This window comes from Manis pentadactyla, chromosome 12, assembly GCF_030020395.1.
Source record: "Manis pentadactyla isolate mManPen7 chromosome 12, mManPen7.hap1, whole genome shotgun sequence".
Classification (NCBI taxonomy): domain Eukaryota; kingdom Metazoa; phylum Chordata; class Mammalia; order Pholidota; family Manidae; genus Manis; species Manis pentadactyla.
In genome coordinates, this window is record NC_080030.1 from 43,813,605 (window position 1) to 43,930,132 (window position 116,528).

Consider the following 116,528-nt stretch of genomic DNA (forward strand, 5'->3'; position numbering starts at 1 on the left):
TCTCTACAGAACTCCAGTATTCCTGCACATCTTATGAGCAAGCTACTGCCTTTTGTGCCAGACTACCTTTTACAGGTGATTTTATACAGACATGTATCAAACAGGAAATAGTGGGTTGAAGAAAGAGTGACCTATTTACAGAGGAGAAGACAGGCATCTTTGTGCCCATTATAAAAGATACAGGTTCCCTCAGCTCAGGATTTCTCCTGTAACATAATCCACTGAATATGCAGGTGCCTTCTGGACCCTTACATTGCCTTTGTGGGACTTTGGGGCAATGAAACTGATGCAAATATGCTGGTAGTCAAGCAGCTTGCTGTACTGTGTGTAATAAATATCCTTTGTCTCTGACCCAGGAGTCTTCTGTCTTCCACCAACATCCATGAAACTGTGGCAAACCAACTTGTTAGTTTGAAAGTAGGGCAAAAATCTCAGACCTTTCACAGCTCTTGACAACTATTTCCTAAACTCCTTTAATTCTTATTTACATGATGTTTCTTATTAACATTTTATTTTATTTTATTGCTCATTGAATGGAATTTCTGTGTTGCCTTATTTCCTACATGGTTCTCAACAACAAATATCTCCTTCCACTTTGACATGAAGACTTAAAACTCATGTTTCTTAAAAATAATGTACTTGTAAAAACTTAAATATGATTGAAAATGGCAGGGAAACAGAACTAATAGGATATGTATATGAGAGACGTAAAGAGAGTGATTTATTATAGGAATTGGCTCATGTGATTATGAGTGATAGGATTATGAAGCTGAGAAATCAGTCTTCAGACTGAAGAACCAGAAAAACCTGGGAGTATAATTCAGTTCAGCCTGAAGGCCTGCGAATCTGAGGGCCTATGATGTAAGTCTCAGTGTGAATCTGAAAGCCCAAGAACCAGAAGTGCTGCTGTTCAAGGGCAGAAGATGGATGTCCCAGCTCAAGTAGAGAGATTGAATTTGCCCTTCTTGCCCTATTGTTCTATTCAGGCACCTTTAAGAGACTCATGATGATGCCCATTGGCAATGATGTCATCTTTACTCAGCTGACTGATTCAAATGCTAATCTCTTCCAGAAACATCTTCATAGGCACCAAAATAATATTTTACCAGCTATCTGAGCATTACTTAACTCAGTCAACTGATATATAAAGTTAACCATCATAGTTAATTTGGTAAACATCATTCAGTATAATGTAGCAATGCAACAGGTTTTAGAAATTAGAAATAAATATAACCTCTTCTATTGTAATGTGTCTGCTTTAGTAAGGTTAAGATTTTTATATGAGTGGGCTTGGATGAGACTGGATGGTTACAATCTCAGAGGACTCAGTATTTGGAGAGATGGTGGAAAAAGAAACCATAAAAATCATAGAATATGTTGAGTGCTTTATATATACATAAAAGTTAAGATTTAGGACTGTTCATCTTCTGAGTCACTTAAGTAAAAGGTAAAAAATGGTTAATCTTTTTCTGTAATACACTTTTTTTTTTAGCACAGTTTAAGGTTTAAAGAAAAAATTGGCAGCAAATACAGAGAGTTCCTATATAACCTTTCTGTGATTCCCATTTCCCCTACTATTAACATATTGAGTTGTTCTGGCATATTTATTACAATTGATGGAGCAGTATTGGTATACTCTGCTTAACTGAAGTCCATATTTTACCTTAGGGTTCATTCTTTGGTCTGTGGGGTTTGACAGATACTTAATGTCATGCATCCACTATTATAGTATCATACAGAATAGTTTCAATGCCCTTAAAGTTCTTGTGTTCCACCTATTCATGCCTTCGTATTCCTCCAGAAACTCCTGGCAACCGCTGATATTTTTACTGTCTACATAGTTTTGCCTTTTCAGACTAGCTTCTTTCACTTAGCAATATGTATTTGAAGTTCCACCATGTCTTTTCATGGCTTGATAGCTCATTTCTTTTGATCATTCAATAATATTCCATTGTATGAATGTACCAGTTTGTTTATTCACTCACCTATTAAAAAAATATCTTGGTGACTTTCAAGTTTTGGCAAGTATGAAGAAAGCTGCTATAACCTCTCATGTGCAGGTTTTTGTGTGGAGATGTGGAGATGAATTTTCAACTTATTTAGGTAAATACCTATGCGTACAGTTGCTGGAAGTTATGGTAAGACTATGTTCAGCTTTGTAAGAAATTGCCAAACTGTCTTCTAAAGTGGCTGTACCACTATACATTCCCATCAAGTATTTCATTATTTTAATTTGCATTTTCTTTAATTAATTGCCAATATTCATTTATTCAACTAATACTTATTCACCTATTGTGTGGCAGGCTGTTATAGGAACTAGGGATACAGCAGTAAACAAAACAGATAAAATTGGTTGTCCTTCTGGAGCTTACACTCTAGTAACATACACAAGTATACACACATAAATAGCGTGTTAGATGGTAAAAAGTACTATGGACTAAAAGCTGTATGGAGAAAAAAAAGTGTATGTATTGTCAAAAAAAGAAAATCCTTAAGTAAAACTCCAGAAAAGAGTTATTAGAGTTATATTTGAGCCCAGGCTTAGGCTGGGGAAACACAGCCGTTCAGAAGCAGAAAAGTGCTCTGGAGAGGAGAGCTTTCTTACAAGGTTATATATGATTTTAAACAAAGGATATAAATCCTGATGTCAATAGCTTCACTCTACAAATTAATATATACAAAAATTGACTGTACAGGCTATTTCTTTGATCATTACTTAGGCATACATAATTTCCTAAGGTTATTCAGACATAAAGCAGACGTTAAATATTTGCCATAGTGACTATAAATCCGATCTTTGTTTAAGATAACCCAAGCGTTAAGGCCAGGCACTTCTCAGAAGTACCTGTTACTAGCACTTCTTGACAGTATGTGGGGTTAAATTTTAATGATGGTGGTTAGGGCAGGCTATAGGGGCAAGACACCTAAAGGAGGTGAATGACAGCTAAGCAAATAACTGGAGGAAGAGGGTTCCAACAAGAGAGGGCAGCAAACGCAAAGGTCCTGAGGCCAAAATATGGTGTCCAAAGAATTACAAACATCTAGTATGGCCTCAGAAGAATAAGAGGTGAAGATAGGGTGGCAGAGTAACACGTAAGGCCTTGTAGACCATTATAAAAACTTTGGCTTCTAGTCAGATGTTATTAGAAGTTGTACGTATGTATAAAATGGCATAAAAAGTGATCGGCTTGGCTAGGAGAGTTTGGAAATAAACTTTGCACGGACACCCTCAACGGAGGCCAAAAGTAGATTTGTAAGTCTTTTGTTGAATATCGATAAAACCAGTAGAGATCTGGGGCTGAACCCTACGGTTTTTTAGCTTGTTGCACGAAGTACCCACCGTCTGCTGCTGTAACATGTATAGTCTGCTCGAGACATGATCAGCCAGGAAAGGACTCCCTGTTAACCATCTTTCTGGGTAACAAATTGTACATTTCAGGCCCAAGGTTTTTGATTCAGGATGACGAGAAGACCCTGATTAGGAAACTCCGCGTAGCTGTTCCTGTAAGGCGGGGAAAGGCGGAGCCGGGGTTGCCCTTCGGCTACCAGGCGGCCAGTCTAGATAAAAGAGTAGCTCAGAGCGCGTCCCATTCTTGAGGTAGACATAAAACCCTTTGCAGAGGCCCTTTGAGCAACTTTCGCGCCAGTGGTCACGGGCGGGCCAGGATTTTCAAAAGGGCCGCGCCGGAGGCGGGACCCACCGGCAGGAAACGCGAGCACTGCAGGTAATGCCGCCCACTAGGCCGGCCCGGCGCAGCGGCCGGAAGGGGTGCGGTCTCCGGTGAGGTGACGTAAAGGCGTCGAGCCGAGGGTGACGCGTGGCGTCGACGACGACGACTGCGCCTGTCAGCCCCCGGACTCGATGCAGAGGAGGGGCGGGCGCCATGGCGGTTCTGCTGGAAACCACTTTGGGCGACGTCGTCATCGACTTGTACACGGAGGAGCGGCCGCGCGGTGAGGCCCGGGCCCGCGATCTCCTTTCCCCACCTCCCTTTGCTGCGCAGTCCCCAGCGTCGACTGGTTCGAACTTTTGGGCTGCTGGTGCCCTCGACCGGGCTTTCGTTAGCCGGCCTTGGTTAGAAAAGTTTTTATGAGGCTCAGCTCCTCTCCCGTATCTGGTGCTCGCCAGGAGGGTGGAGAGAGCTTGTGGTCATTGAATGACTGTGCGCGCGCACGTGTGTGTGTGTAAGGCGGTCTGCATATACACTGCTCATAGCTTTTGTGGCTTTAGTGAGCTTTAGTCTTGAGAGAAACACAACCAGCATTCCTTCGTGTGTGTACTCAGTTAAGTCTTGATGAGAGCAGGAGGATATGCTTGGAGAAGGGAGTGTGGACATCCTGCCTGCAGGGAGGAAGGGCTGTCCGGAGGTGTACACGCGAGCCTTAGCAAACACTCATGGGTCGCCTATTGTACGAGACTGTTCCAAGCTCTGGAGAGGCGTCTTGCCCTTGAGGGTCTAATTTTCCATTGGGGGAAGTAGGCACAGGAACCCATTGAACTTTGTAAGGTTGTAGCAGAAGAATGTGTTATTTGCTATGGAAACCAGAGGAGGGAGTAATTCTTCCTGTTGGGGGCGGGGAGAAGCGAAGCAAGCAAAGAATATAGAACATTTGAACTAGTTCTTTCAAAGAAGAGTGGGAATGAGGGTTTTCTCAACAGTTTGCTTAGAATTTTCTGGAAACAGCAAGTAGTGTGGCGTGACTTGAAGGAATGGTATGTGACGTGGAATGGCAGACTGAGTCTGGTCGTGTGCGTTACAGCAATTAGGTCAGATGGTGAACAGTCTTGTGTGACCTTCTGATGAACAGGTTCTTTGAAGGTTTTACTTACAAGCAGGACTGAGGCATGGCAAAGTTGGTGTTTTAGGAAGATAATAGTCAACAAAGTGGAGAATATATCAGAGTAGGGAGGAAACTGGAGGCCAGAGAAATTAGTTACATTCAGGGTCTTGCCCCCAAGGAATGCAGTCTATTAAAGAGGATGAAGCAAGCTACAGTATCATACCTCCTGCCATATTTCACTTGATTCCACACACTGCTGTACCTATGATACAACCATAATCCATGCCTTTCCCATACTGTAGCCTCTGCTCCACATTTCTCTCTACTCTTCTCTTCTGTGAATCTGTCCCTTGTCCCTAAGCAGGGTTTGATCTATTTCTTCTACTCTGTCTCAGATCTTTTTAAAAAGCACACTATCATATTTTGTTATATTATATATCTGTTGTCCTGGAATTATTTGCAAGCCTTTTCTCCTTTCAAGAATGTTAACTCCAAGAGAGCAGGGACTGTGTCTTCATTATCTCTGTATCTTGAACACCTGGTATAATGCCTGCCACTTGGAGGGCACACACTGTAGGCTAATTATATTGACTAATGCATATATAATGCAAGTGATAGAAACTCATGTCAAACTGGGTTACAAAGAAAACGATTGCCTCATCTTCCTGGGGTAAACTTGGCTTTGAGGATTGTAGGACCTGGGGGTTCAAAGGATGTTATACGGAATTGTATTTTTCATCTTTTGGTTTTGCTTTTTTTTTGAGTTTGTCTAACACTTTCTCCATGTGGAGCATAACCTGGCAAACTAGTGGGCCTCTTCCCCGGAGTTGTGAGGAACTAAGTGGGAGATAGGGTTATCCCACCTAATTAACACAGACAGAGTGGACAAACAGTGGTTCTGCAAAGACAGCCTGGAACATTAAAAACATAAATCCTCTCCATTTGTATGTATTTGTAAGCATGTGACTGGATGTTATATATTTCTATATGTACTACTTGTCAATCTATAGCAAACATATCCAGACTTACTTTTCTTCCTTCCTCTCTCTTTCCCTTCATTCTTTTTTCCCTTTATATTACAGAAAAGTAAAAACATGCAGAAGTAGAAAGGGTCATGTAAATGAACCCTCATGCACCAATGACCGGTTTCATTTAACAGTTGTCAATACATAGTCAGTATTGTTTTGATTATACTCCCACCTCCTGGATTTTTTGTAGTAAGTCCCTTACATGGGATTTATTTAATCTGTAATTACTTCAGTTTGTATCTCTAAAAGATGCTTAAAAAGAGACTCACAAATAATGATCACATCTGAAAAAAATAGCAATACTTTCTTAGTATCATTCATATTTTTCTGTTGTCTCATAGACATTTACAAAATAATTGGTAATTTAACAAGGGCGTATATTGGTTGATAGATTTCTAAAATACCTTTTATTCTGTAGGTTCTCCCTTTGCCTTTTTTTAAAAGACTTGTAGAGAAGTTTCAGGTTCAGAGCAAAACTATGGGGAAAGTATAGAGATATCTCACATACCCCCACCCCATTGTCATCCATAAGCACAGCCACCCCCATTGTCAGTATCCCCCACCAGAGTAGTACTTCTGTTGAACATTAATGTCATTTGTTATATACCTTACATGTTGTACAGTTGCTACTACAGTGTTGTATTTGATGAACTTATATTAACACCCAAAGTCCATAGTTTACATTAAGCTACACTCTTGCTGTTGTCCATTCTGTGGGTCTGGACATACATATATTGACACGTATCCACCATTTTTTATTATACGGAATAGTTTCACTGCCCTAAAAATCTTCTGTGTTCTGCCTATTCTCCATACTCACCCCCAGCTCCAGGCAACCACTCATCTTTTATTGTCTCCATAGTTTTGCCTCTTCCAGAATATTATATAGATGAATCATATAGTATGTAGCCTTTTCTAATTGGCTTATTTCACATAGTACTATGCATTTAAGGTTCCTCCATGTCTTTTCATGGTTTGATAGCTCATTTCTTTTTGGCATTAATAATACTCCATTATCCAGATGTACACAGATTACTGAAGGACATCTTGGTTGCTTCTAGATTTTGGCAATTAGGAATAAAGCTCCTATAAACGTTCCTGTGCAGGTTTTTGTGTGGAAATAAGTTTTCATCTCTTTGGGTAAATTCCAAGGAATATGATTTCTGGATTGTACAATAAGAGTATGCTTAATTTTGTAACAAACTGCCAAGGTCCATATATTGCATTGGTTGATATGTCTCTTAAATACCTTTTTCTATAGGTTCTCCTTTTTTTTTCCTTGAAAATTTCTTGAGAAAAAGATCTGAGTCATTTGTTCTGTAGAATTTTCTTCATTTTGGGTTTGATTGATTTTATCTCTGCTGTATCTTTTGATGTATTCCACTGTCCCTTATAGTTCTCATAAATTGGTACTTAGATCCACAGCCTTGATCAGATTCCGATTTAATGTTTTTTGCAAGAATATTTCACATAAGGCAATCTGTACTGTCAACTTCATCACATTCAGGAGGCATTGGGTATCTCATTGGATCTTTTTGTGTTGGTTGTGTTAAAATTGGTTGTTGGGTTCAGGCTTGTCTACCTGATGGTAGAATGGTACCTTTTCACCTAAAGATTTTGGCAACTATTGATGATCACTGCCTAGATCCATTATTTTTCTTTTCTAGTCAAAGGACTACTCTTATGTGTTTAACAGTAAGCCCAGAAATATATACTTTCTATAAAAATGTTTGAAAGCCTGATACTCAAATCCCTCCAATAGCTTGGCTCCATCTTACCTTTCTGTCCTTTTTACCCTCTATTATTCTGTAGTACCAGAGTATTACACGACTTAGACTAGTCTTTTTGGACCCTCTCTACTCTCTGCCAATCCAGTTCTTGTGCTGCCCACCTTTAGCCTCTGTGACCTCTTCTAATTTCCCTGACCAGAAACAATCTCTTTTGAGCTCTTCTGGAATTTTTTAAAGCACTTTTTTTTTTTTTTTTTTACCATTTTACTGTTTAAGTGGCACAAATAGTATTATCAACTAGGCCCAGTATTTTCTCTCTGTTTTCAGGTGTAAAGGCCCTAGTTGAGTATAAGATCCTTGAGGTAGAGACAGCCTCATAAATGTTTCTGTCTGGTTTCTAGCTTAGCGCTTTCAGAGCTTCTTACTGTGTCTCTTCACAACTAGTCTGTAAACTTGCTGAGGGCAGGGACTCTGGTTTAATGGCATTTGTGACAGCAGTGCCAAGTACCTATAAGGTATTCAGTAAATGTCTATTGGATAAGCAAGTGCATTTGATATGAGAAAGCTGGTACAAGATAAGTTTATGGATTTTTTTGTGAAGGGCTAGTTAATCATTATAAAAAGAAATGGTCCCTGATATTTGATTTTCTCTAATTTATGTAATTTGTATCTATTTTCAGATACCCTGCTAGCTCTTTTCCCATCATACTATCTTTGTTCTTTTTTGTCTTAGAAAATTAATCCATCAATAAATGATAGTTTATTGCAGATAAGTGCAGTTTCCTGCATTAGCTCAGATGCCCCAAGAAATCTTACGAAAAAGAGAATAAAAAGACAATTTAAAATGTATTGTTTTTTTCTAGGCTTACTGCCTTTTTTTGACCTTGGACATTTGACCATTTGGGGGAGTTGGATGGTAATTTAGAAATTGTAATAATTGTTATTTTACTTGCTTAAAAATGTGTTTGTGGACTACTGTGATAAATTTAATATTTACTTTCTTTTAGCCTGCTTGAATTTCCTGAAGTTGTGCAAAATAAAATATTACAATTATTGCCTTATTCACAATGTTCAGGTGAGTTGCTGGATATTTGTCATGTCCTTTGTTACTGGAACCATCTAGCAAACTCTGAGTTAACAAAATATCCTGTGTATTACAGAGGGATTTTATCATACAAACTGGTGATCCTACAGGGACTGGCCGTGGAGGAGAGTCTGTTTTTGGGTAAGTTTTTTATTTTTTATTTTATTTTATTTTATTTTATTTTTTTATTAATTATTTTTTATTGAAGGGTAGTTGACACACACTATTACATTACATGAGTTTCAAGTGTACAACACAGTGGTAGAACATTTATATACATAATTCTAGGTTCCAGCTATCACCCTACCAGGCTGTTACAATATCTTGACTATATTCCTTATGCTATACATTACATCCCGGTTACTTATTTATTTTACCATTGGAAGTCTGTCCTTTTTTTTTTTTTTTTTTTTTTTTTGTGAGGGCATCTCTCATATTTATTGATCAAATGGTTGTTAACGACAATAAAATTCTGTATAGGGGAGTCAATGCTCAATGCACAATCATTATTCCACCCCAAGCCTAATTTTTGTCAGTCTCCAATCTTCTGAGGCATAACAAACAAGTTCTTACATGTAGAACAAATTCTTACATAATGAATAAGTTACATAGTGAACAGTACAAGGGCAGTCATCACAGAAACTTTCGGTTTTGCTCATGCATTATGAACTATAAACAGTCAGTTCAAATATGAATACTCATTTGGTTTTTATACTTGATTTATATGTGGATACCACATTTCTCTCTTTATTATTATTATTTTTAATAAAATGCTGAAGTGGTAGGTAAATACAAGATAAAGGTAGAAAACATAGTTTAGTGTTGTAAGAGAGCACATGTAGATGATCAGGTGTGTGCCTGTAGACTATGTGTTAATCCAAGCTAGACCAGGGCAATAAAACATCCACGTATGCAGAAGATTTCTCTCAGAGCGGGGGGGTGAGGTTCTAAGCCTCACCTCTGTTGATCCCCAATTTCTCACCTGATGGCCCCCCTGCGACTGTGCCTGTCTTAGGTTGTCCCTCCCTTGAGGAATCTTACCCGTCTCTGGCTAACCAGTCATCTTCCGGGGCCATACAGGGAAATGTGAAGTTGGTAAGTGAGAGAGAAGCCTTATTGTTTGAAAAAGTTAGCTTTTTACTTCTTTGCATATTTATGCCCTGTGGCTTCTATGCCCAGCATTTGTCTTGAGGTATCTTTACCACTTGGAAGAATTATGATACTCGGTAAATTTGATATGAGGCACGAATTCTATTTAAGGGTTGTAATTAGGAAGGAAGAAGAAAAGCTATAGAAGTAGCAGGCGGAAGAAAACATGGGAAGATTGATTATTTCTTTGATATATCTTCTTGTAGAGTAACTTCAGCATGTATAGGTTTTAAGCTACTACTTAAATTGCACACACACATTAACATAATAGGAGTATAGTTACATAACCAAAGCCTATCTGTAATTACCAGCCATCTGCAGTGAAACCAAGAAAACCAGTTAGGCACCTTAGGCATTTGTGAAAACTTATCTATGATATGGTGGATATTGTCCAAATGAACTTGAACAGTCTGAGAGAAATCAGACAAATTAAAACAACCCATTCCTGGGGACTGTTCACATGCCATATGTTCTTTTAACAATAAATAGTTTGTAGTTGTAAGACTTTGGAGCGCTACAATTTGCACTTCTCCAAATTCTTGGTTGAGTTCCAACAGTATAGATCCAGTCCAATTTTGTTGTTTTACTGTATGCACAGGCCAGCTTAGATATCTCCTTCCTCATTCCCATGGCAGGTCCAGGAACTGGTGGGATGAGTGCATCTACAGCTGTAGCAGTGCGTGGATCTTTGTTGGGGTTTTTTGATGATCATCTTCTGGCATGAGTCTTCCAGAGGGTGCAGATGTTGGAAGTTCTTTTTCATATCGTATCTTAGTTCATTTTCGGGGTAGCCCAATTAGGCTTTGATCCTCTGTATAAACACAAACAGACCCTTTGCCTACACTTTTATATGCCCTTTATACCCTTGTGTAGAACTCGTTGGAGGTTACCACACAGGAACTGCCCTTTTTTTTTTTTTTTTTTTTGCTATCACTAATCTACACTTACATGACGAATATTATGTTTACTAGGCTCTCCCCTATACCAGGTCTCCCCTATAAACCCCTTTACAGTCACTGTCCATCAGCATAGCAAAATGTTGTAGAATCACTACTTGCCTTCTCTGTGTTGTACAGCCCTCCCTTTTCTCCTACCCCCCCATGCATGTTAATCTTAATACCCCCCTACTTCTCCCCCCCTTATCCCTCCCTACCCACCCATCCTCCCCAGTTCCTTTCCCTTTGGTACCTGTTAGTCCATTCTTGAGTTCCGTGATTCTGCTGCTGTTTTGTTCCTTCAGTTTTTCCTTTGTTCTTATATTCCACAGATAAGTGAAATCATTTGGTATTTCTCTTTCTCCGCTTGGCTTGTTTCACTGAGCATAATACCCTCCAGCTCCATCCATGTTGCTGCAAATGATTGGATTTGCCCTTTTCTTATAGCTGAGTAGTATTCCATTGTGTATATGTACCACATCTTCTTTATCCATTCATCTATTGATGGACATTTAGGTTGCTTCCAATTCTTGGCTATTGTAAATAGTGCTGCAATAAACATAGGGGTGCATCTGTCTTTCTCAAACTTGATTGCTGCATTCTTAGGGTAAATTCCTAGGAGTGGAATTCCTGGGTCAAATGGTAAGTCTGTTTTGAGCATTTTGATGTACCTCCATACTGCTTTCCACAATGGTTGAACTAACTTACATTCCCACCAGCAGTGTAGGAGGGTTCCCCTTTCTCCACAGCCTCGCCAACATTTGTTGTTGTTTGTCTTTTGGATGGCAGCCATCCTTACTGGTGTGAGGTGATACCTCATTGTAGTTTTAATTTGCATTTCTCTGATAATTAGCGATGTGGAGCATCTTTTCATGTGTCTGTTGGCCATCTGTATTTCTTTTTTGGAGAACTGTCTGTTCAGTTCCTCTGCCCATTTTTTAATTGGGTTATTTGTTTTTTGTTTGTTGAGGCGTGAGAGCTCCTTATATATTCTGGACGTCAAGCCTTTATCGGATGTGTCATTTTCAAATATATTCTCCCATACTGTAGGGATCCTTCTTGTTCTATTGATGGTGTCTTTTGCTGTACAGAAGCTTTTCAGCTTAATATAGTCCCACTTACTCATTTTTGCTGTTGTTTTCCTTGCCCGGGGAGATATGTTCAAGAAGAGGTCACTCATGTTTATGTCTAAGAGGTTTTCGCCTATGTTTTCTTCCAAGAGTTTAATGGTTTCATGGCTTACATTCAGGTCTTTGATCCATTTTGAGTTTACTTTTGTATATGGGGTTAGACAATGGTCCAGTTTCATTCTCCTACATGTAGCTGTCCAGTTTTGCCAGCACCACCTGTTGAAGAGACTGTCATTTCGCCATTGTATGTCCATGGCTCCTTTATCAAATATTAATTGACCATATATGTCTGGGTTAATGTCTGGATTCTCTAGTCTGTTCCATTGGTCTGTGGCTCTGCTCTTGTGCCAGTACCAAATTGTCTTGATTACTATGGCTTTATAGTAGAGCTTGAAGTTGGGGAGTGAGATCCCCCCTACTTTATTCTTCTTTCTCAGGATTGCTTTGGCTATTCGGGGTCTTTGGTGTTTCCATATGAATTTTTGAATTATTTGTTCCAGTTCATTGAAGAATGTTGCTGGTAGTTTCATAGGGATTGCATCAAATCTGTATATTGCTTTGGGCAGGATGGCCATTTTAACGATATTAATTCTTCCTAGCCACGAGCATGGGATGAGTTTCCATCTGTTAGTGTCCCCTTTAATTTCTCTTAAGAGTGACTTGTAGTTTTCAGAGTATAAGTCTTTCACTTCTTTGGTTAGGTTTATTCCTAGGTATTTTATTTTTTTTGATGCAATTGTGAATGGAGTTGTTTTCCTGATTTCTCTCTCTGTTGGTTCATTGTTAGTATATAGGAAAGCCACAGATTTCTGTGTGTTTATTTTGTATCCTGCAACTTTGCTGTATTCCGATATCAGTTCTAGTAGTTTTGGGGTGGAGTCTTTAGGGTTTTTTATGTACAGTATCATGTCATCTGCAAATAGTGACAGTTTAACTTCTTCTTTACCAATCTGGATTCCTTGTATTTCTTTATTTTGTCTGATTGCCGTGGCTAGGACCTCCAGTACTATGTTAAATAACAGCGGAGAGAGTGGGCATCCCTGTCTAGTTCCCGATCTCAGAGGAAATGCTTTCAGCTTCTCGCTGTTCAATATAATGTTGGCTGCGGGTTTATCATAGATGGCCTTTATTATGTTGAGGTACTTGCCCTCTATTCCCATTTTGCTGAGAGTTTTTAACATGAATGGATGTTGAACTTTGTCAAATGCTTTTTCAGCATCTATGGAGATGATCATGTGGTTTTTGTCTTTCTTTTTGTTGATGTGGTGGATGATGTTGATGGACTTTCGAATGTTGTACCATCCTTGCATCCCTGGAATGAATCCCACTTGGTCATGGTGTATGATCCTTTTGATGTATTTTTGAATTCGGTTTGCTAATATTTTGTTGAGTATTTTTGCATCTACGTTCATCAGGGATATTGGTCTGTAGTTTTCTTTTTTGGTGGGGTCTTTGCCTGGTTTTGGTATTAGGGTGATGTTAGCTTCATAGAATGAGTTTGGGAGTATCCCCTCCTCCTCTATTTTTTGGAAAACTTTAAGGAGAATGGGTATTATGTCTTCCCTGTATGTCTGATAAAATTCCGAGGTAAATCCATCTGGCCCGGGGGTTTTGTTCTTTGGTAGTTTTTTGATTACCTCTTCAATTTCGTTGCTGGTAATTGGTCTGTTTAGATTTTCTGTTTCTTCCTGGGTCAATCTTGGAAGGTTATATTTTTCTAGGAAGTTGTCCATTTCTCCTAGGTTTCCCAGCTTGTTAGCATATAGGTTTTCATAGTATTCTCCAATAATTCTTTGCATTTCCGTGGGGTCCGTCGTGATTTTTCCTTTCTCGTTTCTGATACTGTTGATTTGTGTTGACTCTCTTTTCTTCTTAATAAGTCTGGCTAGAGGCTTATCTATTTTGTTTATTTTCTCGAAGAACCAGCTCTTGGTTTCATTGATTTTTGCTATTGTTTTATTCTTCTCAATTTTATTTATTTCTTCTCTGATCTTTATTATGTCCCTCCTTCTGCTGACCTTAGGCCTCATCTGTTCTTCTTTTTCCAATTTCGATAATTGTGACATTAGACCATTCATTTGGGATTGCTCTTCCTTTTTTAAATATGCTTGGATTGCTATATACTTTCCTCTTAAGACTGCTTTTGCTGTGTCCCACAGAAGTTGGGGCTTAGTGTTGTTGTTGTCATTTGTTTCCATATATTGCTGGATCTCCATTTTGATTTGGTCATTGATCCATTGATTATTTAGGAGCGTGTTGTTAAGCCTCCATGTGTTCGTGAGCCTCTTTGCTTTCTTTGTACAGTTTATTTCTAGTTTTATGCCTTTGTGGTCTGAAAAGTTGGTTGGTAGGATTTCAATCTTTTGGAATTTTCTGAGGCTCTTTTTGTGGCCTAGTATGTGGTCTATTCTGGAGAATGTTCCGTGTGCACTTGAGAAGAATGTATATCCCGCTGCTTTTGGATGTAGAGTTCTATAGATGTCTATTAGGTCCATCTGCTCTACTGTGTTGTTCAGTGCTTCCGTGTCCTTACTTATTTTCTGCCCAGTGGATCTATCCTTTGGGGTGAGTGGTGTGTTGAAGTCTCCTAGAATGAATGCATTGCAGTCTATATCCCCCTTTAGTTCTGTTAGTATTTGTTTCACATATGCTGGTGCTCCTGTGTTGGGTGCATATATATTTAGAATGGTTATATCCTCTTGTTTGACTGAGCCCTTTATCATTATGTAGTGTCCTTCTTTATCTCTTGTTACTTTCTTTGTTTTGAAGTCTATTTTGTCTGATATTAGTACTGCAACCCCTGCTTTCTTCTCACTGTTGTTTGCTTGAAATATGTTTTTCCATCCCTTGACTTTTAGTCTGTACATGTCTTTGGGTTTGAGGTGAGTTTCTTGTAAGCAGCATATAGATGGGTCTTGCTTTTTTATCCATTCTGTTACTCTGTGTCTTTTGATTGGTGCATTCAACCCATTAACATTTAGGGTGACTATTGAAAGATATGTACTTATTGCCATTGCAGGCTTTAAATTCGTGGTTACCAAAGGTTCAAGGTTAGCCTCTTTAGTATCTTACTGCCTAACTTAGCTCGCTTATTGAGCTGTTATATACACTGTCTGGAGATTCTTTTCTTCTCTCCCTTCTTGTTCCTCCTCCTCGATTCTTCATATGTTGGGTGTTTTGTGCTGTGCTCTTTCTAGGAGTGCTCCCATCTAGAGCAGTCCCTGTAAGATGTTCTGTAGAGGTGGTTTGTGGAAAGCAAATTCCCTCAGCTTTTGTTTGTCTGGGAATTGTTTAATCCCACCATCATATTTGAATGATAGTCGTGCTGGATACAGTATCCTTGGTTCAAGGCCCTTCTGTTTCATTGCATTTAATATATCATGCCATTCTCTTCTGGCCTGTAGGGTTTCTGTTGAGAAATCTGACGTTAGCCTGATGGGTTTCCCTTTATAGGTGACCTTTTTCTCTCTAGCTGCCTTTAACACTCTTTCCTTGTCCTTGATCTTTGCCATTTTAATTATTATGTGTCTTGGTGTTGCCCTTCTTGGATCCTTTCTGTTGGGGGTTCTGTGTATTTCCGTGGTCTGTTTGATTACTTCCTCCCCCAGTGTGGGGAAGTTTTCAGCAATTATTTCTTCTAAGATACTTTCCATCTCTTTGCCTCTCTCTTCTTCTTCTGGGACCCCTATAATACGGATATTGCTCCTTTTAGATTGGTCACACAGTTCTCTTAATATTGTTTCATTCCTGGAGATCCTTTTGTCTCTCTCTATGTCAGCTTCTATGCGTTCCTGTTCTCTGATTTCAATTCCATCAATGGCCTCTTGCATTCTATCCATTCTGCTTATAAACCCTTCCAGAGTTTGTTTCATTTCTGCGATCTCCTTTCTGGCATCTGTGATCTCTTTCCGGACTTCATCCCATTTTTCTTGCGTATTTCTCTGCATCTCTGTCAGCATGTTTATGATTCTTATTTTGAATTCTTTGTCAGGAAGACTGGTTAGGTCTGTCTCCTTCTCTGGTGTTGTCTCTGTGATCTTTGTCTGCCTGTAGCTTTGCCTTTTCATGGTGATAGGAATAGTCTGCAGAACTGGGACGAGTGACGGCTGGAAGGACTTCCTTTCTTGTTGGTTTGTGGCCCTCCTCTCCTGGGAGAACAGCGGCCTCTAGTGGCTTGTGCTGCGCAGCTGCGCGCAGACAGGGCTTCTGCTTCCTGCCCGGCTGCTATGGAGTTAATCTCCGCTGTTGCTGTGGGCGTGGCCTGGCTCGGGCAGCTACTCCAAAATGGTGGAGTCGCGTTGGAGCAGGAGCTGCTGGGAGGCTATTTATCTCCGTAAGGGGCCTCCCTGCTCCCTGCAGCCCAGGGGTTAGGGTGCCCAGAGATCCCGGATTCCCTACCTCTGGATTAAGTGGCCCGCCCTGCCCCTTTAAGACTTCCAAAAAGCACCCGCCAAAACAAAACAACGACCACAAAAAAAAACAAGAAAAAAAAATTTTTTTTAATTAAAAAAAAAAAAGGTGGTCGTTCGTTTTTCTTTATTCTCTGGTGCCAGCCTCAGGCCTCTGCTCACCGGTCTTTCTGCCCTGTTTCCCTAATATTGGGGTCCCTGTCCCTTTAAGACTTCCAAAAAGCACTCGCCAAAACAAAGCAGCAAAAAAGCAAAAATAAAATGGTCGCGCGCTTTTCTTATGCCCTCTGTCACCCGGCCTCCAGTGCCCGCTCACTGTTCTTGCTGCCCTGTTTTCCTAGCATCCAGGGTCCCCTGAGCACGTACTGTGTCTGTGCTCTGGCCCGGATGGGTGGGGCTGGTTGTTCGGCAGTCCTGGGCTCCGTCTCCCTCCCGCTCTGCCTGCTCTTCTCCCGCCGGGAGCTGGGGGGAGGGGCGCTCGGCTCCCGCGGGGCCGGGGCTTGTATCTTACCCCCTTCGCGAGGCGCTGGGTTCTCTCAGGTGTGGATGTGGTCTGGATATTGTCCTGTGTCCTGTGGTCTTTATTCTAGGAAGGGTTGTCTTTGTTATATTTTCATAGATATATGTTGTTTTGGGAGGAGATTTCCGCTGCTCTACTCACGCCGCCATCTTCCGCCCCCCTCTGCCCAAGTTTTTTATTTTTAAATGAGAAAAAACAGAATTGTCTCTTAACAGTGTTAACTAGCATGTTTAAACCTGTATCTCAAAACATGGTTCTAATATAGATTTTTTCCATGTTTCCTAAAAATCTGTAGCAAAAAAGAGGAATATTTTGAGTCATAGTGGCATTTCTATAAAGAAATGATAACCCTGTATGTTGCTTCTGTATTTCATGTTGGGATTCCTTATATTTTATAACCTTATTATGTGTATTTTTTCAGTCAACTGTATGGTGATCAAGCAAATTTTTTTGAAGCTGAAAAAGTGCCAAGAATTAAGCATAAGAAGAAAGGCACTGTGTCCATGGTGAACAATGGCAGTGATCAGCATGGATCTCAGGTTAGCTAATGAGTGAGAAGATGAGAGTCTTGCTTTAAAATGAAGGACTGAAAAGAGCCACAAAATTATCTTTTTAAACTATTCAGTCAAAAGAGAATTTCAATCAAAGGTATTTGTCAGAAGAAAAAAACTATTTTCTATATCAAAAAAATTATTTTGTTCTTTTAAATGTTAGGCATACCCATTGTGAGGAATTCAGAACATACAGAAATATACAAAGAAGAAAATACCATCACCCATAGTTCCACCATCCATGGATCATCACTCTTCACATTGTGGCCTGTTTCCTTTCAGTATTGCTTGCTTCAGAACAGGTCGTGTTGAGTACCTTTCAGTCATTATCTTGTTTACACACTAACCCCATGTAGGGTAGATGCTCCTTTTTTTCTCACAGTTTACACATGAAGAAACTGAGCCTTGGTTTGTCCGAGTATTTTAAGCAATCGGGTATTTTCAGCAATTGGGGAATCTATGTATGTATTGATGTTTTATGGGTAAACTTTTACTTTTTACTTAGCACTATAACAGGTGGTTAAGATTCCATGCAGTTAATGTAGAGTTACTTTTGTGTATTTTTGTCAGTCTAAGTGATTTCAGTTTGAGTTATATATATATATACTTATTTGTATTTTTCTATGTTTTTCTGTATAGTTTCTTATTACTACAGGAGATAATCTAGATTACCTTGATGGTGTTCATACAGTGTTTGGTGAAGTGACAGAAGGCATGGACATAATTAAGAAAATTAATGAGACCTTTGTTGACAAGGACTTTGTACCATATCAGGATATCAGGTATGATTTACTGTCTGATCAGACATTTTACTGTCTGAATGTACTACAGTGTTATAATACTATTATGTTTGACTAGTGGTAAAGGCATGCATAAGAGTAGCTTGGGGATAATTCCAAAATGTGAGTTAATACAAGACTATAAGAATCTTTATGATAGAAAAGACTTTTTATATTTTTATATTTGTCCCAATTATTTACAGTTGTTTATATTGGGAGGAATTACTGATCTTTTAATTTAGTTTTTTTAAAGTAGATTATTGAGAAATATGGCAAAATTATGATTCAGACATTTAGACTAATATTAGGCATTTATATTATCTTAGACTAATGAAGAGTAATAAATATATTAAACGGGGAAAACCTGCAATATTAATTGTGAAAGTATACTCTCGCAATGTTCTTGTGCAGTAAAATTAAAGAGCTCATTCTTTTTTTTGCATTAGAGATACTTACTGCTTAAAATCTTTAAAAAAAGTAAAACCTGGATTCTGAAGTAATGTAAATGTAACATTTGACTTGGATTTATTTTGTAAGGATAAATCATACAGTGATTTTAGATGATCCATTTGATGACCCTCCTGATTTACTAATTCCTGATCGATCACCAGAACCTACAAGGGAACAACTAGATGTAAGTAGAGTCCTCTTGTGATTGACTGTTCATGTGTAAGTAAAGATTTGCATAGATTTAATGTTCTAGTTTATGAGAACATTTCTTCAGCATGATTATCTTGCTTGTTCAGGTAGACTAGGACAAGTTCAGAGTTCTTTTCCCTTGGAGGTACTCATTTTTCTAGCTGTCTTTTTACTTCCTTAGTTTTCTTTCTCCAGTTCTCTTCCACCAGAAAAACCTTAGCTCAGGATACTTACAGGAACACGTTTGGAAAATGTTTTCCTTTTTCTCTTAACTCTTGATAGGAGTGCAGTTTTAAGGCCAAACTAAACTTTTATTTTGTAAGGGAACTTTCCAACTGGTATGCTCTGGAGGCATACTAGAACCCAGAGATTTTTGTGAAATAATGCATACTCTTCCCTCAGATATTTTAAGATAGGAATTTCTGCTTTTGAGGCTTCCTCAAAGCTGAATTTATCTTTATAGTTGGGATTTGGTGCTTAATTTTTAAGATCTTTTATTTTCTGCATTCAGCACTTAGTTGGACACCAGATAGTTTCCATTTAAATGTTTATTTTGATTTAACAATAAATTAAAAGCCTAATTTGGCCAACATTATTGAATTAGTTTAAATCAGTTTTTACAGGTTTGTAAGTTTGTTCCAGTTTGTATTTTAATGCATGTGATAAGAATAAAGCCTAATGTCTGCTATGTTTCTCAGATTTATCTGTTTTTTAAGTATATGTATGAATAACTTGTGCCTTACAGAGTGGTCGAATAGGAGCAGATGAGGAAATTGATGATTTCAAAGGAAGATCAGCTGAAGAAGTAGAAGAAATAAAGGCAGAAAAAGAGGCCAAAACTCAAGCTATTCTGTTAGAAATGGTAAGATGATTAACTTTGTGTAAATAGTTGTTTTGCAGTATATATAATACATAAATACTGTGGGTTTATTTCTGGTTCCTTGCTAGTCTTAAAATATTAAAAATTTAATTAAGAGGTTTATTCCTGGATAAAATTTTTTTTTTAATTTTTTATAGATAATTATTTTTTATTGAAGGGTAGTTGACACAGTATTACATTACATTAGTTTCAGGTGTACAACACAGTGATTCAACATTTATATACATGATAATTCTAGGTACGAGCTATCACCATAGCAAGTTGTTACAATATTTTGACTATATTCCTTATGCTACATATTACATCCCGGTTACTTATTTATTTTACAATTGGAAGTGTGTACTTTTTTTTTTTTTTAGAGGGCATCTCTCATATTTATTGATCAAATGGTTGTTAACAATAATAAAATTCTGTATAGGGGAGTCAATGTTCAATGCACAATCACTAATCCACCCCAAGCCTAATTTTCGTCAGTCTCCAATCTTCTGAGGCATAACAAACAAGTTCTTACATGGGGAACAAATTCTTACATAGTGAATAAGTTACATGGTGAACAGTACAAGGGCATCCATCACAGAAACCTTCGGTTTTGCTCATGCATTATGAACTATAAACAGTCAGTTCAAATATGAATACTCATTTGATTTTTATACTTGATTTATATGTGGATATCTGGATTAAATTTTATGTGACATAGTAACACATATGAAAGTAAACTCTGGTTCCACTATTAATATAGTGCCAACTGCCTTTTTTAAAAATGGGAAATGGATATGCAACTTACAAATATTAACTGAATTTCAATTATTTATATTCATCTCCTTTTTTAAACAGTGTTTATTGAACTGAATATTATGTATATTAAAGAATGATTCTTTGTACAACTCAAGTACTGAGGTTAAGTAGTTACAGGATAAAATAAATCTGAGTAGAAACTGAGTACTCTAAAACATACTCCTTTGTATTATATTATAAAGTCATTGAGGGAACAGTTATTCAGCAGATAGATGATTAATTGACCTACTAGGTATTTTTCCATTTCTTATTTTTTGTGGAATAGGTGTACCTATATTATATCATCAATAAGTATTTTAATGAATGGACAGTAATTAAGTTTTTGTTATTATCATTGTTTTAAATAGTGGAACTTTCAAATTTGTGGTCTGTTTTAAAATTCCTATTAGCATCACCAGTCTAAAGGAACAAATATTAAAGACTAATTCAAGAAAACTTCACTTAATTTTAAAAAATATTTAAAATGCACATTTTGATGAGCATGCTGAGCATCTGAGAATGTTGACCTAGAACAACCAACATCAAAACAATTTCAAAGAAAATTACTGTACTTAAAGAAAAATCCTTACAGCAACTGGGCAACAAGAATAAGTGATTTATAAGGGAAAGAACATTAGATTATCATCAGAGTTTCAGCAGTACAAGTATTGGCAGTTTATGCCAGAAGACACTGGAATAGCAATTTTTTTTTTTTGTATCATTAATCTACAATTACATGAGCAACACTATGGTTACTAGACTCCCCCCATCATCAAGTCCCCACCACATACCCCATTATAGTCACTGTCCATCAGCATAGTAAGATGCTATAGAATCACCACTTGTCTTCTCTGTGTTGTACTGCCTTCCCTGTGACCCAACTACATTATGTGTGCTAATCGTAATGCCCCTTTTTCCCCCTTATCCCTCCCTTCCCACCCAGCCTCCCCAGTCCCTTTCCCTTTGGTAACTGTCAGTCCATTCTTGGGTTCTGTGAGTCTGCTGCTATTTTGTTCCTTCAGTTTTTTTCTTTGTTGTTATACTCCACAGATGAGTGAAGTCATTTGATACTTGTCTTTTTCTGCCTGGCTTATTTCACTGAGCGTAATACCCTCTAGCTCCATCCATGTTGTTGCAAATGGTAGGATTTGTTTTCTTCTTATGGCTGAATAATATTCCATTGTGTCTATGTACCACATCTCCTTTATCCTTTCATCTACTGATGGACACTTAGGTTGCTTCCATCTGGCTATTGTAAATAGTGCTGCGATAAACATAGGGGTGCATATGTCCTTTTCAAACTGGGCTGCTGCATTCTTAGGGTAAATTCCTAGAAGTGGAATTCCTGGGTCAAATGGTATTTCTATTTTGAGTTTTTTTGAGGAACCTCCATACTGCTTTCCACTATGGTTGAACTAGTTTACATTCCCACCAGCAGTGTAGGAGGGTTCCCCTTTCTCCACATCCTTGCCAACATTTGTTGTTTGTCTTTTGGATGGTGGCCATCCTTACTGGTGTGAGGTAATATCTCATTGTGGTTTTAATTTGCATTTCTCTGATGATTAGTGATGTGGAGCATCTTTTCATTTGCCTGTTGGCCATCTGAATTTCTTCTTTGGAGAAGTGTCTGTTCAGATCCTGTGCCCATTTTTTAATTGGATTACTTGCTTTTTGTTTGTTGAGGTGCGTGAGCTTTTTATATATTTTGGATGTCAACCCTGTATTGGATATGTCATTTATGAATATATTCTCCCATACTGTAGGATGTCTTTTTGTTCTACTGATGGTGTCCTTTGCTGTACAGGAGCTTTTGAGCTTGATATAGTCCCACTTGTTCATTTTTGCCTTTGTTTCCCTTGCCTGGGGAGATATGTTCATGAAGAAGTCGCTCATGTTTATGTCCAAGAGATTCTTGCCTATCTTTTTTCCCAAGAGTTTTATGGTTTCATGACTTACATTCAGGTCTTTGATCCATTTCTAATTTACTTTTGTGTATGGGGTTAGACAATGATCCAGTTTCATTCTCTTACATGTAGCTGTCCAGTTTTGCCAACACCAGCTGTTGAAGAGGCTGTCATTTCCCCATTGTATACCCATGGCTCCTTTATCATATATTAATTGACTGTATAAGTTTGGGTTAATATCTGGACTCTCTATTCTGTTCCACTCTTCTGTGGGTCTGTTCTTGTGCCAGTACCAAATTGTCTTGATTACTGTGGCTTTGTAATAGAGCTTGAAGTTGGGGAGCGAGATCTCCCCTGCTTTATTCTTCCTTCTCAGGATTGCTTTGGCTATTCGGGGTCTTTTGTGGATCCATATGAATTGTAGAAGTATTTGTTCCAGTTCGTTGAAGAATTCTGTAGGTATTTTGATAGGGATTGCATTGAATCTGTAGGTTGCTTTAGGCAGGATGGCCATTTTGACAATATTAATTCTTCCTAGCCAAGAGCATGGGATGAATTTCCATTTGTTAGTGTCCTCTTTAATTTCTCTTAGGAGTGTCTTGTAGTTTTCAGGGTATAGGTCTTTCACTTCCTTGGTTAGGTTTATTCCTAGGTATTTTATTCTTTTTGATGCAATTGTGAATGGAATTGTTTTCCTGATATCTTTCTGCTAGTTCATTGTTAATGTATAGGAAAGCAACAGATTTTTTTGTGTATTAATTTTGTATCCTGCATCTTTGCTGAATTCTGATATTAGTTCTAGTAGTTTTGGAGTGGAGTCTTTAGGGTTTTTATGTACAATATCATGTCATCTGCAAACAGGGACAGTTTGACTTCTTCTTTGCCAATCTGGTTGCCTTGTATTTCTTTGTTTTGTCTGATTGCCATGGCTAGGACCTCCAGGACTATGTTGAATAACAGTGGGTAGAGTGGGCATCCCTGTCTTGTTCACGATCTTAGGTGAAAAGCTTTCAGCTTCTCGCTGTTAAGTATGATGTTGGCTGTGGGTTTATCATATATGGCCTTTATTATGTTGAGGTACTTGCCCTCTTTACCCATTTTGTTGAGAGTTTTTATCATGAATGGATGTTGGATTTTGTCAAATGCTTTTTCAGTATCTATGGAGATGATCACGTGGTTTTTGTCCTTTTTGTTGATGTAGTGGATGATGATGAATTTTTGAATGTTGTACCATCCTTGCATCCCTGAGATGAATCCCACTTGAACATGTTGTATGATCCTCTTGATGTATTTTTGAACTCGGTTTGCTAATATTTTGTTGAGTATTTTTGCATCTACATTCATTGGGGATATTGGTCTGTAATTTTCTTTTTTGGTGGGGTCTTTGCCTGGTTTTGGTAGTAGAGTGATGTTGACTTCATAGTATGAGTTTGGGAGTATTCCCTCCTCTTCTATTTTTTAGAAAACTTTAAGGAGAATGTGCATTATGTCTTTTCTATATGTCTGATAAAATTCAGTGGTGAATCCTTCTGCCCTGAGGGTTTTGTTCTTGGGTAGTTGTTTGATTACCACTTCAATTTCTTTGCTGGTTATTGGTCTGTTTAGATTTCTGTTTCTTCTTTGGTCAGTCTTGGAAGGTTGTATTTTTCTAGGAAGTTGTCCATTTCTTCTAGGTTTTCCACCTTGTTAGCATATATAGATTTTCATAGTATTCTCTAATAATTCTTTGTATTTCTGTGGGTTCCATCATGATTTTTCCTTTCTCATTTCTGATTCTGTTTATGTGTGTAGATTCTCTTTTTCTCTTAATAAGTATGGCTAGGGGTCTATTTTGTTTATTTTCTCAAAGAACCAGCTCTTGGTTTCACTGATTTTTTTCTATTGTTTTATTCTTATTTTTTTTTATTGTGTTATCCTGGTCCTTGGGATAGCCTAGCACACTGCAGGGAGTTGCAGCCACGCCAGGTGTGTTCTCCTGTGAGAACAGCGCCCCTTCGTGCCTTCTGGACCTTGCTCTGGCTTCCGCTGCCTGTCCTGGTTACCCGCACACTGGGAGCAGTCTCTGGGATAATCTCCTGAGCTGACGTGGGTGGGATGGCTCTTGGGATAGCCTAGTGCACTGCAGGGGGTGGCAAACACGTCTGGTGTGTTCTCCTGCCAGAACTGCGCCCCTTCGTGCCTTCTGGACCTTGCTCTGGCTTCCTCTGTCTGTCCCAATTAGCTGCGTGCTGGGAGGAGACTCTGTGGTTGCTGTGCGCGGGGCTGTTGTCCAGCTGCTCCGCAGCTGTGGCAGGTCAGCCCTTCTGCTTGCAGCGCCAGCTGGGGGGAATGAATCACAGGCTGCTTATTACTGTGAGGGGCTTTGGGGCTGCTTTACCCCCCAGGGAGTTAGGAGGCCTGAAGTTCCTCAAGATTCCCAGCCTGCTGGGCTGAGTGTGCTGAGACAATTTTGTCCAGCTGTTGAGCCTGTGTCCCTTTAAGACTTTTAAAAAGCATCTGCTTTTCTTTTGTCCCAGAGGAGCTGGCTGTGGGGACCCACTCGCAGTCTCCGTCTCGGATTGTACTTTTCTGTTTCTGTAATACCCAGTACACCATGCAAAGTGTGTCTGTGCTCCCGGTGCAAATTACTAGGGTTGGTAGTCCTGTGCTTCCACTCCCTCCCCACTCTGATTCTTTTCCTCCTGCTGGGGTGGGGGTAGTGCTCAGGTCTCACCAGGTCATGGCTTTGTGTCTTACCTTCTCGTGAGATGCTGAGTTCTCGCAGACATAGATGTAGCCTGGCTGTTGTACTGTATCTTCTGGTCTCTCTTTTAGGAACTGTTGTATTTGTTGTATTTTCAAAAATATATATGGTTTTGGGAAGAGATTTCTGCTACCCTATTCACACTGCCATCTTGAGCCCCCTGGATTAGCATATTTTTTGAGCCTTTTTAGATAATTCAGGAAAAATTGCAAAAGTAGAACAGAGAACTTCCATTTAGAAGTGCAAAATACTTCTCTATGTTGCCACACCTGCTTGGTCATTCATTCTTACCCCTCTGCTTTTTTTGTCTTCACTCTTCGTCTCTGCTTATAACATACACACATACACATACATTGTTTTTTTCTGGATAATTTGAAAATAAGTTATAAACATAATTTATTTTTATCTCCTGCATAGGTGTGTATTTCCTAAGAGCAGCAGTATTATCCTACATATTCTCAGTGCAGTTATCAAAATCAGAAATTTAATTGATAGAATTATAGTCCATAATCCAGTTTTTCCATTCTATTTTAGTAACATTCTTTATAGCTTTTCCCCTCCAGTCTAAATTCCGGCTCATGATCAATCATCTATTACAGTTAGTTGTCATGTATCTCTAGTCTCCTTAATCTGGAAGAATTCCTTAACCTCTCTTTATTTTTCATGACCTTAACATTCTTGAAGAGTATAGGTCACTCACAGAATATTCTTCAGTTTGGTTTTTTTCTACTGTTGCCTTATGATTAGGTTCAGGTTATGCATCTATAGCCAGAATGCTACTTAAGTGTTGGGTCTTCCTCAGATGTCACATCTGTAGGTGTGCGATTTCAATCTGCTTCTCCTTGGAAGGGGTTCATTTTGATCACTTAGTTAAGGTAATGCATTGCCTGGTGTCTCCACTGCATGCTTTCTGTTTTCCCCTTTATTTGTCAGCAATCTGTATACCAGGATTCTTTGAGACCTTTGTGCCTTGTGATTAGCCATAGCCAGAATGCTATAGATCACATACCTTGTTCCTTGTCAAACTGTTCTTCTAGATTTCTCAGCTGTTCATGATTCTTGCCTGAACCAGTCTTAATTCTGATGGGTACAAAGTGGTGATTTTCCAACTCCCCTGCTTCCACAGTTGTCAGCCTGCCTTTGACTATAAAGAAGAGCCCTCCTTTGTCACCTACTTATTATATGTTTATTATTAGTATGGAGTCATGGATTCCTTTTTTGTTGTTTTTTTTTTTTATTAGCAGACTATCTTTTAGAGCTGTTTTAGGTTTATAGAAAAATTGAACAGAAAGTAGTGTTCCTCTGTACCTCCCCTCCATCCCCAAGTTTCTCTTATTATCAACATCTTGCATCAGTGATACATTTGTTACAATTGGTGAGCCAATATTGATATATTACTGTTAACCAAAGTCCATAATTAACATTAAGGTTTACTCTTTGTACTGTACATTCTGGGGCTTTGACAAATGCATCCATTATTAGTCTCATACAGAATAGTTTCACTGCCCTAAAAGCCCCTGTGCTCCACATATTTATCCTTCCCTTCCCCAAACCCTGGCAACCACTGATCTCTTTTACTGTCTTCATACATGGTTTTATATTTTCCAGAATGTCATATATTGGAATCATACAGTTTGTAACCTTTTAAGATTGGCTTCTTCCTCTTAATCATATACATTTAAGGTTCCTCTGGCTTTTTTTAAATTTGGTGGCTTGATAATGGATTTCTTTTGATCGCAAAATAATACTCCATTGTATAAACGTACCACAGTTTATCCATTCACCCATTAAAAAAATATCTTGGTTGCGTCCCAGTTTTATCAAGTATGAATAGAGCTGCTGTACACTTTTGTGGGGACATAAATTTTTAACTCATTTGGATAAATGCCTAGGAACACAATTGCTGGATTGTGTGGTTTGCTTTGTAAGAAACTGGCAGAGTGTCTTCCAAAGTGAATATACCATTATGCATTCCCATCAGCAGTGACTAAGAGTTCCTGTAGCTATATACCATTGTTGGCATTTGTTATTGTCTGTGTTTTGGATTTTAGCCATTCTAATAGGTGATACTGTATTCTTTTGATTCGCACCATTAACAGGTTTCATCTTCTATTTTCTAAGAACATCAGTTTCTCTATATTTGTATGTGATAAAGTGGTAGTTAACCAATGTTTTACGATAGTTTTGAACTTCATAGCTGTTATGAAATTTCCTTTCAGTATCTTAAAGTTATCTTTGACCAAGTAGTATAGCAGTTTTTTTTAACTCATTAACTTTGTTTCTCACTTGTACATCTTTTAGATGTGGTATTTGTTTCTGTCTTTGTAGGTGCTTTTCAGAGCTTTTCCTGGTATTTGTGCTTCCCCTTACGTGCTGTGAAACTTACTGGACATAGGTTATTGTTCTCTTTTGATTGATCTCAGAAACACTGAGCAGATCGTACTGGCTCTATTACTTCTTACTGTTTTTAATTTTCAAGACTTCTTTTGTTTTTTTAAACGTGTTTAACCAAGAGGAGACATGGGATAATCTTCCAGAAATTATCTTTGAATACAGTCAATGAATGATTCTAACATCTTTCTACATACACAGGTAGTAATCACACTAGAGGCAGTGAGGATTAAAAAATATGGGTAACTGTTGAGCCACTGTGTTGTAATTTGAAACCAACATAAGATTGTGTATCAACAATCGTTCAGTTAAAAATGAAAAAAATTATTTCTGAGAGTTTTTGAACATATGTATAAAAAAATACTGTTGCCCATCTGAAGTTCTATGGGAAACACAGTTTTCCAACAATGAAACTAGCACCACCATCAAGGTTTTCTCTCACTGTGACTGACCATCACGGTTCTTCAGCAGGAAGTGGTATGCTGTGCTCCATGCAGTAGTTGACTGTGAAGTTGACTTCAGTTTGGCAGAAGTGGAAGGTGATGGTGAGAGTGAGAGTAAAAAGCTAGAAAAACTGTCTGGGAATTTTCTAATGACATGTTGCTGTTCCATGTTGAACAATAACATGGAAAGGATTGGGCATTACTAATCGCAGAAATGATTATCAGTTTGATAATATTTTTCAAAAGTTTAAAAATAAGCAAAACTATGTATTGCTTAGGGATATGTACCTATATGGGAAAACTCATAAAGATATGCAAGGGAATGGCCCAAAAAGGAAAGCCAGAAAGCAGGATATTTGTTATTTCTGGTGAAGGAAGCAAAGGGGTAATGGGATCAGGGGAAATTTTAGTTCTTATGGTAGTTGTTGGCATCATGGGAGTTTTTTTTTTTTTTTAAGGTATTATTGATATACACTCTTGTGAATGTTTCACATGAAGAACAGTGTGGTTACTACGTTCACCCATATTATCAAGTCCCCACCCAATATCGCATTGCAGTTACTGTCCATCAGTGTTCTAAGATGATCATGGGTGTTATTGTTTCACATCTTAGATATACTTTACATAAATTCTTTTTTTAATATATCAGATACTTGGAAAATGAAAAAGTGGAGATAAAATTGGGAGTTTGAAGCCAGGTAGACCTGAGTTCAAATTTTAGCTCTGTTGCTTAATACTGTGTGACATTGGGCAAGTTAGTTATTTAACCTTTTGAATTTTGAATCTTTAAAATGGAAATTGCAGGGTTGTGTTAAGAATTAGCAGTGAAGTATATGAAGTGCCAGGGGTAGTGTTCACACAAAGTCAGAGTCAGGTAAGTATTAGCTATTACTATTACTACCAGCAGCAGTGTAGTTCACATTTTGAAGTCTTATTTAGATTTCCTTTCCCGAGCCTGTAGTCTATATTGTGAATTTAGATGGTTTAGGGAAATCAGCATTTTGAGCTTGAGTAGGTTATTTAGAAGGGAAACTGCACAAATATTCTTGTTTGTTTATATTTAGGTGGGAGACCTACCTGATGCAGATATTAAACCTCCAGAAAATGTGCTGTTTGTGTGTAAATTGAATCCAGTGACCACAGACGAGGATCTGGAGATAATATTTTCAAGATTTGGGCCAATAAGAAGGTAATCTCTATAATTAGTGGAAGACTTTAGAAAAACTTGGTATTAGTTGGCTTATAATGACATTTTTGATGAGTCTGTGAACTTTAGGTGAATGTTATACTGGTAAATTTTACAGAAGAGTCTTTTGGACAGTAGGGAAGAACAATATGTGTATGAATGTGTGTGTATACACACACATATACAAATATATAAATATACACACACACATGCATATATATAACTGAATGAGTCTCTCACTTTTAACACAAACATTTTTACTCTACGAGGAAGTCAGTGAAATAGTTTAAGTCTAGTTCTGTAGTATTCTCATTACCTTCTTTAATATTTAAAATATTTATCTCAGTTAAGTTCTTCCTAGAATTACCAGCAATGTATATAAAAATCATTTTGCAACTAAAGTCTTCCCAAATTCTTCTTTTGACTAATTTCCTTAGCATTATTAATCCAGAAGTCTGTGAAGCTAGTTTTTCTGTAAGGGGAATGTTTTATAGTTGATTAAAAAGTGTTACTTTATGTTTAAAGTTTCATTTCATGTTTTTTCCCTGTGAAATCATTCTTATTTTTCCTGTTGAAAGAAAAATATTTCTATAAATGGCTATGCAATATTATTCCCCCATTCACTCACAATATATCATATTTATGAGAAATATTCCTATACTGCTACTTTTTATTTTTCAGTTTATGTCATATACTGGCTTCATGCTAAAGGAAGATGAGGATTTACCTGTATTACTATTCTTCCATCTTCATTCTCCCTCCCTACCACCTGGATTGTGTCAGAACTTTGGTTAGACTATTGTTCAATATTTATATTTTAATGTACATGTAAATGTTGTAATAGCTGAACCATATGCTATAAAGTGATTTCCTTTCTCTCACAATGTTTTATTTCATGCTTTTAAAATGAGACTATGATGTGTGAGGAAAGGGACAAGCCAGATGGCTTCAGCTTGGTCTTATTGACCCTTTCGTTTTGTTATTAAGATACATTAGTTCTGTGTAATAGCTATATTTACTGGGTTAATTTTGAGCTTGGCTATATTAAAATTCAAAAACTCCAAAGCACAGACTTATTAAACATGTATATATGTATGAATACACATACATTATTCTACAGTAACTATAGATATTCTATAATTCATCTACATTTGGACTAGAGGTAAATCATTAAAAAAATTCATTAGCAGTAGGTTACTTTTGTTGCAGGAAAATTGAATAATTTTATCTTACTCTTCTTTAGTGCTTTGGGAATTTAGGACTGTGGGCCTGGTCAGGACATTTATAGTAGAATTTAGATAATTTAGTTAATAGACTGGTAAACTATTTTTTTAAATTAATTGTTACAAATAGCAGTAGACACCAAGAAGGGACTAGTGGTTACCAAAGGGGAAGGGTTGGAAAGGTGGGGTGGAGCAAGAAGGGTGTTAAGGGTCACAGTAATTCACAGTCACAATATAGGTTGGTCACTGGGACAGTAGTACAGCACATAGAATACAGTTAATGATTCTGTAACATCTTACTATGTTGATAGACAGTGACCACACTGGAGGGGGTGCAGACTTGATAATATGGGTAAATGTTGATCCACTGTGTTGTGTATTTGAAACCAACATAAGATTATATATCAATGATACTTTAGGATGGGTGGGAAGGGAGGCACAAGGGCGGGGAAAAAGAAAGGGGGCATTACAATTAGCATGTACAGTGTAGGGGGGCACGGGGAGGGCTATGCAACACAGAGAAGACAAGTAGTGATTTTACAGCATCTTACTACGCTGGTGGACAGTGACTGTGAAGGGGTATGTGGGGGGGGACTTGGTGAAGGGGGGAGCCTAGTAAACATAATGTTCTTCATGTAATTGTAGATTAACGATACCAAAGAAAAAAATTACTAAAGAAATTTGGAGAAATACAGTTCTGTGAGTTTAACTTTGCCTTTTAATAACTAACTTATTTTGTTCTTCACTTTTGAAGAGTGAGAATGAATGCCTTTTCTTTAAAGTAACTTTTTCCAAACTTATTTTCAGTTGTGAAGTTATCCGCGATTGGAAGACAGGAGAATCCCTCTGTTATGCCTTTATTGAATTTGAAAAGGTAAGTCATAATATAGATAATATATTAAGTTTGATATTGATTTTCTTCTTATATAAGAATAAAATATGAAAAACTATAAAACCTTTTCTGGTCTCTAAGATTAGAAAATTAGTTTGCCATTTCTTTAGAAACCCAAGAAAAATAACTGTATTAAATTCAAATAGGTGATAGATTCAGCATCTGTTGATGGTAATACATGTACCTTTACTATAGGTTCAGGTGCAATCTGCATTAATATATCTGAAAACTTTTATAAAGTTTTAGGTAAAGTCTTTCACATTCTATAAATGATTTTTCAGTATTGATTGGATGTGTGTGTAATTGAATAATAGAAAGAGAACTGGTCTGAGTGTTAAGTTCTAGATATTAATCCAAGCTCTGCTACTGACTAACTATTATATGGTATTTGGCAGTATATTTAGAACTCTTTTTTTCCTAGGCTTTACCTTCCTTATAAATAAAGGTTGAGTATTGAATTAGATGGTACCTTCCAGATCTGTAATAATAATAATGATAGCTTATGTGCTCAAATAACTTTCTTTAAGCCAGGCATCATGCTACTTGGCCTGCATTTAATCTTCACAACTCTGAGGTAGGTCCACCCTCCTTTTCCAAATAGGTAAACTGAGACACACAGTTGGTAATGTGACTTTTTAAAATCATGCAGTTAGTGAATGTGATAGCTGGGATTTGAACTTAGATACATCTGACTGTTCCCATTGCTTTTAGCCACTATGCTAGGCTGTGCTGTTCCGTTATGCAGCCTTGGACTGAATGTGCGTGTCCAGTAGTAGCTCATTCTAAGTTACAGTTATTCCAAGGCATTTATTGAACACCTATATTTCTGGCACTATGATAAGTTTTAGTGGTATAAGATGAATAATGGAAGGTTGAGGAAGATAGACACATAACAAATTTCACTTAGATATTGTCAGGTTGTCCAGAGATGATATTTACTGTGCACCATGCACCTAGCAGAAAGGATATCTTTACCGTTAGTTTGTTATGAATACTTTTTCTAGACCTGACAATGTCGTTCGATTTTGACACATTAAGAAATATTACTTATTTCCCTGAAGTAAACTTCCATTTTGTTTATATTCATATTATATTTCATTTACATTATTTCAGTATTATTGAATAATATTGAATAATAATATTTCATTATTATTAATGAAATGTATTGTCATTTAGTTTATAGCACATAGACTAAAAATTGCCTGTGTTTCTCAGTCTTCTGCAGATACACCATTTTCTATAAATATATAGTTCAGCTCAACTTTGGACCATAGGGTGATTACAGGATCTATGAATTCTTTATCATGTTCAACATTTCAGTTTTGAGGGGGATCTTTTGAAACTTTTCTCAATTAAGCTACTCTCAGATTAAGCTACATTGTTCTGCTTCATAGTTCTCTGGGGTGTGGGCAGCTTCTTGGTAAGTGTTCATCATCTCTGTAGTTTTTTTGCATTAGCGTAGTTCTTTATGCTTTGGATAATGTGATTCAGGTTGTTTTTAAACTGAAGAGCTAAATACATGCAGAAAACTTACAGCTCATGAGTGAACGGCTTGATGAGCTATCACAGTTAATACACCCATGTAAACTATCACCTAGGTCAAGAAATACAACATTAGCAGACAAAAAATGACCCTAATCGCAGTGGCCTTCCTTGTATGCCCTCTGATGGTTTCCCCTCATTGCTACTGACATCATAGATTGGTTTTGCCTGATTTTAAACTTAATATAAATGTAAACATTGTGTGTGGTTTTTGTGTCTAGTTTCTTGTGTTCACTGTTACATTTGTTAAATTTATATGTTACTGCATGTAGCTTTTGTTGTTTTTGTTGTTAGTTTTCATTGACGTATGGTATTTCATTGTGTGTACATAAAACAAGTTAGATTTTTGTTCTGCTGTTGATGGACATTTGGGTCCTTTCCACTTTTGGGCTGTTATGAGTGGTTATACTATAAACCATTCCTGTCATAGTCTTTTGGTGTTCATTTGGTTTATAGCATATTTATAGTATATATTTCTGTTGAGTATATATCCAGGAGTGACTTTCTGGGTCATAGGGTAGGTGTGATTTTAATTAGTAATTCCAATCAGTTTTCCAAAGTGGTTATATTAATATTTTCCCTTCCACTAGCAGTGTGGGATTCCCCATATTCCATCTCTTTACCAGCTGTTGGTATGGTTAGTCTTAAATTTTATCCATTCTGGTGAGTATGTCGTGGCATCTTGTGATTTTATTTTGTATTTCCCCGGTCGATCCCCTTTACATGTTTGTTGCCATTTGGATGTCTTTTTTTTTTTTAATGAAGTAACTTTCTAAGATTTGCCCACTTTTTGATCAGGTATTCTGCTGCCTTTTTATTGATTTGTAAGAATTCTTTACATTTTCTGGATACAAGCTCTTTTTTGGTTATATGTGTTGCAGGTATCTTCTGCTCTGTTTTGTCTTCTTTCCTAATGGGGTTCCTTTGATAAACAGGAATTTTTAAATTTTTAGTTCAGTTTGTCAGTATTTTTTTTTCTTATTATGGTCTGTTTTAAAAATCTTTGCCTACCTCAAAGTCATAAAAATATTCTGTTATTTTTAGAAGCTTTGCTCTAAAATTATCTTTCCTCCTTAAATCTGTAATGTAGTTTTTGTGTATATGTATATTATGTGTATCATGTTAAATTTCGTTTTTCTTATGTTGGATAGCACAATTTATTGAAAAGGTCCTATCCACACAGCTCAGCAGTGTTAACTTTGTTACCAGTCAGGTGTTCACATATGTGTAAAGGATCTGCGAGTTTTCTTTTTGGGGAAATGGCACAGTGATGGGATTATGCTTGCATCAAACATACATTGCCTGCCTGCCATATGTGAGATGATATTCTTAATGATGTATAGATACAAAGATGAATAAAGCTTTATCTGTATCTTCATGGAGTTTATAATCCATTTAGTTCCTGATGTAAATGGTAAATAAATATGATTATAACTAATCTTAAGAAGTCAGAAATAGAGATTTAGGGTTTGTGAAGCTGCTGGCAGGAAGCACCCACATGTAACCCAGGCCTTGATATCACAGGCCCACACGCCGTCACCTGAAGCTCCTGGGCAGAGCTGTGTTTCCCAATTCAGGTGTTATCAGAATTCAGAAGAGTAATTCTGTGTGTGTGTGTGTATGAGCATTCTCTAATCAAGCATAAAATATTTCTGCAGTGAAACAAATGCCATAGCCTCCAGTTAGGTCAGGTTATGTTGTCAAATGGGTTTTAACACTAAATTTATAAAAACAACTTTTAATTTCTGTATATTTGAGTAAAAGGGATTAGGGATTTGTATAAACCAATTGGATAACACAGTAGATAAGTATATGTATGTCCTCTGCAATCAGATTGCCTCAGTTCAAGTTCTGGCTTTCATCCTTGCCAACTGTGTGACGTGTGGCAACTTCTATACCTTTCTCAACTTCTGTTTTCTCTTTGAGAAAATGGAGATAATAGTACCTCATCCAGTTGCTATCAGGGTTAATTGAAGTAATAGATCCAGAGTATTTACCAGCATTTGGTGCCTAGTAAGCATTCAAAGACTAGTTTTAGTAACAAACTTTGTATTTTCAGTATTTGTTCTAGCTGCAGGAGTTTTTTCCATAAAGATTTGTGCTTGAGTTTTTATAATTACCATCAGGAAGAAGATTGTGAGAAAGCATTCTTCAAAATGGACAATGTACTAATAGATGACAGAAGAATACATGTGGATTTTAGCCAGTCTGTTGCAAAGGTTAAATGGAAAGGAAAAGGTATGTTGGTTCATCTTCTTTTGTTTTTTGTTCTGCTTTGCATGCTTGTGTCTATGTGCATCTCCTTTGACTGAGTGCTGTTAATAAGGAGAAATGCTCATTGATGTGACTCCTAACACTTATGATTTTACACAGCTGCTGTCTGTAATCTAAGGTAGAGGAGTGTGTGTGTATGTTTATTTTAAATTGCTGAAGAATTTTCTGTGTTTGACTGTATTACAAGTTACATATTTATTACCTTTTGCAGGGCATTATGATTAGCATACATGGGGGGGTCACAGAGAAGGCAGTACAGCACAGAGAAGACAAGTAGTGACTCTAGCATCTTACTATGCTGATGGACAGTGACTGCAATGGGGGTGTGTGTGTGTGGGAACTTGATAATATGGGTGAATGTAAAAACCACAGTGTTGCTCATATGAAACCTTAATAAGATTGTGTATTGATGATACCTTAATAAAAGAAAGAAGAAAAAAAGGAAAAAAAAATTACCCTTTGCAGACGTGACACGTTTCCAAAGTAATTATGTTGACTTTGTGGTGATTTTCTTCTTGTAGATGCAAAACTCTCAAAATTTTTTCCTGAAGTTTGTTTTAATTGTCCTATGGTAGAGAACTGGAAAGGTCCATGAAAAGGTGGTAGCGAAAAAACCTCCCTTCCACTCCTGTCCTTCATTTACCCAGTTTCCCTTCCCAGAGGTAACCACTGTTACCTATTTCTTTTATTACCTTCCACATATATTGCTTGAATACACATTACAATAAACATTTATCTCATGTTAAGAATTTCCTTTCATTTTATGTATCTTCTATATATACATATAGTTTTCTCCTTTAGTAAAGGAAAACAAATGAGTGCAGGCTATACACACTATTTCTGTACCTTATGTATTTAATAATGTATCTAAGAGATCAGTTCACCTTAGTGTATGTAGTGACAATTTGTTCTTTTCAGCAACTGCAGTGTTAGGTTGAATGTATTTGCCGTAATTTGCTGAACCAGTCCTATTAATGGTTTCTAATCTTATTCTTCTGTGTACTCTCCCTGTACATGACGGCTCCCACATGTGCATATGTGCATGTCAACTTAATTCCTGGCAATGGCACACCAAACTTAAGGTTGAGTCTGCAGTATTCTGAAATAATATGGTGGTTTTTAATTTTTGATACAGTTTTTAAAAAGGTTCACTTTGGCAGTTTTTTATCATGAAATGCTAAATTTTACCAGGAAGTCTAGGATTACTTCTTTTCCTACAATACTTATGAAGATTTTTATGAATTTTTTTTTTCAATAAGAAAGAAATGGAAAACTGTGGTTGAGAGTGACGTGCTGAAGTATTTGGTAGATTGTGCTTCCTTATCGGAGCCCAGAGAAGGGAGCAGTTATTAAACACTGGAAGAGGCAAGGAAGAAACAGGCCTGATGGAAGCCATGTTCTCTGTGGTAGGAGAGAGTGACTTGGATTGGGGGTCCCTAGACTGTTAGGTTCTCCCGTGAAACCGTCCTAGAATCTAGAGTACATGGTTAGTTATTTTGAGTGAGTAATAAAAACTAAATTGAGGCACTAAGATGGTGTTCACATGTGGTAATGGCGGCTATATGAACCACAGAAGCAAATAGTTATATTCAGGAACTATATAGACCATCTGCTGCCCTAATGCGGTACAGTTCTGGTCCAAATAGTACTGCCAAGCAGCTCTTCTGTGGGCTTTTTTCCCAGAGAGCTAATTTAAGTTTATCTTTTGGGATACGTATGAAACCAGTATTACTATAATTCCTTAGTACAGAGAAGGAACTTGAGGCTTTCTCTTGTGAAGTGACTTATCCAGGGTCACATAAACTGATGACTCAAAGGCCCTACATTGAGTTTCTTTTCCCCCTCTCAAATCTGTCTTCTTCTTAACCCATCTACCCACTGAAGAAATGTTACTGCCCTCCTAACTGGTTTCAGTGTAGTTTATTTACAAAATGACTTTTAAGTGAATTTCATCATGTTTTTTCCTACAATAAACTGTCATGAGGAGACAGATGCTTCAGTTTCACATATGCCATCATAAACGTATACTCTGTTGTTAATCTCAGTTAATTTTGAGATAATTTTATGTAGTACAGATTCACATGTAATAATAAACTGAATGTATCTTCTTTGCCATTCACAGTGCTAAGTACTTCCCCTTAACAGGTTTTTTTAGTGATTCTAATAGCTGTGTGAAATGTTGTTATTATTTTCAGTTTATAAATGAGAATGAGTTTCAGAAAAGTGGTGTTTCATCTCGGACCTCCCACTAGAGTCAGGATTTGAACACAGAACTCACTTAATCCATTGCTTTTTCTGTTATGCCGTAACTGCTACATCCATAGTGACACTCCTACTAATGACAAGCACATGGCAAATCCTTCAGTGATGAAATGATACCTGTTTGTTACAGTTACCCGTATTTTACTCTTTCAGTTGTCTTTTTCACATTTTATACAGAACATTGTCTAAAGGCCATTTTTGTTTCAGGAGCCTCTGAAATTGCCATCTTCTCTTTGATGCTTACTCCCTTTTCTAAATTGCTATTTTCTCCTTTAAGACCCTGATGACAGTTAAGGTGTATATAGGGTGTGCAATCAAAACACCTCTCTGTGTGCCTCCAGTCAGCTTTACTTGTCATGCAGTGGGAAGCCCTCCCTGGAGAGGCATGAGCTGATGGCAGTGAAGGGGGAGGAAGGGCGGGACTTTCAGCAGAGCTGGGGCTTGGATCGGAACTGAATCCTCATCTGCTAGGAGATCAGACTGGAGAATAGAGGGGCTGAGTGGAATGCTCTTTCCTTTGCTGGCCCTGCCTCTGTAGGCCAGTCAAAACAAAACAGTAGGTCCTGTTTTTCTGACAGATTGTTGATTTCATTTGCGTACTTGGAAGGAATAAAGATTCTCTTAAGCAAGAATTTCAAAGCAGAGACAGTTTATCTTTGGTGCTTTCCCCAGCCCTCTCCTTTCATATCTCTTTCGTGAACTTTTACACACATCCTGCCGTCTCCTATCAGCTCAGTGTTCTGTTGAGACTTGAGGGAGAGTGTCTGTTTTGACAGATCAGAGGCTTTGAAGGCCGTAGGTCTCCCAAACTTCTAAGTCTCTCAGATCTCAAACTCAGGTCCCAAACTCTCAATTTCCTTTGGACCTAATGTTCTCATGGGCTTAATGGCTCTATTTAAACACTGCACCGTTTTCCAGTGAACTGTGTAATGTGGGATTTGAAAATTTGATGTTGTAATATTCATATGCATCATTAGGTGGCAGCATATGGCTACCTAGCAAAATGGATGTCCGACCAGTTAAAATAGTAATAGAGAATCAATTACTATGATTCTTTTGTTCTCTTCCCAGCTTTTTTCTATACCCCTCTCTATTCATATATATATATATATATATATCACTTATAAAATAGTGATTATATATTATACTTCTTATAAAATAATTTTTTTCTTGATTAATTTGGTGATTTTTTCCTAAGTTCTCTTGTTTTTCTTTTTTAATAAATAGGTGGGAAATACACCAAGAGTGACTTCAAAGAATATGAAAAGGAACAGGATAAACCGTCTAATTTGGTTCTGAAAGATAAAGTAAAGCCCAAACAGGAATATCCTTCACAGGAAGCAGTCAGTCAATATGTATGGAATGTCCACTTTGTGGAGAGACTGTGTGCTATGGTATCAAAAGTCACAAAGGCTATAGAAGACAAGATTCCTGAATCCAGATGACTTGTGAAGAAATCATTTAGTTGATTACCTCTATTCTGTCTTACATGTACTTTACTTTTTAAGTGTATTCTTTATTGGATGGAGGAAGTTGGGGTTGAAAGAAATCTGTAGCCTAATTATTTCCCTACTCTTAGGTTAAGGTTAATGCCTTTTCTCAGATCTCCAGGTAAGATACGTATTTTCTGTATATAATTGTAATGTTTAAAATTCCCCATACTCAGAAATTTTCTTTATTTTATACTCAAGCTAAATCTTATATACTAATTTTCCTTGTATGTTTAACATGTTTGGAGATGGTGAATATGAAGACAACAAAATTCTGTTATTTTACATGATTAAGTTGCTTATTTCTGCTTAGTACCTTCTCAGTCTAGAAAAATAGTAGATATTTATTGGACTCCTATTGTGTGCAAGAGTTGACTTTTATAGTATTAAAAAGAAATCCATTGACTTGACCATTTAATTTATGTTCTTCCAAGGGTTACGTTGAGACAAGTAAGAAGTAATGAAGCATAGTGTTTATATTATGTCATTGTTCATTGATATTTCCTTATAAATCTATCACTCCACACATTGCAAAGATTATTTCTTTTGTGCTTCTTTCTGGTAAATGGTTTCTTTGTTTCTTAGTTTCTGTTGGATTCTTTTTTCCCCATGCTATATAGACATTGCTTTTCCAAATATTCATCAAGGCAAGATGAATGTCGAATTTGTTATGTACTCATTTTTAAAAATGGGTTGACTGTCTGCACTGCATAAAACATTGTAAAGTATTAGAAATGGATAAACTGTGAGTATATGGACATAATTAGCATGTGGCCAGGCCCCCACATGCAGACAGATCAAACAGTAAGCTAAGATTTATTTGAAAAGATGAACATTATAGGGGATATGATTGAAATCTTAGAATCATAAAAGATATGGGTAGAATACACTTGGGATTTATTTCCCAAATCTTTCCAATTAAATTTACGCTAACCAGTAGTAACTGCAGCTAGAGAAAGGCAACTGAGTAGGACATATTAAAGGACGTACAGTTAAGAGTATAAAATAGAGGGATATGTCTTTTCCCCATAGGTGCTGAAAAGAAAGAATATGTAGTATTGAAATGTTTTAAATTCAGTAGGATGGGTTACTAAGAGTTAAGAAAGGAAGCAATGTTTTAAGAAACTATGTTAAGGAAGGTATGTTTGAGAATAAACATCTAGCCCAGTACTGTCCAATAGAACTTTCTGCAATAATGGAAACATACTATACCTCCAGTGCCTGGATAGCCACTAGCCATGTGTGGTTATTGAGCATATGAAGTGGACTGAGGAAGTAAATTTTAAATTTTGTTTAATTTTAACTAATTTAAATTTAGACAACCACATGTGGCTGGTTTTGAACAGTTCCTGGTTTTACTATTAAAGTTGATGGAGAAGACAGACATGTTGTGTTGCAAATCACTGTTAATCACTGTCAAACAGAATAGTGAACAAGAGAAATGAAATTCATGAGTCTGAGCCAGTAGGATAGTCCTTATGTTCTTGATAATTGATAGTTTCATTTTAGCAAGGCATTTAAATCTCAGGTATAATAAAAGATGGAAAAGTCATGTGCTTATAATGTGTAAGATACATGTGTGTGTATATACACACACACACACACACACACATATTCACATTTTATACTATGTATTATGTTACTTTTTTAGTATGGCAAGGAAAGGGGATTCAGAGGATAATCTAATGTGCAGATAAATAGTCTAAAGTCTGTTAAAAAGGGGTGGTGGGGATATACTTTGTGGATCTTGAAAAAAAGAGAAACTGCTGTACATGAGGCTACTAATAAGAAGATTGAAATATAGGAATAGAAGGAGAGGCAAGTTTAACTTGGCCAGACAGACCTTGGGAAAGAAATTGGGGGAAAGAAGTCAGATCTCAAATTCATATTTAATAAAAAGGATTTGGGAGAGATTTAACATTTTCTAAAAGTATTGATTACAATCAGTAGTAGTAGAACAGTGAGTAGAAAACAGTGATAAGGAGAAAGAAAAGATATAACAAGTGTCTTGGCAGTGTAATACATAATCAAGAAGAACTTATTTGGAGTCTGTTACATACCCAGGTTGGCAGTGAATATACCCCCTGCCCACGTAGACCTTACATTGTATTGTTGGAGAGGGAGGAAGAATGTCTAGAGTGTTGCAAAGAAGTATGTTTGTGGGATATGGGACTTGGAATAAAGGTGCAGGGATAGGGAAGACCCTCAAATAATACTAAAAGGAGTGGCATTAAGCTGCATCTTAACTCTGGGGAGAGGAGGCCTGCCATGGGATGCCATTTTCTTTAGCTGTGACGTATCATTTAAGAAATACAGTTCTTATCTTGACCCAGCACAGTCCCAAGAATAATCATTCACACATGCACATACTGAAACAAAAATGTCATAGTATTTTTATGAGGTTTCATGTACTCTATCTTCTGTTCTCTGTTATTAAAAAATGCTGGCTGTGATCCACTAAATCGATTTTGCACGAACCCCATTGGTGGATTACAGTCAATAGTTTAAAGAACACTGCTTGAAAGCATTTTGGGCAGGGGGAAGGCATGTGTAAAGCAACACACTAAGGTGAAATCATAGGCAAGGGCTATTGAACTAGTGTCTGAAAAAGAAGACCCAGAGGGTACTCTGGAAACAGTGTAACATAGTATAAAGGAGAAAAGAAGTTAGAGATAATAGAGTTTAGTCCAGGCTGACTAGCCACCTTGTGAAAAGCCAGAAGGTACAGTGTTTTCCTACTTAATCTTATGTAGAAGTGAGACATCCTTGAGGAAAGCATAGAGCTGTGGCATTGTAAAAGCAGACATGAAAGTCTGTTCTGGAGGGAAGTGTGTCTGTGATTACTCTAGTCCCACGTGCTCTACATGTTGGGCTTCCTCATACGCTTTCTTTTGAAAACCTAATCTAGCCCTTGTCAGCCTTCCTCAAAATCTGTTTTAGAATTTGGGATTATCAGAAGAGGTTGTAATAGCTTTATATTTTTTTCTGTTATTCTAAGACATAACAGTATATTAGAGAAATACTTAGCTGTGAATTAAAACACATTACAATTTTATAACACATTTATGTGAAAATTTAAAAAAGTTTCACTTACAGTTCTACCACCTAGATGAATGATGCTTTTTATTTCTTGTTCCTTTTTAAGTCTTGATGTTTTATAAAGTTTTGTAAAATTATACAAACCATACAGTATATATAATTTTTGCTTCAAGTTTTTTCACTTTTAATTTTTCATAGACATCTTTCCAGGTTTTTTCATAGTATTTATTTATCATTGTTAATAACTTCCTTTATAGTAGTATATCATGTTGAAGTTCTACAATATATTTAAGTATATCTTTATTATTGGGCTTTTCATTGTTCCCAGTTTCTATTATTAAAAAGTAACCCTATTATGTATACCTTTGTTCATTTAACTTATTCATTTATAAATTCTTACTTGAATTTAAGCATGGTAAGTGTTGATGTAATTTCTAAATTTCCTCTTATAGGACTGAACTAATTGACATTTGAAAAGAAGAGACACATGAATGTACTTTTTATCTTACAAAACTTCCCTGGCATTGGGCATGTAATATCTAAGTTTTTTTAGTTAAACAAGTGCCTCATTTTCTAAGCTTAAGCTTTTCATCATTGACAAATCTTTCCCTTATTTTTTATGCTACTTTTATTTTCATTTGTGGCTACAGTTCTTTTGCCCTCCATATTTTTTGCCCAGGTACCAATTGTTAACTGTTAATAAGACTAGGGTTTCTTTCTCTTTTTCCTGACTATATAGTGAAAGAAGATCTGAGTTAGTTTTGTTTTAGAAGTAAATTGTATGCTTATGAGGTGCATTTTGGTTTAAAAAGTTACCCTAAGCTTCGTGGCCTCCTTTGTTACTATTGTCTTATGTTTTGATGTATTACCAGTGTTGGTTCTCACGGTTGTCCTTAACTAGCTGCTGCAGTGCGAAATATGATCTTGTCCTAGAGGAGCAAGCAGAAGACTCAAAATCAAGTCACTCACATACAAGTAAAAAACACAAGAAGAAAACCCGTCACTGCTCTGAAGAAAAAGAAGATGAGGACTACCTGCCAATCAAAAATACTAATCAGGTACTTCTAATGTCCAGACTTAGCTGTGGAAAAATAAATATTTTATACCTTTGAAGGAGTAATGAACTTTAATTTTCAAAAAAATATATAGCACAAATTAGAAAAGATTGTTTTTGAAGTAACTTAGTACACATTTAATTCCACATTGTGAAATGAGTAATTTCTATACGTGTGGACACTCACTTATTCCCATCAAAAACAAGTGTGGTTGTGCTGAGAAAGTCCTCATTTATCATTTTAGTTTATCACCAAGTGCTACATGTACAGCCCTTATAGCTCTGGAGGTTTTAAGACCTGTAAAACATTATGTCTTGACATACTGTGTACATGAAATAAAGATAGCCCTCCTAATTAACTTGATAATCCCAAAAGCTTTCCTGAATGAAACATTTTCTGTAAGACATTGATAATAAAAATTCCACAAAGAAAATTGATTATAAAGAGAAGAAATAACTTCTAACCTACATTTTCGCTCTCAGCTAAATGAAAAGCAAAATTGCATGACAGCCCTTGCTTTTTGTTTTACCGCATGAGGTCATTTGAGCTGGGCCCTGGTGGATGAGGAGTTGTTCAGTAGGCAGACGTGAGAAGGGAGGGAACTCAGGAGTGTGACGATTCAACCAAAGACAGAAGGAGCAATCTAGGATGGTTGGCAAAGAAGGGGAAAATCTAGGTTTGAATTTCAGTGCTCCTAGTCATCGATGTGACCTCAACAAGTTATCTTTCTGAGCCACAGTTTCCTCCTCTGTGAAATTGAGATTATACTTAGCTCACAGGCATGTTGTTAAGATGAACTGGGAAAAATGTGTGTGCAAACATTTTTACACTGGCTATTATTACTTTTATAACTACAGTCAAATTACTATGTTTTAAATCATTTGGAATAGTTTCTGTGGTAAGGCATTAACCAGATTCATATTTCGATCAATTTGTTTCCTTTCAGTGTTTAAGGATTACTTTAGAATTTTTTTGTTTGTTTTGTAATTTTAAAAATGATTTATATACTTCGAAAGTAAAATCTACAAAATGGTACAGAGAACTTAGCTTCTATCCCTTCTGCCTCCTCAGGTAACCACTTTGTGTTTTACAGTTTCTTCTTCTTCTTAAATGAAAAATTTAAGCAGATACATGTGTGAATTCGGACTTGTTCTCCTAACTACTCTGCTGCTGCACTTCTTACCTCCAATGTATGCCTGTTGGTTTTCTTTCCTAAGTCCTGTTTTTGTTCTAATTTGTCCCCTGGTATAATCCAGCATGATCTTATAAGAACATCTCCCTCTTGACTTCGTACTCTATTAATTTAGCCTGAGATCACCTAGTCTTTTTCAGTGGTTATCTACATCACATTTCTCTGCTTAGCATGCTTTCCACTAAAATTCCTTAATCTTCCTCCCACCTCCTACGTGTTGCTCTTACCTAAAGTTCTTCATGCTGTACTTGTACATGGACTCTTTAATGAATTTAGGCCTGAGATACACATTGGTGTGTTTGAGATGATCAGAGGTCTAAAAAAATCTGAAATCCAGCTGCATTTTAAGTCTGTCATCCCCACCCCCATTTTGTGAATTTTTTTGTTTTGCTGTTTGACTACTTAAAACTTTACTGCTGCAGATATCCTCTTGATGTGGAGTAAAAGGCATCAAGTAGTTCTTTTGGGGAATACTGTTAGTATTTTTTAGAGAATTCAGTCGACTACTATAAAGTTGTTAAATTCTTAATCATAATCTTGTATTTCTCCCCTCAAAGGTATTAAAAAAATGTTTATTTTATACTTTGATTTAATAACATAGCTATACTAATTTTTTCTTCTTTTTTAAAGCAGCAGCTGTATTTTAAGTTTTCAGGGGGCCCAAAGTTTTCCTATTATTCTAATTTTTATCCTTTTGATTTCAGTCTCAAAAATATAATCATTAAAGGGAATTTTCAGTAATAGGTAATTTTCAGTTATAGCTCAATTTTCCTGTTTATTACTATTTTGCTGGGTAAGCCTAGTTACCTGAGAATGTTTTAACTTATTTCTTCAAGCTCTTTTTTATTGAGTGGCAACTTACTGTTCAGTTCGAAAACTTTTCTGTTTAATTTTTCCATCTCATGTCTAAATTCCAGAGATGGTTACTGTTGAGGTTTGGGTTTTACTAGGGTCACAGGAAATGAATACTCAGCTGTGGGTTGCCTGGTTGAGAAGTGTTCATGCTCATTGTCAGGCAGAATACTCACTGTCAGAAACAGATTTCACTATCCCTTAGGATAGACTTTTTTATTGCTTTACATGGAAACATTGGCTAGTTAAGTTGATTGCTTTAAATTGGCCATTTATAATATTTCTTTTGTTTTTAAGCACACATGCTACTTTAATCATCTTGTCTTATGTCTTAAATGATAGAATTTTTTTAAGTCTGTAGTGGAAAGGACTCAGAGTTCATCTAATACAGTTGTTCTCTCACTTGAGTTATGAAGATCCTGACCCCCACAGGTCCATGGGCCTTTCTTGTTTAGTGGGATGTTGACATTCTTTTTGATTCAGTCAGCTGTGTTTTTTTCCATTATCCTATACCACCCCCTTTCAGCTTTCTGTGTCGAGTTAGTTACTGATCAATTGAATAACCAATCTGTGTAGATCTCTTGAGTCTCAGTTTCCTTATTTCTGGAATGAGGATAAGCACTTAGTGCTGTGCTAGCAACATACTTAGAGGATTTGTTCTAAGATGGCTTTATCCAGCCCACTGAACTGTTCTCCTGCATGTGTGCACACACTGCTAATTCTCCCTTGCCTTTCAGTTTTCACTTACACTGCTTGCAGTAGCTTCTCGCAGCCAATCCAAGCCTGCACCCACTTATTCTTTGAGGCTCATCCCAAGCTAACTTCTCTATAAAAGCTTCCCTACTGAATCTAACCTCAAGAGTATTTCTTGATCGATACACCTCCTATATTGCAAAGACTGTGTGAACCTAGAACTCCTCAACTTCAAAGCTTGTATAGCTTTGAAAAGTACTCCAAATAGGAGAGGTTTTAAGGTTTCAGTCTATTTCAAATTTTCATCTTCCTCAGTGTTTTCCAAAAGTGAAGTACTGTGTAAGGTTTTTTCTCTCTTGTTTTAAACAGCAAAGTGTTTAAGTGCCTGCTTGTGTAATAGTGTGCTGAAGATTTTAGAGAGTCATACATCAGCTAACAGTCTATTTTAAAAGTTTATTGTCTCAGCCATTACAGAAACTAGGTGTGTACAGACAGAACAGTGCACACATATTTACGTTTTGTATATGCTACAAGAAGCACAAAAAATCCTTTTATTTAGGGATGTTATATATATATATATATATAATTTAAATTTTTTTATTAAGGTATTATTGATATACACTCTTATGAAGGTTTCACATGAAAAAACAATGTGGTTACTACATTTACCCATATTATCAAGTCCCCACCCATACCCCAATGCAGTCACTGTCCATCAGTGTAGTAAGATGCCACAGATAGGGACGTTATATTTTGCTAGAAAATAATTGAAGAGTTAAACCAAACTGATTTTTCTACCTCTGGGACTCATAATTGACAAGAACTGTTGGGATTTTGTGAAGATTCATGAATCAGTTTACAATGTCGATTTCCACAAATATTGTGATTATGACAGTCACATGAGGTCTATTTTCAAATACTGTGATCTCCATGCCAGGTATAATGTACAGTATTTAGACAGTATATATAGTAGATGTGAATCATTTGATTAAATCCAAGTCCTTAATTAACTGTGGTTATTCATCACTCAGAATTTCAGCATTTATATTTACTATAATAATGTCTATGGTAATAGGATTGGGACCTTTGGAAGTTAAATCCTTAGGGTTTCGCCTTTCTTCTGAGAAATCTTTTTTTTTTTTTTTTTTTTGAGAGGGCATCTTTCATATTTATTGATCAAATGGTTGTTAACAACAATAAAATTCTGTATAGGGGACTCAATGCACAATCATTAATCAACCCCAAGCCTAATTTTCAACAGTCTCCAATCATCTGAAGCATAACGAACAAGTTCTTACATAGTGAACGAGTTCTTACATAGTGAATAAGTTCTTACATGGTGAACAGTGCAAGGGCAGTCATATCACAGAAACTTTCAGTTTTGATCACGCATCATGAACTATAAACAGTCAAGTCAGATATGATTATTCATTTGATATTTATACTTGATTTATATGTGAATCCCACATTTCTCCCTTATTTTTTTTTTTTTTTAATGAAATGCTGAAGTGGTAGGTAAATGGCAAGATAAAGGTAGAAAACATAATTAAGTGCTGTAAGAGGGCAAATGTAAATGATCAGGTCTGTGCCTATAGACTAAGTATTAATCCAAGCTAGACAAGGGCAACAAAACATCCATGGATGCAGAAAATTTCTCTCTTCTGAGAAATCTTTTAAGAAACTGTGTTTTATGAACTATCTCTTGAAGGAGTGTAGGCTCTGGTCCTCCTTAGATTTCAGCCACTTGTTAAGATACTCATTTTAATTAAGAATAGAACACAAGAAGTAAGTTGTAATGGCCCTCCTTTATATTGGGAAAATTACTACAGTTACTTAATTATTAAGAATAAAATATAGCCTTTGGCTCTCTGAGCAGCTGCATGGTGGTCAGTAAGAACAAGTGCCTTACAAAAGGCAGCAAAAAGGGAGCCAAGAAGAAAGTCGTCACCCGTTTTCTAAGAAAGGTTGGTATGATGTGAAAGCACCAGCCATGTTCAATATAAGAAATACTGGAAAAACAATAGTCACAAGAACTCAAGAAGCCAAAATTGCATCTGATCGCCTTAGGGTTTTATTTTGAAATCAAGTCTTGCTGATCTACAGAATGATGATGAAGTTGCATTTACAAAATTCAAGCTAACTACTGAGGATGTTCACGATAAAAACTACCTAATTTTCATGGCATGGATCTTACCCGTGAAAAATGTGCTCCATTGTCCAAAAGTGGCAGACCATGATTGAAACTCATGTTTATGTCAAGACTACCAGTGGTTACTTGCTTTGTCTATTCTGTATTGGTTTTACTAAAAAACGCAATAATCAAATTTGGAAGACCTTTTATGCTCAGCATCAGCCGGTACCCAATCTGGAAGATGATGGAAATTATGACCCTAGAGGTACTGACAGATGATTTGAAAGAAGTGGTCAGTGAATTGATTGAAGTGTTGGAAGAGACAGAGAAAAGTCTTGGCAGTCTACTAGTCTGCTCCATGATATCTTTGTTAGAAAAGTGGAAATGTTGAAGAAGCCCAAATTTGAATTGAGAAAGCTCATGGAGCTTCATGGTGAAGGCAGTAGTGTGGAAGAGCTCCTGGGGATGAGACACGTGCTAATGTTGAACAAGCTGATGGATATGAGCCACCAGGCCAAGAGTCTGTTTAAAATTCAGACTTTCAGTGGTGTCAGAGAAAAAATCTTGTGGGGAAAAAAAGAATAGAATTTAATGTAACCACTTTAATGTCTTTTGGGCAATGGATTATTCCATTGTCAACATTTTTTAAAGAAGTATGTAAATAATGATTTTAATAAAAGCATATATTACCTAGTCTAAACAAGGAAAATGTGTTTGAAGATTTGGAGAGGAGCTGTTAAAAATTAAGAGCTTAAAAATAATCCCTCAGTCCAAAGTACATAGTATCTCTTTTTTTTCTTTTTATGCCTGATTGACTTATCTAAATGAACTCTTGGCTTTGTTGTTTAAATGATGTCTTTACAGGATTCTTATGGGAATCTTACTAGTGTCACTGCAGATCAGTGATGGGACCACATTTTGGGGGAGTGTAGGAGAAGGAGGTGGTAAGGTGACCACACAACCAGAATTCTTGGTATTTTAATTTTACTCTCAAGACTTGTTCTAATTCCAGTTGGGCTATTTGAATTCCTTGTTTTGGGATCTGGTCCTTCAGTTTATCTGAAATAGTAGATACACAGCAATGAGATGGATAAGAAAAACAGTTAAATCTTTTTCTGAACTATTATTATTTTTATTTTACAGGATTCTTGGCATTAAGTGGTAGTGTTCAAATTTGAGCTGTTAACAACTGCTTATAAATGGTAGACCTAAGTTTTATTACAGTACCTACAAAATGATTATTTTACTGATCCACTTGTAACCCTCCATTCTTTTGACAGGATATCTACAGGGAAATGGGGTTTGGTCACTATGAAGAGGAAGAGAGCTGTTGGGAGAAACAAAAGAGTGAAAAGAGAGACCGACCTCAAAACCGAAGTCGTAGCCGATCGCGAGAAAGGGATGATCACTACAGTAACAGTCACAAATCCAAGTACCAGCCAGATCCCTATGAAAGAGACAGGAGCAAAAAGAGAGACCGAAGCAGGAGTCCTAAGAAATCCAAAGATAAAGAAAAATCTAAGTACAGATGAAAGAGAAAGAATCAGGCAACAGTGGCTGACACATTTACTTTCATCTGGCTTAGAGTACCAGGTGTTCAGATTTTGTGTCAAAGCAGTTAGACTCTGTTTGTTTTTTTTTTCCACACTAGAATTATGGACCTTTTAGATTAATATGGATTGTATAGGGCACAGAAAGACAATAAACATTTTCTTTGTATACTTTTTTACACTAATTTTATTGTTATATATAAATAGTTGTCTTCATTTTTAAAGTCTGTCACGTTTTCCACTCTTTTTTTTAATGAAATATATTTCATACAGAAATACACAAATGTGTATATATAAGGTATAAAGACTAGCAAATATCCGTGTACCCATCAGCCAGCATGAGTAGAATTTACCTGCATGTTAGAAGTACTGTATGTGCCCCTTCCTTCTCAAGTAGTTATTCTGAATTTTGTGTTTGTTATTCTCTTGTTACTAAATGTTACATCATATGTATGTATTCCTAAAAGAAAGGTTAAGTTTTGTATGTTTTTGAATTTTATGTAAATGGTATAATGTATGTTTACCTTTGATTTTTTTTTAAATTTAGTAGTTTTTGAGAGTCATTTTTATTGCTATATAGTATTGTGTGGATAGACAACAGTTTATCCATTCTTCTGTCGATGGACATCTGGGGTTTGTCTGTTTTTGTTTTTGCTGTTGAAACAATGCTGCTGTGAACATTCTGTATCCAGGAGTGATACTGCTTGGTCGTGTGATGTGGATATCTGGATCTTTATAAGAAAATGCCAAATTATATTCTACAGTGGCTGTATTAGACCAACATCATGTGAGTTACCTTTGTTTCACATCTTTTCCAACACTTCTTAATTTCAACTTTTAATTTCTCCAGTCTTGTGGATGTTTAGTGATATCTTCCTGTGGTTTCAAGTAGGAAGACTACTATTATTCTTCATTTGTTCCTCATTATGTAATGTGTTCTTCTCTGGTGGCTTTGAAGGCTTTCTCTGTATCACTGCTGTTGAGCAATTTGTGATGTATACTTGGCATAGTTTTTTCTTTTTTTTTTTATGTTTCTTCTGTCAGGGATATTTACCTGCAGGTTTATGGGTTTTTTCCATCACATTTGGAAAATTTGGGGGTATTAACTTATTCAAATATTTTTTGCCATCCTTCCGCACCTCTCACTCCTCTTCTTCTGGGATTCCAGTTACTTGTATGTTAGGCCACTTGAGGTTGTCATAGCACACTGATGCTCCATTTGAACTTTCTTGTTTTCTCTTTGTGTTCCATATTGGGTAGTTCCCATTACTGTGTCCTCAGGTTCATTAATCTGGCTTCTAAAGTATCTAATTTTCTGTTAATCCCATCCAGTGTATTTTTCACTTCAGACATTATTTTTACTCTTTAGAAGTTCCATTTGGGTTTTTTAATATCCTCCATGTCTCTCCTTAAATGTTCATGCTTTCCTCTGTTTTTGAACATGTGGAGTATATAATAGCTGTTTCAATGTACGTGACCTTTCTATCATCTGTGTCATTTCTGGTCTGTTCCTGTTGATTGATATTTTCTCCCCCTTCATTATTGGGTCATAATTTCTTCTTTGTATGCTTGGTAATTTTTGGATTTTACATTGTTAGGTGCTGGATTTTTTGTATTCCTTTAAATATGTTGAGCTTTTTTCTGGAACATAATTAAATTACTTGGAAACAGTTTGATTCTTTCATAGCCTACTTTTAAGCTTAATGAGACAGTCTTTAATCTAGGTCTAATTTGGCCTACTACTGAGGTGATACCCTTCTGAATACTCTTCTCTCTGCCTATCATGAGATCTCTCCACCTTGTCTGTTTTATTCTGAGCCCCATGTGACTCCTGATTGTGCCACCTGTTCTTTTCTGGTGGCACTTTCCCACCTCTGGGTAGTTTCCTCCCGTGCCTGTGTTGATTGGTATTCAGCTGAAGACTCGGGAACGTGGGTCTGGAACACACCCTCTGTGGCCTGGTCCTCTCTCTGGTACTCTGCCCTTCCGATTTTACCATGGCCTTCCCACATTCTCTACCCAGGGGCACCGCCGTGCCCTTCATGGGTGTATGTTCCTCTCTTAGTGCAGCAGCCTGGAAACTCCATGCAGTGAGCTTGGGCACTTGGAGCGCTTCCCTTGTTTGGTTTCATTCTCTAAAGAGTCAGTGTCCTGCACCAGATATTGTCTGATACCTGAAAAACTTTGTCGTATATATTCTTTATGGGTTTTTCATTGTTTAAAATGGGGAAGGTAAATCTTGCCCCTGTTACTCCATTTTGGCCAGAATGTAAATACTGTTGCTTGGTTTGCATTTCCTGAATGCTAATAAGGTTAGCATCTTTTCATATAATCATTCCCGATTGTTTTTTGTGGAAAGCTTTTTTCATGTCTTTTGCCCCTTTTGTGTTTTAAGTTTTTTTTCTCACAGATTTCTTTTTTTTTTTTTTTCTTGCAGATTTTTCTTTTTCTTACAGTTTTTTTTAGGAGTTTTTTAAATTGGTTGTGGATACTAATGCATTTGTTGCAAACATCTCTCAGTTTGTGGCTTATTTTTTCACCCTTCTATTGAAGCCCCTGGAAGAGCATAAGTTGAAATTTCCCCACAACTTTTTTTTTATTAAGGCATCATTGATATACACTTTTACAAAGGTTTCACAATAAAAACATTGTGGTTACTACATTCACCCTTATTATTGAGTCCCCTCCATACTCCATTGCAGTCACTGTCCATCAGTGTAGTAAAATGCCACAGAGTCCCTACTTGTCTTCTCTGTGTCACACTGTCTTCCCTGTGACCCCACACACACCATGTGCACTAATCATGATATACCCTTCAATCCCCTTCTCCCTCCCTCCCTACTTGTCCTCCCCCAGCCCTTTCCCTTTCGTAACCATTAGTCCCTTCTTGCAGTCTCTGAGTCTGCTGCTATTTTGTTCCTTCAGTTTTGCTTCACTGTTACACTCCACAAATGAGGGAAATCATTTGGTATTTGTCTTTCTCTGCCCCGCTTATTTCACTGAGCATAGTGTCCTCCAGCTCCATTCATGTTGTTGCAAATGGTAGTTGTTTCTTTCTTATGGCTGAATAATATCCCATTGTGTATATGTACCACATCTTCTTTATCCATTCATCTACTGATGGACACTTAGGTTGCTTCCACATCTTGGCTATTGTAAATAGTGCTGCCATAAACATAGGGGTCCATATGTCTTTTTGAATCTGAGAAGTTGTATTCTTTGGGTAAATTCCTAGGAGTGGAATTCCCAGGTCAAATGGTATTTTTGTATTTATTTTTTTTGAGGGACATCCATATTGCTTTCCACAATGGTTGAACTAGTTTACATTCCCACCAGCAGTGTAGGAAGTTCCCCTTTCTCTGCATCCTCGCCAGCATTTGTTGTTCCTAGTCTTTTCAGTGTTGGCCATCCTAACTGGTGTGAGGTGAGATCTCATTCCCCCAACTTTTAATATGAAAGATTACATACATATATAGAAACACACATAAGAACATGATGAGCATAATTCATATACTTTTCAGCTTTAACATTTTTTGTTGAATAATTTTGAAAGCAGATTGAAACATGAAATTCTACCTTTCAGTATTTCATCATGCATTTAATTTAAAAAACTGTCAATACTATTATCACACTTAAGTAATAATAATCCCATAACATATAATATATAGTCTATATTCAGATTTCTCTGTCTCAGGAGTGACATTTTTAGGTGTTGGTTTGTTTTTAAACCCAAACTCAATTCACGCGTTGCCTGTTTTGTCATTTTATTCAGTTCCTGTGCAGGAGTTTCCTACCCATCCATCCATCCCCACCTTTTTTAAAAATGACACTGACTTTTTGTAGAGTTGAGGCCACGTTGTTGTGTATAATAGTCCACATTCTGAAATTATTTGATGGTATCTTCCTGGTATCCTCTAGCCTCTCTATTTTCTGTAAACTGGAATTTGGGTCTAAATGTTTGATTAGCATCAGGTTTATATTTTAGGCAGAAAGTTTTAAGTTTAATGTTAAATTTATTAGCCATTCTGTGTGTGTGTTGTGCTTTTTGTATTTTGTTTAAGAAGTGAGTAATAAAGATACTGTCCTATATTCTAAAAGTTATAAATAAAGCTTTGTTTTTTACAGCTTAATCTTTAATCCATATTGGATTATATGTATGTATATGTTGTGATATAGGATCCAGATTCACTTTAAAACGTTATGTACAGATGTAACCAGTTGTCGAAAACCCATTAACGAATGGGTTGTCTGTTCCCCATTGATTATAGCTCCCCTCTGTCATCTAAGCCCATTTCTGTCTACATGTGGATTTTGTTTCATGGGTTCTCTGTTCCACTGGTTTATTGTTTCTCCTTCTGCCAGTACCAAACATTTGCATTTCTGTGACCTTAGAGGTCACCTTTAAGCAACCCCCCAACCTGTTTCATCAGGACTGCTGCAGTCCTTTGTTCTTTGTGGCTTTGGAACCAACTTGTTAGGTTCCTGAAGAATTCTGTTGGGACCGTGTTTGCATTTGCAATCAAACAGTAGATCAATTTGTGGGAAAACTTGATATTGAATCTTCCCATTCATAAAGATAGCATATCCTTCTGTGTAGTTCTTTAACCTCGCAGAGTTTTCCTGATGAAGCTTTTGAACTTTGTTAGGTTTACTCCTGTTTTCCTTTTCTGTTCGATTATACATAGTGTCTTTTAAAAATACGATTTTTGTCTCCTGATCTAAGGAGTTACATTTTTTTTTTCAAGACAATTTTAGATTTACGGAAGTGTTGCAAAAATAAAAATACAGTACAGTTCACAAATTTGCATATCTTTGTTCAGGGGTCATACTAATCTTTGTATCATTCCAATTTTATGATGCAGCACAAAAGTTACATTTTTGAATATTGCTTTTACATCCGGCTATTTTACTAAAGTCTTATATTTAAAATGTTTAGTGTTTCCTTGGGTCTTTTATGTGGACAGTAATATCACCTGCAAGTTGTTTTTTTTCCCTATCATTTTAAAAATTATTTTTCAAAATATGTAAATGCTTATTTATGGTGGCGGTGGTCTTTTAGTGCTTGCTGGCTTAAATTTCTAGTACAGTAATGAAGTTGGCCTATAATTTTCCTTTTTTATGTTGCTCTTATCTGGTTTTAATATCCAGGTTATAAAATAAATTAGTGTGTCTTCTCCTTTTCTTCTTGAAAGTGTAGAAAAAGGTTTATCTGTTCCTTGAAAATTGGATAGAGCTTGTCTACAAAATTGAACTTTGTGAGCACATTTATTGATTAGACTTACAAGATTATAGAATTATTAGCCCTTCTGTTTCTTTCAAGTGTTTAGTCATTTTTGTTACTACATTTTTATAAGAATTTGTCATTTTCAATGAGGTTTTAAATTTATTGACATGGAGTTGCTCATAGTGTATCATCTGGTAGATTTTTACTATCCTTCTAATTTTATCCTAATCTTTATGTTTTAGTGTGTCTCCGAAACAACATGTAGCTGGATTATTTTTTAGCCTAATCTTAACTTTAATGGGTTTAGTCCTAATTGTTCACTAATATACTTGGATTTATTCCTATCTCCTTCTTTTGTGTTTTTTCCCACCCTGCCCTCCCCCACCACCAATTTTCTTTCTTATATAAAACATTAAAAAAATTCCACACTTCTCACATTTCAGTTTGGCAAATTGCATTTGAATTTTACTACCCATACTTAAAGTATAATGTTAACATCTCTGCCTTCCTCTGTAACTGAAGATGTTGGGACTCTAAGTTTAAATCATACATCTTCCAGCTTTGGTGCTGTGATCCTCCAGTATTTTAGTCTTGGCTTGTGACTTTTAACCTTACAAATCAGACCTTATTGTTATTACCGTTTTTCTACAGGTAATTATTTAGATTTACTCATGTATTAGACAGTTTCTTTTCTCCCCATTCTTGCATCTCAGAACTTCCACCTGAAGCACATCCTTTGATACCCCTTGGTGACACTCTGTTGGTGGCAAACCCTTAGTTTTTGTTTATCAAAATGTTTTTAATTCACACATTTTCTCTAAAGTCGATTTCTGTATACACAATTCTAAGTTGACAGTCATTTTTTCTCAGCACTTTGAAGATATTATTCTATTGTCTTTGACTAACTTGCCATGGAGAAGTCCATTGCCATTGCAAATGTCATTCTTTTGTAGGTAATGTATCTTTTCTTTGTGGCTGCCTTAGTTGCTGTTAATTAAACTCACTTTTGGAGATAATTGTGGATTCACATGCGATTGTGAGAAATAAACAGGTCTTTGTATCCTTTACTCACTTTCAGTGGTAACATCTTGTAAAGTAATAGTACAGTATTGTAAGCAGAATATTGATACCGACACTGAAGATACAGAACATTTCTCATCACTGTAAGATCCTTCAGTTTGCTCTTCCGTAGCCACACACAGTTCCCTGTCACTCCTAATCCTTATAACTTCTCGCGACCACTGATCTGTTCTCCATTTCTATAATTTTCTCATTTTAAGAATTTTAATGACTGGAATTACAGATTATGTAGCCTTTGAGGTTGACATTTTTTCACTCAACCTCATTCTCTGGAGATTTTTCCAGGTGTTGAATGTATCAATAGTTTGTTTTCGTGGCTGAGTAGTATTCCAGGCTATAGATATACCACAGTTTAATCATTCACCCATTGAAGAGCATCTGGTTTTATTTTATTTTTTCTGTTCTTGTGCATAGTGGCTTCTTTGCTTTTATGTTTTTATTTTTTTTAAATTGGGAATATGTAATTTGGGACTCCTAAGGTACCTAAATTGAGGATGCTTTTTTCCCAAGAGGATTTATATTTGTCTTTCAGGCTCCAGGTGATGCTGTCCACTGGGACACTTATTTCTTGGCTTGTAATGTCTGTGCATGCATAGTGTACTTTTGAATCATAGACAGTAATGAGAGTTAACAAAGTATCAGGGAAAACAAGTCTGTTCTAAGATTTATCACTGTCCCCATCATTGCACAGCTGGGAAGGTGCCTGCAGATGTGTTTTCCTAGCATAGTCATTCTGTGATGGTGAGCCCGTCTAGCCTCCTGGCTTTATGTGAAGACCTTAGATTCAGCTTCCCTACTCCCTTTAAGCCCAAAGTCTAGTCTTCATTGGCATCCCTCATCACTATGGCTTTAGTCTCCAAGCTCTGCATGAAGGACTGCTGGTTTGCTCACATTTTGTTAATACATGGTTGGGTCTTGAGGAATTTCTGTAACTGTCTTTCAGTCTCCCCAGTGTATTTAAAGTATGACTGCTGTAATTTATCTGGCATGTGGATGTTTTACAGAGGGTGGGACGGGGTGGGGATGGCAGTGGTCACAATTCAGAATATTCAGTCCACCATACTGCTAAGACCAGATGTCTCTTGTACATAATTCTTGGCCATCAAGAGAAAAAATTGTAATGACATTACACAAGAAACTATCGCCCTGAATATAGAGAAATAAGTATAATCCACATAGGATATTGTAAAATGTGGTCTGAAAGGATGGATGAGAGAGAGAAATGATGGTTGAATGTGACAGGAATAGTGAGAAAAAACAACTTACTAATTGAATTCAATAGGTTCAGTGGGAAAAATAAAAGTGAAAATTTCTGAACCAAATGTTTCAAGGAAAAACTACCCTTAATAGCAAAACTTTTCAGTTCAAAAGATTGTAGTTTTAACAAAGGTATGTATGGAGGCATTGTGTTATATTAATCAGGAAGTGGCTTTAATAGCAAAGACCTCCAATCTCAGTGTCCATCAAGTATCCTTGACTAGATAAGGGCAGTCGTGGGGCTAAGTTATAACTACTAACATCTAGGGTGAAGTGTCCATCTTCCCTGTTCTGTTTTGCTTCTCTAGGCTTTAGGTGAACTCTTAAAAGCAGGCTCCAGTAATATGTGCTCACTTTTGCTAAAACTGAAGTAGGTAGTTATTTTTTTAATTGGGGGAAAAAATAATTATTTTAAGACTAATTTGCCCACTCATAACTGCTGTAAAGTTTCAGGCTGATCTCTCTTAACCAGCTGAATTTTCAAAGATTTTGATCAGAACTGTTAAAGGCAAAAGTAGAGAAACTTTAAGTGGACGCAGCAAAATAAAGCTCTAAATAGGTTCATACTTTCACAAATGTTTTAATAAATCTGTTGCTTTATAGTTACTGGAAGATAGATTTCATATCTATGTTTTCCACTCATAAAAAGCTTTAATCCGTAAGTCTGACATTTCTTACCCATCTTAACTGAGTCACAAAGAATGAATAATGGATAGTAAAATCGAAATCACAGAAGCCTCACCTTTCAGTAGCTGTTGCTATGAAACTGTTTTGATGGGAAATTTTAGAGAAGCTTGTTTCCTGTTGTTAAATGATAGAATATGGAGATCCCCTTAATTTTCAAAATTGTCTCTTTTTTAAGCTAGTAATCTGAATTATTCTTGCTAATGGGACAATCTTTATTCTTACCCCATCTTATACACACAGGACTATTTAATTTTATGATTGCCTCTTCTCCTTATGCATTGAATGGGCAGGTAGGCGGGATTGCAATTACAAAGTTGTATTGCTGTTTATTTTGCATGGGACATAAGGAAGCTGGAGACTCCAAGGCCTGCAAGTACTGTGACAAACTGCTAGCAAGAGACCTCGTGTCAGATGAGAAGTATGAACGTGCTGCTTTCTTATAGTGAGTCTAGGACAAGACCACAGGGACTTCTGGCTCCTGAAAAAGACAAGTTGTGTTGTGTTTCCTCCAAAGGCAGCTTCATCGTGGGGAGAGCTTGGAATTCGAGTCAGAAAACTTGAGTCAAGAACAAAGGCGAGACGTAAAGGGGAGAGCACTGTGATGGTCTGACTAAGCAGAGGACTGGAGAGTAATGGGCTTTGAAAGGGAGGAGAAAATAAGGAAAGGGGGAGGACTCACTGAATCTAGAAGCTTGGATTTGATCTGCCAGGCAGTACAAAATTAGAACATCTTCCTAGGAAAGGAAGTGGCAGTGGGATTGTGGAGAAAGTTACCCTGGAAGTTGTGTAGAGGACCATCACCAAGGGTTGGCATCGCATTCCTCAGATGGCATTGTGTATGATTCATTCACTACCTACTGCACACGTAGGCCCCACCCAGATTTTCATCAAAGTAGGCTTCCCAGAGGAGACAGTGTATAAAGTAAAACCACCTGTGTTTCATATCCAAGTTGGTGCTGTGCTAGAACGTGGAGTGGGCAGCACAACAATAAAAAGTTTAATGTCACATCATCTTTGCTACATCATCACCCACTTGACATTACAGAAACCAAATGTCTTCGCTGGGGTCAGGGGTGGACGTGCTTTTGGCAAGCCGTTGATAACTGGGCAGGGTCGGAATGGGGGCCACCTGGTTGGTGGGTGCTCACTTGTATTGCGTTGGTGGGATGTGTGGCAGGGGGCTGGCGTGGAATCGTTCTGAGAACAGGCACTTTGATTCATCTGTGCACATCTGGCCTGCAAGAGAGGGCCTCACATAGAGTTGGAAACCAGCCTCTCAGAATCTCTGAGATTCTGCAATCTCAGCAGATGGCACTAATGTATTTTTAACTTTATCTTAAGTGGTGTTTCATTATTATGTTGATAGTTATCTACTACTACTCATTCTCTGAAAACAAACCAAAGACACATTTGTGGCTCTTCCCCTAGCACATGCTTATGGGAAATAGTGTGATGGGCCTCATCGTGAAACCAGCCTGATCTTCAGGTCCGTCCAAGACGGGCAGGCAGTGGCCATGCTGTGCTCCACTCGCTGGCCTGCCCACTGTCCCTCAGGGTGGTCAGGAACACAACAAGGACTCAGTCTCTAGGTCCTTTTCCTGTCTCCCCATGACAGTAGGAGTGTGCTCAGCTGAGTAAACGGTCACCACGACTAAGAGCTCTGAGGGAAGGAGTTTGGGGCATTCAGGGGTCTACTAGTTTCCTAGGGCTGCCCTTACAAATTACCACAGACTGGGTGGCTTAAAGCAACAGAAACTTATTCTCACATCTGGAGGCTAGAGGCCCTAGATCAGTGTGCTGGCAGGGCCATGCTCCCCTGGAGCCTCCTTCCTCGTCTCTTCCCAGCTTCTGCTGGTGGTCTTTGCCTTACCACCTGCGTTGCTTCAGTCTCTGCTGGTTCATCTGGCCTTCCCGTGACTCCTCTGTGTCTCTGTATCCAAATCTCCCTCTCGTTTCTCTTCTAAAGACACTAGTCTTTGGATCTAGGGCCTTTCCGGATCCAGTGTAATAACACCTAACCTTGACTGCATCTGCAAGACACTATTTCCAAATGAAGTCACATTCACAGAGAGTCGAGGTTAGGATTTAAACATACCTTTGGGGGCACAATCCAACCCACCAGAAGGAGTGAGGTATTTACAAAGTTCAAGAACAGCCTCGGCAGCACTTTGGTCAGAGGCCAGCAGAGACCCCGTTGAGAGTATACCGAGCTGAGCCTCAGAGCCCACGTTTCTTGACGTAGAATGTTGAAAGTGTTCAGATGTGACTACTTACAGCCCCCTATCATCAGCCCAGGAAGAGAGGTGCTTCATCCCAACTCAGGTATCATTACTCGTCCTTTGCCCTCAGCTGAGGTTCCCTTACCTGTTTCCCACAGACCTCGTGCCTTTGGATCCATGGTCTCTCTTCCTAGCAATGGACAGAGTGTTAGACCATCGCATAGCTCTCTTGGAGTTTTTTGTGAGGGAAGTACAGACTCCAGAAAAGGTGGGTTTCCCAGAGCCCACTTCAACCCATAGGAGCTTTGTCTTGGAGCAACTTTCGGGAGATTTCTAAAAATGTCAACTTAATTAGGTTATAGGGACACAATCTCGCCATCTAGGGAATGTTTCTAGGACTACACACAAAGGCATCTGAGTCCTGGCAAATCAGACACCCAATGACAGCAATGAATTCGGTAGCCAAGGTTGGAGAATGTTAAGTTTGAGAACACCCAGGAAGATCAATCATCACTTCTCTTGCCATTGGTTGAGAAGGTCTGAGATCCTTCAACCGTTAGACACCCTTTGGAAGGCCAGGCCCGTCCCCCAAAACTAGGGCTCACTTAAGCATCCTTGAGAACTCTGGCACATCTGGAGTTTCCAACCTGCTAGCTTCATGATGGCCCAGAAATGAAAATCATGTTGCTTAAAAAAAAAACAAACAGCCTGTGTGTGAAAGAACATATTAATTAATGATTTGATTTACTATATATTTTAAATGAAAATGCTTCTTTAAAAAAGCTTTTAAAGATTTTTCCGAGCTGAGGTAGTTCACCTGGAGCCTGATTGGCAGCCATATGGATGACGTCATGCTTCCTTGTGCCTTTGCATCAATGCCCAGACCTTCCCTCTGCCTGAAATGCCCTAGAAAACCCAGACTTCTTCTCCTGGAACACACCAACCTTTCCTTTAAAGTCATCCAAGCCATCGTTTCCTCCACAAAGCCTCCTCTGCCTCTTCACACAGCCGGTGCTTCCTCTTTGATGGAACCTCGAATCCAGTGGATCTCAATCAGGAGTTATTTTGCCGCTCTAGGGACACTTGACAATGTCTGGGACCATTTTTAGTTGTCATATTATGTGAGTTGTGCCACTATTGGGTACTGTCATATTATGTGGGTTGTGTGTCTATTGGGTAGAAGCCAGAGATGCTACTGAACACCCTACAGTGCCCAGGATGGCCCCATGGTGCCAGCCTCAGATCTCAATAGCACCGAGGTTGAGAAACCCCCTTTCCAGTCTAACGTTTACCAAGTGATTGTAACTCTTTGTTTGCAATCACGTCTCCACTCACTCGGGGGGCAGAAACCTCATTTCAGTTTGTTGTTAGGTTCCCAGGTTTATCTTTTCTGACCCGCACAGCATGGCAGCCTTTGGCAGTCTCCTCCGGGAATGCTGCCTTGATTGGTTGCTAGCCTAGACCTAAGAAAGTTGTGAAATGAAACTGAAGTGCACATAACATGTTTTATTGCCTTGATCCCGATAGTTGTTTGAGATAACATATCAGGTGAAACTCAGAGGAAGTGATGTATAGATTTTATTTATAAACTAAAGTTGTTTTAAATACACAATTGTCTCAAGCTAGATTCTTGGGCTAAACCAATAACGACTACAATTAGATTATTGGCTAAGTCAATATAACAATGACAACCTGCTTCCCCGCTTGCTTCTGTGTGTATTGTGGAAGCTTCAGAGAAGCTTCCAGAAAGCACACATTCCTACTGATGACCAGAAGCTTCCAGAAAGCACACATTCCTACTGATGACCAAGAGGGTTGTTTTACTTGTCTCTGTAGCCCTCTGGCAATGTTTCAGTGTTTTTTGATTGCTAGATTTTGCTATAAATTCTAGTAATCCTCTCTTTTTAAAGTTGTGCTCAAAATAGTAACAGCCATCTATTGAGCAATTAATAACTGCCAAGCATTATTCTAAGCACATTACAAGCATTAATTAATTTAATTCTCATACTACTCTTATGAGGTAGATACAATTATCCCATTTTGCATATGAAGAAATAAGACACAGATTAATTAATTTTCTCAAGTCTGCACAGCTAATAAGTGGCAAGACAGTCTGAATTCGTGACATCAAGCTGCCTATGATAATAAGCTTAGACCCTTTCTCATACCATTCATCAAAATAAATTCCAGATTATGATTGAAGACCTGGTTATAAAAAAAACAAAACACAACAACTTTAGAGAAAATATAGGAAAATATCTTTACTATGTCAGAATAGGGAAAGATTTCTTAAGATTCAAAAAGCACAAATGAAGGAGAAACCATAGTTTTAACTACATAAAAGTGAGAATATCTGCAGGCCCCCAACCATCATAAACAGTTAGAAGACAAGCACTGGATGTGGACGGGAGCAGACAGCAACACACAATGACGGGTTCGTATAAAGAATATATGACAGTTAATGCCCACCAGTAGGAAAAAGACTGAATGGTAGGAAATGGGGCAGTAGAGGGAAAAAAAGAGGAAAATCGCATGCCCATGTTTGCATATGAAAAGATGCCCCTGTTCACTAGCAATCAGGGAAATGAAAGTTAAAATAGCTATGAGAAATGATACACCATCTCTGCAAAAGGCAAAATGTCTTCCCCTCCCAAATGCTGGGGAAAAGATGGAGAAGCAACTTCCACACACTGCTGGCTGAAGGGTCACTGGAAAGCAGGTGGAGGGTGACCTTGCAGGTTCCCTAGCAGGGCTGCACCTTTGCACGTGGATACCACCACTACAAATACCTACACTCCCAGGAAACCAATGGCTCCACAAAAGACTGTTCTTGGTGCTCACTGATGCTGTAGATAGAAGGGAGGCAGCCGAGGCCGAGGTCCTGACCTGGGTCCATCGTGGGCCTCCAGGGCATGGACCATGGACACAGCGGCTCATGTGCCTTCCTCCCTGGGGAGGTCTGTGCCCACACACTGAGGATCCACCATCTCACCACCTCCAGGCCGCTTCCTGCAAGCTCTGAACTCCGTCTCACCGCAAGGGCCAGCGTGGGCAGACTCAGCACCAGTGCTGAGTAGTGCAGAAGAGGGAAGTGTACCCAGCCTGCTGCCCAACTCTTGTTAAAACTCAAGTAGCTTTTAGAGCTGTGGAGCCACAGGCCCTGTTACCCCTGTGAGTGGGAGCCTGCTGCCGTCTCTCGAGTCTCTGGTGGGCAGTCTGATTTTGGGTCAGTGATATTGTAACTAAAATTGTTACCTGGGTTAGACCTTATTTCTTATTCAATTGGTAACAAGTAGCCTACATAGTGATTTAATTCTTTAGGCTTCTCTAGGACATGGCAACTCGGTCACTTTGGCTGTGATGGAATCAAGATGAGGTCTCCCTAGATCAAAGATGGAAAGCCACCACGTGGTGGTCCTTTTCTTCAGGAGACAGTTGAGTCACCATTTTTTGAGCCTAAATAATGTCTCCAAGATTCCCGACACTGAATTCTGGGGCCTCTGCCAAATACTTAACTTGTCTGATAGTTGAGCAGATCCCAGTGTCCTCTTTGTGAAGCAATGTGATGCTGGCCACTGTGGCCCCTGTCCTGGGCGGAGGCTCTGTTCACCTGGGGCTGAATACAAATCAAGTATCTTCAGTTTCATTGCCCAAATTGATCTTTTCTGACCTGCACAGCATGGCAGCATTAGGCAGTCTGCTCAGGGAATGCTGCCTTAATGGGCTGCTAGCCTAGAACTAAAAAAGTTGTGGCTCAGTCTTTTGGAAGAGATTGTCTGCGGAGCCCACTGTCAATCTGTGTCTCTAAGTACTGTTGCCTTCCTGGGCTGGACAAGCAGAGAACAAGCCCCTTGGGCCTGGTTAGCTCATTTCCCCACGGAAACACCTTCCCTGAGCTGAGGTGCAACAACCCAGTTTTACTGAGGCTTCCAGTGAAAAATGGGCATTTGAAGATCCCTTCCTGCTCCCCTGATCTGTAGGGCGTGAGCTATTGTCCAATGTATTACTCAATGTAAGGGTTTCAATTTCTCCTAAAATTGAATACAAGGAAAATACTTATTTCTCTTGAAAACCCTGCACGCTTTATGAGGGCTTCAGCAGCTGGGAGGCCACACGCGAGCGTGTAAGGAGTGTGTTCTGGAGCCCGGGGGGTGCTGGGCTTCACTCCTGACCCAACCACTTCCTGAGTGAACCTGGGCAGTTCGCTTGCTTTTTTGCAGCCCCAGAGACACCATCTGAAAACTGGGAATAATAATTCCTGTGCCCTAGAGCTGTTGTGGGAAATAACTCACTTTGATGGAAAATACTGAATATACTGGAGGAAGTAAAAAAATGGTAGTCGTTAGTAGAGAATCTATTGTGCCAGAGAATTCAAAGCTAGAATTAATGCTCAAATGAAGTGGCTATTTTAATCCTGGTTCTAGTATAATCTTTTTTCTTCTAATGATTACTGATGGCACTTCTAATTTTTATTTCAACTGTCACCTTCTATCTGTGTTTGGACACTCTAGACTGCCTCAGATCTTCTGTGGGAGACAGACAGCACTAACTAAAGAAGAGCAGCAAATCCCAGTGACTTGGCGCCACTGCTATTTCCTCGGCAGTGACTCTCAGGGTCCCAGCCCGGCCTGACCAGCTGGCTCACTGTGTCCTTGGAAGTCACTTCAGAGGCACTGTTGCGTGTTGGGAGGCTGTGGGCTGTCGTGTGGTTTGATTGTGTTCTCTCCTCTTATTCTGGTGGGCAGCCCCCAGTGCAGGAAACAGACCCAGATTTGGAGGTCTGTGGCCCACCTGTGAGGCAGCAGCAAGCCGGGCTCTGGAATGCTGTGGGCAGGTGGGTCCGGGGGCGGGCTGCCCCCCGACTCGGGGAGAGAGAGCAGCTGCCCACCCCTTGCAGGGCCGCAGCAAGGAGAGCCTGACGTCGTCTGATCCCTGACAGAGCCGAGTGCCCTTGTTCCCCAGCCGGAAGGACTTTGTGACTTGCTTTGGACTCAGTGATGGAAAGTATAGGGTCCTCCTCCACGCCCGTGCCCCCTGTGCCCCCTTATCTAGGGAGCAGGCTCTGTTCCCTCCCCTGCTGGCACCTCCTGGCTCTTGCAGGCTGGGTTTTGTTTACCCAGCTGTGAGAGGCCCCCTCCCCGGGAGAACCTAGGAGCATGAGTGGGCCCTGGGAGCTGAAGATCCACACCCCCCACCCCCTCACCCCCACCCCCACCCGTGCGGACTGCTTTTGCTCCCCTGGGGCCCCCCTGCCTTCCTGCGAAGCCAGCCTCTGCCCACCCGGGAGTGCGCTTTGCATATGCTTGTTGAACTTTGATTCGTTGACTCAGGCTCTGGCTTCAAGTCTCCCTCCCCCATGTGATTTCTTTCTTCCTCTCCTTTTTTTTTTTTTAACCCAAAGCAAAACTACCTTTGAACATCACTCTGGGTCCAGGAAGTGGAGCTTTGGCCTGAAGTGGCTCCCAGCTGCCGCGTGGCCCCGCTGTGCTCCCAGGAGGGTGGCAGGGACACCTGGCTGGCTGGGAGGGCAGCGGCAGGGTGATGGCTGCAACTGGCGCTGGATGGGCTGAGGGGAGTGCAGCGTGAGGACCCAGCGACACCCCTGCTGGTGAGTGAGCATCCCTGGCCCTCAGCCAGGGCGACAGCCACCTGGAAGGCTTGGGTCCCGTGAGAGGAGAGGCATAGGACGTGGGGGGCAGGCAGGTTGGAGGGCAGTTCTGGGATGAGTACTATCCTGAGCAATGTGAGGTCCCATGCCTGAAATTCGCTTAAGTACTCCTATTAAAAATATCAGGTAAGCATCTTTAATTTCCTTAGGTGAAATCCTTGCTCATTTTCACAAAATTGCATTTAATTTCAAGAAGGCTTTTGTGGAATAAAGATTAATCAGTGCAAACCCTGTACTGTCAGTACAAACTCCTGCTGTGGTCTTTGAAGCGTTTTAGTGTTATAAAATCAGAAGGAATCGGACTCTGAGGCCCGTGTTAAGCCTGTCTCCATGCTCTGGAAAGCATCTTCTAGACCGGGTGTGGTGTGGGGTGTCAAGTTTTCTGACAGATCAGCAACATTTGGCAGCAGATCCAAACACCATCTCTTTCGGAGGACGGCTCCACGCGCTCTGAGCAAGGCCTCTGAGGACATAGAAATAAGTCATGATCTGATGGCAGTGAAGACAATTTTGGCTGATTCCCTGTAGCCATTAGAAACCTTAACAGTGCCCCCCGGGTTTTGACCTAACTCCTCTCTAAGGCCAGGGGATGCCTGCCAGGAGTACCAATCCCTGACCTGGGAATAGGTTGGGTGTAGAATATACTAAAGGGTTTTGTTCTTTTTTTGAACTTTGCTTCGGAGTTGCTCTGGGATATGGATCAGAACTGTAAACACTTGTGTGTACACCTGAGGTGACCTATGACAGGGCAGAAGGGCAGGGCATGAGTTCAAGGAGAAAGCAAAAGGCCAAGCCAGTACCCCCCACTCTCACAGCAGCATTATTCACACCAGCCAAAAGGTGGCAGCAACCCAAATGCCCGTCATGAATGAATGAGTAAACAGCAGGTGATTTGCATACACAATGGAATATTATTCAGCCTTCAAAAGGAAGGAAATTCTGACACATGCTATAACATGAATGAACCTTGAAGACATTATGCTATGTGAAATAAGCCAGTCACAGAGCCAAATACTGCATGATTCCACACACATGGGGAACTGGAGCTGCGTCCAGTTCAGAAGGACAGAGGTGGAAGGGTGGTTGTCAAGGGTTGGGGGAACGGGGGATGGAAAGTGAGTGTTCAGTGGGGACAGTGTCTCAGTTTTACAAGATGAAAAAGTTCTGGAAATGGATGGTGGTGATGAATGCTTAATGCCACAGAACTGCACTCTTAAAATTAGTTGGAATGGTAAATTTTATGTTATACATATTTTACCACAATTATATTTCCTTAAAAACAAAAAGGTCAGACCCAAAACACAAATTTCGTGGGCTGATGTCTTTGCTCTTCTGCGACTTCCCCAAAATCTGACTGACGACTCCACCCAGGGCCTCTAGATCTGAGATTCAGAAAATTTCTGCATGGACTCTGTTTAGGAGAACTTTCTGCTTATCTTAGTGGGTGACTTCTGGGGGCTGGAATGTGGTAGATTTCTCTGGAGCTGGGAGAGGTGACCCAGGAGTGGACTTGGGGGATGGGCAACATGTTGAATGCACCTCATTCTGGGGCTGGCACGCAGGCTTGCCCTGCTCTGTGGGCCTGGAGCAGCCCTGGGTAGCACCCTCTGGCCTGGGGAATGGCAGGAGTAGCCGCCTGTGGGAGTCTAGTGTCTCCCATTGCCTAGCTGTGGGATCCTGGGTAAGTCAGCAAAACCTGTTTTCTCACCTGCAGCTTGAGGAATGAAGCCCTTTACACCTTCCAGAGACGTTGGGATTTCCAAAGATGATACACAAGGAAGCACCTTACAGCGATGAGATCCTGTGTGCTTGGGGGCTTCTGGCTCTCTACCTGTCCCAGCCTCCCACGCCTCCTCCTTTTCTCCTTCAGTTTCCCTCTTATTCTTTTCCCCAGGGGCTTTTCCATTCAGGGGTTACAGACCTCCGAGCCAAAGGCCCTCGGCCTGGGCTGGCTGATTCTGGAAGGAACAGATTTGACCTGTTTCCCACTGTTCCATGGTGAGGAGCGCCCACCTCCCACCCCCCCACTCCCTCCCTTTCCTGAGAGCCTGTTAGGGTCCCCTCTCCTTTGCATTCAGCCTGCCCGCCCCTCTGCAGTCACCCGGACCCCCGGACCCCCCGACCAGGGGAAGCCGCGATGCTGCCCCTTGTCAGAGCGCATGGGGCCGCTCTGAAGATTAAAACCATCTGCGCTGTTCGAGACTTCCAGTCAAGATTGAGGAAGGGCACTCAGATGAAGTTGTTCGTACTTTCAGGTCTTAAAAATAGTCTAAGAAGCCGCTGGCAGGGCTGCAGCTCAAAGACCATCACATCCGAAAGGGGGGATTGGGCCCCGAGGGCTCGGGGGGAGGCTCCTGAGAACAGCCCCCCACCCCAGGGTTCTCCCTTATTTAGAAGTTTTAAAAGGAAATGAAGTTGATTTTAAAGTCTCAAGGGGGAGAAAAGCCTCTGAAGTGGGTGAATTCTTTCAGTTAATTTTGTGTAAAAACAGCTCTCCGGTCCCACGCACAACCTTTCAAAAGTCTCCTCAGAGGAGGAACGCTTTTAGAACTTGAGGGCTCTGTGGAGGGCTGCAGGGCTCCCCGACCCCAGGCGAAAGCCTCGAGGGTTTTCAGTTTAGAAATGTTCAGTGTCATCCCAGCAGGCAAAGTTACAAAGCACGCGCAGACTCTCCTTACCGCTGTCACTATGGGATCAAAGAGATGTCACCTGATCCCGTCGTATTCTGGTTTTTCCATTTCTGCAATAACAAGATGTTGCCTCCTTTCTGAACAACACTCAAAGCAACATGTTATCTTTGGCATCTACTTATCTTCAGTGTCTGCTGCTTACTAACCTTGTAACCTTTCCTCTGTACCACTCAGAACGTCAGTTTCTTCACCTGTGGAAAGCCAGCACTTTTATCTACCCTGTCTGCCCACCAGGGACAGCAGGAAGTTCAAGTAAGAGTCTCTGTGAAGCGATGAAGAACTACATGAATGTGGACTTTCATGTCCATGCCGCCTGTTGCCATATTCTCTTAACCTCTCTCACTTCGGTTCCTCCTTCTTTACTCTCTCTCCCTTCCCTTCTCTCTCTGTCTTCCAAACCCAAATAAGTGCTCCAGTGTGTGCTGAGAGGGCGGGTGAAGCTGGGGTGTGACTGGGCCCCTGGCAGAGGGAAGGGGCCCAGGGAAGGCATGCGGGTCTGAGAGAGCCCTGGTGAGAGGCTGGCCTGCTGGGCTGGCGAGTGTCCGCCTCCTCCTTGGAGACCGGCCCAAGGCTGGACACCAGCCCGTGGGGACAGCTGTCCTGGGAGAGGACCGGTCACTGGTCAAGGCATAGAAGGTGGAGCTGGACGGGGGGACGTGGCCAGTGAGACCAGGGCTTGGGCCACGCCGGCGGTGACAGCGACCATCACGCTGCAGAGCTGGGAAGGGTGCGGGACGTGGGAGTCCTGTCAGTGGACTGATGTGACTCAGGTCGGGGGTGGCAGCGCGGTGGGCCAGCCTCCCTGGAGGCTCTGGCTGACAGGACACAGCCCTTCTTGGGCTGGGAGAAGCCAGCTCGTCCTTCGTCACCCCCAGTCCTGTGAGAGCCTTTCTGGCTTTTCCTCTTCCCCTCAAGGAAGATAAGCCATTCCTCACCTGAGGTTTGGAGCACATGTTTAAAATCAAAAGTTTTGGGCTTATTGTCGTAATTTATGGCTTGTTGTTTACATTTTTTGCCTGTTTTTCTGAATAGGTTGTGAAAAAATTGAAATTGGACTGTGTTGTATTTTGTTTTTATGGAACTAGGCCCCAGCACACTGCCTGGTGCCTAGGAGGAGGTCAGTAAGTGTTACCTGAATGAATGAATGGCTGGGCAAAGGAACCAGGTGGGGGCCGTGTGGCTGTAAAGGACTGACAGGGTGGTCATGGAAAACATCCAGGGTGTAGAAGTGAGAGGAAGGCAAGAGCCAAAGGGGACCAAGATTTCTTTGGGCCTCTAGGGGCTGCAAATCATTGAGATGGGAGCCCAAGAAAAGAATAGAAGAAGGGAGGTAATTTTAGCTTTGGACATTAATTATACAAAAGTATTAAACTTATCAGATATACTAGGCACTATGCCAGGTGCTAGAGATTCCCAGGCAAATAGATCAGAATGTAGTTTACAGTTTCTTGAGAAACAAAGAAAGGACAATTCAGTGTGTCCTAACAATTCAAGGTGAGCAAAGTGCCTGGCGGATGAGATGACCCAGCCACTCCATTTGTGGAGTCAGGGATGACCATTTTGAGTGGCATTTGAGCTGAGATTTGAAGTTTGCTAAACCAAAAAAACATTCCAGGTAGAGAGGAAAGCATATACAGAAGTACAGTGATGAGAACATTTCGGAATGCTTAGGGAACAGGAAGAGATTCAGTGTGGCTCTGGAGAAAGGGCCCAGTGGGCTGGTGGTGGGCGGTGAGGGCGGAGGGGGTCAGTGCTGCATCGCGATAGCTGGGCAGTCTGCTCAGGAATGTGGTGTCTTCCTTAGGGTTAACCTGAGGTCAGAGGATATTTCTCAGCAGGGAGGTGACATGGTCTGACTTGTTCTAGAAATACAGTGTTGGCTACAAATGAGGCCGGACCAGATGGGATTGAGGTAGGAGATCCCTTAGGAGGCTGCTGTGCTTCCTCAGATGTGGGGTGAAGAAGGTGAGGACCAAGGCTTGGGTGGGGCTGGTGGGCAGTAGGAAATGGGGTGAGATGGGCCAGACTGGAGGGGAAGGCCCTGGGCCTCTGTCCTGGCCCCTGGGTCACATGTCTGTGTCACCTACATGGAAATATCTACCAGAAAGCAATGGTTGTAAGAAGGAGTCTGTTTGGTTTCAGAACCCCTTTTTTCTCTGAAACACTCTTAAGGACCCCAAAGAGCTTTTGTTTATATGGGTTATATCTATCTATGGATAAGATACCTTAGTAGAAACTAAAGCTAAAAAATCTAAAAATATTCATTTATTTTAAAAATCATAAACCAATTACATTAGTTGGAATGGCACAATTTTATCAAAAATAACTCTATTTGCCCAAACCAAAAAATGTGTAAGAAGACCGGCACTGATTTACATTTTTGCAAACCTCTTAATATCTGGCTTAGAAGATGGCTGAGTTTTCTTATCTACTGCATTCAGACTGTTACAATGTCACACAACATGTAGTTTCTGGAATACTTCATGGTACACCTGTGAGAGGATGAGAGTGAAAAAAAGCAAATTATACCTTAGCATTATTATGAAAATAGCTTTTACCTTGAAGACTCCCTGAAAGGGTCTTGGGGCCCTTCCAAGGTTCCCTGGAGCACACTTTGAGAACTACTGAAGTAGACTCAGCAAATGCCTCTTGAATGACAGCATTCTGAATTGCATAGCACTTTATTCAAATAGCAAGCATGACATTCATCTCACAGGTTTGTAACTGGGTGTGCAGTGCTTAGCAAGGGGTCTGGGCAGGAAGTGCCATCATGGGCCCATCGGTACAGGGCCTAGTGGAGGACACAAGGGGCAGGGAAGATGGCTGGGCAGGCCCCCATCACTGAGCAAATGGGCAGGGGCCAAGGAAAGAGCTGGAAAGACTTCGGAACTCAGGCCAATTTTACAACCTAATGGAGAAGAGAGCTTCAAGAAGGAGGTAGTCCGAAAGTTCTTGATTTAAAATAACAAGTCTGCGAGTGGCCTGCTGGGTCAAAAGCAGCAGAGAGATTGGACACGGTAAGGAAGTTGAGGATACTGTTCTACGGTGGTTAGGAGGTCTTGGGAGGCAGTTACAGTGTTTCAGGAGTCAGTGGACCAGGCAGGAGTGGGGGGTGACAAGGGGAGGCTGCAGTGAGGCCTCTTCATCGAGGAGGTAGTCTGAGAAATGCCCTTCACCTGCTAGACCATCGCTGTTGATCCAACACATTGCGGAGAGATCCTGCAAGAGAATGGGAGGCCAGGTTAGACCTAGAAGACAGCCGTGAATGTTCAGAGGATTCCAGCAGCAGACTAGCAGAACCTGCAGTCCTGGGGGGAGGACGGGGCAAAGCTAGATGTGCACCAGCATTCGTTCCTCATGATTTGTGAGAGGGAGAAAAGGAACAACCTACATTTCCACCATTTGGCATGTAGTTACACACTTCATTCATTCATTCATTCAATAAATATGCATTGAGATTCAGTTGTGCCAGACAACATTCTAAAGGTTTCGGTGAGCAGCAGGACAGAAAAAGTGGCATGGAAAGATTTACAAAATGCATTTTTAAGAAGAACAGCAAGTTGCTGAACAATACTTATGCTATTTATGTAAAAACAAGCTCCCTAAAACAGTATGTGTGTGGGTCTGTTAGATATGAGACTAAATGCACAGAAAAAGCGCAAACAGGTAGTTAGCAGGAGAGTCGAGTGGGGGTTAGGGTGTGTATGAAGTAATACCTTTTTATTCTTGGTACTGTAGCATTGTTTCAAATGTTCACAGCAAATGTATTTCCATGATAATCTCTGTATTTTAAATGTTTTTTGAAAGATGTCTTTGTGAGTAGAAAAGGGAGAGGGACACTGTCTAGAGTGTTCCTATTGATTTAATCATTTTCTCTTTGTAACGGTCTGTCAGGCTGCAGCCCCTGCCCCCCAGCCCTCCCTGAGTGGAAGGGATCCAGTTTGGAAGGATCTTCTAACTTTGAGATTCAGCAGGGTCTGAATTATTTGCCAGGGAAAGCACAGAGTTGAATTTGGGTGGGTGCATCGTGTTTCTGGGAATAGAATTCAGCAGGGCGCCTTTCCTCCTGTTTAAGCTGAGGAGCTACATTAGTTGGCCAGAACTTCAGTAACAATATGCCCCAGACCTGGTACTTATTTTAATTATTGAATGTGTGTCATATACACACATATATGAAATGACACACACACACACACACACACACATATATGGTATTTTATTATTATTGCCTCACAGTCCTGGAGGCTTGAAGTCCAAGATCAAGGTATTGATAGGTTTGGTTTCTCCTGAGGCCTCTGTCCTTGACTCTTAGACGCAGTCTTTTCCCTGTGTCTTCACACGTTCTTCCCTCTATACCCATCTGTGTCCAGATCTTCTTTTCTTATGAGGACACCAGTCATACTGAAGCAGGCCTCCACCCTAATTACCTCAAGTTCACTTAGTCACCTCTTTAAAGATGTTATCTCCAAAGGTATGGGGGCTAGGGCTGAATTTGGGGGACACAATTCAGCCCATGAGAGAGCCTCAGAAACATTTTTGGGCTTATATACCAGTGTCCAGAGGGCTGGATGGCCTGCCTAGCTGCCCTTGGTGACTCTGGCCAGTGGTCCCTGTGGGGGGGGGTGCATGTGTGGGGTGAAGGTCTCAGAGGGCTCACTAGTAAAAGCAGTGTGATTGCATCTGTGACTCCCTGACCACACTGAGTGACTGAAAATCCCCAGGGGGACCACTCACATGATTTCCTGATAGATAAGGCAGGGAGGGAGCATACATAATTTGCTCTCAGTCACTTGACAGCTCCCTACCAGGCTGCCCAGAAAACACCTGATGGATGCTTTTTCTCTTTAGCTCATGCTGGCAGGGCTCTGCCAGGAGGAAGCCGGGGGCAGAACCCTCACCAGGAGCCTGGCTGGCACAGTATGGAGCGCTCAAGCAAGATGGAGTTCTTCCAGAAGCTGGGCTACGGCCAGGAGGATGTGGTCAGGGTGCTGGGCAAGCTAGGCGAGGCTGCCCTGGTCAACGATGTGCTGCAGGAGCTGATCCAGACCGGCAGCCGCCCCGAGGCCCGAGAGGGCAGTGTTGTGCCCCTGCTCGTTCCCAGAGGCTCCTGCGGGGGCCTGGACCCTGCTCAGCATGGGCTGGAGGCAGACGCAGAGGAGGAGTGCAGAGGGCCAGCCAGCTCTTTGCGGCCCATAGTGATCGACGGCAGCAACGTGGCCATGAGGTAGCTTCCTTCATCCTGCAGCCCTGGGGTGGGAGAAGAACTGCCCCTCTTCTTGGTGGTTTGGTCCAAAGAGCTTTAGGGCCAGTGGATGGGGCTTTGAATCCCTGTTCTGTTCCTTTGTAGCTGTGTGGCCTTAGGTAAGTCACTTAACCTCGCTGAGTCTCACTTTCCCCATCTGTAGTCTCCCTAGAAGGCATCTGTAAGAATTGGATCTGCACAAATGCCTAGGACAGGGCCTGACCCAGAGTAAGTGTGCAACAAGTGGTAGCCATCATCATATTCACACGGACAGAGGCCCTCTTCTGAGGAATGCAGAACATAATTGGGGGGAGCCCACGGGTGAGCCTTGGCAGACACAGCGCCTGGTCTGGTTCTGCCTCTAACCTGCTGCGTGACTCGCAAAGCCATAGTATCTCAAGTTTCCTCCCCTGTGACACAGGTCACCAGATAGCCCTTGTACCTCCCTCGAGGTTAGGAGAGTCAGACAGGAGAGTGCCCCTGAACCACGCTGGGAGCCCTCTGCTACAGGTCGTTGCAGGGCGGCCACAGTGTTGAGGTTCCCTAGCTGGGTTTGTGGCCCCTAGAGGGGTGCTTGTGGCCCCTGAGCTGCAGACACAGGTGTCTACATTTGTGTATTGACCTCTTTGTGTGTTTTGGGGACCAGAGCATCACGCCCGCTTTGTTATCCTTCCTGGTGTGGCTCCGTTCGGTGGAGAGAGAACCTCGCACACACCCCTGCTCTCTTTTTGCCTAAACGAGAGCATTATTCTACTACTTGGCTGAGTTACAGCGGGGCGAGAGGCAGAGCCGCAGGGAAGTGCTCACTCCCAGCTGTACAAGGACGTGCTCCTCTTTTCAAAAGCTGAGCAGCAGTGGGAACTGAGAAAGCAGCCCTGAAGCTGTCAGCGTTTGTCAAACATCCTGTGGCCGAGTGTTTTCCCTGGGCACTTGGGCCCACTCTGGATTTGGCACCGCAGGACAGAAGTTTGGAATGGTTCAACCGAAGATGGCCCAGGCCCGGGCTATCCCGTCATGCCCTGCATGGTGCGTGCCGAGAGCGTTTGTCAGGTTGTAGCCAGCTGGGTCTCCCAGGCAGATCCTCCGGGTCTCTGTAACATTCTCACACATGCTCCCATGTGGGCACCAGATAGGCGAGTCTATCAAATCCTGCTTATTGCAGGATCTTATTGGGGAATTAAAGGTTCTGAGGGTCTTAGAAAGAGATGCGGAGGAGTTGAGAGAGGGGGCCTGGCCTCTGTCTGATCTGGACCAGGCATCTCTCCCTCTGGGCATCAACAGAAAGAGGGCTTTGAATGTAGGATACCGTTGCTTAAATCAAAGACCATTCCAGCTCCAGATTATGGGAGCTTTTGAGTGCCCAGCAAAAGGGAAGAATAGCTGTAGGGTAAGAAGGCTACGAAAGGTACTACTGGAAAGAGTAGGCCTTCTCTCTGTTGGGGCCAGACATTTTTTAGGAATTGGTTTGATGGGGTGGTAGTGGAGGGTTTTCTTTTGATGAAAGCCTCTATTGGTGCTTGGAATTCAAATTTAAACCACATCCTCCATTTGCACAGGACCGGTCTGATTTAGCTCCACCACCCCCCAGCCCCACCTCCCACAACTGTAATCAATTTAATGCCTTCGTGTTCAGTCTGTGTGGGTTGCAAATGAAACCATCACTGAAGCTTATTATGAAGAATGTGCTGGAACATTAATGTGTTCACATGCTGCCTGAAAATCACCTGTTAGAACACATATGTCTGTGTGTGTTCTCTGTGTGTGAATATACACGTTTGCACACTCATGTCTATACCCGCATGAACATCTCCTGCCCCCTGCATCCCAGTAGTTAGGAAAAAGAGACCAACTGCACCATCCCCTAATAGGTGGGGTTTAGTCTGTTCAAAGGCAAATCTGGGAAAGAGCTGGGGTTCCAGCTCCCTCCCCTGCTCCTTCCACTGTTTCCTCCATGGGAGTTTCGACAGGAGCCATGACCCTCAGCCTCTCCAGATCCTCCGCTGTGAAGGAAGGTCCGAGTGCAGGGCTCACCCCTGAGAGGAAGTGGATAGTTGAGACCCACCATGGTGCCTTGCTATTATCTCTTGACTTCAAATCTCAGTCAACCCAGACACATGGTTTCTAAAACTGCTCCTTCTCTGCAGTGTTCAGGGACCTTCTCCGTTTGTGAAGGGGGCACTGCTTCACAGGCTGCTGGTCTGGAAAGGAGCAGGGAAGCTTAAGAGACAGACTGGGTGGGATGCATCCTTTGTGCCTGAGCAGATGAGCGGTGGGCCTTCTGATGGCAGCTGCACGCACCAGCATCCCTGTGCCGACAGGTTCTGTCCCGCGGAACCTGGGGCAGCTTCTGCTTTTGCTCAGGGAGAACAGTTTGGCTTTTTAGTGACCATTTTTTCTCATAGTCTTTGGGAAGTTGTGTTTCAGTGGATCCTTAAAGACCAAAATTAGTATTCATTTCTATAGCTTCTGTAACAAATCACCTCATAAATCATAAATTTATTGTCTTATAGTTCTGGAGATCAGAAGTCCAGCATAGGTCTCCCTAGCTAACATCAACTCTGGACGCTCTGGTGAATGGTATCTTTTCTTGCCTTTTCTAGCTTCCAGAGGCTGCCTGCATTCCTTGGCTCATGGCCCCTTCCTTCTGCAAAGCCAGCAGAGGTCTGACATGATATATGTATATCCTGGGGAGAAAATGCACAGCTTTCCACAGATATTTAAACAGTCTGTGACCCCAAAAAGTAGAAAACCACTGATGTAGATAATGGCATGCTTTAGACATTTAGATAGCTTTATAATGTCATGCTTTTCAGGGGTACTAAGCCACGTGTCCTCCAATAGCACAGAGAGAGTTCAAGCAAGCCATTGGTCCTCACAGCTGACCCTCTCAATTGAGAGAGGAAGAAGAACAGGAAGGGACTAGGTGACATTGGCCAAGGTCAACACTGGCTCCATCAGACCCTGGCCTCCATCCCTGTCTTCTGAATATGCCACCTAGTATGGAAATTTCCATCAGCTTCTCTCCCCAGAGCTTCCCCAAGTGCAGCCCAAGGCTGTTTGTGGTGGCGGAACCTGGTCGGCCTGGGGTGATTGCTCTCTGGGCTTAGCACCCTGGGTCACTGGCCAAATCCTTTTTCAAAAGAAGTTGGAATATATTTGCTCAGAGCACACAAGAGTTGGCCTGCTTCATGAAACACTTTGTGTCCTCAAGTCATTTAAATAAAACCATATGCCACCAAATTAAAGAAACTTTCCAGCTCATTTAACAACAAAAGGAGTCTGTCTGGCTCTTAAAAGCAGGACTGATGGGTCATTTATCATTTCCTAAGTGGTGAGTCAACCTCAATGAGAATTCTAAGTTGCAAGGTGGAGAGGGCATAGGATAGGAGTCTGGGAAGCCAGGCCCCGTAGTTTTGCTGGTTCTCTTGTGTTTCATGTAGGAAACCAGGGAGAAAGAAGCAGGAGATGGAACACCAGGTTTAGAACCTGAAGATCTGCATTCTGTCCTCTAGCTTAGAGCTGCCCAGCAGAGCTGCTCCTGTGGTGGTGAAAGCTCTGTGCCAGGGCTGTCCATCACGGTGGCGGCTGGCCCCACGGGGCTACTGAGCCCTGGAAATGTGGCTAGTCATACCGAGGAGCTGAATTGTAAATTTTATTTCTTTTGAGTCAATTTGAATTTAAGTGTAAATAGCCACATGAGGCAAGTGCCTACGTATCTGACTGTACAAACTCTAGCTTTACAGTTTACCAACTGTGACCTTGGTATGAGCCACCTGGCTCTTTGAGCCCTGTTTCTGCAATTAAGAGGTTGGACTGACTAATCTTAAATGGTTTTTCATCTCTAACACTTTAGGATTCAATGTGATTATTTTATGCATGTGTGAAAGAAAAAATGAATTTTTCTTATAAAGGAATTTCTCTTGTTCTGCAGAGATTCAAAGAGAGTAAGCAACTTGCCCAGGGTCACAGAGAAGTAAGTGCCAGGCTCTGGGTTCATTGCTCTTCTAAGGCCCTGAATTTCCTCCAGCAGGCTGTCCAGGCTTAGAAGGAGTCTCAGAGTGGGAGCCCTGACCCCACAGGCTTTTACTCTGGGGCCAGAGCCTGCCTGTGCTGACCAGAGCGCTTCCCAAGCAGGAGGAGCCCTGGCTTTGCCTGCTGCAGGACGTCCTGGGCCCTGACTGCCTCTCCGGGCCCACGGGCTCCCTCTGCAGGACTGATGCCCAGGACCCCTCTCCTGCTGTGGCCGACCTGTTGGGAATCTTCAGGGTGTCACATGGTATTGAATCCCCATTCTGACTGACTGGCAGCAGAGGACTGATTTCCAAGCACAATCCCCACACCTTCAAGGGGTGTGTGTGTGTGTGTGTGTACATAAGAGATGTGAGCTGAATACCTTAGCAGCTATACCCTTGGCCTTATGAAAAATGTCCAGTGGGTTTTAAAAAGAAGGTAGCTTTTGCTAAAAGCATGTGAAAAGCTGCATCATAGTGTTTGGGAAGAACATGAATTCTCATGTGCCAACTCTTGCCAGCATTTTCTTGTCTGGGAAACTCACAAGTACTCATCATTGTATATTCTGTAGGCAAATTTAGGAAAGGAGTGGTTTGAAGGACTTCAGCCTGGGGGAAAACCACCTGATAATTTCACATCCTCTTGTTGCCCCAGACAAGGGGTTAATTTGAATGCATCCTCATTTTGGGGTGTGCAAGGTTTTTTGTTTGGATGTTGGTTGTTTACATTTTTAAACTCTTAGAAACCTCAGCAGAAGCCGGCTTATTCTGGAGTAACAAGTCTTCAGTGGTGAGAGCTGGGCTTGCCCTGGGAGGTTTCCCTCAGGCCCCTCTCAGTGGGTGGCTGCCAGGGCGTGTAGTCCCCGGCTGGGCTTCAAACCGCTTCTGAGCCTCTGAACTGACTCTGACAGAGGTGGGCCTTGGGCTCCTAGCTGAGTCTCCACCCGTTTCTCTTATATGAGATGCACCTTCTCTCTTCCCCCTGATCTGGGCTGGGAGAAATCTCTTGGTGAAAAGACCATAAACTCCAGGTTCAGAGTGTTTGCAATTTAACCCTGGATAAGAGAGACAAAACAGTGGGGGGCCTCTACAGCTCACCCCCGACGAGTCGCTGCTGATCTTTGCCTTTCTTTTCCCAAACGGCTTGCTCTCCATGGGGCTGTTTCGTGAGCCCTAACTTTTGCAGAAACCTCTTGGGCAATAGTTAACTGTAGAGTGGTGCTCCGATAGAGCAGCTGGTCTCTGTATGTGGGTACACTCTCGCTGTGGCTGCTCCAGGCATAATTGCCATGTAGGCAAAATCTGCCCTGGGCACCCACCTACTTCCCCTTACCACCCTGCCTTTATTCAGAACCCAGTGCTGCTCCTGTTTCCTTTTCCCAGGGTCTGCCCCTGGCTTGCTGCCTGAGAAACTGGTTCACAGTGACTGTGAATAAGCACTGAGCTCTGTCCCCCAGCTCGTGCATTTTAATAGCAGATAACCTGTGCTCTGTAGAGGCTGCTGCCTGGATCCCAGGGCCAGAGACTGTGGAGGGGCAGGAATAAAGGAAATACATGGAGCTGGTGCAGGGAAGAGTTTGCAGCCCAGCAGACTAGGTTCTGAGATCTGCTGCTGTCTCAGCCAGCTGGGCACATTGCTTTGCTGTAGTTCATAAATCAATCTGAATAAATGCAGAGATGCACAAATGAGTGGGTGTCTTTGGCATGCATTTTCCTCTGTACTGGAAGGAGTGGGCTCCCGGGGGGCCATGGATGCTTTCTTGACTGACTGGAGCTCTGCTGGCAACTAGAGACAGACCCCCATGTGATGAGGAGGTGGCCTGTGCCTGTGACATCAATCCTACAATTGCCCAGGGCTCTATGTGGCCCGAAATAGGACAACTGTGATGGGATTTTGAAGTTGGTAAGAAAATGTGGTGAGGATTGAAGAGCAGACAATTTTCACATCACAAAAGAGACCGGAAGGCTCATGAGGAGAGGCTGAGGTGGGTTGTATGGGAATCTAGTCCTGCAAAAAATAGACCTGAATGAAAATCCTCCATTCCAGAGAGACTTAGCTGAGTGGTTCAGGGGGTCAGCCCCAACCTCCCTATGCCCGGAGTCAAGGCTGGGACAGTGCCTCTCAGGGAGACAGGGAAGGAACCGGCTGCAGCGATGCGCTCCGGGCAATGCACGCTTGCCTGTCTCCCTGACACTCAGGTCTCTGTGGCACTCACCGCCCTTTAGGGATGCTTGGCTAAGGGTCCACTGTCTTGGAATCTTGCGTCAGAGAGGCCATGGGGCTGGTTTTTGCTGCATAAAACTGATGGTGGCACCCTCCTCAGCTCTTCTCACCCTGAACTCCTGAACCTCAGAGCCCCTCCTGTCCACATGCCCCAGGCCAGGGCCACTGCAGGTTGTGGTCCTGATCACAGTCCCCAGAGCACGCCGCCCCCTCACAGGGACTGGGTTCCGCCAGTGGCATCCCTCAGATGCACACCCAGCAGAAGTGTCGGCGATGAAAGTTGGCTTTGAACAGTTAAGAACAGGTGTGTAGTCACAGAAAAGAGAGCAGTCAAGAAGCAGTTTATGAAAGAACGGTGATAGTTAATGGGATCCAAGGACAGACTTCGCTGTGGCCTAGAGATGCGTGTGATTTGGGAGGAGGGTGTCGTCAGTTGTTTATATGGCTGCTTCAGTGTGCACAGGAAACACACCTTGTGTTTTATAAGAGATATAATCTCTTCCCCACCTTTTTAGGCAGTGGAGAGGGGCAACCTTTGAACTCGCCAGTTCACGATGTCTCAGTCTTCTGTCTTCTGGATGACGTGGGCTTCCTGTCTCCTCTCCCTCGCCCTGGCATCCAGGGGCTTGGAGACCTGGTGCTGGCAGGGAGAGGGAGACCAGGACCCTCACTGGGCTCTGCTGCCTAGTGGCTGGGCTGGCCTAGCTTCTGGAATGGTCAGAGTAGAGGGGTCATTGGTCCTATTTGGTCTTTTTGGGACCCTGCTGGCTTATAATGCTGTCCCCCATGGGGCCTATTTGCGCATCCCTAGGCCTCAGACAATCCACCAGGTCTGCGGGCATGCATGGGATCTGGGGTGTTGCTTCCGGCTCGCTTCAAGGTAGCCCTGCAGCCCCTGTGGGATGCTGCGTGACCCTGAAAGCAGGCCTTCCCTGAGAGCTTGCAGCTGCCCAGTCTGTGCTGGCTCCTCACCCATCCTGATGCTTCCACATCTCCTCCTTCCCTTTGGGCTCAGTGGGGCCAGCAAGGGTTCAGAATGAGGGGTAAGGACCCTCTCAGCTTCCCTCCATCCCTTCTTCTGTCAATTTCCACTGGGGTGGAAGGGACTAACTTCCACTTCTCTTCCTTTTTTTTTTGAGAGGGCATCTCTCATATTTATTGATCAAATGGTTGTTAACAACAATAAAATTCTGTATAGGGGACTCAATGCACAATCATTAATCAACCCCAAGCCTAATTCTCAACAGTCTCCAATCTTCTGAAGCATAACGAACAAGTTCTTACATGGTGAACAAGTTCTTACATAGTGAATAAGTTCTTACATGGTGAACATTACAAGGGCAGTCATCACAGAAACTTTCGGTTTTGATCACACATTATGAACTATAAACAATCAGGTCAAATATGAATATTCATTTGATTTTTATACTTGATTTATATGTGGATCCCACATTTCTCCCTTTATTATTATTATTATTATTGTTTTTAATAAAATGCTGAAGTGGTAGATAGATGCAAGATAAAGGTAGAAAACAGTTTAGTGTTGTAAGAGGGCAAGTGTAGATGATCAGGTGTGTGCCTGTAGACTAAATATTAATCCAAGCTAGACAAGGGCAACAAAACCACTTCTCTTCCTTTTTACCACAGAGCGCCCCACTGACATTTTCTCCTTATAGTTGGATTCGCCTCACACTCAGCCTCAGTGGCCAAAGGACTATATTCTCTAAACTGGAAGACACTACAGATCTAGGCAGCAAGGCCTGGCCCCTGAAGGAATTTAGAGGTCTCTTGTGTCTCTGTTAAGCCTGGTCTCAGTACCATTGATCTGTGTTTCCAAAAACTCTCTTTTTCTCTTTACAAACCTGAACCTATCTTAATCCCCTCTGAGAAAATAGCAGGAGACGCCATGCACAAGAGAAAGTGTCACCCGCCTCTGAATGTGGGTCGGCTGCTGCAGCCACGCATGACCCTCTGCTCCCCAAGGGCCTATAGCCCTGCCTCCCCTCCCCACCTCGTACAGCTTCCCCTGGGCTCCCTCCACACACTCCAGTCACACTTCTCTTCTTGGCCCCTAGACCCTCCAAGCCTTTCTACATCTGGTCTTTCCAACCAACTGTCCCTTTTGCTGGGCTATTCCTCCTCCAGCTGCTCACAGACTCATTTCTACTCATTCATTCATGTGTGCAATACATTTTTACTGAGTCCTTACTAATTATCAGGCACCATGTCAGGGGCTGGGAATTCAATAGGAAGCAAATGGAACTGAAGATTTATAGAGGGAGACACTGAGTTCATCCCATGGGTGAGTGTAAACATTCAACTGTGGTAGTGCCCAGAAGTACAGTGATATGAGGACTCCTAATAGGGGAATCTGGCAGGGGTTTAGAGGTCAGGGAGTGCTTTCCTGAGGAAGCAGAAATGAAGCTGAGATCTGATTGAGAAGGGGGAGTGGACTGGGCTGAGAGGAGAGGAAATAACTGGTGCAAAGGCCCTGTGGTAGGAGTGGAGGAAGGTGCATGGCCAGGAAAAAGGGCTGAAGGAAGTATGGGGGCAGGTGGCTGGAAGGAGTGAGCAGAGCATGATCTAATCTGGAGTCCAGGTCATATCCCATCCATGGCTAAGTTCAATTGATTTTGGCTTCTCAGTATCTCAAATCTTTCCACTTGTCAGTCTCTCTAGGAAAATACCACTGACCTCCAGTTTGAGGGATATTTCAGGCTTCTCTGGTCCCTGGGGCAGCATCTGGCTGCCTCCCTCGCGTGGCTTCATGGCTTCCACGGCTCTTAGGGTTTACTTTCTTGTTTGCCGATAGCTCGTTTCTGTCTCTTCTGTGAAATCGTCCCGCTGTCCTCATAGCCAGCTACTGAGTTACAGAATTCCTCTGGGTCTAGCCCCAGGCCTCTCACTCTCTCCCCAGGCAATCAGACAATTCTGTTCACACTTCAGCAGGCTTCAGCTGTTGCTCAAACACAGATGACGCACATATTTTCTCACCCAGGCCTCTCTTCTGGACCCTAGCTGTTTACTTAATAATTCCACTGAGGTCACAACGGCTCCTTCAACTCAATGTGTGTCCATGACCCAACTTGTGATCTGTCCCTCTAATCCATGTCCTTCCCCAGAATCCCCTGTCTCAGCAAAGAGCTCGCCATCCAATTACACAAGCCAGAGATTTGGGAGCCTCCTCAGTGTCTTCTCCTATCACCTCTATGTCCAAACACCGTGTTCTGGAGATTTGACCTTCTAAATCTCTCTCAAGCTCACCCGCTTTTCTCCCTATCCACCACCACCGGCTCAGTCCAGGTCACCACCCATTCTTGCCCGGATGCCTACAACCCTCTCTGGCCCTTTTCCAGTCCATCGTCCTCCGTGCTGACAGGGTGAGCTTTTGGAAACATAACATTGGATCATATCACATCACATCATGTGTTTCCCCAGCCGTACAATCCTTCTATGGCTTCTCATTCCTCTTAGGAGCAAGAAAAGTCCTCAATAAGGCCTGCTTGGTTTGGGGCCTTCCCTCGCGCCGCTCTCCTTCCCGCCTCCATCAGTGTTTTCGGCGGAATCTGTGGGGCCCGTCGCCTCCTCACATGGACCTGGGAAGCCCAGTAGCACGTTTACAACCCTCTCTGAGGGTGAGAATACTCTGCAGGGGCTGTTCCCATCTGTGTTATGTTAATAATAAACTTCAGTTACTCAGAGGATCTTGTCTGTTAGTCCTCGGAATGCAGCCCCCTCGGGGCCTTTACACACTCTCCCAAGTGATGTGGGGTTCCAGCTCAGGGATATGTTTTGGGCAGAGAATGAACTATTTTTAAAATGAAGATTTGCCTGATTCCCTTGGATTATGAATGGGTCCCAGGAGGCTCTTGCGGGACTCACTCTTGAGGAACCCTTTCTGTGTCTCTACAGATTCTTTGTTTTCCCATTGTAGCCATGGAAATAAAGAAGTCTTCTCTTGCCGGGGAATCCAGCTGGCTGTGGACTGGTTCAGGGACAGAGGACACACCTACATCAAAGTTTTTGTCCCATCCTGGAGGAAAGACCCACCAAGATCTGATACCCCTATTAGAGGTATGCTGGAGCTGACGTAGCACGAGAGGGTCATGCATGTGCCTTCCCTCGGTAGTGCGCCCGACAGTGACAGTCAGTGATCTGCTTAGCTATCTGTTTGATGATGTCTGTCTTTCTCCCCGGACTGTAGGCTTCTGAAAGCCCTGACTCTGAGTGGTCACTAGTGTAGACCTAGCACCTTGTCTGATATCTGCCACATAGTAGGGGCTTAATAAATGGTTGTTGAATATATGAATGAAAAACTGATTTCATCTTTAAGTGTGAATGATGAAATTCCAAAAATAATTGCATCTTACCACTTTTAATACTCTTCAGAAAGATGGGATCTACATCCCACCCCTAAGAGATACAGGATCTGAATGAGACATTCATTTGGTCCTGTGATATTTATTTCCTGAACACCTAGCCCAATCTCTTTGTTGAGGGGGGGGAAGAAACAAAGAAACTGAGACTAAGGGAATTCTTCATTTTTAATTCTTATATCAGCAACATTTTAAGCTCCAAGTAATAGAACAGGCAGTTTAAGTAAACAGGATTTTTTTTTTTTGGCTCTTTTATAGCAAGAAGTCAGATGTTAAGCCATTACTGGCATTGTTTCAACCAAGTTAGTGATGATAGGGCTGAGTTCTTGGTGATTCTGGGAGATTTCTTTGACTTTTTCTTCCAGCCTTTTTACCTAAAGAAGGTTTGTTTTTAATTCTATGGTTACCAATTGCTGCTGCTTCTCTTTCTGATCCTCTCTCTTATTTTTTAGGTACAATGCTATTCTTTTCTTATGGATGCAGTATCTGTGAATCATATTTATTTTTGGGGGGTGTCTATTCTCTGTTCCTCTCTCTCTTTCTCTGGGCTGTTAGGTCTTTTTCTCAAAAGTCTGGTGACCCTTAGCTGTCAGTTTTTATTTGTGAATAAAGAACCAGATGGTTAAATCCATACCTATGTGATTCCCACAAGTTCGTTCTCCTAGGATGCAGATCTTTCCTGAATGGCAGCACTGACCACCAGTGTTGAGTGTCGGATTTCTCTCTAGCATACCTCTCGTGGCGCAGGCAGGCTGCCGGGCACCTCTGCTCACCACTCTCCCAGGGCCACAGTGATGCTGGTTTTACTCTAGGAGGCCACTATCTCCTTCCTAGTTTTATCTTCCCTTTTCTTAAAGCGAAGGGTTAGTGGAGAGGAAAAGGGTTAGCCATTCTGATTTCTGTTGATTTCCTGCTCCCTCTCCACGTGCCTGAGCGCTCTGGGCCTTTGCAGGGAAATAGTTCCACCACGCCAGCCTTCTGGGCTGTGGCTCTCTCTGTGCCGCAGGATCCATATGACCCTATGTAAATTTGTCAGAATCCTGGGTTTGTTGGGGTCCCCAAGCCCATTTTTAGTGTGATTATGGTCCCCCCTACCTTTTGTGTTTCTTCACTGCCATGTCAATGGGATTATGAGGAGGGGTGGGGATACTCTGTTCTGCCCTCCACTGTGCACCTGTTACCCCAAATTATTCTTCATGCTCCCAACATGGAGAATGGTGGCTTTCAACAATTTTGCAATATTTAAATAGTAGTATGGGTGAAGAGTAGGGAAATCATTTTGGGGTAGGGAAGGAGTTTTTAAAGAAGCCACAACAAGTACACAGCTACAGGGGAAAGATTCATGAATCTGACTCTTCAAAAGAAAAGCTTCTGCTCATTAGCAGATACCACAAAAACAAAAACAAAAGCAAGACAGGCCTCAGACTGGGAGATGCCAAACATAACACAATCCTGGTGAAGGATTATTGTCCAGAATCTATAGAGAACATCTCCAAATTAATAAGACAAAGACAAAAGACAAATAGAAAGATGAGCTAAAGCATAAGCCAGGCCGTTCACAGAAGAGGAAACATAAATGGCCAGTAAACATATGGAAAGATGCTCAATCTCATTAGTAGCCAGAGAAATGCAAAATAAAACCACAATAAGAGGCCACTTGATATCCCCCGATTGGCAAAAATTCAAAAACCTGAAAAATTAAAGTATTGGCAAGGTCATCTGAAAGGCCATGTCCTCGTAACTTGATATGACCACTTGGGGAAACAATTTGGCATTATCTTATAAAGTGCCTTTCCCTGTAGCTCAGCAATGCCACTCTCAGAGAAAGACCCTAGAGAAATCTTTGTACTTCTGTACCCAGAGACTTCTGTGCAAAACTGAATTCTTAGAGGGACAGTGAGAAATGCAAATGGGGAGGGGCAGTGGCAACTTCAAAAGGTGGCCAATGCTGTTTCTCCAACAGAGCACTGCCCATCTGGCAAGTAAAAAAAATGACTCTTTATACCATCTGGAAACCATGTCCTATAGGAAAGGACCTAGACTTGAGGGAAGAAACAATTTGTGAAGAACATGCTAATACACTTTCCAAGTTCTGAGTAGCTGCTCTGTGTAGAAGCCGCTTTTGTCTACTGTGGTGGGGCACTGTGGCCGGTGGCCATCCAAAGGCCAAGAGCTGCAGCTCCCGTCTTCCTTCTAAAGTGACTCTCCCTTGTTGGGTACCATCCGCTGGACGCCAGTCATGACACAGGCAGGACAGAAGTCAAGAGCCCTCTTGACTTCAGGCTGCTGGCAACTTCCTCCCAAGGCCTCCTCATCTGCCAGGCTGGGCTCAGGGGTAGGGAGGCGGGCGTTGGCTCAGAGAGGACCCCTGAGCTGCCAGAGGTGCTCTGTGATCTCAGAACGGCTCTCGGGTGGGGAGGCCTTCCGAGAAAGCTGCTACATGCGGTCTCCCGCCTGCCCTGTGGCCCCCAGAGCAGCACGTGCTGGAGGAGCTGGAGAGGCAGGAGGTGCTGGTGTACACCCCGTCCCGCAAGGTGAACGGCAAGCGGGTGGTCTGCTACGATGACCGCTACATTGTGAAGGTGGCCTACGAGCAGGATGGTGTCATCGTCTCCAATGACAACTACCGCGATCTGCAGAGCGAGAACCCCGAGTGGAAGTGGTTCATCGAGCAGAGGCTGCTCATGTTCTCCTTCGTTAATGATCGGTATGCGGTGGCCCTGGGGGTCCTGGCGTGGGAGGGCTGGGGGTGGCCAGCAGAAAGCCACTCCAAGTGGCGTAGGCCCAGCAGGGCTGGTAGTCTTGGGAACACCATGCCCCAGCAAAGGACACCCAGCCCTGGAGACAGAGCCCACCTGAGGTCACCTGCCCACCCTGCTGCCAAGTCCTCTGTCCCTCCGGGTCTCCTCTCTCTCGTGACCAGCTTTCTCCACCAAGGCTTGTTTGTCCCAACTGTCCCTGACCTTTCTGTTCCCATGCCTACATTTAGTTGACCCAGCACAGAGTTATCCAACAGCTGGGCCAAGCATGGGCTTGGTGCACCATAAACTCGTTGTCTTTACTTTTAAGGAATTTAGTAGTTCAAATAAGAGCCCAGAAAAAGTCACTGTGGGGAAAATATGAAGTTTGTTGCACTTCTTTTCACTTATTTTATGTTTCTGTCTGTGTTTCAAAAAAGTTTTGAATTACATATGGGAGTGGGCAACATCAGCTTTCCATTGGGGCTGTGAAGACCTAAGAACTGACAGGAACTGACTGTCTCAGTGCATCTTGGTTGCAATTTTCAAGAGAATCTGGTTGGTTTGTTTATCCATCCCCTGGACTGGTTCCCCGGGTCAGGTCCACCCTGGATCAACCAGCTACAGTTGGGGTTGGGTGGCGGCTGCCCACTGCAGACATCCTCAGGCATGCTGCAAGGTGGGTGTGAGTCTGAGACGAGCATAGGGTAGACAAGGTGGGGAGGGCACAGCCAGCTGGGACATCGCTCCCATTTTTAACTTCTGTTCCGGGCAATGCCAGCAGGGTCCTCATTCTGGGCTCTCTGACTAACATTTAGGAACATGGTTTGGGACAAGCTCCCCAACTCTGTGGGGGCAGGGCCTGTGTGTGTCTTATCTGCCATGGCCCCAGCATGTCTGGCACATCATAGGTCCTCAATAATTACCGGTAGATGAATGAGAAAGTGAATGGCTGCATCCCTGGGAGGGAGGGGAGAGTGAGGCGACATGCCAACAGGGCCAGGCCGCCTGCATGCAGCAGATAACCAGCTGCTGATGAAGACTGGGAGGCAGCATGGTGCAGAGGAGAGAGCTGGGACTTTGGAGGCAGCAGATGAGGTTCCGGACGGGGGCTCTGCCATTTACAGGCTCTGTGTCTTGGGGAAATCACTCGACTTCACTGAGCTGAAGGTTCTTCCCCTTGAATTGATCATACCATGTGTGAGATGGTTTTGAGGTAGAGGAGTTGCTCCCCAGAAGTGGCAGGTCACCGTTGCCCTTGTTGCCACCTGGCCTGCAGCCCTGGGGCGGAGGCGCCCCCCTGAGCCTCAAGGTGGAGGCTCCCACAGCTAACCTGCAGGAGCCCCCATGGCCATTTCCACATACTCAAGTCCAGTGACTCCCTCCATCCGATCAGACCCGGAGGGATCTGGCAAGTCTGGTGACAGTGAGCTCCAGAAAAATCCTCTCTGAGGTCTGAGGGATCATGGCTGCCTTGGGCCTGGTGACAGCCTGGGGTCTGGGCCAAGTCTTTTTGATGTACTGGCCTCCGCTCAGAGCCTGTCGGAAGGTCCCCTGGCTGCCAGAAGGCAGAGGCTGCCGCCAGTCTGTGGGTGAGGGGGGCCCGCCCCATGCCCTGGGCCTGTCCTTAGGGCCCTCTTGGCCCAGCTCACAGCGGCCGAGGCCCGGGAGTGAGCAGGAGGTGAAGCTTTTGGGAACTTTTAATAACCTCAGTGGGTGGCGCCCCAGATTCTTGGTCAGGACCCAACTCGGAGACGCCAGCTGTGTTGCTGGGATTGGAGCCAAGGAGGCTGCCCGGGACTGGAGATTGCCCAGCTCCAGGCTGCCTGGTGGACGTGGTCTGCAGGGTGGGACCTCAGCATGACCCTTGACTCTTAGGGGGGCACCAACCCATAAAAACAGGCCCCCCATTTAGAATCTACCACCTCTCGAGTGGAACCTTTGTATGACCTGGAGGTGCCTCCCGGGAACACAAGCACGCATCTGACACATGGATGGCCCAAACGAGGGGCTTTCCTTCTGAGGAACGTTGTTTGCCCCTTTGAACGTGGGCATCTTGAGGCTGCAGCTGCTTCCTTGTTAGATTTAATGCCAGGGAGAAGGCAGGGGCAAGGTGGTGGCAGAGAACATGGCTGGTCCTGCTGCCCCGGGAGCTGAGGCCGAGCTCAGGGACCCCCGGCTGCAGAGGAGGAGTGGGGCCCACACTGAGGCTCTGAGATCTGCCTCTTCATGACCCACTGACCGGCGTTTCAAACTCTCCGTTAATATTTATCCCCCACCTGCATGTGCCCAGAGCTGCGAGGTGACGCAGGAGAAGAGGGCTCTCAGCCTCCATCTACTTACAGAACTAGGGCCGGTTGTAGTCCATGGTAGCCCTGTGGATGCCTCTGACTTTCTGTTGAGGACAGTGGGTTAAAATTGGATAAAAATCAGCCGAACCACTTGAGACTCTGATTAAGCAGGTGTGGTGTGAAGGCTGGACTCTGCATTTTCGAGGAGTTGCTAGGTGACCTGAACCTCCACAGGAGAAAGTCTCAGAGAGGCCCAGGGGCAGTTCTCTTGGCACGGGTGCTGTGCTCCATGCGGGATCAGGGAGAACCAGGGGGCTGCTGCTTGGACATGCTGTGACAGCCCCATGGGAGCAGGAGCCCCGACGGTGAGCCCAGGCCAGGCCGGGCCTGCTGCTGCCAGCCCTGGGAGCTCAGGCCTGCTCCCCGTGCAGGTGCCGGCGGGAGCCCCTGTGGGACCTGCAGACGCCTTCCTGCGCTTGCTTTCCAGGTTCATGCCTCCCGATGACCCCTTGGGCCGCCGGGGCCCCACCCTGAGCAGTTTCCTGAGCAGGAAGCCGAAGCCCCCAGAGCCGTCGTGGCAGCACTGCCCCTACGGTGGGTAGCGCGCTGTGTCTCGTACCCTGTTTGGGGCCTTGTGTTGGCTGCGCAGAGCAGCCAGAAGCTCCAGAAGAACCTGGGTCCTAGCCTGAGTCATGCTCTTAACTAGCTGTGTGACCCAGAAGAGGTAATTTAACCTCTCTGGACGGTGCTTTCCTGACAGGGTTATGGTGAGGATGAACTGACATCCTGTGTGACTGCTGTGAGGGAGCCACGTGAGCCAGCGCAGCTCCGAGCCTGCTAGCCAGCCCTGCCGCTAACCTGCTTTGGCAGCGTATTTATTAATGTCCTTGGGTTTTGTTTTTTTTGTTTAAAGAACTTTAAAAAGCCTTAAGTGATATTCAGAGTCATTCCGTTTTAGAATTGAAGTGACCACACATACGTTCAGGTTGGCTCATCTCCCTCGCATTCACTGAAAAGTGCTCAGATTTGGGTGATTATTTGCTCACCTACATTAGCATAGTCTGCAGGGAGAGGGCAATGGCTAGCACGGGGGATGTGGGCAGTGGTGGAAACTGAGGCAGCACTGGAAGTGCAATCCTATGCCGTGAGCACCCTCTCCCCACCCCCAGGTTTGGCTGTAGCCACAGGGTCCCTGAGGATGTGGAGGCTGAGGTCACTGGATCCAGAGATTTGCTCTCAGTCCCTGGTCAAAGAGGGCCCCCACACCGACACCCACTCTGCCCGACACTGGGGTCATTGTGCCAGCGACCCACACCACAGGGCCGGGGTGCTGAATCCTCGCCCACCCCACCTGCACCCCAGGGCACTTCTCCCCACCCCCTCCCGCCCCAGTCCTGATTAGTCTGCGGTGGACCTGCAGCCTTCCGGGTGGAATTACCAAGGAGAAGGGCCTCATGCGCCCGGCGGGCATTGGCCAGACCACACGGGGCACACAGCCTCTCCCCCAGGTCTCACCTGCGCCTTCTCTGCCCCACTGCTTCTTCCAGGCAAGAAATGCACCTACGGCATCAAGTGCAAGTTTTACCACCCCGAGAGGCCGCACCACGCGCAGCTGGCAGTGGCCGACGAGCTCCGCGCGCAAACACGGGCCTGGCGGGGCGCTGGCCCCGAGGCGGGGCTGCCGAGTAGCTCGCGGACGGCGGTGGGCCGAGGAGAGCAGGGCGGCCCCCGGGGCGCCCCCGCAGCCCGGCCCGGCCCCCGAGAGCCCGGCGCGCGCAGCCTGCCCCCTGCGCCGCGGACTGCGGACGTGGCCGCCCTCGGGGGCAGCTTCGCGAAGCTCGCCTTCCGCGACGACCCGGGGCTCCTCGGGGCGCCCCCTCCGGGTCCAGGCTGCGGCCTCGCACCCCGGCCGCGCTGTCCGGACTGGGTGTCGCCCGAGGCCCCGCCGTGCCCGGGGGCCCTGCCCCGACTCCCCAGCCCCCAGAACCCGTCCGGCCCGCAGGTCCGGCCGCGGGGTGGGTACCGCCCCGGGGACCCGCAAGGCGACCTGCTCCCCCAGCGGAGGCCGCCCACCTTCCCAGGAGGCGACGGCCGGTTCCAGGGCCCCTCCGTCTGGGCGGAGCCGGGCTGGGCAGACCGCGCCTCCAGGGGACCTTCGGAGTCCGCGCGTCCCGCTGATACCCGCGAGGTGGATGCGCGCGCCCAGGCGCGCACCGCGCTCTGCAGCATCTTCCCGCCGCACCAGGTGGACAGCGTCATGGCCTCGTTCCCCGCGCTCTCCGACGTCACCAGGCTCATCCTCCTGATCCAGAGATTCCAAAAGTCTGGCGCACCTCTGGGAAAATCCTAACGAACTGGTCCAAGCTGCCGCCAGCGTTGGTCCAGTCTAGCATTGCAACTTGGGCCAGGCGGGTTGCCAGCCTTCACCTCGTGGGACCACTTTTCTTTAAGGATGGTGAGGGGAGCCAGCTCTTCGCCTGCAGCCAGGGCCCTTGGGTGGCACTTGGTGATGCTCCTGGATGACTGTAGGGCCTGCTGCTGGTGGTCCATGTCCTGCAGAATGAAGAGGGAGTGATTTCTTATGCTTGGAAGACTGTAGGTCCCTCCATGGCTCCTGGGTTATGCTGGGAACACTCCACGGCTGTTTTGGTCAAGCTGTGGTTGGGATCCACAAGTGAGTCACAAGATAATTTAGTAGGTCCCACCGGAAATGGGGTGGAACAGGAAATCTCAGAGTATACCCCATATAATCAGGCTAAGTATGAAATTCTTGTTTGTTAGCCACCCGTGTGAGCCTGTATAACCTTGGTGGCCATGTACACTTAACGTGGGTCATGGGTGAAAGTATGAAAAATCCTGGTAAATGGCCTTGAATTTCATTGCATCAAATCATGCTTAAATATGTAGTCAGTTGACCAGTGGAGGTTTTGACATCTGGACGTTTATCATACGAACTGTTTTGAACCTCAGGAGGGGAACCTAAAGGTCTAGCCTTGATGTGTGTGGGTTCCACTGGTCGCTCTGAAATTGTGTGGCTATGCTGGTCTGTGGAGGTCCTGAGGGCCTGTCTCCGGGGCCTTTGCCCCTTCACACACATACATACCACACGAATGTCACATACACCCAGACACACGCAACCACGTACACACACATGCACACCCCACTTGAGTCAGGACTAAGTGGCCCGTTGTTTTCAGTCGTCCATTGTGCCATTTTCCAGCACAAGCCCTCTGCTGGCTGAGCCTCTAAGTCACTCCTCCCAGCTGAGCTAAGGCCTGGTGAGTGAGGACTTTTGCTCAGAAACCTCCAGGTGGGTCAGTGAAGACAGCTTGGAGGGTTTTGCCTTCTTCTGCCATTGCTGCTTCTTCCAGTCAGATATTGCTCTGAGTTTTGGGGAGAAGGGGCCCACCCAGTTGCAATGGACAGGAAATGAGATCATGCTGCCAGACCATGAATCCTGCATCCTCAGGCCCTGGCGACTCAAGGTGGCATCCCCCATTCACTGTGGGTTACACGTCCAGCTCCACAGGTCTTGGTTCATTTGTTCATGAGGTACCATGTTGGCTCGACCAGTAGGGAGAGTGGGAGGCACTGTCCAATGGAAAACTGGCTCCCAAAGCCCGAAGGCTTCCTGTGGACTGGCAAGCACAGAGGGACACTCCTCAGGGCATGACTCGGACGCAGGCACTGTTGGCGCAGCTGGGGTGCACCCCTGGGAGAATCTGCCCCTAGCCTCCAACTCATGTTGAATGCCGCCCGGGAGATCCAGTGACAGTGTGTCTCCTGTGACCCCTTTCATCTTTTAAGACCAGATTCTCAGCGTGGCTTCAGCCAGATCTGTTCCCACCTCTTTTCTAAAGAGGACACTATACCCACAATTGTACTGTCAATTTTGGTGCCTCAGTCCCGAAGAGGGCCCACTCTTTCTAGATAAACTGGATTTCCCTCCAAGTGTGTGTGTGTGTTTTCTCCTGGTCATCAAACTTTACGTGACAGCTGCTTTTGTGTCGTGGGTCCACGAACGTGGAGTTGCTTCATTGCTCATTCATGGTTGGAAATGTTTAAACTGCTTCCTTTGAGGATTTGAAGACAAGGTTGAGTTTTAGTAAGCTGTTAAAGCTGCTCTGTTTGGTCGCTGTGATTAATGCAAGCGCAAAAACAAGTTGAAGAAACAGCATATTTCAATGTAACCCCCTTTGGAATGTTTTCCAAAGTCTTGGTATGTCTTTGTGACACAAAACATGGCGGGGAGGGCTGGATGACGTGTTCCTAGTTGCATACCTGTTACTGTGCTCCAAAAATAAATCACTTTTACCGCACCTGAACTCTCCATTGTCAAACTGCAGATGAGTTTCTCCTACTTTGGATTTCCCCGTAGGCTGGTTTTCCATGTTAAATATTGTGGGTTAGACAGAGGTTAGGGCTGCTTTCTCCAGTGTTACCCCACCATTGGGGTTGGTGGGGGCTGGAAATCACTTTTTTTTAGGAGAAGCAGTGAGGCCCAAGGCCTTTGCTGGATGCTCAGCAGATTGTTCCCAAGATCACAGGCTGCTTGCCCGTCTGCTGGACTTAAGAATTCTCATTGCAGGACCAAGAAGCAATCACGTAAAAGTCACTCTTCTGGTGGAAAGACTCTGGTGCAGAGTCCTCGATTGCCCAGGTCTGAGGAGCCTGGTGTTATACTATGTTTATGCCAGGGCAGCTTCTCCAGAGGCCTCTGGGAGGTGGTTTGAGGCAGACCTGCAGAATGTTGGAAATGTTTGAGAGGTAGAAGCACAAGAAGTCACTCACATTGGCATTGCCCCAGAGAAAATGACCCCAGCTCCCAGTATTTTACAGAGCTCGCAGATGGGGAGCAACCAGCCAACTCCCAGTTGGCCCAGCACGGCTCCCAGTCCCCTACGGGGGAGAAGAGCACAGGGGAGTGGGGGAAGAGGCATTCAGGAATGGGGTTGGAAGAGGGGCTCTGGGAACTGGAGCCATTCCTTGGAATCACAAATCCCGCCACCATGAGGGCATGCCTGGAGCTGGGACCAGTTACATGACTTGCGGGGCTCTGTGCAAAGTCAAAATGCAGGGTCCCTTGTTCAAAAGTTATCAAGAATTTGAAGACGGTGACAGCAGAACATTCAAACAACCATGTGGTCCTCCTAAGTGCGGGGCCCGTGTGGCCAAACAAGGTTGCCCCACTTGGAGTTATAAAAAAGACGCCATACCCAGAGTGTGTTTGTAACACAACAGTGAAAGAAGTCAGAGCCCAGGATAAATGCACACACTTGGAGCTGGGAAAGGCCATGTGTGCCTGAGGCAGGTGCTGGCCTCCTGGGGCCCCTTCCTCAGGGACTGCCTGCTGCATCCACCCGAGGACTGAGGGGGCCTTCTGTGGCTTTCTCTGCCCACCTCTGATGCAGGGGCTAAAGAGAAGTCGAGGGCCTTGGGCAAACCACACACTGGATTGGCCACTTCCCAATGGGTATGAGATGTTGGTTGGGGTGGTTCTAACCAGGCAGCAAGCCTGCTGGTTTGTATTAAGCAAGGCTCTTTGGCTACAAGCGTGGCTTATAAACCAAAGGCCAGGGGTGGGAGGCAGCTGGCTTAGTTGGAATTAGGGGCTTGAACCCTAACTGGGCTGTCTGGTCTGTTTTCTGTGTGTGGGATTGTTCTGTGCTTCCAGGGTTTGCCTATACAGTGAGAGCCATTCTGCAGGCAGACCAAGGTACATATCCTTCCAACTGAAGGACTCAAGAAGGCAGCCTCGGAAAACTCCTGGAAGAGTTCTGCCTGGCCTGGCTTGGCTCATGTGCCCACCCCCGGACCAGTCACAGTAGGTGCTACAGTCAGTCCTGCTGGGTCTGACACCCATCCTGCTGGGATGGGGGCATGTCGGCTCCCACTTGGACCCACATGGTTGGTGGGGGCTGAGGGTGGGGATGGTGAGCAGTTCCCTCAAACAATGGGGACGGTGTCCAGACAGCCAAAAAAATGCCCACGACAATGTTCAAACGTGGGGACTGGGCCAGAGTTTAGGATGGCCCCACGCTTCACCCCCAGCTCTGGTCCTGAGAAAGGAGCTGCTGGGTTTATTATTTTTCTCCGTTAGGACCAGTGAGGTTGTGTTACAGAAACCAGACAGTCCAGGATCCCAATGGCTGTCATTTTCCTCAGGCAACACAGCTTTCTGTGAGGAAGGCGGGAGGGCCTCCTGCAGGGGCCCGAGGTATGTCTGTGTTGTTCTTGCCAGCCCTGGGACTACAGCCAGCGAGCAGCTCAGCAGGGAGACGGCCAGGAACCCCTGAAGGGGAGGACGTGGCTCTTGAGAGTCAAAAGGTGACCTTTCCCCTTTTGACTCACCTCTGTCTGCACTGATGCCCTCTAGAGCTCAGGAAGCTCTCGGAATCACAGCAGTGCAGCCCAGCCACTCGCAGCCCTGCTGGAAATGAGGGGCTGGGGCCCCACCCAGCTTGGTGGTCACTTTGTTTTGAGTTCCTGGGGGAACATTGTCACCTGTCTGTCCTAATGGAGAAATGACACACCCATCCCAATGCCAGGAACAGGAAAGGTGCTGGCTAAGTAAACAGAAAGGTCAGTGGGCACAGTGCTCAGAAGCCCGCTGAATGCCACTGTTATTGACTGTCAGACACTGACAGACTGACAGAGGTTGGAGGTGTGGTCAGTGCTGTGGCTGTTAGGGGTGATTACTCAAATAGGATTAGCAAAGCACAGTAGTTTGATTTTTTCTGGTCATACTTAGCTTCGAAACCAATGTTGATGCCTGACTGAGCCTCCAAAGGTTAGTCTCACTGACACCATTCCTGACGAGGCGGTTCACAGAGGCGTTGTTCCCCCAAAGGAAGGCTGGGAAGCACAGGGTGGAGCTGGGGTTCCTTTCCCAACAGCAGCGATTTGTCCTGATCTGGCCCTTTTCTCTCCCTGAAACTCCCTCTGGCTCTCATTTTCTCAAAACTGCTGCTTCACACAACATCACGCACCAGCAGTCCTCTGGTTCCCTGTTCTGCTTGATGGTGACCCTTTGCTCTCCCGCGCTCCCCCACGTCTGCCTCTACCCCTGCCCTCAAGGCTCCCGAGCCTGCAAAGCCTTTTTCTTCCCGTTTCCTCCACAAGAGCTGCCCAGGCCATTGCAGCGCTTGTGAGCCATCCTGCTCCTCAGACTGCTTCAGTGTTATCCTTTCAGGGTCTGAACATTTCCGGACTGCTCCACAGCACTTCTGAAACGGTTCTGCTCTGATTGGGTAGTTCTTGCTCATTGTTGAACTCTTTCCTTGTATTTAAGACCATGTGTGCTTGGAGGGTTGGGACTCTGTCTTTAAGCTTGTCTTTCCATCAGCCCTGGGACCAGTCAGTCAGGACCAGTGAGGTTGTGTTACAGAAACACAGCAGTCCAGGATCCCAATGGCTGAGACCACAGAGTTCGTTTCCCCATTGTCCACTGTAGCTTATCTGGGCTGTGTGCCCAGGCTGAGGGAGGCGTTGTCCCTGCTTCAGAGGGAACTGAAAAAGAGAACATTCTTTTATGTGCACTGGCTCTTAAAGCTTCTGTATAGATATCATCACTGCTCACATATCATTGGCCAAAACAAGTGACATGGCAACACCTAACTCCCTGGGGACCGAAAGTATCGCCCTACTGTGTGTCTGTATATGGTCCGTATATGCCTGTACATTGATCCATGCATGGAGAACAGCACTAGGGTAATTTGCCTGTGGTGGAATAGAGTGAAATATCTCCTGATTGAAAAGCTCAAAGGAAGGGATAAGTTAGATGAAGCCTGACAGGTCTATTTAATGGAACACTATAAACCACTGAAATGATATTACAGAAGGATGTTAATGACATAGAAAATGTTGAGTATACATTATGAAGATCTCTTTTTTGTTTAAAAAAATGCATAGTATATTTATAGAAAAGAACCAAATAAAATTTTCTAAAAAGATCAACAGAATATATACTAGGGTGGCGGGATTATGATGACAGATGGCCCTCTTCCCCTTTTGGTCTGTATATATTTTTCTAAGTCATCGATAATTTATAACTTGGGTAACAAGAAAAAAATTCCTTGCTAAACAATGCTGCCTGTTACAATATGTTATAATATCCATTCATTATAAAAGACTCAGAATAAGTCAGGCACCTTGGACTGACATCTGATAACACCGAGTGTAGATGCTTCCAGACCTCTTTCCATACATGTTTGCATACTTAACTGAAAAGGAATCTAGGGCCTGGGTTGCACTGGGCTGGTGTCAGTGACATTGTAGTCCAGGTGGCATCGTGCTGGTTCCACTGCCAAAAAATCCTGAGCAGGCCCTGGTGCCCGGGAAGTTTGAGGGATCCTGGGCGGCCCCCTAAAAGCTCCATGTCTGCTGGCTTCAGGCGCCATTCCGTCAACTTGCGGCGCTGGAGGCCATGGACACAGGCATCTAGGATCTGATCCTGCAGGGATAAGAGGCAACCCTCATCGTGGAGACTCCGGCCCTGGGGCCTCAGCCTTATCGCTGGAGAGAGGAGGAAGATGGACATTTCCACATTCGCTGTTTATGTTGTTTGAGTTGATTCAGCTCAAGGGAATTTTTTTTGGCTAAGTCGTGTTCAAAATAACTCTTCATCATCTGTTTGGTGCAAATGCAGTTAGTTGATTTATGGCTGTGCTGACCTTTGATTCATTGGCAAAGCACTGCCTGGGGCCCTGGGGAGGTTTTCCTTTGCTTGTTTACCCAGAGTGATTTCAGAGCTGCCCTGCCAAGAAGGTTTCCCTATTTCTTCCGCCCCAGGACCTGACCATGTGGCCCCTGCCCTCAGGGGTCACACCCTGGTGGGGCTCAGCCCCCGATTTTACACAGAGTGACAGTTATCCTTTGGATGCCCTGACCACGTCACTCAGTTTCTGGCTTGTAAGCCCTTTTAAGAGGCCCCCAGGGACGTCCCCAGAGCAGCACATCTCTCTGCTCTCTGCTGCTGGCAGCCCTGCTTCTTCACACTCTTCTGGGCTCCTGCCCCTCCATTGCTGGGGGACTGAGGGGGGGCAGATGAGCTATTATTGTTGATTCTGATGGGATGGCCTCACTGCAGTACAGAGTCTGTGAGCACAGCCAGGGCTCAATCTAAAGAAATGAACTATTGGTATTTGCAACATGAATGAATCTCAAAATAGTTATGCTGCGTGAAAGAAGCCAGTCAAACAAGAATACCTATTGTGTGATTCCATTTATATAAAGCTCTAGAAAATGTAAACTGATCTCTGGTGCTAGAAAGCAGAGGAAAGCTTACCTGGAGATAAAGGGTAGGAAGGCGGGACTTCCAGGGGTGTGAGGAAACTCAGTGGGGTGGGTACGTATACAGATGTCAAAACTCATCAACTGTACAGTTTAAATATGTGTGTAAAACTCTTTAAAAGAAAAAAAAAACTGCAGAGAAAATGTATTCCCAGAACTAGCTCTGGAGGGTTTGCTGTGGACCGGCTTTCACTGTGAGTCACTGCAGCTGGCTGGCCGCTTCTCCCTGTCACTTCTCTGTCCTGTGCTGAGCCCGGCAGGAGCTGCGCTGTCCTGTCTGTCCCCACTGAATATGCTGCCTGGTGCAGGGTGGGCGCCTGTCAGCCTGAAGGGCAGGTGGGGGAGGTCTGCGGAGAGGCCTGTCCTGTCCTGGCCCCTCCCAGGCCCTCCACCCTCCGGGCGGGCCCAGCCCTGCCCAGCCATCTGGGGCCTTCATCCCTGCCCCTTCACGGGCACCCCCAGGGCGAGAGATCTTGCGGGGGTGGTGGCTCCTCTCAGACCAGTCCCAGCCCCCAGACGCCCCCAGAGTAGATTTGGGGGAGATGCAAAGAAGGGGAATCACAGACAGCCTCCTACATAAGTGCTCTGTGAACAACTGAAAAATGGGAGCAGTGGGAGAGGAGAAAGTGAGAGCAGATAAAGGAGACAGGCCCCCAAATACTCCCTTCCAGGTCTGGTGACATGGCCAACCGCCAGGACTAGTGTGGCCTTGGCCTTTCTCCTTAACGGGTTTTATACCTGCCGGTTTGTACGTAGCATTTCCCAAGCAGTAGGATCCGTGAGTCCTGGGCTGGCGCATGAGCTGCCTTCTCCCCGGTAGGCATGAAGGAACTCAGGAACTAATGCTATGTCTATGGAGGCAGAGAGATCAGTGGGTCCTAGGTTGGGAGCTTGTTGGGAAGTAAAGAGGTAACTAAGGGCGTGGGGTTTCTTTCTGGGGTGAAGGAAAAGTTCTAAATTTGGTTGTGGTGTTGCTTGTGTAACTCTGTGAATGTAAAAACAGTTGAGTTGTACATTTTAAATGGGTAGATTGTATGGCATGTGAATTATGCCTCCATAAAACAAACAAACAAAAAAATCTAGCAAGCAAGGTGGTTGGTATAACATCTCAAACCTGCCTGAGGCTTGCAGTGGGGCTAGGAGCACACCTTGGAAATATTTAACAGCAAGAGTTCTAGGGTCCTAACATCGCGGGGCTCTTGCTAAAGCTGTGCGGTGAGCGGGATGGATGGGAGGCAGCGTGTGGCCCTGGTAGGGAGCAACTGCTGCTTTGCTTTCTGGGACAAGCCAGCAGTGCCAGTGGCCTGAGAGCTGAGGAGGGCCACTGCCTGGCCTCCCCAAGGTCAGGGCTCTTTGTTGGCAATAATCTGAATGTGGCTGTGGGTTGTGTGCAGGGTTTTGGCTATTCTTGGCCCATCTGAGGGGTTTATGCTCCACGGCAGGGCTGTCACCACATCCAGGCCTGCTAGAGCAGGGACCAAAGCATCTGCCCAGTGCCCATCATTGTTGCACCACTGAGAAAACATCTGGGAGCAGAAGTTGCAGCCGATCCTGGCCTCAGAGCTGTTTAGCCACGAGGCAGTTGGACACTTCTGTGGGTCCAGGGCTGATTCGGTATCCGAATGGAGGGAGGCAAGGAGCCTGGAGCCACTTGAAACCCTGCAGGCAGGGCAGGGATCCTTGGGTGGCGATCATCCAGGTTGCCCAGGACTGTCCCAGTTTTAGCATCGGAAGTCCCACATCCGCAGGAAACCCTTTGATTTTGCGCAAACTGGACAGCCGGTCCCCCTGATTCCTCACAGATCCCTGAAGGCAAAAGGCCAGGTAGAAAGACTCCTGAAAGGCTACAAGAATTGGCTTCCATCCTCCTCCTAAGGCTCTGATACGCACGATGACTGAAATGTCTCCTGGAGAAGGGAGGGAGGAAGGTCTGGCCATCAGCCTGGCAACCCATTTTCCAGGAACTGAAAATAAGAATATGGACGGTAGGGATTCAGATCCTTGTGAGTGGCTTTGGAGGGGGTCTACAGCACAAGGCCCCTGTGGGGGCCAGCAGGCACTCCCCCACCAGGCCCTGCAGCCCCTACCCTCACCATCCAGGGGATTAACTCACTGAGTGTGAGGGTTGCTTTTATGGGTCAACTCAATCAGGTGACAGGGTGCCCATATATTTCGGTCAAATACTATCTTGGGTGTGGCTGTGAGGGTATTTCTGGATGAGATCAGCATTTGAACTGCTAGGTTGAGGAAAGATTCTCTAATGTGGGTGGGCTCCATCTTATCAGTGGAAGGCCTGAAGAGGCAGGTAGGGCTGACCATCCGCTGGGTTGGAGAGTTCTTCCTGCCTGACACCCTCAAACCGAAGCATCAGCTCTTCCAGCCCTGGGGCAGGAACCCCACTGCTGGCCCCTCCTGTTCTCGGGCCTTTGGACTCAGACTGGAACCAAAACCATCGGCTCTCCTGGGTTTGCCAACTCAGCCTGCCGACTCACCCTGGGGTCTCGGGCTTGCCTGCTTCTGGAGTCGGGAGAGCCAATTCTGTGTAATAAATCTCTCTCCCATGCTCTCTCTCCTGTTGGTTCAAGTAAAGATGCTGATTTTCAGTAATTTTGAAAGACTCAGGCTGGTGATGATTTCCACGGCAAAGCAAGTAAGCAGGCGGTTTTGTTAGTGGCTCGTTATTGTGCAGATTTAGAGAATTTATAAATGCCTGTAGAGGAGAAAGGCGGTTCATTTCCTGGTGTTTGCTTGTCCTGGGGAAGGCAGACTTTACTTGTCCTGTGTGTTGTGCTAGAAATACTAGCATTTATTGAGTTAGTTTGTTCTTAGTCGCATGTACATTTTGGACATTTCAAGACATCCATGTGCCTGTGGGGAACTGGTAATACGAACTCTAAAGTCTTGTGTGGCCCTGACATTCCATGATTTTTAAAAACAACTCCCACACCTTTTTGTAGCATCACAAATCACCTTGCTTTGAAATGGAAAAAAATGTTTCCATCCCCTGCAGTCTTTCCTACACAACTACAGAAATATTTCTTTTCCTGAAATTTCACTTCAAATATGGGGCTGAGGCATCATTTCTAAAGGGCTTCAGACACTACCTTGCTGTCGCGGAAGTTGGGAGAACATTTTTCAGGACACAAAATTCCGCTCCCTTAACCCCTGCAAGGGGAGGAAAAGCACAGCCGAAATTCTCTGAACTAGTGAGGTCTTTCTGGGGGCGGTGGGGGCGTGTGCTCATCTGTCAGCTAATGGAGGAGCTGGTCACTTATAATCCGCTCCAGCCAGTAATCTGTTCTCTTTCATGTGGGAGCCGCTGAAAGAAGAGATCCCGGAGCTGCGGCTGGTAGCGCCGGCCCGTCACTTCCCAGCTTGCAAGAGCGCATGCAAGTGCGCACACTGACCGTCAGGTGTCACTGTTACACACAACATGGATTGACCCGCCCTCCAGACGATTGGCAGGGCTCCGATTTTGGCCTCCTGCCTTATCCTGGGGTTCCCAAAAGTCTAGCAGTGCCTATCCTGAGGTTAATAACCAGTTAAACGGTTGAGAATGATTGGAAAACATAGGGAGAACTCACTTACCCTTGCACTCCTGAGCTATGGTTCTTTGCAATGGAAGATGTAAAAGCTGTGGGGTATTTACTAGAGACTGGAAAAGCAAATACAAAATGTTTTGATGTTGTATTTTAAAATTCATAATACACTATTTTGAACATACAGAAAATTACAGAGACTATTATAAAGTAACTGAATTGAATTTTCATATCTTGCCATGTTTGCTTCAGTGTTTTGTTTTAAAGAAATGAGACCTGGCAGACACAGTGGTATCACCATCATTCCTTTCTCTCCAGAGACAGTCACTATCTTGATTTTCGGGTTTAGCCTTCCTGTGGGCATTTGCATGCTCTCACTACATTTATATGTACTCATAAACAGTATATGCCATTGTTCTGTATGTTTTCACATTTTACGTGTGTAATTTTGCAAGTTGCTTTTACTTACCTTGGCTGTTATTTTTCATTTTGGAACGTTACTCATGTTGACTGGTTTATTTATTTGAGCCGTTATATTGTATTCAGTTAAATCGCCATGACAGTCAATTTGTACAATTATTGGTTGTTTCCAATTTTGTTATCATTGCATAGGGCTGCAATGATAATTTTAAAACAACTTTATTTAGGTATAACTTACCATATAATCTACGCACTTTAAGTATACAATTCAATGATTTTTTAGTAAATTTACCAAGTTGTGCAACCACTACCACAATCAGGTTTCAAACATTTCTATCTCTCCAGAAAAACCCTTGTGCCCACTTACAACAAATTCCTAGTCCCAGCCAGCCCAGGCAGCTACTAATCTACTTTCTGGTGAAATGACTGTTTACAGGACTCCTTGTGCTCATGTGCAAGAGAGTCTCTCTCTCCACCTAAGAGTGGAACAGCAAAGGTCATGGGCATGTATATTTCAATTCTCAAATTTTGCCTCACACAGTTGGTGTAGTTGAATTAATTTACGTTCTCATCAGTGGTGTGTGTAGATTTAGTCCTTGGCCACATAATTGACATTTTTTTTTGTCCTTTTCTTTAATTTTGCTCTTTTCCTTGCCAATCTGATTTGTGTAGTTATATTGTTTTAATTGCATTTTCCGAAGTTCTATCCTTTGGTGTTCATTGGATTTTTGAATTTCCTCTTCTGTGAGTTGCCTATTCATAGCATTTGCCTGTGGTCTAATGTATTGTTTTTTACCTAAGGATTTGTAGCCATCCCTTAAGTCCCTTATGGGTAACAGCTCTTTTTCAGTTACATGCTTTGGAAATATCTACTCACAGTCTGTGGTCTATTTAGACTCTAGGGACTTTTGTTCAACAGAAGTTGTAAATTTTTATGTAGTCAAATAATCGACAGTTTCTTAATGCGCTTTTCCATGTCTCATAATATTTCCTTACCTGTAGGTATTCTATATTTTCTTCTTAAAGTTTTAAAGCTTTCCATTTCACTTTAGGTCTTTAATCCACCTATAAATGGTTTTTATGTGTGGTATGGAATTTTATTCTTCATGTGGACATCCTGTTCATCTGTCAATCCCTAACCCCATGTCAAGTTTCTGTTTCTAAGCTCTCTTTCTGTCCATTTGTGCCTGTGCTAATACCACAGCATCTCAATTGTACAGCTTTAGAGCAAGTCTTGATATTTGGACTGTTACCAAGCTCTATGAGGGCAGGGTTGCTGACCATTATGCTCACTGTTGTGCTCCCAGCCCGTGAAGCTAGAGGACACAGTAGGTGCTCAATAATTGTCGAATAAATGAATAGATGGTAAGACAAGTCTCTTTTTTCCTTTTTTTTTTCCTTTTACTAGTGTCTTAGCTATCATTGGTCCTTACTTGTTCTGGATAAATGTTAGGATCATTTTGTCAAGTTCCACAAAAAAGCTTATTGGAAATTTGACTGGAATTGTTTTGAATTTACAGATTTAGAGACTGATTTATGAAGAACCGATGTCTTTTTAATATTGATCTTCCCATCTAGGAACATGTCATCTCTCCAGACTTATTTTGGTTGTCTTTTATTTCCTTTAATAATGATTTAATTTTCTTTAGAAAAGTATGGGTGCATATATTATCGAGATTAAAATTATTCCTGGATACTTTGTAGTTTATTATGTTATCATGAATTGGTTCTTCTTTCTTTATACTTTCTCAGTCTATTATTGGTGTATTTTTTTTGTTTGGATGAATCTTGAATTCCTTCAATGCTTTGTCTACATCTATTGAGATGATTACAGCTTCCCCTTTAATCTGTTAATATGCATTTATTTCATAACTTTTTAATGTTGAGCCATCTTTGCATATGGGAAAACCAGTTAATTTTCTCCATTAGTGCTAGCTAAAAGAAGTTCCTGCAATGATGGAAATGTTCTGCTTTATCCCATAGAGTAGTCGCCCCACACAAATGTGATTATTGGGCATTTGAAATATGGCTAGTGGGACTGAAGAACTGAACTTTAAATTTTACTTTAATTGTACATTTAAATAGCCACATGTGGCTTGTGGCTGCTGTAATGCACAAAGTCCAGCTGTGTGCCTGGCACGGGCCTGTCTGTGATGTTGCTCAGGGTTTATCTCCTATGTTCTCCTCGGTTGAATGTTTTTTTCAGGAAATGTGTAAAGGACACGAGACTCTTGCTTTCCCTAGGGAAATACTTAAAAAGGGACTGAAGCTGACCCCAGATTGTGATGCAGCAAAGAAGTCCATGATTGGCTGGAGCGGCCACATCCCAGACTTTCCTATTCGTGGTTCATCTCCAAGCAGGTGGATTTAACCCACTCTCACTGTAACCAAACAATGCACACATCTACCTTCTGAATGAAAAACCCTAACACTGATTTTTCTCCGGAAGATAATGTGCATGTATATTCCATTACTAAAGAAATAATATACTCATTATGAAAACAGGAGATGTAGAAAAATGACAAGAAGAAAAATCAGTGCTAAATATTAACCACTTGGTCTTTATTTCCTTTTGATATGATGTCAAATATACAAGTTTGTTTTGTTGTCGTTGGCTTCCACATGTACAGTTGAGATCATTCCACAAATACAGTGAAAAAATTCTTTTTTTTTCTTATGAAGTAACATGAGAATTTCCTCATACTTTGTAAACATTGTCTGTTAGAACTATATATTTTTTTGCAGTGAAGAGACTACAGTTTAGTTAATTTACTGAACATTATTTCTCTCTTTTTTGCTATTATAAATATACATTTTTGGCATAAAGCTTTTTCACTATTTCAGAATGTGCCCAAAGTGGAATTACTAGAAGCAAGCAGGGTAATTTATAATTTAAGGACTCCGATGCCTGTTGCCAATTTGCTCTCCAGAAAGTCATGCAGATCTATATCCTCCCCGGTAATGCACAAGACCCTGCACATTATCACCCCCCCACCAGCAAGGATTCAAGAGAAGCGAAGTCCCAAACCACCATCAGCAGCACCACACTGGCCTTTTGACAGTAGAGCAGTTTAAACTCCACGTCTCTGATTAACACTTTTTTTGATGTGTTTGTGAACACATTTGTTTCCTCTTTGGTGAATTGTCTGTTCAAGGATTTTACCCACTTGATTATCAAGATCTGAGTGCTTTTTATTTATCATTGTAAGAACTCTATACATAATGAAAAGAGTGAGTCTTTTGTCTGTTTAATTTGTCATGAACATTTCCCTCTGTTTGCTTTATAAAATTTGGCTGTTAGGATATAATGATATTTCAAATTCTCCTTTTTCCTGCTCCACTTGACTGGATGTAAGGGGTGCTGGTCAGTTTAACCTTTTCTCACCCACACCCTCTCTGTTTGTGACCAGTCTCTGCACTTGAATGGTCCTTGGCAGTTACTGCCTCTCACCTGGAACGCAAGTCAGGGTCCAATCTGTTTGGATGACTCACTGGTGCCTGGGACTCAGCACAAACCTAAGGTCATGACCTCCCCTCCTACTCCCTCTGTTCATGTCCTGTCTCCACTGCCTGCTTCCCCTCTCACCTCTCTGTGTTCTCTGTCTCCACCATCTACCTGCTGCCCTGCCAGAGGCTGTAGGACATCCTTGGCCCTCCCTTTTCCACGTCATAATATCAAATATCCAGTCCATTCTTCATTTCTGCTGGGATTACGCCTGTGGAATTCTCTCCTAGATTACGTGATCATCTTCCCCTACCCTAAACTTTCCTAATAAAATTTTAAACATACAAAAGCGCAGAAAATGCTATAACATGTACCTATGCATCCACTCCTCAGATTTTACAAATGCTAACATTAGTGATTAAATGCATCACATATTTCAAAGGATGAGAAGAGTGTAGATTAAGCTGAAATCTGGCTTGCCCTCCTTATGATTTCCTAAATTCTGCTATCCATCTTCTCCCTCTGAGGACACCCACTACTCTAAGGCTGAGGTTACTACTCCCACCACATTCATATACGCCTGAAAATACATAGTATTTCGCATCTAAAATATTATACAAATGGTACCAAATGCCATATAATCCTGCCTGCAACTTGCTTTTTTCACCTAACATTACATTTCAAGATGTAGCTCTGTTAGCAAGTGGCTCCCATTTATTTTAATTGCTGCATAGATTCCACAAGATAAACTTATTCCAATTCACACATCTATTCCCCTACTGGTGGACATTTAGGTTATCCCTGCCCCCCTTTTTTGCATTACAAACCATGCTTTAATACATGTTCTTAGACTCATCCTCTGTGGCATGGGTATGAATATGCATAGGACATCTCCCTACAAGTAGAATTGCTGACAAGACACATCCTCAACTTCATGAGTCTGCTTAACTACCCTGCAGCGTTTGAGAGCCTGTTTTCCCACATTCTCACCGAAAATGTATTGACAGCTTTTCCACTGTTGCTACCTTGATGGGCGTGAATTGCATTTCACTGTGGTTTTGACTTGTAAACTTTCCTGTTTATAAGTGAGGCTTACCATCTTTTCCCTTGTGCATTGGCTGTTGTGTTTTCCTTGTCTGTAAATTGCCTGTTTGTGACCTTTGCCTCTACCAGAGAATCCTGCCCCCTCCAATCTGTTCTCTACACTAGCTTCCAGAGAGAGCTTCTAGAAAAGACAGCTCTGACCAGGCACCTGCTTTGTTTAACAGCCCCCAGTCTTCTCAGAGCCCCAAATTCATAATGTGGCCACAGACCTGGACCATCTGGCCAACACCTGCCTCTGCCACCTTGTTTAGCTATGCCCAGTTCATCTCTCTGGACACCAGTGAGTTCCTCCGGAGTGCCAAGCTCTTTCCTGCCACAGGGCCTCTAAGTTTTCTCTGCTTGTGCTCCTCCCCCACTCCAACTCCTGAAATTCTCCAAGTCCAGAACAGGATGGGGCATGAGGATCCCTTCACCAGGAAGCCTCAAAAGCCAGTCCACACGCTCCCAGCAGCCTCCCTTCCCCAGAGTCCAGGAACCTCCCCTCGAATCCCGGGACCCTGCTTGTTTGGTTTCCCGCAAGACAAGGCCCTGGGCTAGCTCTCTCCCTCCCTGTCCCCTCATTCACCTCATGCCCTGTCGGCCCCATGTCCTCAAAGCTCCTGCTGGGATAAAATGGGTACCAGTTGGGAGGAAAAGTTATAGTTCCAAATATATCAAGGCTGTAAGCTATCAGGACATTTAAAAAGACATAGAATGATGAACACTTATGGCTAAGGAAGGCTCTCTCAAGATGTAATTAAATCTCATAAACACGTGTGTCTTCACAACAGAAAAAAACAAATTGAGTACGTGTCACTGACTTTTGACCAAGAGGCCTGAAAAAGTGTGGCTTTGCCAACCTGCTCAGTTCTTTTTTCCAGCTTTACTGACAGCTTTCCTGCCTCAGACCTGCCCCATGACTCGCCCCATACGCTAACTGTGTGTAAGTTTAAGGTGTACAGTGCAACGATTCAGTACAGATATATATTGTGAAAGGATCACCACAACAGGGCTAGCCAACACCTCTGTCAGCTCACATGGGCACTACTTTTTTGTGGTGAGAACACTGAAAATCTCTTCGAGCAATTTGCAAACATACAACACGGTGTTGTACATAGACTACGGTCACCCTCCTGGGCCTCGGCTCCCAGAACTCAGCATGTCCTAGCTGCACGTTTGTACCCCTCGCACGTCTACCCACGCCCCCACGCCATCCCCCGCAGTCGCCACTCTACTCCACGGCTGAGTCTGGTCTTTCTAGATGCCGCGTGTGATACCTCTTCGACTGGGCCTGCCTCAGACCTGCCCCATGACTCGCCTCGCTCCTCGCTCCCGGCCAGCCGGGAAGAGCGGCCCCCTGCCGCGTGGGGCGCCTCCTGCGGGAGCCTTTTCCTGGGCTGCGCTGCGGCATCCAAGCATCCACGGGGCTAAGGGCCAAGGCGGGAGAGCCATGTCACCGTGACAGTCGTGGCAACGGGCTGCTCAGACGTCGCTGCGGGAAGCGCGGTGGGCTCACAGCCGCGCCCTCTCTCCTCCCCCCGAGTCCCTGCGGAGGCGTTTCCACACCAGCTGCTCCCGACCAGGCACAGGGCGGCGGGGGCCCGCGCCAGCCGCCTTCCTGCGCGGTGCAGGCCTGCCAGCTCCCCTCCAGGCCGGAGGGGCTCTCACGTGCCCGCCCTCCTGCTCCTGCCGCCCGGGCCCTGCCGGGGAGAGGTCCCCCTGCTCCTGCTGCCGCCTCCGCGGCCTTCCCGGCGCCGCCTCCGGGTCGGCCCCCACAGCCTAGCCCGCGAGAGCGTCCACTTCCCGCAGGACCTGAACCAACACAGTGGCGCTGGGAGAGGCCCAAGGAAACAAGATGCCCTGGAGGCGCGGTGGCTCACTGCCCGGAGGATGAAGGCAGCACCGTCCTGAGCGGCGTGTGAGGCACAGAGAGTCCCTGGCGGATGGTGGCAGCCCAGTTGTTAAGTTCACCAGTGGTGACCTGGTCTTGGAGGTGGAAGTCATCCTTTAAATGCAAAGATGGGAAAACAATGTCCAAGGGAGAGTGGGGTTGGCGGGGAAGGGCCAGGCTGTCCGGAGGCCTTGCAGAGGACAGTAAATGGGAAGGGCCCTTATGGCGCATTGAAGGCTAGGTTTGAGAGCCCAGGGTGGTGGTGGGGGCAGGGAGGCCTCTCTACGAAGAAGCCTGCGGTGGAGAACTGACACCGCTGAGTGGTGGACTGAGGACCTGACAGTCACACAGATGTTTGGGTAGTCAGGGTGGGTCTGCCCCGCTGCCGAGGTCCTTGCTCTGGCTGGGAAAGCATAGTCCACAGCCTGGGAGGGGTATTTGGATGGATGTCTGTGAGGATGCTGGCTGTGCAGGCCCCCTGTGCCCACAGAGCTTTGTGGGCAGAGACAGAACTTCCCCTGGGCTGGAGGACCCTGCAGGACCTCTCCCGCAGGCAGCAGGTGCCCCCTCAAGAGCTGCCCTCCCCTCCCCTCCTGGCTGCCAGTCGGGTAACTGGCTGGGTTTAGACTGCACCTGAATGGGGAGCGAAATGATTATAGTCCAAAGGAGCAGAACAAATTAGTACATATCAGCAGAAGCGGGAGGACCATCTCTGGGATTGGGATTTGAGGGGCTCGAGCATGTGAGCCAGACTGGGTAAGCAAGAGTTCACTGGCTGGGGGTACGTTACCAGGCAGGGGATTCACCCTCCTGGAGGGCCTCCAGAGGAGGGGGTGCACTCCTGCGCAGGCGGCAGCCAGTACTGAGCGCGGAGAAAGAGCCCAAGTCACCTCAGATGCAAAGGAAGGAAGAGGCTGCTGGGAGAGGCCATGCAGAAAGCATAGCTTATGTGAGGCCAGAGGACCCAACAGAGATGTCCCAGGCAGGGCCCCAGGGTTCCACTGCAGCCATCGGGAAGGCCCTAGTGACAGGGACCCAGCATCACCAGGAGGGTCAGTGGTGGCTTCCTCTGCCACCCAGCGTTGGTGATGAAAGGACGGTCACAGAGCTGGGTCACTGATATTTGTTTCTCACACCGTGAACAGAGGCCAGCACTGAACCACCAGAGACCAGAGGCTGCAATGACCATAATGTCTGGCAAGATGGAGGCACAGCCATGTGGGCTTGACCAGCAAGGAGTCAGGGAGCCGTTACTGGAGGGTGTGGCTCAGAGCCAACAGGGGGCAGCTTCACATGTATAACCAAGGAAAGGCAAGAATGGAGGAGTGGAAAGCTAAGGGAAGTTCCCCAAATAAAGTCACAGACCTAGTAAGTGAAGGTGTGGCCATGCCCCACAGGAGGCAGGGCCCTGCAACACCGTGGCAAGCACACACAGGCTGGCATCCCCCAGGCCTCCCCTAAAGGCACCCATGGCCATTCACTCAGGGAACCGCATGCAGGCAAAGGACAATACCAGACATTTTGAGGACTGGGGACACAGGGTCTGAGCTGACACTGATACACATGGTCTAGAGTGTCACTGCGACCCTTTGTTAGAGATGTGCCTCACTGAGGTCAGATAAGAAATGAAGTCCTGGCTGAAGTCTGGCTCACAGTAGCCCACTGGGTTCCTGGACCCACCGAGTGCTCGCTTCCCCAGTCCCTGAGTGTAAAACTGGAACTGATATACTTGGAGTTACCAGCACCAGGGGGCCTGGGGCCTGGGACCTCCCCTTCTCATCCCTGCTACCTCACTCCCTGCCAAGAAAGAAAATACAAAACAGATCTGCATCCTGGGGGAGATGGTGAGATTAGTAAACCCACTAGACACTTACAGAGCTCTGAAGCTGTGGTCCCCTCATATCTGCTCTTACTTTTATCAGTCTGGTCCCTGTAGAAACTGGCTGGGTCCTATAGATTGACTGTAGACTACTGCAGGCTCAACCAAACAATAGCTCTGATTTCAACGGTTGTGTTAGATCCGTTATTGTATCATATTAGTATGGATATAGGCTTCACGGACATGATACACATACAGCCTCTGAGTAGGTAAATGCATTCTTTTCTATTCCAGTTAGAAAAGGTCGCAAGTGGTTTGCATTCATGTCGGATGGGCAGTATTTATTTACAGTTTGCCTCGGGGCTGTGCCAACTCTCCTGCCTCCTGTCGTGGTCTAGTGCAAAGGGATCCAAACCGCCTGGAGGTCCCCCAGAACCCCACCCTGACCCGTGTCCTTGAGGATATCATGCTGATCACACAGGAAGAGGAAGAGGGGCCTCGGAAGCAGAAAGCTTAGGAAGACATGCTCGCCAGAGGTGGGAGATGAGCCCTGTGAAGTCTCAGGGATCTACACGTCAGTGAGGCTCCTGGAGGTCCAGTGGTCAGGGGCCTGCCCAAAAACCTTCAAAATAAAAGACAAGTTGCTGTATCTTGCATCATCCATCACAAAAAGGCAAACACAGTGCCTGAAAAGCCATTTTGGGTTTTGGAGGCAACATGTTCCTCACGAACGCTTCTCCAGCCCACGTATCAGGTGATGTGAAAGGGCTGAGGGCTGAGAGTGGGGTTAGGAGCAGGAAAGGACTTTGCATCAGGCCCAGGCTGCAGTGTAAGCCACACCCCTGCTTGGTCCGTAAGAGCCATCAGACCCTGGGGTGTTGAAGATGCGGGGTGAACTTTATAGCAAGCCCCAGTGGGAGCAGAGCACAGACCCCCAGGCTTCAGAGTCAGGTCGCGCATCCACAGCAGAGAATCACACTTCCTGTGGGAAGTAGCCCTGCTGTGTTACTGGGCCTCATTCATGGGGCACCAACTGACCACGCATCCACAACTCTCCTCTATGAGTTGGGCTCTGTCAGCGCCGTCCATGCATACAGTTGCATGGACCTACATCAGTCCATTTTAAGATGGAAATGATACATCCAGGATGAAGCCCAGGCAGGGCCAGAGGCAACAACTAGGCTGCATGAGCAGGTAGGCAGGCAGGCCCTGTGCCTCCACCAGGCCCTTCCTCAGCTCACACTTACGGGCTGTTAGGGGGTCCCAGGAACCAGCAGTGGAGCAGGATAAAGCCCAAGCTCAGTTTATGGATGGGTCAGCTTGGTGTGCGGGTGGGTGTCAGCTGAAAATGTGTGATGGTTACATTACAGCCACACTCAGGGGTGACTCTGAAAGAAGTAGAGAGAGAAAATCTTCCCGATGTGTGGGATTGTGAGCACTGCACCTGGCCATCCACTTTGAGTGGAATGGGACGTGGCCTAAGAGACGGTGTACTGGTCCCTGGGCAGAAGCCTATGGACTGGCTGTCTGACCAGGGGCTTGGAAGGAAAAGGGCTGGAAGATGGAAGAGAAGGAGGGAAGGGATAGAGGCATGTGATGGACTTAACGGGAGTGGGCATGAAAGATTTTTGTGTCACATTATGCCGCCAGAAGCATCACTGTGAAAGAGGCACTGAAAAATTGGGTAGACCACATGACTTAGCCAGTTGACATTTGTCAGGTTTTTATACTGACCCCTGGGAACTGGCATGATGGGCACATGAATGGAGCGGCCGTGATGGGGGCCACATATATGCCTAGCATGGACTCCCACTTAGCAAGGCCAATCTAACTACTTGCTGCTTCTGACTCTCCAGCCTGTCAGAACTAGAAGCCAGAGCTGCACCTGATACTGTGCTTTTCCTGAAGGACACCTAACAACCCTTTGGTAGCAACTCACTGCATCTGGCCCATTCTGTCCTGGAAGGGCTGGCAGTTCTTCATAAGGATAGATCATATTCCTGGTGTGGGCTTGCCTTTCCTGATCACACCCATCTGGGGCTTCCTGAACGCCTTACCCATGGCAGAGAACCCTACATGGCACACCATAAGACAAGGGGATCCTCTCCACAGAGAGGCCGGTGCAGGACTGGGTCCTCAACCATCAGATCCATCAGCCATATTGTGCCCGGCACCACCCAGAAGCACCACTGGGAGGGCCTTCTGACAGCACAACTCAATTTCCTTTATGAAAATTCAGTGCATTGTTCTCATTTCTCTTCTTTGCTATGGCTCACTGACAGAATCAGTCATGGATTGGGAATAGTTTGGAGCTGGGCATTCAGAAACCACAGGTATAAAAATCAACCTCTGGGCTGTCCCAGTTTCCTGCCCCCAGAGACCCCGGGCACGAGGCTTCGCTTCTCCTGTGGTCGTTACCCTGTATTTTTCCCATTAGCGCTTTGTGAGGATGGCTGGAGATGGGTCTTTTGGGTTGAAGGACCCTGACACAGCTGGCCTAGGGGCTGGTAAATGCGTGCGGTAGGGAGGACTTCGCTCTCCCGCGGTAGAGGGGTGGCTTCACGTGGATTTCCTGACAGTCCCTTCTTTTTTTTTTTTTCAGGATTAAGTTATTTTTTTAATTTTCAGATTATGATACAACAAAAACTTTGAAAACTGTTTTGAAACTGAACCTAAGATAGCAGAGAGACAGAGACAGAGAGAGAGAGGGCAGCAGCGCGGTGCCCTTTATTGTGGCGGATCCGCTCGGCCTGTTGCCTTGGGGGAGGGTCGGGGTGTTTAGAGATAAAGCGGGGTAAACCCAGGCAAGCCCCAGGCAAGCCCAGGCATAATTCTCACCGGCTTATGTGCTTGGGACCATGGGGCAAATGGAGGATAAATTACTATGTTCTTACATTCTTCCCCTTTCTGTTTAATAAGTGGTAGAGGATTTGGGAAGGGGTGAAGGTCAGTCTTCAGTAACTGCTTCCAGCTGATTAGGGGCGATGAAGTTCATTTTTGTTTTGATGGGGGTCGGTCCTCAGATGAGCCCTTGGTCTGCAGTGGTGATGGAATTTTCTAGGTTCAATAAGGATCATCGTCTTTGGAGAGAGGCTGGTAATCCAAATCAAAGGCCGGTGTTGGGCGAGAAGACGAGCAACTGGGGAAATGGACGGTGAGCCCGTGGAGGAGGATCAGGCAGTGAGGGTTCCCAGAGCAGCTCAGGTTCCCAGAATGACTCAGGAGACACGGGCCCATGCAAGAGACTTAATTATCTGAAGGAGAGAGTGGCTGCAGAGAGAGAGAGAGAGAGAGAGAGAGAGAGAGAGACAGAGAGAGAGAGAGAGAGAGAGAGAGAGAGAGAGAGAGAGAGAGAGAGCAGTGGGACACAGAGACAGAGACAAAGAGAGAGGGAGAGGGCAGCAGAGAGACAGACAGAGACAGCCAGACAGTCCCTTCTGAGATGGAGTTAGGGTGCCAGCACCGAGGGCCTGCTTGCTGCCTGCCTTCCTCAGGCCCAGACTCCCCCGGTGGAGTTCTTGCTTCCCAGCCTTGGAGTTCATTTCCTATGATCAACACCAGGTGCTCTGAAGCCTGCTGGGCCACATTCGTGCTGTCTTTTGGAATTAATCAAAACTTTAATCCTCTGGGGAATAGTTTCTTCTAAATTATGGAAGCATCAACACTGTAAGAAAATATTTCTGAAGAGAAAACTGAAAACAGTTTACACTTTTCTCCGCAAAGTTTTTTCTGGGTGGGCAATGTTTTCAACTTAAAAATGTTCCCTTGTAATTTGCCTCTATGAGTGTTTGCCCCGTTCTCTTGCTCGACTCCCATTCTGTTTACTCAGCAGTTCGGAGCCGTGCCACAGAGGGCTCGACTGATGAAACACGTCTTCACGATGTGCTTAGGAAGCAAAAAAGCAGAGCCCAAGGAAAACCCACACGTGTGGGTTCCATCCCCAACATGGCCTTAAGGTGGAAAGGAATCGTCTTCTTGAGATACTCTCCACTTCCTTATTCAAGAGAACATTTAAAGAAAGACAGAAAGCAAGAAAGAAAAAAAATTATGTCAGATTTAGGAATTCCTCCAACTTAAAGAAAATCAGATGTTGCTAAGCTTACCATGGGTGAGAGATGCATCCAGAGCAGCATTTCCCAGCCTGTAGCTGCTAGGACACCAAAGATGTTTTCTAGCTGCTTCTTTTCTACTCCGACTCAACAAATCACAACCACAACCAGTTCTCAAGTGAAGAAAAGCTAATTTTTTGAGCATTTAGCAACACTCCTTGACAAATGAGTTTCTCTACTACATCACAAAAGCAGAAACCAGAAGATTGCCAACATCTATATACTCTTCAGTAAAGGTAATGTGTGCTCACTTTTAGAAATTTATTCTTCTGAATTTGAGCATATGCTACTAAACAGTGAATCTGAAACCAAAATATAACAGGACCACTCTCAAAGCAGACGGGCAATACATAGAGAAGAGACCCAACAAAACAGGTGGCATGGTAGCCTGTCTGGAGCCATGAGGGATCCCAGGGGACAGACGAGCACAGAGCCCACACTGGGTCTTGTTCTCCATTGTATGCCCCGGACCCAGAATGCTTGGCACATAGGACTGCAGGTTTTGAATGATTAAAAAATAAATGAAATTTCTAAATCAAGGTTTACCTCTATAAATTAGGAGCATCTGACAGTGGTTTGGGATGTCTGCATAAGATGCTACATAATGGGTGTAACGGGAGATACCAATCTTACATACAAGAGAATTACTAGAATTAAATACATATTTTAATAGAACAATTCTTTGGAAGGACCCAAAGAATCGAAGTACTGGGGTAGCGCTGATCTTGGTGTAGCTGGCACTGTGTGTTACGGTGTAGGGATTTCACACTGAGTCCTCGAGGAGAGAGACGACAACACAAGGCTCCTAACCACAGGATGACCTCATATACTTATCTTTCTTAGCACCGATTCAATAGTGCTATGGTTTGAGAAGAAAACCGGTCAGATACACTAGTCACCCAATAGTGGTGATACATACAGGATATATCATAAAGGGAACTAGCGTATGTATGACTGATAGGAAGTTGCAAATAAAGTCCAAGTTAGCAACAGTATAGATAATGGGAAGTCCCAAATAGGATGATGTCTGTGAGCCTTTAGCTTTAGATATGACAAAGTTTGCCTTACATCAGATGCTTACTAAGGGAGCGTCTAGTTGGTAACTTGTTTGGTGTGGTGCCTCTGCTTCTCCCTTTACTTTTCTTTCTCATGGGGGTTTGCTCATTTGGATGAGGTAAAGTATTGAGACATATCAGAAACAGATCAGATGTTTCTTTTAAAACAAATTCATTATTTTAATTATATAAAGTGTACTCATATAAATTGCATAATTATAGGCAACAAAATGTACCCACTTTTGAAGAGTTTTGACAACTGGGTGCACCCATGCAACCTTGCCCCATTCAAGGTGCAGAACATACCCACCATGCCCAAGATGTCCCTGGTACCTCTCGTCAGTGAATCCTATCCCATCACTGCTCTCTGCTGTCACTGCAGATTAGTTTTTCCCTCTCTGTAATTTTATATAAAGGAAATCATACAGAACGTACTCCTATGTCTGGCTTCTCTCATGCAGTGTAATGCATTTCAGGATCTTCTGTATTGTTGTATCACGTTACTTTTTAATGCTGAGCATTCCAATGTGCAGGCAGAGCACAAATTGTTCATCCTTCCACCTGATGGACATTTGGGTTGTTTACCGTTTTTGAGCTACTATGGGTACAGCTGCTATCAGCATTCATATTCAAGTCTTTATGTGGATTTATCTTTTCATTTCTCTTGGGCAAATCACCCAAGTACTTTCATGGCTCATATTTGCCTATCAGATTAAATACACTCTAAATTGTCCTCCACAGAATGGTTCGGTTTACTTTTACTGCTTGTCTTCTCAAACTGTACTCACCTTTCAGCCAGGTGAGGTTACTTACAAATCTCCACAGAGCCCCTGTAGTTTCCAGACTCCTCCATGGCTCACTCTTGTTTTCTGCATTTGAAATACCTTCCCTCCTCTATTAGATGGTCACCTACCATTT

General features: G+C 43.2%; 2 protein-coding genes and 2 pseudogenes across 2 annotated transcripts; 3 read left to right on the forward strand and 1 right to left on the reverse strand.

Annotated features, from left to right (window-relative positions):
• The first annotated feature begins 3,796 nt into the window (after positions 1 to 3,796).
• Positions 3,797 to 53,382, forward strand: PPIL4 (peptidylprolyl isomerase like 4). Its single transcript, XM_036906937.2, has 13 exons — positions 3,797 to 3,954; positions 8,548 to 8,615; positions 8,701 to 8,765; positions 17,189 to 17,306; positions 17,958 to 18,100; positions 18,635 to 18,731; positions 19,482 to 19,598; positions 28,936 to 29,060; positions 31,088 to 31,154; positions 34,841 to 34,952; positions 38,478 to 38,574; positions 42,690 to 42,837; positions 48,983 to 53,382. The coding sequence occupies exons 1-13, from the start codon at positions 3,885 to 3,887 to the stop codon at positions 49,232 to 49,234; spliced, it is 1,479 nt and encodes a 492-aa protein (XP_036762832.1). The 5' UTR covers positions 3,797 to 3,884; the 3' UTR covers positions 49,235 to 53,382.
• LOC118923293 (40S ribosomal protein S3a-like) lies at positions 47,390 to 48,975 on the forward strand (annotated as a pseudogene).
• A 648-nt stretch (positions 53,383 to 54,030) lies between the features above and the next one.
• LOC118923306 (U6 spliceosomal RNA) lies at positions 54,031 to 54,126 on the reverse strand (annotated as a pseudogene).
• A 10,987-nt stretch (positions 54,127 to 65,113) lies between these two features.
• ZC3H12D (zinc finger CCCH-type containing 12D) lies at positions 65,114 to 91,392 on the forward strand. Its single transcript, XM_036906928.2, has 6 exons — positions 65,114 to 65,327; positions 72,926 to 73,301; positions 83,488 to 83,627; positions 86,402 to 86,636; positions 89,446 to 89,552; positions 90,506 to 91,392. Exons 2-6 carry the CDS (start codon positions 72,997 to 72,999, stop codon positions 91,306 to 91,308), a joined length of 1,590 nt encoding a protein of 529 aa, XP_036762823.2. The 5' UTR covers positions 65,114 to 65,327; positions 72,926 to 72,996; the 3' UTR covers positions 91,309 to 91,392.
• The last annotated feature ends 25,136 nt before the right edge of the window (positions 91,393 to 116,528 follow it).

What these genes read in the sequence shown, in the direction of transcription:
- PPIL4 (XM_036906937.2), top strand. Translation starts at nt 3,885, where the DNA reads ATGGCGGTTCTGCTGGAAACCACTTTGGGCGACGTCGTCATCGACTTG. An exon ending in GTGATCAGCATGGATCTCAG is followed by an intron (nt 17,307 to 17,957) that starts GTTAGCTAATGA and finishes TTTTCTGTATAG; the next exon opens with TTTCTTATTACTACAGGAGA. An exon ending in GTACCATATCAGGATATCAG is followed by an intron (nt 18,101 to 18,634) that starts GTATGATTTACT and finishes TTATTTTGTAAG; the next exon opens with GATAAATCATACAGTGATTT.
- ZC3H12D (XM_036906928.2), top strand. Translation starts at nt 72,997, where the DNA reads ATGGAGCGCTCAAGCAAGATGGAGTTCTTCCAGAAGCTGGGCTACGGC. An exon ending in TTCTCCTTCGTTAATGATCG is followed by an intron (nt 86,637 to 89,445) that starts GTATGCGGTGGC and finishes CTTGCTTTCCAG; the next exon opens with GTTCATGCCTCCCGATGACC. An exon ending in GTGGCAGCACTGCCCCTACG is followed by an intron (nt 89,553 to 90,505) that starts GTGGGTAGCGCG and finishes TGCTTCTTCCAG; the next exon opens with GCAAGAAATGCACCTACGGC.